Source organism: Mirounga angustirostris, unplaced genomic scaffold, assembly GCF_029215605.1.
Source record: "Mirounga angustirostris isolate CCGP_5_RB_7025 unplaced genomic scaffold, mMirAng1.0.hap1 SCAF_10, whole genome shotgun sequence".
NCBI lineage: Eukaryota > Metazoa > Chordata > Mammalia > Carnivora > Phocidae > Mirounga > Mirounga angustirostris.
This window is the reverse complement of record NW_026991718.1, coordinates 88781590-88925768: the sequence shown is the minus strand read 5'-3', so window position 1 is coordinate 88925768 and position 144179 is coordinate 88781590. Positions and strand designations below refer to the sequence as shown.

Below are 144179 nucleotides of genomic sequence, written 5' to 3'. Positions count from 1 at the left end.
AAGAAGAAGATAGCAGGAAGGGAAAAATGAAGGGGGCGGAAATCAGAGGGGGAGACGAAACATGAGAGACTATGGACTCTGAAAAACAAACTGAGGGTTCTAGAGGGGAGGGGGGTGGGAGGATGGGTTAGCCTGGTGATGGGTATTAAAGAGGGCATGTACTGAATGGAGCACTGGGTGTTACACGCAAACAGTGAATCATGGAACACTACATCAAAAGCTAATGATGTACTGTATGGTGATTAACATAACATAAAAAAAAAAAAAAGAATTAGGGCCCCTCTGCCGTGTCCTGGCCCAATACCAGACAGAGGTCAAGTGTGGCCTCCTGTCCACTCCAACTCCACCTGCCCGCTAGAACGTTAAAAAAAAAAAAGTTAAACCAACATTTTCTTTTGTTGTTATCCTGCCAGTTTTCAGGGACACTTTTGTCTCACATAAGGGAATTTGAAAAGTGAGTGGCCTAGTTTTACTTCATATTTATGAAACTAGGAAGCATAGCCAACTTTGCTCCTTTTTTCAAAGCCTGAACTTGACCTGGTGTAAAGGAATAGGGAAAAAATAAAGGGAAGGAGGAAGGGGAGTAGGATCAGGCTTTGAAGGTGAGAGGACAAGAAAGATTTACAATGAGCTGGGCCTTTACAAAGGTAAAAAAAATTAATTACACAGTCTTCATTGAAGATAATGCCATAGAGAACAGAGTTTTCTCTTTCCCCCCTCAGGCTGTTGGCCTAAAGTACCCAGAGACAAGGATGGGGAACCAACCCCCAGCTCATCTCAGAACCAGGAGACAGGAAGCCCCCTACTTCCATGAGTCACTGGTTTGGTGGCCAACTAGGATTCTAACAAACAGAAACTATCTTGTGTGTGAAAGTAATTATCAAAAACCTTTCTTCCCTCTAGTTCCTTGGGGCGAGGGGGTTAGGCAGAGAACAACCCTCTCTCAGGGCCAGGGGAAGCCAACTGAGCTGGGTGGGCCGGCTAGCCAGGTGGGGATTGGGAGGAGCCCTGGGCATTGACAGATGCCCATGAGAGATACCAGCAGCCACCAGGCTCTGCCACAGGGGACACTCTCCCGGAACACATCCGCCCCAGGGCTCACCCAGCTCTTCCAGGGTCTCTCCTGGAAAAGGGGGCCAGCCCAGGGCCAGAGGTTGTTCCAGCCACAGTGTCCCCTGCATGTCCTGTCCCCCTCCTGCCCCAACCACAAGCAGACATATTTGGGGAGAAAGTGAGAGCAAAGGCATAAAATTGGTCCAGAGTAAACAAGTAGAGAAGATGTTCCTGCATCAAAAGAATAGGGGAGGTTTTCAAAAAATGTCATGGAAATAGAACATGGGCTTCTTAGGGAAGATAGAAGTCCACAGGTTGGTGGTGAGGAAGTGATATACACATCTGTGTGTAGTGAATGTGTGTGCACACTAGAGTAGCAAGCACACAAACATTGCTTCTCAGTGTTGTCTTCATGATATGGTGTGACAAAGCTGCCTCATGCTGTTTCAGCCACATGTCAGCTGGTGGGAAGGGAGAAAGGGGGCACACACAGTTCCATTTAAAATCTCAATGAATGAGACTTTGCACACCTGCTCACATCCTATTGGCTGGAAGCAGGTCACATGACCACAGCTAAGTGCAAGGGAGGCCGGGAAATGTAATGTCCAAATGGGTAGTTACACACCGGACAAAAACTCAGTGGCTTCCATTATTAAAAGGAAGATTGGAAAAATAGACGGTAGCTGTTTCCCACATGTGTGGCTGGGAAGGACTCAGCCATGCAACACAGAAAATGGAGTACCAGGGAAGCTCTACCCTTTCAGCCTTGTCCCTGGAATAGAGATCTCAAGTAATAAACTTCAAGAGTTATGGTCCTACTTCCTAATGAGCCAACCTTGTTGTGTAGATGGATACATCAGGATGACTGACAAAGGCTGATGTTACTGAACATTCAAAACATATAACCACGCTCTGTGCTGTTTTTATGCTCATCAAAAAGGCTTCAACTCATAGTTTGGCTTCCTACCTCACTTGCCAGGGGAGGAAAAGGTGTTGACAGACAGAGGCTTACAAAGAAATTTGGTCCACTGAGAATTTCTCACTTCACCTGGAGAATTAGCAAACTGGCCCTCTGATTTATACATCCATCTCTTGTGAGTTTTGCCAATGTGAGTCAGCACTTCCAATTCTGCTCAACTCTGGGAAATCAAAGACTCTGAACATCTGAGGGCCAGCTCCTGAACCAGAAGCAGACCTGGAACAGAAGCAGGTCACTGACAGAACTAATGAACTCAATGTACTGCAGAGCTGGCTTTCATTTAGTTGACATCCCTATCACCACAACCTTGTCCATTAATAGCTGTCCTGTGTGATTTGCTGTTGGTTCCAAGTTCAGGCAGAAGCCCAAAAGCCATAAGGCTGGAGCCCACTCTCACTTTGAAATTAAAGGGCATTCCACAGGCCGTGGTCCTGAGGTGTGAGAGGCTGTGGCTGGGATAGGGGGACACATGGGGATGGTTCTTTGTAGACGGAGGTGGGTGGTTGCTGCGTCCATCTTGCTGAAAGGGTTGTACTTTCACACCAAAGGACACTGGGGGTCACAGAGCTACTGTCATCTGAGTGGCTGGCTTTCACGGAAGCCGCTCCTTTAGCAAGTGAAGGAGTTGCCCCCCATCACAGGTTTCCCGCACCACCTGCTTCGCAGCTTCAACAAGCCAGTGACTCCAGATGCTTAGATCTTCCCCTCAGACCTAAAGCTAAAGGGCTTTGTGAAACTGGGGTGGCATGTGACTGGTGGGAAGTGAGCAATCATTTCTGAAAGCAGTGACAGAGCCTCTGCAGGGCCTGGGAGGCACTGGGCAGGCCGTGGGGAACATGGGCCCGCAGACTGCAGAAGGCCAGGGCTGCCCTCACTGCCCCACCCCCGCTCAGTCTGCGCAGGGGGGACCCTCCGGAGGCCAGAGGGGCGTGTGGAAGCAGGACGGTCTGGACTGCATCCTGATATATCTGAAAGCCTTTGTAAACAGCTATTGAATTGAAAAGGGAAGAAAGGATTCTATCTTCCGTGAAATCTCGATTCGGATGCAGGGCCGGGAGTGAGGGCCTCTGGCTCACAACCATGTTTCTCCACCAGGGACCTCACCCCAGAGGCGGTCAGGAGCCGGACTGGCCGTGGTCAGCCCTGCTGGGCAGCATTTCAGGAGGAACCTTCAGGCTGGAAGAGGACACCAGCAGCCACAAGGAGAGGGACAGGGAGTCAACCTCTCCCTGGAGCGCCAGACCCACCACCTTGTCCCTGGACCGCATGGGAGCTGGGAAGGAAGCAGGCCTAACGGAAGCCGGGGCTCCTGCAGGACTTACTGGAAAGAGAGCGAGGCTGGCAGTCGGACACGTGGAGTTGAACTTGGCCCCAAGCCTCACCCACTTGGAAATCTTAGGCACATGGCTTTATCCATCAGCCTTGGGTTCCACAGCCCTGAAACAGGGACCCGCTTGCCGCCCATGACCGCGGAGATCAGCAAATGTGTGCGCGCCCGCGTCCCCCTGGAGCCTGGGGCCCTCGCTTCCAGATGGCTTCCAGGAGCACTACTTTCACCCGTCAGGCTATTGATTTCTAGAAGGAGGTAGGGGAGGGCAAGGAACTTGGTAAACCCGGGCTGAAACTGTGTTAAAGAGCTTTCTTCCAAACTGGAATTCTCAGGGCCTTCAATTTGGGAATATTCATTTTGAATTTCCAGGAAGGAGGTTAATGACCATTTCCCAAACATATTTACCTACGGGACCCTTTCTTGTGGGTGGCACTGATTAAAATCATCCCAACGCACTGAAAATCACCTGGAATATTAAGCCCTTTGTTGAATAATTTGAGGTTGCTCTGCACCATAATACGTAACACTCTTAATCACTAAATAACGTTTATTAGCAAATAACAAAGAATATAATACAGATTCTGCTGTCCAACTGCATGGCCACGGCAGACTACATCGGTTTGTCTGCCGCATCCCTCGCTCTGCACAGCCCCCCGCTTCCAGCCCCAGCGCACAGAGATGGGCATTCACAGTCCGCAGCTGCACACAGTCGTTGGTCTGCAGGCGGCTCTGCCCCCCAGCAGGGCCCATCAGACCCTTCACAGCACAGCCACGTGGAAGTTGGGGACAGACTCTTGGGGAACGAATGGCAGCCACAGCAGGTAGGGAAGCAGCCAGACCCAGAGGGAACCCAGGTGAAGAGAGGGCGAGAGAGGGCCTGACAACATCCTTGCACCCCCAAATGTTGCGACCTCCAGACCCAGACCTGAGCCTCCCAGTCACAAGAACTATGAAAATCCTTTTTATGCCTAAATGGATATGAATGGGTGTGAGTCTCCTCAGCCTGCCATAACAAAGTACAAGAGACTGAGGAGCTTGAACAATGGAAATTAATTTCCTCACAGTTTTGGAGACCACAAGTCCACACTCAAGGTGTTGGCAGGGCTAGTTTCTCCTGAGGCCAATCTCTCCAGCTTGCAGTTGGCTTCCTTCTGCCTGTGTCTCCATTTGGTCTTCCCTCTGTGCATGTCTGTGTCCTGATCTCTTCTTTTTTTTTTTTTTTTTTTTTTTAAGATTTTATCTATTTATTTGAGAGAGAGAGCATGTGCACATGCGAGTGGGGGGCGGGAGGGTGGGGGACAGAGGCAGAGGGAGAGAATCTCAAGCAGACTCCCGCTGAGTGCAGAGTCTGGTGCGGGGCTCGATTCCAGGACCCTAAGATCATGATCTGGGCTGAAACCAAGAGTTGGACGCTTAACAGACTGAGCGACCCAGGCGCCTCCCTAATCTCATCTTCTTAAAGGACACCAGTCATATCAGACTACAGTCCACCCTAGTGACCTCATTTAAACTTAGTCACCTCTTTGAAGACCTCACATTCTGAGGTCCTGAAGGTTAGGGCCTCATCATAGGAACTTGGGGGGCACATGATCCAGCCCATAACAGCTCACTAAGCCATGCAGCTTATAAATGTTGAACTGGCATTTGAACCCATTCATGTGGTCTTATAGCTAGTTCTTTATGTACTGATATGCTTTGTAACTAGTTTGTTCTGCTGCCTTAAGTCCTCATTAGAACAAGATAGGAAACACATAGTCTCAAAAGCAGCAACTAGGTTATAAGATTAATCTTTTGCTTCCTTTGAATATTTTATAGTGCGTGACCTACTGCCTTGCATAGATTCAGGGTTCAATGAATATTCATGAGCTACAATTACAAATTCTGTGCTTGAGCACTAAGAACCCTCAGGCCTTGAAGGCACTCACTGTGCTCTGCCCAGGGGACTCCAGTGTGGGTTGTGATGCTCAGTGGGCTCCCAAGCCATGCCTTGGAATGCAGGAAGAAAATACTAGAACTTTTTTATTCACATTTATTTTAAACTGGAAACATAAGATATGTATATTAGGTTTCATTAATATTTAATATGTGATTAACCGTAGCACTCATGTGTGGGACTTTAAAATGTACATATCTGGGTTGTGCTCAAGTTTTTTAACTGATGGGGCATGATCAAAATGCATGCAGAGCATCGTTCTAATCATTGGAGCCTCCAAAGTTCTGAGGCCTGGTTGGTCATAGATAGTTGGTTTTCAATAGTTCTCAGTGCTGGTCCTGAGACCAGCAGGATCAGCATCTCCTGGAAATGTCTCAGAAATGGGGCGCCTGGGTGGCTCAGTTGGTTAAGCGACTGCCTTCGGCTCAGGTCATGATCCTGGAGTCCCGGGATCGAGTCCCGCATCGGGCTCCCTGCTCGGCAGGGAGTCTGCTACTCCCTCTGACCCTCCTCCCTCTCATGCTCTCTGTCTCTCATTCTCTCTGCCTCAAATAAATAAATAAAATCTTTAGAAAAAAAAAAGTCTCAGAAATGAATATTCTCAAGCTCCATCTCAGACCCACTGAAATCAGAAACTCTGGAGGTGAGGCTCAGGAATCTGTGTGTCAATAAGCCCTCTAGGGAATGTTGAAACACCTCTACAGCAAATCCAATACCAAGTTCATGTACTTGCAGGACTGCTCAGGGCCAAGTGAGCAACGATGTGACTAAACATACATTAAGTTCATTTGATATACCTGCCCCCTGCAAGTCAGTGACTAAGATCACAGTGACATGAGTACATGAGTGTGGTATGTACCTTTGCCACTTTACCGTGGGGGCCCCGAAACTCTTTGACATTCCTCCCAGAAAGAGGTGGGATCTGCTCTGTTGGCCAAAGCGTCACAACCCACCCAGACTCAAGCTCCTCTCACTTCATGGAGAACACAGAAATGTAAAGACTAGGTGACATGGGGCACCTGGGTGGCTCAGTTGGTTGAGCGACTGCCTTCGGCTCAGGTCATGATCCTGGAGTCCTGGGATCGAATCCCGCATCGGGCTCCCTGCTCGGCGGGGAGTCTGCTTCTCCCTCTGACCCTCCCCCCTCTCATGCTCTCTCTCTCCCTCATTCTCTCTCTCAAATAAATAAATAAAATCTTTAAAAAAAAAAAAAAAGACTAGGTGACATGGATAAGCAGGTGGCAGAGCTAAGTGAGACCCTGTATAGGAAAACATAGGAAAAGATCACAGACTTTCAAGTGAGACCAGCCCAGGTTTGAATCCTAGTTCTGCAGCTTTGAACAATTTTCCAAGTACCATCTTTATTTCAGCATCAACAAGTAGATCAAGTAAAATGAAATAAGGGTTACTAGGCAAAGGGCAGTCCCTGGCTTCCAGGAGCTCTTGTGTATGGCTGTTATCACAGCCCCATGCTATCTTAATAGGTTTCCCCACATCACCTGGCCAAGTGAGTCCATCCATCCCAGGACTTCTTGTGGGTGTGAAGTTCACCTGGAGAGCCCAGTGCTGTTTGGCTTGTCCAGCCCCTGTGGAAGACCCCAGCCCTGCAGGGCACCCACCCAACAAGAGCTGGCCCTCAAACACACCAGGCTTTTGCCTACCACCACCATTATGGAGACATGGACAGGAATTAACCAACTGCAGAGACAGGATAAAAATCCTGGAAAGGGTGAAATAAGGAAATGTGATCCTGGCTTGCCTCCCTGCCACTGCAGCCCTCTCATTTTCAAAGTGGGGCTGTATACCTCTACCCCTGCCTTTCTTTTTCTTTTCTTTTTTTTTTTTTAGGATTTTATTTATTTCTTTGAGAGAGAGAGCACAAGCAAGGGGAGGGGCAGAGGGAGAAGGAGAAGCAGGCTCCCTGTTGAGCAGGAAGCCTGACATGGGACTCGATCCCAGGACCCCGAGATGATGACCTGAGCCGAAGGCAGATGCTTAATGGACTGAGCCACCCAGACGCCCAAGTTTAATTACCCCTGCCTATTCTGAGAGCAGTACTGCCCTAGGTGGAGAAGGAGGACACAAGCAACAGAGAACAAGCTGCTCCATGCCCAGCACTATCACAGAGACTGCTCTAACTTCTGATCCTAGTACCAGGTGGTAGATTTTTTCCTTGTGCCTTTTGGAGGAGTTCCTGGCTTATATCAGTTCCAGGTTAGAGTCTTGCCTCTCTTCAGCTCAGTACTTCCCGGGGCAAGAACATGTTCCTCAGGTTCCTGACTCCATGCCTAGATCCCTTAGTCTTAGATTTCCCTGATGTCAATGTTTATTAGCTTAGATTGGTTTGATTTGGGTTCAAGTGCACCAAAACAGTGGTTTGAACAAGATAGACATGTCTCTCTCATGCATAAAGGAAGAACAGAGAACAGAGGTAGGCAGCTCTTAGTTGGCAAGTCCAAAATATCAGGGACCTGCCTGTCCTGCTGCTCCATATTCTTTGCACATCACATAGTGGGCCAGGATAGCTGCTTAGGCTCCAGCCATCACATCTACGTTCTAGGCAGCAGGAAAGAGATAGAAAAAAGGAAGCCTGTCTTCCAATAAGACTGTTTGAAAGCCCCATAAAACACTTCACTTTTTGTCACTTTGGCCAGAACTCAGTCACATGTCCATACCCAGCCCCAAAGTGTTACAGAACCTGGACTGGACTACCCAATGGAAGAACCAAACAGCACTTGGCGATCTTGGAGGATAGGAGGTTTATTTAACACTGGCGTGGGAAGTGGAGCAGAGAGAAGAATCCAGAAGAGCCCCGGGGCAGGGGCTGGGACTCCCTTGCTGGCTCGGTCGGCCATCTTAGGACACAGATTTTTCCTTATCATTCCCCCCTTTAATGCCCCTTTAAACACCAGTTTAGAGGGTATCATTTTCATCTTCTAAGGGGCAATAGTGAATAAGGAGCAACTGGAGTCTGATTTTAGCAATTTGAGTAGTGATAAACCTAGGAATGGCATTAAGAATACAAGGACCAAATGCTACTATGAGGAGGAGCATTAGGAGGGGGCCGATGAGGGGCGCGAACCAAGGGAACCATTGTGAGAGGGAATCCCACCAAGTCGTCCGCTGGAATGTTTCCCACCAGTGATTTACTCATTCCTGTAATTGGGTCAGAGTTTCTTGGGCCACCCCCAACTCATTAGCATAGAAACAACATTCCTCCTGTAAGAAGAGGCAGAGACCCCCCTGCGCAGCCATGAGCAAGTCAAGCCCACACCTGTTTTGGAGGACCACTGAGGCCAGTGAATTGAGTTGGCACTGCAGGGCCAGGGCCAACTGAGTGAGGGCGGAAAAGTCCATCATGAATTGTTGAGTTAACCCCTGGTACTGAACCTGAGACATCCTGATGCCAGTGGCGCCGAGGGCAACACCTGATGTGGCCAGCAGGCTCACAATAAGAGGGATGGCCACGGGGGAGTGTCAAGGGTGGCTAGGAGGTCTCCGTATGAGTGGGGCATCGCTCACGGGGAGGACTGAAAGATCGGGTAAGAGACTAACAAGCATGCATGACTGATTGTGTGGGGTGATGCAGATGTATACACCTTGATCACAAGCCAGAAAAGTGTTGTTAGGTACACAAACCCAGCTGTGACCCGTGATGGGAGAGGAAGAGTTGCCATACAGCGGTACCGGAGCCAGAAAGGGATAATCTGAGGTCCCCTGTGCCGAGGTGGGAGGTGACATGGTGGACTGGTTGAGGATGACACCTAGGTATTGGACGGGACCGGGCTTCATATAGATCCAGCAGTCAGACACTAGGGGTGGATTTGAGTGGTTAAGTGCTTGGTGGGAGGCGTTAATCATACCTAACAGTTGCGCTATAGATGCTTCCTGCATGTGGCTGGGGGACCCAGGGATGTGCCAGGGCGAGTTATTTTCTCTCTGACTCTGAGGGTTGACTGCAAGGCTTGGGGTGAACATGGACTTAATCATAAACTTGGCCATGGGGTCAGTCCCTATAGAGTGATATTGGCCCAAAAGGAGAGTGATTCCTGTGGCCCATGGTGTAGCATTGGGTTATAGGACTAAGAGAGTGAGTGGCATACAGTGACTGTTAGGGCAAGAGGATGGGGTGGTTTTGTGTGACAAGGAAGTCCAGATGTCACTTCACTGTTTGAGGCTCCACCACCCATTGGACCATTGTTCCATTTCCAGCCAAGTCGCCACCCATGACTCGCATCCCCAGGCTTGCAAGAAGAACTGGGGTCAGGTGTTTGGCTGTTGAGGCGTAGGGCCCCCACAGATGTAGATATCTACCAGCCAGTGACCTGAGTGAGGGCCATGGTAGGAACACCATCTATAAGGTTTCCAGGAGGTATCAAGAAGCTGGCATCCATCAAAATGGAGGTTAACCTTTGGTGTGTGCCCATCCCAGGTGGAAGATGTCAGTGGCGGTGCTGGTGCGGGATTGAGGGGGATAAGCTGGAAAGTCCATTTGCCAGTAACAGTGATATGAGAGTTGTCCCCCTTGCCTGGCCAGGCAAGCTAGAGACAGTGAGGAGGAACAGCACACCAGGTAGCAGAAGACCGGGATTGACTAGGGCCAGGAAAACCATGGTGAAGTGTGCTCAGGAGTAGACAGCCGATGGCCAGTAAAAGTGGGGTCTATGACCTTAGTTAGAGGGAGCCGTCGTGGCTAACCCATCAGCAGATGAAACCTGTGGACAAGTAAGTGCAGTCATACACCCTAGGGTCACCCAATAAGCAATGGCAATAGTAAGCCTCTAGGGGAAAGTCCAGTCAGGAGGGGCAACAGTGTAGAATCCGACTCCCAAGATGAGGGAAATCACGCTGATGAGAGCCAGGGAACACAGTGAGCAGGTGTCCATCAGTCGATGGGGTCTTGTTGAAGGTGAAGCCAGAGCGGGTTCGTGAAGTCTGGCTGGACTCTCCACTGGTGCAGCTCCTCATCCGAATGATGAGCTTTCTTCACTCTTGAATGGTAGACCCATGGGGTGACACCTGAGACCTTGAGGGCAGTAGGGGTGGTTAGAAAAACAGTGTGGGGCTTTGTCCACTGCAGTTTGAGGGGGTCTTTCTTCCAATCTCTGACCCAACTGAGTCCCCTGTCTGGAAGGAGTGTACCTGAGACCCTAAGGAGATTGGGGCTTTCTCAATGGTATACTTTTGTAATTTATTTAGGGTGGCCCCCAGGACCTGAAGCTGCTCCTTTATTTTTTTATCTCCAACCTGATATAATTTTCCTGGAAGGCTTCCCAAGCATTGGGAAGGGAGGCCATCCATATATTAATTTGAGTGGGGAGAAACCTGATGTCCCGGGCATGCAGCGAGCACGCAGGAGAGCTAGGGGTACCGATCCGGCCATGGGAGGTTAGTCTCCTGACAAAACTTTGCTAAGGTTCCCTTGAGGGTGTGATTCATTCGCTCTACTTTCTCTGAATTTTGGGGCCAGTAAGCGGTGTAGAGTCTCCAGGTGATGTTGAGAGATTTGGTCAAGACCTGTACAATGTCTGCCACAAATGCGGGTCCATTGTCACTATGGATTGTTAACAGCAGGCCGAACTGGGGCATGATCTCCCACAAGAGGAATTTAGCTACTTCCCGGCTTTGCTCCGTCCTGGTCAGGAAGGCTTAGACCGACCCAGAGTATGGGCATACTATTACTAGGAGATATCTGAACCCCATGCTTGGCTGCACATCTGTGAAGTCTACTTCTAGATCTTCGAAGGGGGGTTGCTCCCATCCTCTGGACACCTGGCTGGGGCCATGGTGCAGATCGAGGATTATTTTTAGCACATATTATGCACCATTCACTCGTTGCTCGGCACAGTGCTGGCAGCTGACTGATGCAGTAGTGCTTCTCGAGAAGGGCCTCTAATGCAGTTTTCCCCAGATGAGTGAGTTGGTGGTATTCCTTGACTAGATGCCCTCCAGTTGCTGTTGGAACAAATATGCACCCGTCCGGCATCATCCACCATCCCTTTTCAGCCAGGGTGGCTCCCTCAGCCATGGCCCATTCCTTTTCCTTTTTGGTGTAACTGGGTGGAGGGACTTCTTCCGGGGGTGTCAGGGTCATGGTGAGGGAAGGGGCTCTGTCCATGTCCTCACTGGCTGTGGTCTTGGCTGCCTCATCCGCCAGACCATTCCCCCACGCTATGGGGTCATCTCCTTTCTGGTGTCCCTTACAGTGCAGGATTGCTACTTCCTTTGGAAGCCAGACGGCTTCAAGGAGTCTCAGTATCTCCTCTTTGTTCTTCATAGCTTTTCCTGTGCAGTTAGGAGGCCCCTTTCCTTGTAGATGGCTCCATGTATATGTACAGTAGCAAAGGCGTACCCAGAGTCAGTATAGACGTTAACTCACTTGCCTTCACCGAGGGTGAGGGCTCAGACTAAGGCATATAGTTCAGCCCATTGAGCTGACCATCCAGCTGGTAATGCCTTAGCTTCTAGGACTTCAGTGGTTGTGGTTACTGCATAACCTGCTTTCCGGGCACCCTCTTTTAGGTAACTGCTGCCATCGCTGAACAGCATGAGCTCTGGATTCTTTATGGCTTGATCCCGCAGATCTGGATGGCTTGAGTAGACTTCATCAGTCACCTCGGAACAGTCATGTCCTGGTTCCCCCTCTTCCATGGGGAGAAAGGTTGCTGGATTTAATGTCCTTACTGTTTCGAGGGTGACCCATGGGTTTTCACAGAAGAGCCCTTGGTATTGTGCTAGCCGAGAGTTGGAAAGGAAGCGGTGTCCCTGTGCATTCATGAGGGACACAACTGTCTGAGGGACCTTGACATTAAGTTCTTGCCCTAGGGTGAGCTTGTCTGCCTACTTGACGAGTAGGATTGTGGCTGCCAGTGCCCTGAGGCACGGTGGCCATCCTGCTGCCACGGGGTCCAGCTTCTTTGACAGGTATGCAACTGGCCATTGCCAGGGCCCAACAGTCTGGGTCAGTACCCTGAGTGCTATCTTTTCTTTTTCATGCACAAAGAGATTGAAGGGTTCCTCTACATCTGGTAGGCCCAGGGCTGGAGCCTGCCCCAGGGCAGTCTCTATCTCTGTGAAGGCGGCTTCTGCTTCCTCAGTCCAGGCAGGTGGTTCTCGATCTGGCCCCCCTAAGAGATCATAGAGGGGTCTTGCTATTGCCGAGAACCCAGGGATCCAGATGTGGCAGAATCCTGCAGCCCCCAGGAATTCTCGTAGGCCCCTTTTTGTCTGGGGCTGTGGCAGGGAGAAGATGACCCTCTTCCTCTCTGGCCCTCATTCTCTTTTCCCTTGGGTGAGGAGAAAACCAAGGTATCGGACCCATTGTTGGCAGATTTGTGCCTTCTTCCATGAGGCTCGGTATCCCGAGTCTGACAGGAGCTGTAGGAGGGCCTTTGTGCCTTTTGTGCAGTCCTCTTGTGTGTCACTGGCGAGGAGGAGGTCATCCACATACTGGAGGAGGATGCATCATGTGGCCTCTCTTGGGAAGCTGGCGAGATCTGCGGCCAGCGCTTCCCCAAAGAGGGCTGGTGAGTTTTTAAACCCCTGCGGGAGGTGTGTCCAAGTCACTTGCATCTGGCGCCCTGTATCATGTTCAGACCATTCAAAGGCAAACAGTGGCTGGCTCTGGGGAGCTAAGTGGAGGCAGAAGAAGGCATCCTTCAAATCTAGGAAGTGAACCATCTGGCCGACCCTGGGATTTGGCCGAGGAGGGTGTATGGATTCGGGACCACTGGGTGCAGAGAAATAGTCATCTTTTTGATGGCCCACAGGTCTTGAACTGGTCGGTATCCCCCTCCTGGCTTCTTGACTGGCAGGAGTGGGGTATTCCAGGCCGACTGGCACTTGACTAGAATACCTGCATCTTTGAGTTTGGCCAGATGTTCTTGGATGCCAATCTTAGCTTCTTGTTGAAGGGGATATTGCCTTCGCCTCTGAGGTTGGGCTCCTGGGATCAGTTCAACAATGATAGGGGCCCGATTCTGGGCTAGGCCAGGTGGGTTGTTTTCAGCCCATACTAAAGGGAAAGTGAGTCTGAACTCCAGTGGGCTGCTCAGTTGGGCCTGGGCACAGAATAGCCTCCATTCTTCTTCCCTCGGCGTGGTAATTGCTAGTACCAGTGACCCCGTCTCCTCTTGCCTTGGGTTCAATCAGAGGCTAGTGTGTCCAGTGGGCTCAAAGGTTATCTGAGCCCTAAGCTTGGAAAGTATGTCTCGGCCCAGGAGAGGGATGGGGCAGTCAGGCAGATAAAGGAATTCATGTGGGACCTTGTGGCCCCTGAGTTTGCACTGGTGAGCCTGGCAAAAGGGCTGTTGTATCGCCCACGTCCCGGTGGCCCCAAGGATGGTCGCAGTCCTTTTGCTAAAAGGGGCCACTGGGGAGGTGACAACAGAGTGCTCGGCCCCAGTATCAACCATAAAAGTCACTTCTTGGCCCCTACCTTCATTCTGACTGTGGGCTCATGGGGGCCAAGGAGAAAAGAGCCCAGTCCCCCTCAGTCTGAGTCCATTCCTGCAAGGTCTGTGAGGTCCTCCTCTCAGGGTTCTTCCTGGGCTTCTGAGCCTTTCCCCGGATGGGACATTCATTTTTCCAATACCCTTTCTTCTTACAGTAGGCACATTGATCCTTTGCCAAGGGGGTTCTGGGCTTTCCCCCTTTCGGTGGCCAGGGTCTCCCTGCCTTTGTGTTGTCCTTTACTTTCAGGGTGGCGGCAAGGAGGCTGACTTTCTTTTTCAACTTTTTGTCGGCTTCGCATTCAGCTGTGACCTCCCTGTTCATGTAGACCTTATTGGCAATCTCTCTTAGCTGGGTGATGTTCATCCCAGTGAAACCCTCTAGTTTCTGAAGTTTTTTTCTGATGTCTGAGGCAGCCTGAGCCATGAAGGAGGTGTTTACCATCTGTTGGCTTTCCTGTGCCTCAGGATCAAATGGAGTGTATATCCTGTAGGCTTCACATAGTCTTTCATAGTAGTCCCCGGGGGACTCCCCTGGTTGTTGAGTGACCGAGGATACCTTAGTCATGTTCATGGGTTTTTTAGCTCCTGCCCGGATTCCCCAGAGGAAGGCCTCCTGGTACCAGTGGATGTGGGCCTGTCCCTCAGTTGTGGTGAAGTCCCATGCTGGGTGCTCTTCAGGTGCAGCCGTATTAGCCCAGGCAGCAGGGTTGATGACTCCTGCTGGTGCGTGCTCTTCTAGGTACTGTCATGGACTTTTCATTATTCTCCTCCTTTCCTCTGTGTTAAACAGGGTGCGGCGTAACTGTTGGCAGTCTTGCCAGGTTGGCTGATGAGTCTGGAAGAGGGATTCTATGAGGTCTACCATAGCCTGTGGTTTCTTAGAGTAGGATGGGGTGTTATATTTCCACTTGAGGAGGTCGGTGGTGGAGAAGGGCTGATAATACATCATGGAACAGCCGGATTGGACCGTCCCGTCTTTATCCCACCTCTCGGGTTCCTGCATCTCTCGTACTGGCATTTGGAGGGTGCTTGCGCTTGGCCTGGGGCACAGCCTGGCTGCTAGTCCTGGAGAAAGTGGATCTGGGCCTCAGGGCGCCAGTGGATCCTCTGAGCCTGGGGGTGCCGGTGGATCCTCTGGGCCTGGGGGCGCCGGTGAAACCAACGGCGGCAGAGTGTCTGGAGCTGAAAGGCCAGGTGTAGACAGTCTTGGGGTTACGTACCGTGGGGGCAGGATCGGTTCATCCTCGGGATCTCCGGCTAGGATTTGTGGAGACTGGGGCTTTTGCTGATTTTCTTTAGGTTGCTTGGATGAGGCGATTAAGACCCTGGCCTATCCCTGCTTATTGCAAGCGAATCGCACCCGGGGGGGGGAAGGGTCTGAGCACTTCCTAGCCAGGAGTCAATGTACAGAAACTGGCCAGGGTGTCCTGGTTCTCCTGTTATGACTTGCCATACTCGACAAATCGTTGGGACATCCAACGTCCCTTCTGAAGGCCACCAGACATTAAAGGTGGGCCATTCTAATTCACATAGAGTTCTCAACTTGCCGGGGTTCATCCTGACTCCATAGCCTCCCAAAAACCCCTTTTTGAAATTTTTGATCACGGTCTCTAGAACTGTAGGTTTACTCTGACCTGACCCCACGGTGATGTTCACATGTGCGGTGACGCAGAGACAGACAAGGGGAGGGTGCTTCATATGGTGAGGAGACCAATCAGATGCCCATCTGGCTGTCCCGAAGAAGCTTAGGTGAGGCTTAGCCATAGCAGTCTCAGCATTATGACTTACGATCGGATGCCTCCATAGACCATATGCCATTCACCACGGAATCGCAGACAGGCCCACTCAGACTCCATAGGCTTCTGGGGACCTTAAGGGTGCCGCCCGTGGAGTCATAGAATCAGTCCGACTGAGCAAGCCGGGTCGGACTGCACATTCACACTCCAGAAGTTATTACATTCCCTCCCTGGGAATCCCTTCCTGTGAGACCTCTAAGAGGTCTCTGGGAGGTGATCAGGCTCCCCTTCCACCCCCGATGGGTGGGCCTATCTATGTCCTGGGGCCCCAGGCCTTACCGGAATCCAACATCAGGACCAGGTCCTCACCTGCCAAGTCTCCTTGAGTCCAGCGGGAACAGCGGAGCGGGGCCGGCCTGAGGCAACCGGGGCGGGAGAGTGGCGAAAATTAGGTGGGCACGCCTTCTCCATTAGGATCCCTCCTTCTGTCACCACCCTGCCATTGCCCCCAAACCAGTGGCAACAATGGGCCTGCGCGGTTGGGTTTCTCGGTCAGGGAACCAAATGTTACGGAACCTGAACTGGATCACCCGACGGAAGAACCAAGTGGCACCCGGAGATCTTGGAGGATAGGAGGTTTATTTAATGCTGGCAGGCTCAGAGGAGAGTGGTCTCCAAATGTCTGAGCCCCGAGCACAAACAAAGGGGCAATTTATACACTTCTACTTCCCCATACTTGGCACTTTTGGCAAGTGCGCGAAGCGGGGCAGGGAGAAGAACCCAGATTGGTGCGCGTGGGAAGCAGAGCAGGGAGAAGAACCCGGAAGAGCCCCGGAGCAGGGGCTGGGACTCCCTTGCTGGCTCCATCGGCCATCTTAGGACACAGGTTTTTCCTTATCAAAAGGATTTGGAAAATGTGAGAAGGCAAGAGTAGATGGGGGCAGACAGCCACGTCTCATGGTAGGAAATGGGCCCCACTCTTCCTTGATGTTGTGCCATGCTACTCAAGAAACCTGCCCGTTTCCTCCTCTTGGATCTCCTCATGCCAGCCAGATGTTCTTTCACCCCTGGTGGAGCCACCAGGACCTCCCCTAAGTCTGGGACCAGCCCCCTGGGGGTCTCTCTGCCCATGGGTCTGAGCCATCTCCAGCAGACAGGAGCAAGTCAGAGGCCAGGTCAGGGACAGGCAGCCAGGTGAGGGGGGCAAGGGGCCCTTCCCCAGCCTCAGAGACACGGGCTGCTCTCTATTGGATCCCCAGGCCTGGTGACCTGGATCTGCCCACAAAATAGCTGCTCTCACACCTCCCAGCTGATCCTCCACCCGCACCCACAAGGGAGAAGTGGACCAAAGCCAATTCCACCCTCCATCTCTTACACATCCAGCTAGTGACTCAGCATGCAAGAGTCTGACTCATGCCAGCTCCTCTGCATCCTGTCAGCTGCCACTTTTCATGGGCATTCTGATTGCATGGGATCCCCAGAATTTCTCTGCTAACTCCAGGCAAGTGGGAGCATGTGTACTTCTTGTGGCAGAGGCAATTCCTGGGGCCCACACCCAGAGATCCCAACTCCACTGGTCTAGGGTAGGGCCAAGGAATCTGCATTTCTACAGGTGCCCTCAGACAGCACTACCATAAAACATAACACCCACGGGATCATCCACACACCCACTCCAACGATGTGACTCCCATGAACATCTTACCACAGATGAGTGCTGCCCGGCATTGGACTTGGGAGTCATAAAAGACTCCAGAAGGTCCTGTTCTTAGTAGCCATGAGCAACTTTCAGCCTCTGCTGGGCGAGTAACTGACCTGACCCTCATTAGTAATTTACAAAAGCCTGTAAAATGCTCTGAACATCCTCCACTTTCATGGTTGTGAAGCACTCCAAGAACATGTTTGTATATGCTCATCACTAGCATGGGGGTCCCCAGAAAATGTCAACATTTGGGTCAAAGAACATTGATAATTGCACATGACACCCAAATGTCACTTCATTAGCTAACCTGGTGCAAAGCAAGTCAGTCACAACAACAAATTAATGAGTGAGTCTAATTAAAAGGCTTGCTTACCAATATCCCCACAGTGTGCATGGCTCAGACTGTGTTTCCCGCACACACAGGCTGCCACCCAGCCCTCCAGGGTCACCTGGTGGGGAGACCTTCCATTTACTACCTGTCTTTCAAATTCCCCAAGGTTGGTCCTAATTGTAGAAGAGCTTTGATTTCCCCCCATCTCATGACATTTGACATTTTTAACTTTACAAGTGTTAGAACCATAAAACGTGAGGCAGAATATAATTGATGTGTCCTGACACGTTATTGTCATCCAGTGAAGATTTCAAGAAAAATCTCTCCCAAATCTTAGCCTTGAAGGGATCAGCAAGAATCATCCAGATCCTCTCTCCCACTCTTATTATATTTAGGCAGGACAAGAGACCCTATTCCCAGGACCAAGTGGACAGTGCATTTGCCCTTGGGGTTGACAATCCTCATCTTCCATGCTTCCAGTTCCTTTTATTTTAACTTCCTCCAGAAGGTACCATGGATGACTCACTCCTGTGCATCCACATCACTTTAGAAGACCTTGGTCCAGGTTTCTTCTGTTGGCTTAAGGCAGTTTGGTTTGGTTTTGGTTTGGTGTGGTCTGGTTTTTGTTGGGTTGGGTTGGGTTGGGTTGAGTTGGCTTTTTTGCATCCAGGAAGAAAAGTGAGAGGATTGGGTCAGTCTTTGAAATCTCTCTACCTTCTGTTTTCCTTCCTACTTTGGCCTTAGTCTTTTGAAATTAAATATTATAAAAATTAACTAAGAATCTACACCAGAAGAAGGAGGAGGTGGGAGAAGGAGAAGGAGATGGGAGGAGGAGGAGGGAGGTGGAGGAAGGAAGAGGAGAAGAAGAGGAGGAGGAGGAGGTGGGGGGAGGATGAGGAGAAGGACAGGAGGAGCACTTTGTCCCCTCCACCCTGCCCTGGGGCCTTCCCTGAACCCCAGGACTGCTCCAAAGCCCCAGACCTCTGCCCTGAAGTCCCCATCCCCTGACCCAGACATGAAGCCACTCTTCCTGGCTAGAAGGGTCCCTACCTTGTTCCCTGTGGCACCCCTAGACCCAGCAAAATGCCAGCTCAGGGTGGGGGAAACTCATCAGGGTTTTGATCCCCTCTAACTACCATCAAGCCCACTGCCTTTGTAAGGACAGTGGGAAAACACAAGAATAAAAATTAGACAGGGAGAAGTTATTCATATTAAAATAAATATATTCAACTCTGTGTGTCAAAGACCCTTTCTTTCCACAGACATTTTAACCATATGTATGTATTTGAACATATGAACTAGCCAACACGGGTGCCCTTGACCCACAAACCAGCACATCGCTGATCGGGCATCACCAAATCACTGCTACATGGGGCTGAGGCCCACCCGGTGCTTATCTGGAGTCAAAGCAGACAGAGAGAAGTGGGGATACCACGAAGGGCTGGGGAAGAATGTGACCACCCCAATAGAGGGTCTGAGAACAGGGGCCACCATCTGCTCTCACACTCCCCCTCACTGCAGCTGCACACCCTGAGAGCACAGGACTCTGCCAGGTGACCCCAAGATGGAGAGGGTCCCAGGTCCCATCCAGCAGGAGCTTTGTTATCCACTGTCATCTCCACACCGCTCACTCCTGTCCACCCACTGGGGCCTCATCCGCCGCAGCAAGAGGAATGCTCACCCTCCCTTAGTTCTCTGGGCCTGAGCAGACCCAGAGGGCTCTCCATGTGGCCAAAAATAGTGCTTCTGTCTTCAGGCTACCCTTGACCAAGGGAGGGCTGGGGAGGACTCCAGAAGTGTGGAGGGAGCAGCCCCAACTCCTGGGAGGCACCCTCCCTTTCACCTCTTCTGTGAGTTTGATACTTCTCATAAAGCAATGTAACAAAGTTACAAGGAGCAAAAGAAGAATGAGTATGCATCTCTCTGCCCTAGTCCTTGACTAAGGTAGACAAACCATCCTTGGCCCCAGCCAAGGAGGCCTGGACTGCCCTGTGCTCTGTCCATGTGGTTTGCCAGCTGTAAGGGAATCCTACCGCAATAACAGTCCTGAAGCCTAGCACTGATCCACCAAAGGTGCTTTATGTTACTTGGGCATACAGAAGGCCACTTGGCTATGAAACACGGCCACCGAAATCCTGGCTCTCCTGAGTGTTCTCACAGTTCAGCAAGTGGCTTTTCAGTAGATTCCTTCCTTCTGTGAACTCTTCCACAGATGTCCACTGTATGGAACAGGAGGAGCGAGTGTCCCGTGTCACCGTGAGGAGGGGTCTGGAATTCTCCTCGTGCCTTCCTCCCTCCAGAAGCCCTTCCGGCGGCACCACGGTGAAAGCCACTGGCACACAGGGCCTCTGTCCTGCAAAGCCAGGGACATGTTGTCACCCATGTCACCTGACAGGCGCCTGTTTTCCGGAGGCTGGAGGTGGACAACCCACCTGTGTTTCCTAACCCTGGCGAGGGCAGCACTTACCTGGCATCTGGAGTGACTCCAGAGGACTCTGACAGGAAGGCTCCTAGACCTAAAGTCATTGAAGGGCACAGCTGGGCCCTGGTTCCTCCACCATGAGGCTGCCTGTGGGCCCCAAATCCCCCACAGCTGGGGTTCATCTTCGTAGACACCTGGCATCTCCCCTCCACCGGCCCCACATGTATGAGGCACAGCAAACTTTTTACATGACACTGGGACCAAAAGCCTTGGTCCTTATGGCTTCAGTACATTAGTCAGAATAAACAAAGTTCACCGCATTTGCACTTCTCATAAGGAAGCCTACCTCTAGAATGAGGGCTTTTGCTTTTTTGCCAACTATCAGGGAATTGCAACAAGCCTTAAGTCTACAGGCTCAGCAGCCCTGGAGACCCAGTGGATGAGGTCTACAAGGGAAGGATTTTCTCTCCCCAAAATATAAAAGCACACATCCAGGGGCTCCTGGGTGGCTCAGTCATTGGGCATCTGCCTTCAGTTCAGGTCAGGATCCTAGAGTCCTGGGATCGAGCCTGAATCGGGCTCCAGGCTCAGCGGGAAACCTGCTTCTCCCTCTCCCACTCCTGCTTGTGTTCCCTCTCTCACTGTGTCTCTCTCCATCAAATACATAGATAAAATCTTTAATAAAAAACAAAAGCACACGTCCATGCATCTATTTGCTGAAAGATGGTGTCCCACTAACAACTCCTGCATCTGAAGGCATTTGCTAATGTGCATCCAATGAAGAAAGATTTCCCTTTCCTCGCTGTGTTCAGACTTTCAATGCATTCAATACAGGAACCCTAATTATGTGCATTTGATGAATGCCTGGGCCAGTCAACTCCATGGGTGCAGACTTGTAATCAATGGTGGCATCGAGACCAGGACGTGCAGTGTCACAGGGACTGAGTCCGGCCCCTTGGCAACACTGGTGATGGAAGAACAGAGGGAAGGCTTGGCCTGCTGCACCTGACAGACCCCAGAGAGCCCTGCCCAGGCCAACCAGCCCTGGGTCTCAATGTGGACTTGCCTGCAGCCACATCAAGCAGGGGAAGAGCCACAGATCAGAAAATGGGGGCCCACGTGAGGATTCCTCTCCTTGGCTTGCTCATCTGCAAAATGGGACCAAAGGAGGAAGTCACCCACTCTGTTTATGGAGCACCTGCATTGTTCTGCTGGCTGGGGAATCAGCAGTAAAGAAGACAGGATCATCTCTAAGCCTACACTTCAGTGCTCTGTCCCCCAGGGACAACTGACCAGCCCTACACTTTTGAAAGCTCTTGTAAAATGATCTGTGACCAGAGGGATGATATCATTTTTGAGACCAGGACACTTTTGTGCGAAAGAAAACATTGCTGTTACTAATAACCCCAGAAGAGTGGGCATGTACAGGGGCTGTCTCAAGCAAACCCAATGTCCATCTGCTTGTTTTTAGGATGTCAGAAAGCCCTCCACAGGCCTCAAAAGCCCTCCACTCCTTTTCTGCCTGACTTATGATATGGTGCAAAAGTTTTAATCCCACAATCTGAAGTGAGGCTTACAAAGCAAATACCCCAGGGAGAGGTAGGAAGTGGATCTCAATTCAAGCTGCTGCATCACATTGTGATTGGCAGGGTCTGGGGTCACAGGATGGGAAAAGGGGAGGGGTGAGACCAGAGGGAGAAATGCTGCACAGAGTTGAACCCAGGTCTGTTGACAAACCCAGGTCAGCACCCTGCACCCATCCGTGTACCCATGTGTGCAAGGAGGCCCCTCTTACCTCCCAAAGGGTTTGGCTCTCAAGCTCAGAGCAGCGTGGCCAGCCATCAAGCATGAGGAATTGGGGTCAGTCCCTCCTTCCAAATACACTGACATCTGAGCTCAGCGAGCAAGGCCTTGCTTCCCACCATCCTCAGGCCCCTGGAACTCGCAGCTCTTGGGGTGGCCTTTGGACCAGAGGCGAGCAGGAGAAGCCGAGAGGTCACTGGTAGCAGACAATGCTTCCCCAGCTGCCAGGTAAGCTTTGATCCCTGTAAGCTTTGAAAAATAGAAGTACACAATGAAGAAATAAGTCACATTAACGTCATGAGCAGGTACTCGTGCTATGCATCAAGTGAGGTTGAGCAGCGTCTAACAACACTCTTTCTTAGGACTAAGAACTACCTGGCCACCCAGACTCTGTCCTGTTGGCTATGCTATGGACATCCTCAGTGAGACAGAGCCCAAGGAATTGAAGTAAAGTAAAAGAGCCTTTCAAGTGACCTCCAGAATCCTCTGGCTCAGGAAAGGAAACATTACTATTACTGTTGCCATCGTTGTTGCTGTCATTGCCCTTGTGATCCTACATGTGCCTCACCCACGGTCATGGCCTGTGCCGGACATCACACCTCCAGTGGTTCATTTGGGTGGGAATAGGAAAGCCTAGCCATTCTGACCCAACCCAGGGCAACTGTGAGGGGCCCTTCCAGCTCCAGAGCTCCTGTGGGATTGGCCGTCACTGGGCTCCATCCCGGCTCTAGGCCACCTCCCTGCATTCTGTGGGTGCTGATCCTAAGAGCACGGCTCAGTACCACCCCTGCATCCCAACTGCCATCCTAGAGCCGACTTCCTGGGAACTGAATGTGCATCAGGCAGCACTCCATAAATTATTTGTTGACTAATTATACTCTCCATTGGAAGGGGGCATGGGGTGCGTGTGTGTGTGTGCATGTGTGCATGCATGTGTCTCTGTGTGCATGCGAGTGAGTACATTGTGCATGCATGTGCACATATATGTGTGTAGGAGTGTGTGCACGCTTGCTTTCTAATCCCCTTGTCTGGCCAAGTCGTGGGCTCCATACAGTAGGAATTGGTAAACACCTCATAGCGCAAGAACTTTCTCGTCTCATTTTTCCTGGAAATCCCATGGCTTCAGGAATGAATGTAAAGATTTTGAGTATGAAGAAGGTACCCACCTCCTAGGAATCATCAGTTGCAATAAACCTGCAGCCTCTTACATCTTGTTTCAAAATGGCTAATTCCTGCTGCAGCCAGCCTGACCTGAGACAGGCAATTTCACAACACACTCTGGCTGGAAATTGATGTGCAGATTGATCAAGGAACATCATTTCTTGAATTAAGCTTTGTGGAAATAAAAGTGGCCTGTCAAAGCCCAACTTATTACAAATTCCAGAGAAGTTACAGACACTAAGTGGTAGATTCATCTTGGGGCTCCAGGCAGATCTTAGGAAAAAGGGGATTTTCTTGGGCAGACTTCTTCCCAGCAAAGACAAGCTCATAGGTTCTCTGGGGAAGGCTGTTAGGGTCCTGAAAGAGGAGCTGACCCTGGAGAAACGGCTACCCTGCTTTCGCAGACACCGGACGACTCCGGCTGGGGAGAGTGGGAGCCTCACCTCCCCACAGGATCACCCCATCTCTAGAGAAGCTTCCCTCAGGGGCAGCCGTGGACCTCTCACAAGCAGACAGAGTCTTGTCTCAGGCGGTGCCCATTGCCCCAGCCAACCAATGCCATCAGTGTGGCCAATCAGCCTAGAGTGTCCTCAGGAAGTACAGGGTCCATCTGGGGAAACACACAGTGGGAAGCAAGGCAGGCAAGTTGGCTTGGGAGCGGTGGGGCTGGAGAGGAACATGTCTCAGATAGGATTCCTGCAAATGATGCCATCCAGTGAAGGGTAGGAGCAATGCAGTGCAGCCACGCAAAGGCACATGGTGGCTGGGGGGGTCGGCGGTGGGGGGTGGGCATCAAGGATGCTGTTTGGAATTTAGAAGTCTAGGGAGCATTTGTGGAAGAATCAGCCTACAGAGGGGACAGGCAGCAGAGGACCTGGGCCCTGGGCAGGCTCGTGGTCCTTCACTGGGTACTCCTCCATCCAATGCCTGCTTATCCTCACGTCACTCAGCAGGTGGAACAATGCAAGCCTCTGTTCCTCCCAGCCAATGAGCATCAGTCTGCTGCCTGTAACATGCTGTTACCTGTTGGGTGGCTTACTCCAAGTGGTCTCTCTGTCTACCACCAACATTTTATTTTCCTTGGGGAATGCTTTTATTTGCAGCAGATAGCACAATTGTTTAAAAAAGAAGCAAACAAGATGAATTTCATGGTTAAAATACACTCTGGGTGTTAAGCACAAGTTTTACCAAGGTAAAAGATTAGCCCTCCAGGTTATTCCTGCTAAAACCAATGACATCTATTTATCATTCTCAGGAACCTGCCATTTGGTCAGGGCATGGTAGGGTAGCTCATCTCTGCTCCATGCAGTGTCAGCCAGAGAAACTCAGTATGGGGGAAGAGATTACTTTCAAGGTGCTGCACTCACCATCCTCTGGGAGCCCATGCAGGGCTGAGGGGCCTCAGCTCTCTTCAGGGTGCTGGTGCTGGGCTTCCTCACAGCATGGCAGCTGGGATCCACAAGCAAATGTCCATGGAGGAATGCATGCCAATTGTATGATTTATCCTTAACTCATTGTATCCCTTCCTCCAGAGTCTATTTGTTACAGCCATCACAAAGGCCTTCAGAGACCAAAGGAAGGGGATATATATTCAACCTCCTGATGGGGATGTACAAGATTCTAGAAAAGTGTATGTGGTAAAAGATATCACTGTGGCCATATATGGAAAATACAACCTGCCACATGAGCATCAAGAGAGTGTACAAAGTTCTATCCACCAATGGAGCCATTCTAAAGACCCCAATAATCCTCCACACCTCATTATCATTCATATCTGTCCTCCCCACCATCCTGTGCCATCTGTGACCCTAAAACACTTCAATGTTGAGCTTAAGAAATACATGACAGTGTCAGTGATGCATTTCCATAGGGATGATGCTAAATGCACCCTGGAGTGTTACTGGATTCACACATGTCCAGAAATAACACTCCCACCTTCTTTGCCATAGGGTGGACCAACTAAACAGGGTGGAGCTCGTGTCGGGTAGGAATGCTTTGGCAGTCAGCACTTGAAAACTAGTCTAATAGATTAAAAATAGGAATGTATTGGCTCATGTAATAAGACATCTGGACATGGGCAGTTGCTGGTGTTGGTTCAGCTGCACAAGGATGTCTATCTTTTTCCCACTCTTCATGTGCTGTTTTGTCATCCTCCTATTCATTGCCTCATAGCCCCAAAATGGCTCTCACCACTCCAGGCATCATGGCCACATGAGCTAGCCAGGGCAGCAAGATTCCTTCTCTCAGCTTCTCTTACCTTTTATCAGGAAGCAAAAACATTTCCCAGCAGCCATCAGTACCAACTGATGAATATCTTAAGACTCATTGGCCAAGAGGACATGTGATATAATGAGCACTGGGTGTTATATTCAACTAATGAATCACTGAACATTGTATCAAAAAAAAAAAAAAACTTCTTTCCTCCAAAAAAAATTAAAAATAAAAAAGACTCATTGGCCAGAAATGGATCTCCCCGAGCTTTGAGGGAAGCTGGTAAAGTGAGGATTCAGGAAGATGATGTGGTACTGCCTTGGAGGGTCAGATCAGCCATGGTCACCCTTTGGGGCTAGGCACTTAGCTTCATGGCTCAAAAGTGGGGTTTGCTCAGCAAGGAAGAAATGGGGGCATGACTCCTGCAAAACCAACCACTGAAGTATTTGAGCTGTACAAAGAGAGTCCATGGAATTTAAGGAAGAGGAGAACATATATACCACTTTTGAGATTACAGAAAAAAGCATTTACTAAAATTTTTTAAAGATCCAAAATAAGCTGTTATCAAAAAGACCAGAGATAACCAAGTGCTAGTGAGGATGTGAAGAAAAGGAAACCCTTATGTGCTATCAGTACGAATGCACACTGGTATAGCCACTATGGAAACAGCATGGAGGAGCCTCAAAAAATTAAGAATAGAACTACCATATGATCCAGCAATTCCATTTCTGGGTATATATCCAAAGAAATTGAAATTAGGATCCCAAATGGATATCAGTACCCCCATGTTCATTGCAGCATTATTTACAACAGCCAAGACATAGACACAACCTAAGTGTCCATCAGTGAGTGGATGAATAGATAAAGATATGAGATAGATAGATAGATAATATTATTCAGTCATGAGAGAGAAGAAAATCCTGCCATTTACATATTATCTTGAGGGCATTATGCTAAGTGAGGTAAGTCAGGTAAATACTGCATGAAATCACTTATACATGGAGTCTAAAAAAGCTGAACTTGTAGAAACAGTAGAATGGTGTTCACCTGGGGCTGGGGGATGAGGGAAATAGGGAGATGTTGGTTGAAGGGTATAAACTTCCAGTAACAATGCAAATAAGTTCTGAGGATGCAATGTACAACATGGTAACTATAGCTAATAATACTGTATTATATACTTGAATGTAACTAAGAAAAGAGATCTTAAATGTTCTCATCATAAAAAAAGAAATGGTAATTATGTAACAGGATGGAGATGATAACTAATGCTATGGTAGTAATAATTTTGCAATATATAAGTGTATCAAATCAACACATTGTACTCTTCGGACTTACACAATGTTACATGTCAATCATATCAATAAAGCTGGAAAAAATTAAAATTAAAAATACTTAAAACCTTGGGGAACCTGGGTGGTTCAGTCAGTTGAGCATCTGAGTTGATTTCAGTTCAGGTCATGATCTGGGGGTCATGAGATCAAGCTCCATGTAGGTCACCACACTCAGCAAGAAGTCTGCTTGAGATTCTCTCTCTCCCTCCCCCTCTGCCCTTCTCCCCTCCAACTAAATAAATAAATCTTTTTTAAAAAAATACTTAAAAACAAAAATAAAATTAAAAAGCAAAATGAATGAACATTATGCTTATTATACCTTTGAATCTTAAGCCTTCCAGGCTGCCTTGTATGTCCAATTAGGATCTGTTTCTCTTTCTTTTGAGCATTAAGTTATTCCCTGTGTTATACTTGGTACCCAATCTAAAGAAATGGATGTAAATATGAGCCTTCTCTTTTCCCACAAATGATATTTTTACTCATGTGTCCCTGGTGTGTGCACTGAAGGAACCACCAACATCCCCATTCATGGTACACTGTGATACAGTGAGCTCGTGATGCAGGCAGGAGGAAGTGCTGCAGACCCATTGCCACCCCACTTGAATGGCCAATCCAGCAGAGCCCCCTGCAAACACAGATGACAGAAGTCCTAGGCTTTGGGAAATCCAGATCATTTAATGCTGCTACACCCCACCAGGGGTCCAGATGGAAAAAGCCTGAGAGGCATTCAGTAGGAAAGAAGCCCCTGGGAAGTTTGTCATGGTGTAATTGGGAGGAAATCCCAGTTTTAAAAAAAGGAAAGGAAAGAGGATGTCAGTAACCAATATCAAGGAGGTGTTGTGAACTTCATTTTCATAGAAAGTCTGAAAGTTAAGCCCATCTCTGACTAGCAGGGTGGCAAAGGAAACCAAGCCCTCAGTAGAAGGCCAGTGTTTGGTCACAGCGCAAAAGAGGCAGGAGGATCCTATGAAAAGCTGGTGATGTAACAAAGCACGTTCACAATGTCACAGGGGCTCCCTAGGACTTGGAGATGTTTTAGGCTAGAATGCGGAAAGGTTTTATTTCATCTTAAATATATATATATATATATATATATATATATATATATATATATACACACACACACACACACACATACACAACACACATATATATACACACACACACATATATACATACGTATGCACACACATATATATACACACACATATATACAAATATATATATACATACTTTATTTTTTCTGAGCAGTTTTAGGTTCACAGCAAAATTGAGCAGAAGGTACAGACATTTCCCATCTCTCCCTGTCCCCATAAATATATAGCCTCCCCATCATCATCATTATGCATCAGAATGGTATTATTTGCTACAACTGATGAACGTACATTGAAACATCATTATCATCCAAAGTTCATAGTTTACATTAGGGTTCACTCTTGGTGTTATACATTCTGTGGGTTTGGACAAATGTATAATGATATGTATCAATCATTATAGTATCATACAGAGTAGTTTCACTGCTCTATAAATCCCCTGTGTTCTGCCTATTCATTCCCATGCTTCTCCCTAACCCCTGGCAGTTTTACCGTCTCTACAGTTTCTCCCTTTCTGAAATGTCATATAGTTGGAATCATCAAGTATGTCACATTTTCAGACTGGCTTTTTTCACTTAGTAATATACACTTAAGTTTCCTCCAAGTCTTTTCGTGGCTTATTAGATCATATATTTTTAGCATCTAATAGTATTCCATTGTCTGGATGACCACAGCTTATTTATCCTTTCACCTTCTGAAGGACATCTCGGTTGCTTCCAAGTTTTGGCAATTATGAAGAAAGCTGCTATAAACATCTGTGTGCAGGTTTTTCTGTAGACATGTTTTCAGCTCCTTTTGGGTAAATAACAAGTAGTGTGATTACTGGATCTTATGAATAAAAGTATATTTAGTTTTGTAAGAAACTGCTAAACTGTCTTCCAAAGTAGCTGTTACCATTTTGTATTCTCTCCAGCAGTGAATGAGGGTTCCTCTTGCTCCACATAATCACCAGAATCTGGTGGTGTCAGTTTTCTGGGTTTTGGCCATTCAAATGTGTGTGTCACGGTACCATTATTTTAACTTGCATTCCCCTGCTGACATATGATGTGGAGCGTCTTCTCATATGTTATTTGCTATCTGTCTACCTTCTTTGGTGAGGTGTCTGTTAAGGTCTGGCTCATTTTCTAATCAGGTTTTTTTGTTTTCCTGCTGTTGAGTTTTAAGAGGTCTTTGTATATTTTGGACAACAGATCTTTACCAGATGTGTCTTTTGTAAATATTTTCTCCCAATACACGGCTCATCTTCTCATTCTCTTGACAGCGTCTCTCACAGAACAGAAATGTTTAATTTTATCATTAATTTAATTTTATCAAGTCTCTTCTATTGATCATGCCTTTTGGTGTTGTATCTTAAATGTCATCACCAAATCCAAAGTCATCTAGATTTTCTCCTGTGTTATTTTCAAGGAGTCTTATAATTTCACACTTTATGTTCAGGTTTGTGATCCTTTGAGTTAATTTTCAGAAGGGTGTAAGCTGTGTTTAAATTCTCTTTTTTGTTGTTTTTTGTTTGCTTGTGAATGTCCAGTTATTCTAGCACCATTTGTCAAATACACTATCTTTGTTCCATTGTATTTCTTTAACTACTTCGTGAAAGATCACTTGACTATATATGTGGGTCTGTTTCTGGGTGCTCTATTCTGTTCCATTGATCTCTTTGTCTATTTTTCACCAATACCACACATCTTGATTACTGTAGCTTTATAGTAATTCTTGAAGGTAAGTAGTGTCTGTCCTCTAAGTTTGTTCTTCCCACAGAAGCTATTAAACTGTCATCTGAGGAAGGGACCAAAACTGGCAGAATTGTGAGACAGTGAAGTGAAGTGGCCCCAAGATTCCAGCTGCACCCCAAGTAAGGAAAGCCAAGCAGTGTGTTTGCTCAGGGCTTTCTGATATTCAAACACTCCTGCTCATATGTGTATCTCACACACCAGCCTGCAAAGTGGGGAGGACAGACTGTGTCATCTTCATTTTATGACAAAGGAATGAAGACTAGCACAGGGAAATGTGGGCCCAGAGTCACAGCAAGTGACAGCAAGTCAATAACAAAGTCATAAATGGAAGTCTGGAGCAAGTACTATGACTCTTCCGCCTCTGGGAATCAGGACCCCTCATCCCTGCCCTGTTCCCAAAAGTCCCTGGGAGCAAATCTCATTGGTCATGCTAGAATTCTCCACCTCCCTGCTCCTCCATGATGGGCATCTATAACCTTCCATGTAAATGACCCTCTGCTGGTGCTGCAGAGCCAGGATCAACATAATGAGTGTTTAGCCCATGGTGTCACCCTGAAGGATACCACGCAAGAACACAGCCTCACTTCTGTGATATACCTGCCCAAGATGCACAACCTGGTCCTAGTAGGAAGCAACAACAGGCAAAGATTCCTAATCTGTAATCTTCAGAAATGTCAAGGTCATGAGTCAGCAAAGACTGAAGAACTACTCCAGATTGAAGGACACATGACAACAGAATGCAACATGTTGATTCTGAACCGGTTCCTTTTGCTCTAAAGGACATTACTGGAACAAGTGGAAAAATTTAAATGGGGCCTGAGAACTAGAAGTTATTAATGTGTCCATGATAATTCCCTGATTTTGATGATAGTTGTTTTGTGGTTACAGATGAGAATGTCCTTATTTGTAGGAATTACACAATTACACACTAAGCTATTTGGGAATGGTGGATCATCATACAGGCAATTTAATCTTAAAGGGTTTGGGAGGGAAGGTCTTTCTTTGTACTGTTCTTGCAATTTTTGTTTAACTTTGCGATTGTTTCAAAACTAAAGTGTTTTGTTGTTGATGATGTAAGTATAGTCAAAGAGAGAAACCCCGATTTCCCCAGTGGGAATGTGAATCGTGCCCCTGTCTATCCCAGGACACTGAGGCATTACTGATGGAAGTGGCGAAAACCAGGCACAAATTCAAGGCTTGCTTTATGCATCCATCAGCACGCTGACCATGTTCACCCAACCTTCACCCACCTCAACAGAGGAGGGAATGGACAGGAACTACAGGCCGTGAGAGATCTGTCCTGACTTTGGGAACCTGCCTCCTTGCTGCACCTCTGGGCTGGGAAGCTTTGCAGTAGCTGAATCTAGGTGGGCTCCCAGGTGCGAAGAAACACTTTCCCACAACCAGGACGGGGGCAGGGGGTGGAGGCACCTCTCCCTGCAATTCCCGCGAGGTTCCAGGAACTTCCTATTGGCCCACGGCTGAACCAATCCCTGTGGCTGGGCGTGGGGAAGGAGAGGGGTAGAGACATCTGATTGGGCAGGCTGGGTCACGTGCAATGGGATCAACCTATCCCAGCCCAGGTGGGCCAAGCCCTGGACCTGACGGGAACTAGCTGGGAGAGCAAAAGGGACAGGTGTGCGGGAGTTCGGCGTCTTCAAGCCAGCGTGGCCCCAGGCCATTTCTGTTCCGGAAAACCCAGAGTACAAGCGAGGGAGATGAGTGGGCCCTCTGCCTTTTGCCACCTTCTGCCCCCACCCACCCCCCGCCATTACAGTGACCTTTGCTTGGGGCAGAGATCAAGACTGGGGGGCTGGCAAGTCCCAAGGACAAGTACAGTTATAGTTTATAAACAAATAATAATTCTCTGTGTTTGTTTGGTAGACTTAAGTTTTTGTGCTTTGGTTTTGCATTAAGTGGGACATGCCTATAACCCAGTGTGCCCAAACCACATGGTTGTAAAACAGGATTTGCATTTTTTTTCTTTGAGTCATCAGCCCGTTTAGATGGATGCGGCATAGAAATGTGCCAACCCATGGACAATCAGAAACATCTCTAAAATGTTTAACCAGAGGTCTGTGTAATGTGTGACCCGTCTATATCAGAACTATCTGGTTGCTTACTAAAAATGCAAATTCTGGACTAGTTGATTGACTCAAAATCTCTAGAGCAGAATCCATGAATCTTTTTAATAACCTCTCCTCCTGGTGGCAAGGGACTAGGGGGACAGGAGTGACAGACCATCAGTGGGAAATTGTGATGAGGGCAGAAATAGAGAAGCTGTGTCTGTGTGTGTGAGAAAGAGAGAGACAAGGAGAGATAGATGGGTCCTGGAAGATCTGACTACAAAGAAGCAAGTGAGGTGGTGGCATTCTGGTGTCACAGACTATGCTTTATCTTTGATCTAATGACAAATCAGAAATGCAAACTCTCTGTTCTTCTTTTTAAAATATGTTCTCTCGGGGGCACCTGGGTGGCTCAGTTGGTTAAGCGACTGCCTTCGGCTCAGGTCATGATCCTGAAGTCCCGGGATCGAGTCCCGCATCGGGCTCCCTGCTCGGCAGGGAGTCTGCTTCTCCCTCTGATCCTCCTCCCTCTCATGCTCTCTGTCTCTCATTCTCTCTGTCTCAAATAAATAAATAAAATCTTTTAAATAAATAAATTAATTAATTAAATAAAATATGTTATCTCGGGGGTGCCTGGGTGGCTCAGTCGGTTAAGCGTCTGCCTTCGGCGCAGGTCATGATCCCAGGGTGCTGGGATCGAGCCCTGCATTGGGCTCCCTGCTCAGTGGGAAGCCTGCTTCTCCCTCTCCCCCTGCTTGTGTTCCCTCTCTCGCTGTGTCTCTGTCAAATAAATAAAATCTTTAAAAAAAGAAAATTTTTAAATATGTTCTCTGCTTCTCCAGCCAGAGGAGGATCTGTCAATACAGGGGCTAGCCAAGCTGTTTAGAGAAGGCTGCCCACTATCATCCTGCCAGACAGCCAGCACCAGCTGGACCTTGCAGGTTGACCCACATCCCGATGTCCACCACCACCGCCATGGAAGATGTGATCACAGCACGAGGATCCCTTCATTGGACAAGTATATGAATTCTTCTTCCAGAGCAATTCTTTTCAAAAAGCTCTCATCCATTTTAACACTAAGATAAACACAAAGAACTTCCAGTAAGATTGGTTCTCTCACCAACTTGACATATCATTTGTTTTTAATATTCCTTGTGCAAAACAGAGCAATGTTTGATCTGAAAAGACAAAATCAAACCAATGAAGATCTTTTAATCTCTCTCTTCACTCTCTGCTGTTTGTACTGGGACTGAGGGCACACACTGGGCTGTCAAAGCTGCTCCAGCTTTGTCGGAAAAGCTTGCCAGGATGGCAGGAGGAGCCCAGGTCTGTCCTTGCTTTCTTTGAAGCCTGCGAGTCTCCCTTGGTTTAGCAGAACCACTGTGGTTGCCAACCTGTAGGTTGTAAATTATTGCAGGGAGATTGTGGGTCGATAAGTCCCAGGAATAACCCAGAGCAATGCCTCACACACACAAATAGTGCTATTTTTCAAAAGGATGTCGATAGTGCAGTGACTCATTAATGCAAACTCATTCTAAAACATACCCGAATCCAGGATAGCTTTTGATCACTATTTTCTGGAACCTCAAAACACTATCATGTTATATCTGTGATATTTTCTTGATGTTTAAAAAGGAATCCTCAGGAGGCAAAAAATGATAGGGACCGAGAACAGATCCGTGGTTTCCAGGTGAGGACTAGGGAGAGTTTAACAGCACAAAGGAATTTGGTGGAAAGGGGACTGATCTGTAGCTCAGTTGTGGTGATGGTTTCATGACTCTATGTATCAGTCTTAGAACCATATGCCAGAAAGGGTTTTATTTTTATCATATTTAAAAAAATATTTTATTGAATTAACACATTTTGATAAATTGAACAAATAAAATTTTAAAAAAGAAAACCTCAAACAACAAAATGCTGGTATAGTGAGAGAAAGATGATTTAGACAGGGCCGCCTGGGTGGCTCAGAGGGAACCTGGGCCCTGCAGTGTCCCCTGAGACCAACCACTATCTGGCTGGACTTGACCTCTCAGGCCAAGTTCTGCCTGCCCAAGACCCAGATCCCTGCCCCATCTCTGGCCACAGTTACTTCAACTCTTGTCCACCAAGTGACACTCTTCAAACTTATCACTAAGAGAAGAATCCAGATTACCTTGCAGCGGGCCCACCATGTGTGGTGGCTGAACGACTGTAATGTTATCTTCTGGGTTCTCTCCCTTCTCCTTCCTCTCCTAAGGCAGGTAGTGCTTGTGGTACCTTAGAGGGGGCTTGTGGCAGGGCAGACAGTAGACGTGGTTGTGGACACCTCCTGGCTTTCATTTTCTAGTATTCTAAGTCCGGTCTAGAGGGAAGAGGTAGGGGGCTCAGGAGGTGCAAGAGGCAGGGGCTTCCTTCAGATAAAAGAGACCATCCCCTGGCCTTAAAGGAGAGGAGAGGCTGAGACCCAAAGGCAGAGCCACCTCAGCTCCCCTGCCTGGGGAGAAGGTAGCCTACACTGGGAGGAGATTCTGTGGAGTTCCCAGCCTCCTCAGAGCACAGTACAGAGGAACTAGGAGGCTGCAGGACCCAGTGTGGACCACCTATGGTCAGAGGTCTCCTCTGTGCCTTGGCTGTGCCCAAGTCCTTGAGATGACCCTGAAGAGGCCGTGAGGAGGGGACAGGAAACAGAGCCCCTCTTACATCAAAAACTAATGATGTGGGGGGCGGAGCAAGATGGCGGAGGAGCAGGAGACCTGGATTTCGTCTCCTCTCAGGAATTCAGCTGGATAGGGATCAAACCATTCTGAACACCTACAAACTCAACAGGAGATTGAAGAAAAGAAGAGCAACAACTCTCTCATCAGAAAAGCGACCACTTTCTGGAAGGTAGGACGTGCGGAGAAGTGAATCCGAGGCGATATTCGGGAGGATAGACGGTGGGGGAGGGGCCTCCGTCGGCCGCTTCTGGCAAGTGATAGAGCCACGGAGCACAAAATCGGAACTTTTAAAAGTCTGCTCCGCTGAGGGACATCACTCTGGTGGCTAAGTGGGGGGTGGAACCCTCCGGGACAGTGTGGTCTCAGGACCCTTGGGGTCACAGAAAGACCGGGGGTACCTGAGTGTGGCAGAGCTCCCAGGTATCGGAGCAGGGAAGCCGGCTGCAGAGGCGGAGCCCAGGCGCGGGCTCTCAGCTCGGGGTTGTCATAAACCGTGAACCGCGGCACAGTCGGGCCCCTGCTCCTCCAGCAGGGACCCAACAAGTGGCAGATCCGGGGAGACTCCCCTTCCTCCCCCGGGAGGAGCCAAGCGGGAGTGCATCGCAGGGATCTGCTGGGTTTGGAGACTCCACCCGGGGTCGGGTGCCAGAGATAGAGGCGCGCGGTCGCAGGCCGGGTGAGCACGGACTGCGGCCGGAGACCGGGGATCTGGGAGTGACTGACAGCTTTTCTCTGGGGGCTCACTGAGAAGTGGGGCCCCGAGTTCTCGGCTCTTCCAGGGCGGAGATTGGGAGGCCGCCATTTTCACTCTCTGCCTCCAAAGCTGTATGGAAAGCTCGCAGGGAACAAAAGCCCCGGAGAGCAAACCCGAGCAGCTTACTTAGCCGGGAGGGGGCAAGGGCGGGGCAATTCTGCCTCCGGCAAAGACATTTGGAAACCCCGGCAATAGGCCCCTCCCCAGAAGATCAGCGAGAACAGCCAGCCAAGACCAAGTTTACCGATCAAAGAGAACGGCAGAAATCCAGCGCTAGGGGAATACTGCACATAGAATTCATGGCTTTTTTACCATGATTCTTTAGTTTTTCAAAGTTAATTTATTTTAACTGTCTTTTTTTCTTTTTTTTTCTTTTGTTTTTGAATTTTTCTTTTTCCCTATTTCAGCCATCATCTTATCAATCACTTTTTAAAAAAAAATTTTTATTTTTGATTTTTAGAGTCATATTCTATCACTTCAGAGTAGTTACCCGTATTTTTGGCTTATATATATAAGTTGTTCTCTCTTTAAAATTTTGAGATAGATTTTTCTAACAGATTAAAATATACCCTAAATCTCTAGTATATGGTGTTTTCTATTCCCCTGCCTGATCACATTCTCTCCCTTTTTTTTTCTTTTTTTTTTTAATCCTCTTCTTTCTTTTTTCAAACAACTTCTTATCAATTCCTTTTATAAAATTTTTTAAAATTTCCATCTTTACAGTCATATTCCATCCCTTCATCATATCAACCCTTATTTTTGTACATATATAAGTTTTTCTTTCTTTAAAATTTTGGGAGGCACTTTCTTCTAAAAGACCAAAATACACCCCAAATCTAGTGTGCGGCACTGATCTATATACCAGCCTGATCATATTTGATCACATTCTGGTTTTTTGTTGTAGTTGTTGCTGTTTTGTTTTGTTTGTTTTTGTTTTTATCTTTATCTTTTTCTTTTTTTTTTTTTTTCTTTTTCTTTTTTCTCTCTTTCCATTTCTTGTTCCACTGCTTCAGGTCTTTTCTGATTTGTTTAGAGTATATTTTCTGGGGACGTGGTTACTCTGCTAGCATTTTGTTCTCTCATTAATCTATTCTCCTCTACACAAAATGACAAGACGGAAAAAATCACCTCAACAAAAAGAACTAGAGGTAGTACCGACTGCCAGGGACCTACTCAATATGGACATTAGTACAATGTCAGATCTAGAGTTCAGAATCATCACTTTAAAGATACTAGCTGGGCTTGAAAAAAATATGGAAGTTATTAGAGAAACGCTTTCTGGAGAAGTAAAAGAACTAAAATCCAACCAAGTAGAAATCAAAAAGGCTATTAATGAGGTGCAATAAAAAATGGGGGTGCTAAGTGCTAGAATAAATGAGGCAGAAGAGAGAATCAGTAATATAGAAGATGAAATGATGGAAAATAAAGAAGCTGAGAAAAAGAGAGATAAACAACTACTGGATCATGAGGGCAGAATTCGAGAGATAAGCGATACCATAAGATGAAACAACATTAGAATAATTGGGATCCCAGAAGAAGAAGAAAGAGAGAGAGGGGCAGAAGGTATACTGGAGCAAATTATAGCAGAGAACTTCCCTAATTTGGGAAAGGAAACAGGCATGAAAATCCAGGAAGCACAGAGAACCCCTCTCAAAATCAATAAAAATAGGTCAACTCCCCGACATCTAATAGTAAAACTTACGAGTTTCATAGACAAAGAGAAAATCCTGAAAGCAGCTCGAGAGAAGAGATATGTAACCTACAAGGGTAGAAACATTAGATTGGCAACAGACCTATCCACAGAGACCTGGCAGGCCAGAAAGGACTGGCAGGATATATTCAGAGCACTAAATGAGAAAAATATGCAGCCAAGAATACTCTATCCAGCTAGGCTGTTATTGTAAATTGAAGGAGAGATAAAAAGCTTCCAGGACAAACAAAAACTAAAGGAATTTGCAAACACAAAACCAGCCCTACAGGAAATCTTGAAAGGGGTCCTCTACGCAAAAGAGAGCCTAAAAGCAACATAGACCAGAAAGGAACACAGACAATATATGGTAACAGTCACCTTACATGCAATACAATGGCACTAAATTCCTATCTTTCAATAGTTACCCTGAATGTAAATGGGCTCAATGCCCCAATCAAAAGACACAGGCTATCAGACTGGATTAAAAAACAAGACCCATCGATATGCTGTCTGCAAGAGACTCATTTTAGAACCAAAGACACCCCCAGATTGAAAGTGAGCTGGTGGAAAACCATTTACCATGCTAATGGACACCAAAAGAAAGCTGGGGTGGCAATCCTTATATCAGACAAATTAGATTTTAAACCAAAGACTGTAATAAGAGATGAGGAAGGACACTATATCCTACTTAAAGGATCTATCCAACAAGAAGATCTAACAATTGTAAATATCTATGCCCCTAACATGGGAGCAGCCAATTATATAAGGCAATCAATAACAAAAGCAAAGAAACACATCGACAACAATACAATAATAGTGGGGGACTTTAACACCCCACTCACTAAAATGGACAGATCGTCTAAGCAAAAGATCAACAAGGAAATAAAGACTTTAAATGACACACTGCACCAAATGGACTTCACAGACATATTCAGAACATTCCACCCCAAAGCAACGGAATACACATTCTTCTCTAGTGCCCATGGAACATTCTCCAGAATAGATCACATCCTAGGTCATAAATCAGGTCTCAACTGGTACCAAAAGATTGGGATCATTCCCTGCCTATATTCAGACCACAATGCTTTGAAACTAGAACTCAATCACAAGAGGAAAGTCGAAAAGAACTCAAATACATGGAGGCTAAAGAGCATCCTACTGAAGAATGAATGGGTCAACCAGGAAATTAAAGGAGAATTAAAAAAATACATGGAAACCAATGAAAATGAAAACACAACTATTCAAAATCTTTGGGATGCAGCAAAGGCAGTCCTAAGAGGAAAGTATATAGCAATACAAGCGTTTCTCAAGAAACAAGAAAGGTCTCAAGTACACAACCTAACCCTACACCTAAAGGAGCTGGAGAAAGAACAGCAAATAAAGTCTAAACCCAGCAGGAGAAGAGAAATAATAAAGATCAGAGCAGAAATCAATGAAATAGAAACTAAAAGAACAGTAGAACAGATCAACAAAACTAGGAGCTGGTTCTTTGAAAGAATGAACAAGATTGATAAACCCCTGGCCAGACTTATCAAAAAGAAAAGAGAAATGACCCAAATCCACAAAATCATGAATGAAAGAGGAGAGATCACAACCAACACCAAAGAAATACAAATAATTATAAGAACATATTATGAGCAACTCTATGACAGCAAATTAGATAACCTGGAAGAGATGGATGCATTCCTAGAGAGGTATCGACTACCAAAACTGAACCAGGATGAAATAGAAAACCTGAACAGACCTATAACCACTAAGGAAATTGAAGCAGTCATCAAAAATCTCCCAAAAAACAAAAGCCCAGGGCCAGATGGCTTCCCAGGGGAATTCTACCAAACATTTCAAGGAGAATTAATACCTATTCTTCTGAAACTGTTCCAAAAAATAGACATGGAAGGAAAACTTCCAAACTCATTTTATGAGGCCAGCATTACCTTGATCCCAAAACCAGACAAAGACCCCATCAAAAAGGAGAATTACAGACCAATATCCCTGATGAACATGGATGCAAAAATTCTCACCAAAATACTAGCCAATAGGATCCAACAGTACATTAAAAGGATTATTCACCACGACCAAGTGGGATTTATCCCTGGGCTGCAAGGTTGGTTCAACATCCACAAATCAATCAATGTGATACAATACATTAACAAAAGAAAGAACAAGAATCATATGATCCTCTCAATAGATGCAGAAAAAGCTTTTGACAAAGTACAGCATCCTTTCTTGATCAAAACTCTTCAGAGTATAGGCATAGAGGGTACATACCTCAATATCATAAAAGCCATCTATGAAAAACCTACAGCGAATATCATTCTCAATGGGGAAAAACTGAGAGCTTTCCCCCTAAGGTCAGGAACGCGGCAGGGATGTCCACTATCACCACTGCTATTCAACATAGTATTGGAAGTCCTAGCCACAGCAATCAGACAACAAAAAGAAATCAAAGGCATCCAAATTGGCAAAGAAGAAGTCAAACTCTCACTCTTTGCAGATGATATGATATTTTATGTGGAAAACCCAAAAGACTCCACCCCAAAACTGCTAGAACTCATACAGGAATTCAGTCAAGTGTCAGGATATAAAATCAATGCACAGAAATTAGTGGCATTCCTATACACCAACAAGACAGAAGAAAGAGAAATTAAGGAGTCCATCCCATTTACAATTGCACCCAAAACCATAGGATACCTAGGAATAAATCTAACCAAAGAGACAAAGGATCTGTACTCAGAAAACTCTAAAATACTCATGAAAGAAATTGAGAAAGGCACAAAGAAATGAAAAAACATTCCATGCTCATGGATTGGAAGAACAAATATTGTGAAGATGTCAATGCTACCTAGAGCAATCTACACATTCAATGCAATCCCCATCAAAATACCATCCACTTTTTTCAAAGAAATGGAACAAATCATCCTAAAATTTGTATGGAACCAGAAAAGACCCCGCATAGCCAGAAGAATGTTGAAAAAGAAAAGCAAAGCCGGCGGCATCACAATTCCAGACTTCAAGCTCTATTACAAAGCTGTCATCATCAAGACAGCATGGTACTGGCACAAAAAGAGACACATAGATCAGTGGAACAGAATAGAGAGCCCAGAAATGGACCCTCAACTCTATGGTCAACTCATCTTTGACAAAGCAGGAAAGAATGTCCAATGGAACAAAGACAGTCTCTTCAACAAATGGTGTTGGGAAAATTGGATAGCCACATGCAGAAGAATGAAACTGGACCATTTCCTTACACCACACACAAAAATAGACTCCAAATGGTTGAAAGACCTCAATGTGAGACAGGAGTCCATCAAAATCCAGATGGAGAACACAGGCAGCAACCTCTTTGACCTCAGCCGAAGCAACTTCTTCCTAGAAACATCGCCAAAGGCAAGGGAAGCAAGGGCAAAAATGAACTATTGGGACTTCATCAAGATAAAAAGCTTTTGCAAAGCCAAGGAAACAGTCAACAAAACCAAAAGACAACCGACAGAATGGGAGAAGATATTTGCAAATGACATATCACATAAAGGGCTAGTATCCAAAATCTATAAAGAACTCATCAAACTCAACACCCAAAGAACAAAGAATCCAACCAAGAAATGGGCAGAAGACATGAACAGACATTTTTCCAAAGAAGACATCCAAATGGCCAACAGACACATGAAAAAGTGCTCAATATCGCTCAGCATCAGGGAAATCCAAATCAAAACCTCAATGAGATACCACCTCACACCAGTCAGAATGGCTAAAATTAACAAGTCAGGAAATGACAGATGTTGGCGGGGATGTGGAGAAAGGGGAACCCTCCTACACTATTGGTGGGAATGCAAGCTGGTGCAGCCACTCTGGAAAACTGTATGGAGGTTCCTCAAAAAGTTGAAAATAGAGCTACCATATGATCCAGCAATTGCACTACTGGGTATTTACCCCAAAGATACAAAAGTAGGGATCTGAAGGGGTACGTGCACCCCGATGTTTATAGCAGCAATGTCCACAATAGCCAAACTGTGGAAAGAGCCAAGATGTCCATCAACAGACGAATGGATAAAGAAGAGGTGGTATATATATACAATGGAATATTATGCAGCCATCAAAAGGAATGAGATCTTGCCATTTGCAATGACGTGGATGGAACTGGGGGGTATTATGTTGAGTGAAATAAGTCAAACAGAGAAAGACATGTATCATATGATCTCACTGATATGAGGAATTCTTTTTTTTTTTTTTTTTTTTTATTTGAGAGACAGAGAGCATGAGAGGGAGGAGGGTCAGAGGGAGAAGCAGACTTCCTGCCGAGCAGGGAGCTTGATGCGGGACTCAATCCCGGGACTCCAGGATCATGACCTGAGCCGAAGGCAGTTGCTTAACCAACTGAGCCACCCAGGCGCCCCGATATGAAGAATTCTTAATCGCAGGAAACAAACTGAGTGTTGTTGGAGTGGGGGGTGGGGTGGGAGCTTTGGGGTGACTGGGTGATAGACACTGGGGAGGGTATGTGCTCTGGTAAGCGCTGTGAATTGTGCAAGACTGTTGAATCTCAGATCTGTACCTCTGAAACAAATAATGCAATATATGTTAAGAAAAAAAAAAGAAGAAGAAGAAGGTAGCAGGAGGGGAAGAATGAAGCGGGGGAACTCGGAGGGGTAGACGAACCATGAGAGACGATGGACTCTGAAAAACAAACAGGGTTCTAGAGGGGAGGGGGGTGGGAGGATGGGTTAGCCTGGTGGTGGGTATTGAGGAGGGCACATTCTGCATGGAGCACTGGGTGTTATGCACAAACAATGAATCATGGAACACTTCATCTAAAACTAATGATGTAATGTATGGGGATTAACATAAGAATAAAAAATAAAAAAAATAAAAAAATAAAAAATAAAATAAACCCTAATGGTGTAATGTATGGTGATTAACATAATAAAAACAAACAAACAAACAAAAAGAACCCCTCTTACAAACCAGAATCCAGGGAGGTGGGTGTGAAACTTTAGTTCACTTACAAAAAATAAATGCAGTATTTCTCATGGACTCTTACTGTGACCTAAGGTTCTTACTTCTCCATCCTCTGCCTTTGTGTCTGTCTATCCTGTGCATTGAGAGGTGGCATGTTCACGTTGCCACCACCCTCATGCCCTGACAGCCACACGCCGGCTCTGCTCAGTGGAGGGCCGTCCTCCCAACAGGTTGTATCCTGACAGGAGCCTGCGATTCCTTCCCTCATCAGAGGTCACACGGCAAGGTTAAGGGGCAACTTCCACTTCTTTGTCCACCTCTGCTCTCAGGATAAAGGGCTCCAGGCCGACGTGTTTGTCTCACCAGACCCCAAAGAAGCACTTGTGCTCATCACAGACTGTCCCTGGGACAAGGGCAGCTAGCTTCTCCACTGTCCTGAAGTCCCACAAACCCCAAAGAGCTTGTCCCCAGATGGGCTGCTCAGGATCCACCCACATCATGCGTTTCCACAGCAGAAGGCCACATGTTTAGTGGGAAATTCTTCAGTGCCTCTCAGGAAAAACAATCTCCCCTCTCCAATCTAAGGTGATTCTCAAAGTGGTTGTCATTGGTGCTGTCTTTCCCGGGCAGGAGGCAAGGACGAAAGCCTGAGACTGACTGTAAGTTCATCAGGATCATGCGGCGCACTCCCCCAGCCCCATGTGTGGCCTCAGAGGGACCCAGACTCGGACGCATGAGGTGGCCTCTGCCAGCACCCTCACCCAGGACTGGGGACACTACGCGGGCCCCATGGGGACAGAGCAGAATGGAGGAACTGCACAGCCAGCCCCAAGAGCAAAGCAGGACAGCACACTCCACAGCATCCCCCCAGGAGGACGTGTCACCCCCGGGCCCCATCCCTCTTCACGTCCTCCTCTGGCAGGGGTCGCAGGGTGCTGGGGCAAATGGCACTGACGTGAGGAGGAAGCCGTGAGGAATCCATCAGAACTGAGCCAAAGGGTGGGGGACTCTCCCTGAGGGTAGGACAAGAAAAGGACAGACCAGAGACCCTGTGCACATCCTGCAGCCAAGCTGAGAGCAGCAGAGCACGGGAGGAGGTCCTGGGCCGTGGGTTGGCTCGTCCACTGTCCCTGCACCTCAGGGACTTGGGTCCCAGGGACCACACGGGCCTGGTGGCTTTCAGAGCTCTTCCACTTGTTCCCCATCTACCTTCTGTGAGCCTGGAATGAAGTGAGCACACCCGGCCCGGGTTCAAGCAGGTCCTGCCTGACTCCACCTCATCTCACCATATGCCCACAAGGCCTTCCCTCCCAGGCAGCCAGGTGCTGGCAGATGAAGCGGTTCTAACTTGACCTAAGTCCCAAACTTGAACCTGGGGACAATTAATAAAAATGACTGGTAAAGTGACACCATAATGTCTCAGTGTTAAATACATCCAAACTGCCAAATCTATCCATGATTACATTTCAACACAGTCATCCAACCTCAGCCGTTCTTTTCCCTGTGGACATCTTTCTCCAATAAATAATCCAACTTATTGATCATTTACTCATCCAGAACAGCATGCAGCCCCTGAGAAGCAGGCTCTGTGACAGAGGTATGCTGTCTGATTGCTCCCCACCACCTTCCCAGAGCCCACCAAGCACCTGCCTCCACTGACAAACCAGAGAACCCGAGGGTCCCCAAACCTGGCTCTAGTCAGCACCCCTGCAGATCCGTAACCCCAGTGCCCAGGCTACACCCCAGGCCACTTAAGTCCCCCACTGGGAGGGAGCACCTGGCCCCAGTGCTCCCTGCAGGTTCCAGTGATTCCAGTGAGTGGCCAAGCCTGAGAACTTCCATTCAGGCATTCAAGATGTGCACACGGTCAGACTTTATCCTGTGTACCCCACATTCTCCAATTAAGAATTAGGGCAGCCCCTGGGTGCATGGTAAGATCATTAAAGTCATAATAACCCTCACCACATAGCCCAGATGTCACGGAGGCAAACAGAGAGACATGGGCAGAAGTTCATCTCTGCAGGAAGTGAGAGACAGAGAGACCCGAGGAAGACAGGATCACGGAAATGAGAATCACACAGGCAACCCCACCCATCCAGCAGACATCTGGAAGTTCCAAAGCCAGGCTCTAGAGTATACACCAAACAAGAAAACTAAGAACTTTCATACTGAATGGTGCATAGCAAACCTAAATTTTTATGTTTAAAATAAAACAAAGCCAATAATTTCCAGGTTCCAGTAATTAATCCAGAACCCTATAAACTACTCAGATGGATGCTCTCAACTCAAGTTACAAGAAGGAAAACTAACAAACGTTCAAAACCATGTTTACACAAAATAAAGAGGAGTCTGTCTTCTCTCTTTTGTTCTGAGAATTGCACTGGGTGGAGCAGCAAGAAGTCGTCTCTACTGGAGTCAGCATGGACCATCCCACCTTGTGACTGAGGGCTGAGGGCGAGGGTGAGGGTGACCCAGCAGTGGTCTGAGAAGTTAGTGGACTCCAAGTAACTCTGCCAGGAGTCATGGGTTCCAGGAGGGAGGAAAGTGGACTCAGGGCAAAGCCAGAGCTGGGGACAGCTACAAATTGACCAAGCACTTTGAGTGTCCATATTAAGACCCGCCCAACATAGACATGAACAGACATTTTTCCAAAGAAGACATCCAAATGGCCAACAGACACATGAAAAAGTGCTCAACATCACTCAGCATCAGGGAAATACAAATCAAAACCTCAATGAGATACCACCTCACACCAGTCAGAATGGCTAAAATTAACCAGTCAGGAAACGACAGATGTTGGCAGGGATGCGGAGAAAGGGGAACCCTCCTACACTGTTGGTGGGAATGCAAGCTGGTGCAGCCACTCTGGAAAACTGTATGGAGGTTCCTCAAAAAGTTGAAAATAGAGCTACCATATGATCCAGCAATTGCACTACTGGGTATTTACCCCAAAGATACAAATGTAGGGATCTGAAAGGGTACGTGCACCCGGATGTTTATAGCAGCAATGTCCACAATAGCCAAACTGTGGAAAGAGCCAAGATGTCCATCGACAGATGAATGGATAAAGAAGATGTGGTGTATATATATACAATGGAATATTATGCAGCCATCAAAAGGAATGAAATCTTGCCATTTGCAACAACATGGATGGAACTGGAGTGTATGATGCTGAGCAAAATAAGTTAATCAGAGAAAGACATGTGTCATATGATCTCACTGATATGAGGAATTCTTAATCTCAGGAAACAAACTGAGGGTTGCTGGAGTGGTGGGGGTGGGAAGGATGAGGTGGCTGGGTGATAGACACTGGGGAGGGTATGTGCTATGGTGAGTGCTGTGAACTGTGTAAGACTGATGAATCACAGGCTGTACCTCAAAACAAGTAATACATTATACATTAAAAAAAGAAGACAGTAGGAAGGGAAAAATGAAGGGGGTGAAATCAGAGGGGGAGACAAACCATGAAAGACTATGGACTCTGAAAAACAAACTGAGGGTTCTAGAGGGGAGGGGGGGTGGGGGGATGGGTTAGCCTGGTGATGGGTATTAAAGAGGGCATGTTCTGCATGGAGTACTTATATGCAAACAATGAATCATGGAACACTACATCAAAAACTAATGATGTAATATATGGTGATTAACATAACCTAATTAAAAATTTTTTTAAAAGACCTGCCCAAAAAATATTTCCATTCAAAATTAAGTTGCCGTTGGGAAGATATAGTTTTATTTTTATTATGAATGGATTTTACCTAAATATAGTAAGACTGAATGGATGTCATTGAGATTTTTTTCAGTGCTTAAAAGGGAAGTAAATCCTAGTTCCGGTATAGGATGCAGCTCTCCTCTCCAACAGGTTTCTGAAATCAGCATGAAGTCAGTCTCTTTTCCCCTTCCCTCCCCCTTCCACGGCCCAGTTCTAGGCACTGAGGACACAGCAGGAAACATGACAGACTGAAATCTGGCACTCATGGAGCTCACATCCTGGTCTAAGAGAAGCAAGTAGCTATGAACAAAATGAAACAGGATGCCGTGGGGACAAGGACGGCTCCCATGGGGGACGGTCAGAGATGGCACTCTGAGATGGTGGGGTAAGCTGAGAAGACAGACCCAGCCGAAGACCCCAGAGGGAACAAGAGTCATGGGGGGCTGTGTCCCTGCAAACATCAAGGCCACGGAAGGAGCAAATACTGAGCTTGTGCCAATTGTGTTCTGTTCACCAAGTGCTACAGAAAATGCAAGGCAGAAGTGACTAAGATGCAGAGCTGTCCTGGCAGGACCTCTACCACATTGCAGGAGAAAACAGTCGTGGCCATTCATCAAGGAAGCACCTTGCACCAGGCTATGTTCTAAGTCTTTGCATGAATTTACTCTCTGGTCCTCAGGGATAGGAGCTACCTTTCTCTCTCTCTTTTTTTTTTGAAGATTTTATTTATATATTTATTTTGTGAGAGAGAAAGAAGGAGAGACAGAGTGCGAGCAGGGTGGGGACAGAGGGAGAAGCAGACTTCCCACTGAGCAGGGAGCCCGATGCAGGACTCAATCCCAGGACCCAGGGATCATGACCTGAGCCGAAGGCAGACGCTTAACCGACTGAGGCACCCAGGTGCCTGGGGCTAATATTCTTATTGCATAAGGGAGAATATTTCGATCCAGCTCCTAAGTCCACAGTCCTAACCGGGACACTCCAGGACAAGTACACAGAAGACTACTAGAGGGCGAAATGTGGTCGTGGCCTTGAGGAACAGAGAAGAGGTAGGTAGGAGATCAAAGGATTCGGTGTGGCAGAGCTGGGCCACAGGTGATACCACCTGCTCGCCGCTGTCTGGGACACTCCTGCCTGGAGCCTAAAGCGGGCCACTCAGTGGGGTAGACATCGCCCTGCACTGAGGCAGCCATGCTGTGAGGAAGCCCGGCTATGCAGAGGCCACATGTGGTGATGCAGGTGCAGACACCAAACACATGAGTGAAGAAACCCTCCAGTGACTCCCCAGTCTTCCAGCAGAAGCTCTGCACTTTGTGCCTTTTCCAGATTCTTGGCCCACTCAATGACAAATAACAATAGTAAATAGGCGCTGCTATGTGGGGGTGGTCAGTTCTGCAACAGTAATTGAAAACTAAGGGTGTGCCAAACATTTACTCTAAAAAGTAAAAATATTAATGCCTCTGAAGCGCTACAGTAATTTCAAAGAGTGGGACGATAGAAACTGCCCCAGTTTCCCCTGAAGATCTGGCTCAAGGGCATGACTTTTTCGAAAGCCACCAGAGAGCCAGAACTACAAAGCTGCCCCCTCTCCCATTCCTTCTCACCCCAGTGCCCTCTGCTATGCCACATTGCCTGCAAATAAAAGCCCTATAAACATGAAACAAATGTACCGTGAACGCTGACGGAACATGGAGAATGCACCATGGAAAGGTATGTATGGACCATAAAATCTCAGCTCACCTGAGTGACACATTTAGCTGATCTCATATAATATGCTAACTATGACAAATGTAAAGCATTTAATTAACCACAGTTTCGCTTGCCTTCACATTTCAAAGGCTTTGCAGGACATGCACTAGGTTACTTGCATCTCTTTAAAAAGTTGTTGGAGATCGCTTCTCGGCCTTTTGGCTAAGATCAAGTGTAGTATCTGTTCTTATCAGTTTAAAAAGTTGTTGGAGAAAAGTGTGAGCTAATGCCTTCTTTATCTGTTAGGGACTTCCCTGTAACAAAAAGAAGCTCACAGAGAGTGGGGTCTCCTAGTTATACTTTTGATGTCAATCTCTTTGCCTTTCTCTTCCCTCTCCTTTTTCTACTATTTTCAGAGAAGTCTTGAAACAAATAAGGAAATAAGCAAACACACGTATACACATGCATGTATATATATGTGTGTGTGCATGTGTACTGATACAAAGAGAGGTTTGCAAAGGTCAGGATTGCTCCCCATCATGAGACTGTCCTGATTCCTGGGCCTCTTGGAGCTCAGCTAATGAAACCAACCAATGAGCAGGGAAAGGGGCTGAGAATTACAATGGTCTATGTGTCTGGATAAGCCGGCAGAGGGATGGCAGCAAAAACCTTGGGGTTGCCAAAATAGCAAGAGTCTCTGCTTCATGTCTCTGGAACTGCAGACGCTCTGAGGGATCAGGGCTCTGGACTACACTACCCCTCAGAGAGCTGGGAGATCCCATCCTAAGTACAGTTTACGCACCCAAGTTCAATGATTTGCATTGGTCAAAATTTTTAAAAAGTAGGACCCAGAAAAAATACCATGTCATAAGGGCAGTCATTGTCATCAAAATCTCTACCCAGCAAACTCATACCCCCAGAAAAGCCTGAGACACAAATTTTGTGGTTCCCTGGATCAGACACAGCAGTTCTGTGCTTTCGGTAGCGAGGTTGTTTTGCTGAGCTCTAATTGCAAAGCTGTAATTCCAGTGTTTGCAGATATGTGATTTGGGAGCAACCGGACACAGAGCCGGCCAGGGACGCCCTCCGCTGCTCAGGCTGTGTGGTGCGCTCCCCAGTGTGGAGCTTGGTACAGAGAGTCAAGCATGGGAGCCCTTGAGCAGAAGGGACTTTGTGAGAGGTGTGGAGCATTTGTCCCACACGTGGACTCCGTGCCTAACCTCCAGCTCTTAGTCTTCCTCAGACCCTCACACTTCCAGCAATGCAGCTCAAAAACCTCTCAGCCTAAATCCATCTTAGTGAGAGCAAATGCACCCCCAAATGGCTGGACTTACACTTCATGATATGACAGGAGGCCGTGGGGTTTGTTCCCGTGTTTTCTGGCATATCCCTCTCTCTCAGAAATCATGATTACTAAAGAGTTCTCAGCAAAGGGGCCTGACATCTTTAATTCAATCTCCAAGACATTAGATTTAATAAGACAGAGAACAGGGGATGGGTCTGGAGGAAATGAAGAGAGTAGTAGAATTCAGAAAATATCAGAGAATCCATACCCACATGGGAGGATTCTTGGCCAAGACAAAACATGGGAAGACTTTCAGGCAGTGTAGGGTGGGCATTGCGGTATTAGGCCCTTAAAGAACACCTTTTCAGTAATCCATTGCATTTAACAAAATACAGTCTTCTCTGAAGCAAAACAAAGCTCTGGGCAACCAATCAATGAATTAAAGTCTTACTAATAGGCACTCACCAAGGGAACAACACTATTTTCAAATGAGACCCAATCATTAGCTCATACCAAAAATTCTGCAGGGGCTTGCTTAAAGTAAAACTTATACACAGATATTCATAGCAGCATTACTCATCATAGCCCCAAAGTAGACAACCCAAACGTCCATCAACAGATGGATGGATACAGAAATGTGGTATATCCATAGGATGGAATATTATTCTACTATAAAAAAGAGTGAAGTGTTGATACCTGCTACAGCATGCATGAATCTTGAAAACATGCTAAGTGAAATAAGCCAGTCACAAAAGGCAAGGAAAAGGTTAAGGTCTAGGCAGGGAGAGGTAAGGGGCCCCCAGCTGGGCTCTGAGACTATTCCTGGCAGGCAGAAGCTAAGACAGAGTGAACAAGAGATAAGGAAACAGACCACCTGGCCTCGGAAGGAATGTCCAGAGTACTTTTTTCTGGTGCCTACAGTGTATCACAGAAAATGACCGAACCTCAAAGACCTGAGTCATTAAGGGGTTATCAGAAGTCCGCACTCAAACCAAGATGGCACAAGAAACTCAAGGCCACAAGCTTCCCAATCAGTTCTGAATAAAAGACTGCCACTAGAAGCCCTCAGTGGCAACCCATTCGGGTCCCCTCTCATTCTAGAGAGCTGCTTCTTTCCTTTCTGCTTTCACCTCCACTTAATAAACTTTCACTTCATTTCACCCTTTTGTGTCCGGGAGATTCATCCTTCGACTCCGTGAGACAAGAACCCTGCGATCCTATAACAGTATGATTCCATGTATATGAAATGTCCAGAAGAAGCAGATCCATATCCATCCAGAGAGTGATGCTTAATGGATACGGAGTTTGTTTTCTGGTGAAAATGCTCCAAATTTAGATAGTGGTGATGTTTGCAGAATATTGTAAATGTACTAAAAGCCACGAGATGGTACACTTGAAAACAGTTAACATGGTGAATTTTGTGTTGTATGAATTTTGCCTTAATTTTTTAAAAACTCTATTTGGTTAATTTTTTTAAAAGTTCTGCAGGGCCAGCATCTGGCCAGGGCTCCTTCGTCCAAACAAGACCGCTGAGGTTAGGGAAGTGAACTTACTGCCTCTGCACAGGTGGGAGGGAAAAGGTGTCGAATCGACTCTGGAAGCCAGTGGGATCCAGTGGGAATTCATATATAAATCTTTAGCTTGCTTTTTTTTTTTTTTTTTAAAGTGAGTTAGTATTTATTGTTCCAGGTGATTTATATCTATCATCTATTAAACCCCAATCAACAACTCTGCAAAGAATATATTATTCTATTTTATAAATAAGGTAGCCAGGAATCAAAGGGACTAAGACACTTACCAAATAATTCTATCCATAAAGTCACCTGTCTCCATTATCTAGCTTGCTTTTTAAATATGTCACAGTAAGGATCTTAAATCCAAGGATACAGGAGAATCCTTCCAGGGACGGAGAGGACACGAGATGGGCTAATGCTTTGCTTGTTCTTCATTTTTAATCAACTTCAATCACTGTTGGCGAGCTCTGGGTGGCAGGACCCAACACTGTCCCATGGCCCTTGTTCTTGAGGCTTCTGTAAGGAAAAAGAGAAAGCAAATTCCATTCAATCGCCATAACATGTCCCTGCAAGAACATAAAAATAAGTGATTGCTTATTTTCAACACCTGAACTATCTCCTGCTGCAGCAACTCAGGAAATCTGATAAGATGATAATGGAAAATGTGTCATGCATGAATATCCATTTTAAAAACACACTTCTCTCACACTTTACGTAAAGGTCGAAATTAATGTTATGTTGAAAACATTTTTCAAAGTACAATTATCTTGATTCGTGAAGCGAACCAAATTCCTATTAGGTTTACAGTCTTGGGTTTAAGCTGCACACATTTCACCAGAAGGGCGTCACTGATCAAATTGAAAGCTGAATTAAAGCAATGTTATAAGGACCTTATATCCCTCCAGCTGGCTGTCTTTATCCAGGCTCATCTGTCACATCTCATCCTCCTGGGAGAAACCAGAGCACCTTCTCCCGGGGCATCCCACAGTCACATCTCCTTATGCTCTTGACCTCCCAGGCACAGACGTGTGCCTTCCCTGCGGGGTGGCATCTGCATCCAGGGCACCCATGGCATCGCTGGTTCACAGCACAGCCACGGACAGCGCTCCGGGCTGCGAAGACTGTCTCCCAGAGGTGGACAAGAAGCCATCTCGTGGTGCATCCCCCTGCCCAGCAGCAACTCTGGTGGTGGCTGTAAGGTAGACAGCTCCATGCGCAAGGGACCCAGTGTGGTAGATACCTTTGCTGTGTAACAAACGCCGCAGGCTTGGCAGCCTTGCACAGTTCCCATTTATTATCGTACACTTCTGAAGCTCAGAAGTCTTGGAGGGTGTGACTGGGCTCTCACAGACCGAAATCAAGTGTCAGCCATACTGTGCTTTATCTGGAGGGCCTGGGGAAGGCCTGCTTCTAGGGTCAGTCTGGTTGTTGGCAGAATTCAGTTCCTTGCTGTTGTAGGACTGACAACCCCCGTTTCCTGGACAGCCATCAGTTAGAGACTGTGCTGAGCTCCTGGAGGGTGCTCTCAGTCCCTACCCATGACCCCTGTATGTGAAGGCTGGGAACGAGAGCCTTCCTAGAGTCAATCCCCCCCCACCTTTACATCTCTCAGACTTCCACCATCAGCAAGAGACTGTTCTCTGCTTAGGCCCACCTGGATCACCTCTTAATTTTAATGTCAAAGGATTAGTAACCCTAATCACATCTGCATATGTATGTCATCTAAAGCACCATCATTCAGGACTAATATCTGCCATAGTCACAGTCTTGGAATTAGGGTGGGAAATTTGGTTTGGGGACATCTTTGAATCTGCATCCCCCAACCCAGGGAATAAGCAACATTTACTGGAAGCTCAAAAGTCAAAAAATGAAGCACATCACTTTTCCAGCATTCCCCAACACACAATTTCTGGACCTTCTGATTGCAGTAATAATAATAATCATGACAGCTAGTCCCTAATGCCAGGCTCTCTGCTCAGCACCTGACAAACTGATCTCACTTCAGACTCACTATCTTTCATGAAGCTGACTCTGTTACTGATCCCATTCTGCAGAGAAGAAAACTGAGGCTCAGAGAGGTTAGGCAACGTGCCCCAGGGAGCAGAGCCAGTACATGAAACCCGCTGGGAAGAGGTGGGGTCAGAACCGGCAATTCATGCTCCTAACTCAGGAACTGAGCAGGCATGGTTAGTTTCACCTCTCTGTGGGCCCCCCCAAGTGCCTGGGTGCCTTTCCCAGGCTCCTGACCCCAAGCTGCAACCCTCCATCGCCCCATCTGTGCACAGCCCAGCCTCACCTTAGTACTCTATCCGTGTCCTCCTCCGGGTGGAGGGGGGTGTCTGCAGCCCACTGGCCTATTAGTAAATATCACAGGGTGGTTTTTGTTTTTGTTTTTGTTTTTAATGTTTATCATTTGCAGTTGACTTGTTCCACTAAGGATTTGATAGAGCTCACTAGCACACAAAAATGGGAAAAATGTAAATAAATGTTCTCAAACTCTAGATTAGCATAGAAAATCAAGTCTAAGGGAAGGTTAGAAGTCCATGCTCTACTGTCTAACCCAGTTCCTAAACTTGAACATAAATTTTACTCTCAGCTCCCGGCTGAACAAAGCAAAAAGAGAAACACAATCAGTTACACAGTTAACTCTGTGCAGAAGTAGAGCCGGCTCCTTAGAAAAATCAACTCTTCTCCCAACTCACACAGCCAGAAGCCAGAGAAAAATTTGTCTTGTGAGCCCTGATTGCTGTGATAAAACCCCCTCAGCGCCCCTGCAGCACAGGCGGACTCGGGGTGTCTCCGTTATTTCCTGCCCCGCCCCACCCTCAGTGTGAGTACAGCCAGCACCAAACACAGATCAGGGAATAGGGACCTGCAGGAGTCTAGGAACTGCACACTCAACCAACACACTCCCAGGAGTGGAGGCTCTGTGTCCCGCAAACACCTTCCAGAGACCCTTTCTCTCACCCACAGTGGATGACTGACAGTCCAGGCTCTCACCTCCAAGGATCTTGCAGACAGGTATTCTCTATAGCCCTCCCCTAAAATTTTTATTTTTTTATTTTTTTAAGATTTATTTATTTATTTGGGGGGTGCACAGGGAGATGGAGAGAATCTTAAGCAGACTTTCCGTTGAGCACGATGTAGGGCTCAATCTCACGATCCTGAGATCAGACCTGAGCCAAAACCAAGAGTCAGGCACTTAACCAACTGTGCCACCCAGGCACCCCCTCACCCCTAAACTTTCTAAATGAGCATGGTTCGATAGACAGACTATTATGAAAATTGACAAGACTACCCAAAGCCCTTACCAGGCCAACCACCCTTAACCGAGGTGGGACCTTTACCAGACCCTCAACCCCAGGTTCTTGAACCTCAATGTCATAGAAATGAACACTGAGCTGGAGAGAAGGAAAGCAGGTGGAGTTTGAGGTAGCTTGCACACAGGGAAGCCAACAAGAAAGGACTGTCTCTCTCAGGGTGTAGTGTGCAGGCTTATAAAGACACTTCTCCCAAGGAGGAGGGGCTGGGAGTAGGGAAGCATCCTTCAGTCCTACCGTTGTTATCTTGTGGCTGTCACTTGCTAGTGGACACAGACATCACAGGATGCCTTTCTTCTTTTTAGGGCTCCTGGAAAACAGAAATATTTGTACAAGGAGGCTTTAAATTGTTACTTCTAATTTTCCCCAGACAACCAGTACTCCCTGACGGCTGTTACCTCTCATTTGTTCTTGTTCCCGGAAGGAGACACTTGTCCCCAAGCATACGGAAACTTTTAACCCCTGCCTCAGACCAGTGGCTTTATAGCAGTTAAGCTCCTCTCGCTTTCCCTAGACTGTCTCAGGACAAGGAAGAACATACAGATGGGACCAGGTTTACACACACGCATACACACACATACATGCACACAGTCATACACACAAAAATATACACATATGTGCACACATTCACAGAGTACACACACAATTGTGATTTCAGCATAGGAACGCTCATGTTTATGATTTCTCCACTTCCTAACAGCCAAAAATATTTTAGCCCAGAAATTTTCCAAAGCAAAACAGGTAGTCCTGAATACAGGTATAGAAGAGTCTCAGGAATGAAGCCACATAAATCTCTAGTTTTGACCCAAATAGCTGCTTATGAAGCCAGCAGAAGTTGCTGGAAAAATCTGAAGCTCTCAATAAAATTCCAGGGAGCCCCAAAATCCTGAACAGTCCAAGTGAATTTAGGAGGAAAAGTTCATTATGTGGGAAAGACAGGAGCAGTTAGGATGGCCACAGGGCCCTGTTCAAGGCCTCACTCCGCATTCCTGCTTCTCCTGCTGCTCCCCAACTCCTTCTGTCTGTGGGGTTAGCCAAAGCTGGTCAAGGGAGTGCCTTCATGGCCTCCCCCAAAGTGCCGTGTCATGTCCATCCACAAAGATGACGTTCCCTGCACCTTGGAAACCAGTGGGCATCGTGCTCCACCTGCCTCGGGACAGTCGCTCAACTTGAATGCTCCCCATTGATTCACCTGAACGTTCCCCATCATTAAAGACATTTAATTTGCTTTCACAGTAAAGGATCCATCCCATTCTATAAACTTATAACACTTTTCGGCTGCATCTTGAGCGCGATGTAGGGCTCGATCTCACGATCCTCAGAACTTGTAGGAGATGCCCTGTGTGGTAAAGACAATAATCATCTGTACTTTACCCATAGGGAAACTGAGCCACAAAGCTGTTACTAGCTTGCCCACCATCACACAGCTAGAAATGCTACAGTGACTATTTCGAGGAATGGGTAAAATGTACACTATGGAATGGCTTTTGAGAGCCCTCACTTCCAACCCCAGATTCCACAGACATGTTCTAAGAGGATTCACAGTCTTCTGGAACCATCCTTTGAAACCATCCTTGTGTCCAAGAAACCACCTCTTAACCCCACAGCCCATCGGAGTCTTTTCCATATTCGGACATTTTCCTGCCTGCACCCTCCCCTGGGGCCAGCACAGGAAGTCTGTGCTTCTCTCTCAATTACCTGTACACCCCCCACACCTCCCAGCCAGGTGCTAAGCCTTGTGAAGGGGCAAGGTCCCAGTGCAGGGAACTGAGATGGGGTGCAGTAGAGGGGATGGGGTCTGGATATGCTGACAAGCCCCTGTGGAAGGCAGAATTCTGAGGTGGCTTCCAGGGACCCCTCCCTCACGCTTATGATGAGATACCACCCCTGTGATGATGTTAGTTTCAATGACAAAAGGGAGAATATCCACGTGGGCCTGACCCAGTCACATGAACGCTTTCAAAGCAGACAATTTTCTCCAGCTGGTGGAAGAAACAGAAGTCCAAGCATTAAACATCCACATGCTTTTACAAACCGTGACAATGGAGCGTTGCGGATGGTGTTCAGGAGCTGAGGACACCCCCTGCTGACAGCCAGCAAATAAAATGGGGACCTGAGTTGCCAGGAACTGAGTTCTGCCAACCTGCTTAAAGGAGCCCAGGAGCAGATTCTTTCTGCAGAACCCCCGCCCAGCTGACACTCAATTTCAGCCTCATGAGACCTGGGTGGGGGAACCCCACTAAACCCAGATTCTGACCCACAGTGACAGGCTGTTGCTTCAGGTGCTAGGCTTGTGGTCATCTGTTATGCAGCATGGGCAACTGAGGAGTTGCAGCTGGCCCTGGGCAGTGAGGCACCCCAGAGGTGACAGGACAGAGGCTCAGCCTGAGAGGGGACCTTCTGGGAATGCTGGCTGGCCATGGGCTGCAGCATGGTTTTGGGGGTGGGGGGGTTGGCTAGAGCCTGTGGTTCAGAAAAGAAGCTCTTAAAACAGACCACAGGGTGTCTGATCTCCGACCTCACCCCTGCATGAAGCGGACCTCCCTAAGCCTCAACTCCTATATCAGCGTATTGGGAGTAAGAACATGCCCACCCTGTGGGACCCTTGTCAGGATTAAAGGATTCATGTGCAGCCCTGGACAGAGCCTGACACACAGCACCAACGGCTTGCCGTTGTGACAACGGCAGGACTGAACGGTAGGACTGAAGAGACACCACCGTGCCCCCTAAAGTTGTCCACGTCCTAACCCCCAGAACCTGTGACTCTGTAGCCTTACATGATGGCAAGAGGACTTCGCAGGCATTAACCTTAAAAATGAAACGGCCAGTTATTTTACCAGCAAAAAGTGGGTTTACTCAAGAATAGCAGAGAACAGCAATCCAGGACAAGCAAGAAAAACCACAGGCGAGTCCGACAAACAAAACACAGGAACATTATTTTATGGAGAAGGAGGAGGAAGCTGGGAGGGGTTATTTGAACCAAAGTCCCTGGGAGAAAAGCAGGAGCTCTGGGTGATGAGGGCTTCTCATTGGCTGAGTGGTAGGAGTGGTCAACAACTTGTAGGAGATGCCATGTCCATCTGACCCCATTGGGGCCTGTCATTGATGAGTCTTTCCTGTTGAGATTCTTCTGTTGGGGCCTATGACTGACAATTTTTCCCATAAAATTTCCTATAAAATTGACACTTTTTCTTCAGTGGCACAGCTCACCATACCAGTCCCCTTTGTAGCATCCCAAGTCCACTCTAGCGAGGTTTCCCTTCATGGACTTTGACACAGGTGGGGTTAAATTAAGGATTTGAGGATGAGGAGATTGTCCTGGGTTCTATGGGTGGGCTCAATGTAACCACAAGGGTCTTTATACTTTAAAGGGAGGTGGGAGGGTCAGAGTGAGAGGAGCTACGACCATGGAGGCAGAGAAGAGAGCGAGGAAGGTAGCTTCCTCCTGGCTGTGACGGTGGGGAGGGGTCCATGAGCCAAGCAACGCAGGCGGCCTTCAAAAGCTGGGAAAGACAACAAAGCAGATCCTTCTCTATAGCCTCCAGAAGGAGTCAGCCTTGATTTTAGCCCCCTGAGACTGATTGTGAACTTCTGACCTCCAGAATTATAAGATGATAAATTTGCATTGTTTTATTTATTTATTTTTTATTCTTATGTTAATCTCCATACATTACATCATTAGTTATAGATGAAGTGTTCCATGATTCATTGTTTGTGCATAACACCCAGTGCTCCATGCAGAATGTGCCCTCCTCAACACCCACCACCAGGCTAACCCATCCTCCCACCCCCCTCCCCTCTAGAACCCTGTTTGTTTTTCAGAGTCCATCGTCTCTCATGGTTCGTCTACCCCTCCGAGTTCCCCTGCTTCATTCTTCCCCTCCCGCTACCTTCTTCTTTTTTTTTTTCTTAACATATATTGCATTATTTGTTTCAGAGGTACAGATCTGAGATTCAACAGTCTTGCACAATTCACAGCGCTTACCAGAGCACATACCCTCCCCAGTGTCTATCACCCAGTCACCCCATCCCTCCCACCCCACACCTTACTCCAGCAACCCTCAGTTTGTTTCCTACGATTAAGAATTCCTCATATCAGTGAGGTCGTATGATACATGTCTTTCTCTGTTTGACTTATTTCGCTCAACATAATACCCTCCAGTTCCATCCACGTCGTTGCAAATGGCAAGATCTCCTTCCTTTTGATGGCTGCATAATATTCCATTGTATATACATACCACCTCTTCTTTATCCATTCATCTGTCGATGGACATCTTGGCTCTTTCCACAGTTTGGCTATTGTGGACATTGCTGCTATAAACATCGGGGTGCACGTACCCCTTCGGATCCCTACTTTTGTATCTTTGGGGTAAATACCCAGTAGTGCAATTGCTGGATCATATGGTAGCTCTATTTTCAACTTTTTGAGGAACCTCCATACAGTCTTCCAGAGTGGCTGCACCAGCTTGCATTCCCACCAACAGTGTAGGAGGGTTCCCCTTTCTCCGCATCCCCGCCAACATCTGTCGTTTCCTGACTTGTTAATTTTAGCCATTCTGACTGGTGTGAGGTGGTATCTCGTTGAGGTTTTGATTTGGATTTCCCTGATGCCGAGCGATATTGAGCACTTTTTCATGTGTCTGTTGGCCATTTGGATGTCTTCTTTGGAAAAATGTCTGTTCATGACTTCTGCCCATTTCTTGATTGGATTCTTTGTTCTTTGGGTGTTGAATTTGATGAGTTCTTTATAGATTTTGGATACTAGCCCTTTATCTGATATGTCATTTGCAAATATCTTCTCCCATTCTGTCGGTTGTCTTTTGGTTTTGTGGACTGTTTCCTTTGCTTTGCAAAAGCTTTTTATCTTGATGAAGTCCCAATAGTTCATTTTTGCCCTTGCTTCCCTTGCCTTTGGCGATGTTTCTAGGAAGAAGTTGCTTCGGCTGAGGTCAAAGAGGTTGCTGCCTGTGTTCTCCTTTAGGATGTTGATGCACTCCTGTCTCACATTGAGGTCTTTCAACCATTTGGAGTCTATTTTTGTGTGTGGTGTAAGGAAATGGTCCAGTTTCATTCTTCTGCATGTGGCTATCCAATTTTCCCAACACCATTTGTTGAAGAGACTGTCTTTGTTCCATTGGACATTCTTTCCTGCTTTGTCAAAGATGAGTTGACCATAGAGTTGAGGGTCCATTTCTGGGCTCTCTATTCTGTTCCATTGATCTATGTGTCTCTTTTTGTGCCAGTACCATGCTGTCTTGATGATGACAGCTTTGTAATAGAGCCGGAAGTCCGGAATTGTGATGCCGCCGGCTTTGCTTTTCTTTTTCAACATTCCTCTGGCTATGCGGGGTCTTTTCTGGTTCCATACAAATTTTAGGATGATTTGTTCCATTTCTTTGAAAAAAGTGGATGGTATTTTGATGGGGATTGCATTGAATGTGTAGATTGCTCTAGGTAGCATTGACATCTTCACAATATTTGTTCTTCCAATCCATGAGCATGGCACGTTTTTCCATTTCTTTGTGCCTTCCTCAATTTCTTTCATGAGTATTTTAGAGTTTTCTGAGTCCAGATCCTTTGTCTCTTTGGTTAGATTTATTCCTAGGTATCTTATGGTTTTGGGTGCAATTGTAAATGGGATTGACTCCTTAATTTCTCTTTCTTCTGTCTTGTTGTTGGTGTATAGGAATGCCACTGATTTCTGTGCATTGATTTTATATCCTGACACTTGACTGAATTCCTGTATGAGTTCTAGCAGTTTTGGGGTGGAGTCTTTTGGGTTTTCCACATAAAGTATCATATCATCTGCAAAGAGTGAGAGTATGACTTCTTCTTTGCCAATTTGGATGCCTTTGATTTCTTTTTGTTGTCTGATTGCCGTGGCTAGGACTTCCAATACTATGTTGAATAGCAGTGGTGATAGTGGACATCCCTGCCGCGTTCCTGACCTTAGGGGGAAAGCTCTCAGTTTTTCCCCATTGAGAATGATATTCGCTGTAGGTTTTTCATAGATGGCTTTTATGATATTGAGGTATGTACCCTCGATCCCTATACTCTGAAGAGTTTTGATCAAGAAAGGATGCTGTACTTTGTCAAAAGCTTTTTCTGCATCTATTGAAAGGATCATATGATTCTTGTTCTTTCTTTTGTTAATGTATTGTATCACATTGATTGATTTGTGGATGTTGAACCAACCTGGCAGCCCAGGGATAAATCCCACTTGGTCGTGGTGAATAATCTTTTTAACGTACTGTTGGATCCTATTGGCTAGTATTTTGGTGAGAATTTTTGCATCCATGTTCATCAGGGATATTGGTCTGTAATTCTCCTTTTTGATGGGGTCTTTGTCTGGTTTTGGGATCAAGGTAATGCTGGCCTCATAAAATGAGTTTGGAAGTTTTCCTTCCATTTCTATTTTTTGGAAGAGTTTCAGAAGAATAGGTATTAATTCTTCTTGAAATGTTTGGTAGAATTCCCCTGGGAAGCCATCTGGCCCTGGGCTTTTGTTTGTTGGGAGATTTTTGATGACTGCTTCAATTTCCTTAGTGGTTATAGGTCTGTTCAGGTTTTCTATTTCATCCTGGTTCAGTTTTGGTAGTGGATACATCTCTAGGAATGCATCCATCTCTTCCAGGTTATCTAATTTGCTGGCATAGAGTTGCTCATAATATGTTCTTATAATTGTTTGTATTTCTTTGGTGTTGGTTGTGATCTCTCCTCTTTCATTCATGATTTTGTGGATTTGGGTCATTTCTCTTCTCTTTTTGATAAGTCTGGCCAGGGGTTTATCAATCTTGTTCATTCTTTCAAAGAACCAGCTCCTAGTTTTGTTGATCTGTTCTACTGTTCTTTTAGTTTCTATTTCATTGATTTCTGCTCTGATCTTTATGATTTCTCTTCTCCTGCTGGGTTTAGGCTTTATTTGCTGTTCTTTCTCCAGCTCCTTTAGGTGTAGGGTTAGGTTGTGTACTTGAGACCTTTCTTGCTTCTTGAGAAAGGCTTGTATTGCTATATACTTTCCTCTTAGGACTGCCTTTGCTGCATCCCAAAGATTTTGAATAGTTGTGTTTTCATTTTCATTGGTTTCCATGTATTTTTTTAATTCTTCTTTAATTTCCTGGTTGACCCATTCATTCTTTAGTAGGATGCTCTTTAGCCTCCATGTATTTGAGTTCTTTCCAACTTTCCTCTTGTGATTGAGTTCTAGTTTCAAAGCATTGTGGTCTGAAAATAGGCAGGGAATGATCCCAATCTTTTGGTACCAGTTGAGACCTGATTTATGACCTAGGATGTGATCTTTCTGGAGAATGTTCCATGGGAACTAGAGAAGAATGTGTATTCCGTTGCTTTGGGGTGGAATGTTCTGAATATGTCTGTGAAGTCCATTTTGTGCAGTGTGTCATTTAAAGTCTTTATTTCCTTGTTGATCTTTTGCTTAGACGATCTGTCCATTTCAGTGACGGGGGTGTTAAAGTCCCCCACTATTATTGTATTGTTGTCGATGTGTTTCTTTGCTTTTGTTATTGATTGCCTTATATAATTGGCTGCTCCCATGTTAGGGGCATAGATATTTACAATTGTTAGATCTTCTTGTTGGATAGATCCTTTAAGTAGGATATAGTGTCCTTCCTCATCTCTTATTACAGTCTTTGGTTTAAAATCTAATTTGTCTGATATAAGGATTGCCACCCCAGCTTTCTTTTGGTGTCCATTAGCATGGTAAATGGTTTTCCACCAGCTCACTTTCAATCTGGGGGTGTCTTTGGGTCTAAAATGAGTCTCTTGCAGACAGCATATCGATGGGTCTTGTTTTTTAATCCAGTCTGATAGCCTGTGTCTTTTGATTGGGGCATTGAGCCCATTTACATTCAGGGTAACTATTGAAAGATAGGAATTTAGTGCCATTGTATTGCCTGTAAGGTGACTGTTACCGTATATTGTCTGTGTTCCTTTCTGGTCTATGTTGCTTTTAGGCTCTCTTTTGCGTAGAGGACCCCTTTCAAGATTTCCTGTAGGGCTGGTTTTGTGTTTGCAAATTCCTTTAGTTTTTGTTTGTCCTGGAAGCTTTTTATCTCTCCTTCAATTTTCAATGACAGCCTAGCTGGATAGAGTATTCTTGGCTGCATATTTTTCTCATTTAGTGCTCTGAATATATCCTGCCAGTCCTTTCTGGCCTGCCAGGTCTCTGTGGATAGGTCTGTTGCCAATCTAATGTTTCTACCCTTGTAGGTTACATGTCTCTTCTCTCGAGCTGCTTTCAGGATTTTCTCTTTGTCTATGAGACTCGTAAGTTTTACTATTAGATGTCTGGGAGTTGACCTATTTTTATTGATTTTGAGAGGGGTTCTCTGTGCTTCCTGGATTTTCATGCCTGTTTCCTTTCCCAAATTAGGGAAGTTCTCTGCTATAATTTGCTCCAGTATACCTTCTGCCCCTCTCTCTCTTTCTTCTTCTTCTGGGATCCCAATTATTCTAATATTGTTTCATCTTATGGTATCGCTTATCTCTCGAATTCTGCCCTCGTGATCCAGTAGTTGTTTATCTCTCTTTTTCTCAGCTTCTTTATTTTCCATCATTTCATCTTCGATATTACTGATTCTCTCTTCTGCCTCATTTATTCTAGCACTTAGTGCCCCCATTTTTTATTGCACCTCATTAATAGCCTTTTTGATTTCTACTTGGTTGGATTTTAGTTCTTTTACTTCTCCAGAAAGGGTTTCTCTAATAACTTCCATATTTTTTTTCAAGCCCAGCTAGTATCTTTAAAGTGATGATTCTGAACTCTAGATCTGACATCATACTAATGTCCGTATTCAGTAGGTCCCTGGCAGTCGGTACTACCTCTTGTTCTTTTTGTTGAGGTGATTTTTTCCGTCTTGTCATTTTGTGCAGAGGAGAATAGATTAATGAGAGAACAACTGCTAGCAGAGTAACAACGTCCCCAGAATATATACTCTAAAAAAATCAGAAAAGACCTGAAGCAGTGGGAAAAGAAAGGGAGAGAAAAAAGAAAAAGAAAAAAAGGAAAAAGATAAAGATAAAAACAAAAACAAACAAAACAAAACAACAACAACAAAAAAATAAAAAACCCAGAATGTGATCAAATATGATCAGGCTGGTATATAGATCAGTGCCACATACTAGATTTGGGGTGTATCTGGTCTTTTAGAAAAGTGCCTCCCAAAATTTTAAAGAATGAAAAACTTATATATGTACAAAAATAAGGGTTGATATGATGAAGGGATGGAATATGACTGTAAAGATGGAAATTATAAAAAATTTTATAAAAGGAATTGATAAGAAGTTGTTTGAAAAAGGAAAGAAGAGGATTTTAAAAAAAAAAGGGAGAGGATGTGATCAGGCAGGGGAATAGAAAACACCATATACTAGAGATTTAGGGTATATTTTAATCTGTTAGAAGAAACTATCTCAAAATTTTAAAGGGAGAACAACATATATATAAGCCAAAAATATGGGTAACTACTATGAAGGGATAGAATATGACTCTAAAAATGAAAAATAAAAATGTTTTTTTTTTAAAAAGGGATTGATAAGATGTTGGTTGAAAAAGGGAAAAAGAAAAATTCAAAAAGAAAAAAAAAAGAAAAAAGTTAAAAAAAATTAACTTTGAAAGACTAAAGAATCATGGTAAAAAAGCCATGAATTCTATGTGCAGTATTCCCCTAGCACTGGAGTTCTGCTGTTCTCTTTGATCGGTAAACTTGGTCTTGGCTGGCTGTTCTCGCTGATCTTCTGGGGAGGGGCCTGTTGCCATGGTTTCCAAATGTCTTTGCCGGAGGCAGAATTGCCCCACCCTTGCCCCCTCCTGGCTAAGTAATCTGCTCCGGTTTGCTCTCCGGGGCTTTTGTTCCCTGTGAGCTTTCCCTACAGCTTTGGAGGCGGAGAGTGAAAATGGCGGCCTCCCAATCTCCGCCCCGGAGGAGCCGAGAACTCGGGGCCCCGCTCCTCAGTGAGCCCCCAGAGAAAAGCCGTCAGTCACTCCCGGCTCCCCGGTCTCCGGCCGCACTCCGTGCTCACCCGGCCTGTGACCGCGCGCCTCTATCTCTGGCACCCGACCGCGGGTGGAGTCTCCAAACCCAGCAGATCCCTGCGGTGCACTCCCGCACGGCTCCTCCCGGGGGAGGAAGGTGAGTCTCCCCGGATCTGACGCTTGTTGGGTCCCTGCTGGAGGAGCAGGGGCCCGACTGTGCCGTGGATCATGGTTTATGGCAACCCCGAGCTGAGAGCCCGCGCCTGGGCTCCGCCTCTGCAGCCGGCTTCCCTGCTCCGTTACCTGGGAGCTCTGCCACACTCAGGCACCCCCGGTCTTTCTGTGACCCCAAGGGTCCTGAGACCACACTGTCCCGGAGGGTTCCACCCCCCATTTAGCCACCAGAGTGATGTCCCTCAGCAGAGCAGACTTTTAAAAGTTCTGATTTTGTGCTCCGTGGCTCTATCACTTGCCAGAAGCGGCCGACGGAGGCCCCTCCCCCGCCGTCTATCCTCCCGAATATCGCCTCGGATTCACTTCTCCGCACGTCCCACCTTCCAGAAAGTGGTCGCTTTTCTGATGAGAGAGTTGTTGCTCTTCTTTTCTTCGATCCCCTGTTGAGTTAGTAGGTGTTCAGAATGGTTTGATCCCTATCCAGCTGAATTCCTGAGAGGAGACGAAATCCAGGTCTCCTACTCCTCTGCCATCTTGCTCCGCCCCCCAGATTTGCATTGTTTTAAGCCACTGAACTTGTGGTAATTTGTTGCAGAAGCCACGGGAATCTAATACACTGTTCCCTGAAAATCACACCCTCCTTAAGGCTTTCATGGGTATGAGCAGGGGGCAGGGGCTATCACAGTGACAAAGGGACCAGTAGGCATTGGTCCCAATTTATTCGAGGGAAGTCACCTACAGGACCATGTTCCCTGCAGTTCCTGTGATGCAAAAATTTGTGTAAAATATAGAACTATCAGAAGTAATAGGATGCCAGTTGTTGAGAAAATGCACACTGTGCATTGCAGGGAGGAGACTGTGGTGCTTAGCATCTTGGCCCTGAGGCTCAGGACCACCAGACCAGTGTTGGACACAGACGTGGGCATCACAGGTCAAATACCAGACAACCCACAGCCAAGAAGGTAAGGAGAGGGGAGCAGATCCAAGCATCAGGTAAACCTTTCCCTTGCCCCCCACCCCAGGATGAGGCCTTCTCCAGCAGCCTGGCAGGTGGGGGCAAGGCCCACAGCATGGTTCCATGCAGGCTTATTTGGCGAGGTGTGTGTATAAGCAGGCGCGCACACACACACACACACAGATGTGTTTCACTGTTAACAAACTGTGCATCCTCCATGAAAAAAATAATAGGGCTTGACTTGCAGACAGGTCTTTATATTGCCAAGGTAAGAGCTGAGAGCGTCCTGTCCTGGCGCCCTGGCTTCCAGGCATGAAGGGTTACCAGTGCCAGAGTTCCTGCCTTCCTGAAGAAAGGAAGAAGATAAAGGCCAGGTTGGCTCAGAGCATCTTACGGAAGTTTATTGACTGTGAAAACCTATGTGAGTAAATGTTATGGTTTATCTAATAGAGCCTCATTTGGCATTTACTATTTATTTCAATGTAGGAAATTTTTTTACCGTCCTCACTTTACAGATGGGGAAACTAAGGCCTAGAGAGATTTAAAAATTTGTCGAGGGTCCTGCTGCATGCAAGGGACAGAGGCAGGATTTGAACCTCAGGCAGTCTGGCTCCAAAGGATGTAGACATTACGTCCACACCACAGCATCATGACTACTACGGACTGAATGTTTGTGTCCCTCCAAAGTTCCTATGTTGAAGCCCTACCCCCTAGTTTTGGAGATGGAGCCTTCAGAGGGTGATTAGGGTTAAATGAGGGCATAATGGGAATCGGTGCCCTTGAAAGAAGTGACACGAAAGAGCCCCCCGCCCCTGCCATGCGAGGACACAGAGAGAAGGCAGCTGTCTACAAACCAGAAAGAGGGTCCTCTCCAGGAATCAAATCAGCCAGCATCACGACCTTGGACTTCCCAGCCTCCAGACCACGAGAAATAGACTTCTGTTGGTTAAGGTACCCACTGCAGCAGTGGAAATTCGTTACAGAGGCCCAAGCTAATGCAGATTTCAGGCTAACACAGCAACCTACTTTATAGAAGATAATGATAAAGGACATTTTCAGCTTTTAATGTTTGTGGGCCCTGCTCCTGGGCTCCCAGGGAAGCTAGACTTTAACTTTTACCAAGGTCAGAATGACTTCACCAAAGTTCAAAGCATGGGCTCTATTTCTGCCCCAAGCACACATTGTACATCTGCTTCATTAGCAAATAACCTGAAAGAAACATTTCAGACTAAAGATAAGAGTAAAAATCTCTCTAAATTCCATCCCATACCTCGGAAGCCCGCAAATTTGTACATTCTAAAAGCCTAAGACGAAGTTTGTAATTTTCTGAAATGTCCTTCATTATGATGATTTGTAGCTCTTGGTGTAACAATAACATATGTAACCCTGTATTAAACATCCTTCCCCAGAGCACTCTCTTCTGTGTGAAGATTATGTATCCTTGGCACCTGTCCTCACTTGGGCTCAAATAAAATTCTCTTCCTTTTTTCCTAAAATTTCTTTAACACATTTTGTGTCAAAAGTAATTTCCATGAAATGGCCCACTGTGACTTACCACCTCTGAACATCCACATCCTACAACAAGCAAGAAGATGCCCCAACTGGCTCATCATCTCCTCAGATCCCCCTGAGGACTCCTATTGTTCTCACAGGCAGCTGGGAGCTGTGACACCTAGCTGCCATGCATTCGCGCCTGGGAAGCCAAAATGCTCCCCAAAACTGAGCCCCAACCGCAGGAATCTTCGATCCTCCCATCCTGCCCAGCGTCCCACAACAGTGCACCCAGGACAACCTGAACAACCTGCAACTGGAGCCGGCAAAATCCTTAGCTTTGCTTAGAAGGAGGAGGAGGACAAGGATGAAGAGGAGAAGGAAACGAGGTGGAGGAGGGGAGGAGGAAGAAAGGCAGCTAGCTGGTGGATGTCTGTCATCCGCACATGTATGACTCCCCAAGTCACTCACCCCCCTCCTTATTTGCATTGCTTCTCTCTGGGTAGATTTTTGCCTTTGAACATGGAATCCAAAGTCCAACATGTCCCTGCCTCGTCATAGACAAGGAAGCAGGGCATTATGGGCCAGCCCTCTAAATGCACCAAAACAGGACTGTGATTTGGGACTGTCATGTGGGAAGAGGCCCCATGGGGAAACCATGGTGTTGTCATGGCAACTGGGCACCCTCAGCTGTGTGATCAATGCCCCAAGGACAGGAAGGGGGGCTGACCCAGGACCTGGGACTCTTGGAGTTTCCCAGGGATGGCTGCCTCCCCTGAGCATGACGACCCCATAAACACATCCTAAAACCAAGCTTTTTGCAGCTCCAAGGATGTTCTTGAGAATAGGAGGTGCTCACTCACCTGACTCCATACTCTTCTTCAGGGTGTGTTGGAAACCCAATTAGTGCTGGTGGCATTATAGTGAGCCCACCTGAAAGCACAGAACCCAGGGTCAAAGAGCAGGTGTAAGCCAACCGAGCCAGAGGACAATGCAAAGGCCACTCAGTACCACAGACCAGGTGCCTTCAGATGCCAGTTCAACTCCCAGCTGTCCCCAACCCTATGATGCACACATGGAAGTCACTGGATACTCTGGGACCATTTCTCCCTCTGTAGTAGGGAATCCACCTCCTTGCAGGGTGGCTTATAAGCTTCAATGAAAGAATTAAGTTCACTTCAGCAAACATCTCTTGAAGTACAAGGGAGCTCATAGTATAGTGAGGACGATCAGCAAACAGAAAAATAATGGCCAGACAATGTGATCAACCTCCCAAACAGGCAAAGGCATGGAAGTGTGAGGGCGAAGAGGTGGTGCTGGCCTCTACCCAGGTAGGCTGGAGGACAAATACAAATCCCACAGAAGGGAAGAAGGTAGAAGACATTCACAAATATATGTCAAGTAAATCTGATGTCTAAGTTAAGGACACAGGAAAGAAGAGTAGAGAACAAACTCTGTGAGCTGGGGAAGACTGGGAGGAGGCTGCCATGGGGACATCCCTAGAGAGGTACCATCAATTGTCAGGAGATGCCCCAGCCTCACCGGGGCCATGGCATGACCAGACTGACAGGGACATTTCTTCACTGCTTGTTCAAGTAAAACACCCTATTCTGCAAAGAAACCAAGTTACCCTGAAGACAAAAGGTAAATGAATTCAGACTATAACCTTGCCAATCCCTCTGCTACCCCAAGGCTCTTCCTGACTGTGACCAGTGCTTTCACTCCCATCAGAGACTAGACTGGACAGAGGGTCTGCAAAGGTGGAAGTGTGTGTCTGCTATGGTGGGATCAGAACCCGTACTTCAGCCCTGTGCTTGTGCAGCAAACAGGTGATGGTCCAGAATCCCAATGGTCCAGCAGGTGCACCATTGTCCTTTTATGATCTAAGCTGCAAAATACACTGAGTCTGCAACTTCTGTTCTGTTTAAGAATGTATAATGAAAAGTAAGGCCAATTGGTCTAGACACCCTTCACCATGGCCCTGGATTCCAATCTTCCTGGAAGTTTTCCCCAAATGCAACCAGGGAACTTGGCACTGATGTCCCAGATTCTGAAGTCACCATTTCAGACAGCATCACCGTTAGGTGTCACCTGGGGCTTTACCAGGAAGCACAAGGTGGAAAGGATGCTCTTAGTTCATGTTAAGATTCAAATGGAGGCACTGAAACTGTCTCAGTGCACTGGTCTGCAACAGTGAAGCTGCTTAAGAAAGTAAAGTCTGTTTCACCCTCTGCAGTTTCTAAAATTCAAGTAAAATAAAAGGGTAATGAGCCAAAAAAGCATAATTGTGAGATTCCCAACTTGAGGGAAGACCAGCCAGAGATAAATCAGGGAGACAGAAAGTGGAACACAGTCCAGATATTTAGGCCCCAGGGATCTTACAACCAAGGTAAGTGGATTGGAAAAGATTGCACACAACCCCCTTTGGGGAGCTGTGGCAATCAGCGGTTAAACCTAGGGCTGGCTATCACAGTGCCCAGGGTTCAAATCCCAGCTCTGACACTTGCTCGTATGTGACAACACTGTATGCCAGTTTCTTTGTCGTGTAATCATGGATAGGATGAGGTGAGGAAACTGGTGTAAACACTCGGTACAATACCTATCACTTAAATGTTAGTGATTACTCTACAACAAACCACCACCAGTCAGCACATTTCTCCCTCCTGGGGCAATAATACATCCATTTATTTCAGTAAATATACCTGATGTAGGGAGTACTGCTTAGATTATAGAAAACCATCACATTTTATTTGAGCTCGTTAATGGAGGTAATCATGATGAGTCTCTTTTTGAAATTAAGAAGACTTTGGGGATGTGTTTCTATCACAACACTTTGGACATATTTTTATATCCTTTGGCATTTTCCAGCTTGTGCACCCGTTCTGTAGAAAATAGATGGAAATCTCTTCTTGTGATTTCACTGAAGTTTATGGGCTGTTAAATTCTTATCTAGATGAAAATTTTAGTCTATGGAACTTGTCTTAATTTTAGTTGTAGATGCATAGAAAAGAGACTCTTTTATGGTAGATTTTGCACTCTGCTTGTTGTGTTTCGGTAAAACATGGCAGGTGAAGCTTGTCTTAAGAAAAGAGAAGGAGAGGGAGAATTCCTTCATTCTCCTGTTCTTGCTTGTTAAGATCAGGTGCACATATCAGAAACCTTCTTCAGGAGGGAGGGAAGGAGGGATGAGGGTGGAGAGGTCCAGGAGGTATGGTAAGGGCAAGGGATTGGTGTGGGAAGGACATTTTGCTTGGGAAAATGGGACTGGTGTTGGGAAGGAGCAATGTTTCTGATTGGATTCCTTGTAATGCAAGGAACTTTAAAATACTCAGTACTCATTTCTGTTCATAGTGTTTTCCCTCTTTGGCCATTTCTTAACTAAATATTAGGTTGAACTCCATAAAATCGTCACTTTCGTAAGTCGAACAGGAGAGAACTATGGCAATTTCCTACAGTTTGTCTCCAATATCATTCCCTGCCCAGGGAAGGGAGGGATCCCAGTCCCACCGAGGCACCTGTGCCCTCTCCACCCTGCCCCCTCCCACGCTCCTTGATTCTTCTCCCTGAGATGCATCGTGAAGTCTCCTGTCCCTGCTGACAACTAGACCTCAAGCTTTATTTTCCAGAGAAGTCTGTTAAAGTGCTGTTTCTGGGGCGCCTGGGTGGCTCAGTCGTTAAGCGACTGCCTTCGGCTCAGGGTCATGGTCCCAGGGTCCTGGGATCGAGCCCCGCATCGGGCTCCCTGCTCGGCGGGAAGCCTGCTTCTCCCTCTCCCACTCCCCCTGCTTGTGTTCCCTCTCTCACTGTGTCTCTCTCTGTCAAATAAATAAAATCTTAAAAAAAAAAAAAAAGCGCTGTTTCCTCCTGCTTTTCCTAATGCCTTAATTTAATCTCTTCTAAGTTTTCTTAAGAACAAAATGCCACCTGAATGACTTTCCAGTATGAAAAATGATGACATTAACCTTTGCTTGGCAGGTTGGCTTTATCTGTGCTTGTCCCTTTGCCACCGTCCAGTTGGGCTCAAATGGCCAAGGGGTCAGAACGTGCATCAGAACAGAGAGGCGTCCTCACCACATGCCTTACTCCAAGACTGCAAACTGACAGGTACATGTTACCTGTTAGGACCCCTTATGTCTGCAAGTGACCTTGAAAAGCCCCTGAGGTGGACACTGTTTAGAAAACAATCTTTCTCCTTTCTGGTAAAAGCCACAGTTTTACTTAGGTCCACACTTCATCCCCAGCTGCAGCAGTAATGGCTGATGGACAACATCGATGTTCAGGCCCCAATTCCCTGGCTTTAGTCTGTTTCTGACCAATGAAGTGCAAGAGGAAGTCTACAGGGAGTCCAGGAATGGTCCCTTCTCCTAAAATGTTAACAGTGGGAAAGAATATTCCTTTCCTTCCTCTGGGCATTTTCATGAGTGGACTGCAGCCCCCAGGAGCCCTGAGACAGTCTGCTCAGAGGTCAATACCAGGTCAGAGACTTGGGTCCTTGAATGGTCTGGTCAAGCCCCAGGGCAAGGAAGGGTTAACATAGTCACTTTCCTTTCTAATAAAAAGACACAGTAAATGCTTTTTGTCTTACCTGAGGAGAAATTAAGACAGTTTAATTAGAGCTAACCGAAAAAGCAAAAGGAAACTCAACAGATTGATGAGGATTTCTGGGATCCAACTACTGACTTCCCTTTATGTGAGATAATAAATTATCTTCCTCCTTAAGCCAATTTGAATTCGCATTTTCAGTGACTTGCAGCCAAAGTCAATACAACTGAAAGTCCACTAATCCACACTTCTGTTGTTAGGCAGATGTTCTTACAACCTCCCAGACCATGGAGAATCACCTCACTTTTAGAAGACACTTTAAAACAGAACTCCACAATCAATTTCTACACCTCATTTCAATATTTAGTAAAACAACACAAAGGGACTTTTTATGTGTAGCCCAAATCTGCCGTGCTCCAATTCCAGCCTAGCTCAGTTCCCAATATTAGGATCCTGGAGACAAGCTTATGTGCCCTCTGGCCAATTTTCCCATACTTCTGAAACCCATTTGCTTCAAGCCATGAAACCTATCCTGGCTGCCAGGCTAGTCTGTTCTACCATATTATTTGCTTTCTTTTTTTCAAAGAAATGTGCCTCTGCAACGTCCCATTTCAAAGAATTTAAAACACCACTGATGCGTAAGACCACTATTTTACGTACCGCTAAGTAAGAAATCCCCTACCAGGAAAGCTATGATATGCCATCAACTCTAAAGACTATCTTAATTCTGGAGATGCTAAAATATGTTTTTAAAACAAACTGAGGGTTGCTGGAGAGGAGAGGGTTGGGGGGGAAGGGGTAACTGGGTGATGGGCATTTGATGTAATGAGCACTGGGTGTTATAGGCAACTGATGAGTCACAGAATTCTACTTCTGAAACTAATAAAAATGAAATAAATAAAATAAGATAAAGTTAAAAATAGAACTACCCAGGGGCACCTGGGTGGCTCAGTTGTTAAGCATCTGCCTTCAGCTCAGGTCATGATCCCAGGGTCCTGGGATCGAGCCCCGCATCAGGCTCCCTGCTTGCAGGGAGCCTGCTTCTCCCTCTCCCTCTGCCTGCCGCTACCCCTGCTTGTGCTCTCTCACTTTCTCTGTCAAATAAATAAATAAAATCTTAAAAAAAAAAATAGAACTACCCTATGATCCAGCAATTGCACTACTAGGTATTTACTCACAGAACCCAAAAACACTAATTCAAAGGGGCACATGCACCCTGATGATTATAGTAGCATTATCTATAATAGCCAAATTATGGAAACAGCCCAAGTGTCCATCACCTGATGAGTGGATGAAGAAGATGTGGTATATATATATACAATGGAATATTACTCAGTCATAAAAAGAATGAAATCTTGCCATTTGCAATAACATGGATGGAGCTAGAGCATATTATGCTAAGTGAAATAAGTCAGTCACAAAAAGACAAATATCATATTTCACTCAGGTGGAATTTAAGAAACAAAGTAAACAAGCAAAGGGACAAAAAGAGAGAAAGAGAGAAGCAAACCAAGAAACAGACTCTTAGCTACAGAGAACAAGCTGCTGGTTACCAGACGGGAGGTGGGTGGGGGATGGGTGAAATAGGTGATGGAGATGAAGGAGGGCACCTGTCACGATGAGCACTGGGTGTTGTATGTAAGTGTTGAATTACTATATTGTACACCTGAAGCTAGTATCACACTGTATATTTAACTGGACTTTAAATTAAAACTTTTAGGGCGCCTGGGTGGCTCAGTTGGTTAAGCGACTGCCTTCAGCTCAGGTCATGATCCCAGGGTCCTGGGATCGAGTCCCGCATCGGGCTCCCTGCTCTGCGGGGAGCCTGCTTCTCCCTCTCCCACTCCCCTGCTTGTGTTCCCTCTCTCGCTGTGTCTCTCTCTATCAAATAAATAAATAAATAAAATCTTTTTTAAAAAATCAATTAATTAAAACTTTTAAAAATTAAAAAAGTTAAAAAAAATATGTGCATCTCAGAATCATGAGAAAAAATAGTATTTCATCTTTGCACAGATCCCCCCCCCCAAAAAAAAAATCACAAAGGAGGTGGAGGAGTGATTGGCACCACATTGCTTCCTGCATCTTCCAGAGAAGCCCAATCGAGTAAAACAGCACTGTGTTGGGCGATGTGACATCTTTTTACCCAGGGTCACGGTCCTGAAGTTGAGCACCCACTGAGCCTTTGCCTGGGCCCACCGGGGCCTATGGCCACTGGATGCCTCTTTGGAGCATCATGATCCTGAGCATGAGGACATTCAAGAGCCAATGTGGAACATCCAGGATAAGCTTTATGAGGTAGCTAAGTAGTTTCATGTTCCCAGCACCTTCCCTCCTCTGAAACTTTGCCTGTGCCTCTAACCTACCCCCTTTATCCATGTGTGTACACGTGTGTGTGCACATGTGTTATAGGTGTGTGTGTTCATGGGGGGAGGGGCATACAAGTCCAAGGCGGTCAGCAGCCCCTGCCCCCAAAATGGTTGGGCTCTCTGGGTGACTGAAGCCACAGGATGTAAAATGTGCAGCACTCAGTGTTCAGTTTTCTGGCCACGTGCAGAAAACCGGCTTCAATAAGACAGAAGAAGGAAGCCAACATTCAAATAAAACAAGAAGATACATGGACACAAAGGACCGATGGAGTCTCTGTCTCCAGTTCCATTTCTGTTTAATTTAGTTTGAAGCCCAGCCACATTCCTATACTCGGGTCCTGTGATTCATTCCAGGATCCTTAAAATAAAACCTGTGCTTTATTTTTATTTCATTGGCTTCAGTGAGGATACACAAGTATCTAAAGAGCATATCAACCATGTCCCAGGCCAATGACCTGATGGGACAGTGTTATATTAAGACTCATAGATCCAACCTTGCAGAATTAGTCTGTGAACTTAATGCACCACACTTGGAATTTTGAAGACCAACAGACTGGGTTACACCCTTGAGCTCAGGGACTCTGTTTCTGTGCTGTATCCTCAGTGTCTGGAACAGTGCCCAACACAGAGCAGACACTCCACAGCCATGGTGGAAGCAGCCACTCATCTGCCTGCTCTAAGTATGCAACATCGGGGAAGCAGCTGAGCATGCATCCCAGCTCTTCCACCCACCAGTGGAGAAAAGTAAGACAAGTCATCTCAGCCCCCACATGAAGGAGCTGATGATAATGATACCAGCTCTAGGACCACATGGAAATGTCACAGCAGGTATTTCGAGAATTAGAAACCAAGAATAAATGCCCAAAAGACAGATATAGGACAGATTTTGGTTTTGGGAAAGTTTTAGGAAAAGGCATGATTCTGCCATTAAGAAGCATCTTGAAAGGCTGTGTTTTAATCAAATAATTGATCTAGGTAGAGTAAAGGCCTGATTGGTGTTGAGAAGGCCGTGGTGTCTGTCACCATCTCACTGGGTAACCTATGAGTACTTTACCAAGATTCTCTCTACCTCTGCTTCCCCAATGTTAATGCAGAGGTTAAATGAGTTCAGTGGTTTTCTAAAGTTTTTAATAGCAGAACTATTCTTTCAAACAAATCCGTGAACATATAAATGTTGAAATAGCTGAGTACCTTTCCTATATGAACAGTCTACAGCAAATGCTCTTGTTGGGGCGAGGCTGGGGGCCCAGGACAAACTGTCCCCCCAACCCACCCTCAGCCCAGCCTCTTTGGGGTTTCCTTCAGCACTTCTGCAAAACATCAGACCCAGAGAACACATGTGAAGTGGCTGAGCAAAACCATCTCCCCAGGGGCGGCTTTCTGCTGCAGAAAAGCAGCAAGTCTGACCCTGACCAGCAGCTTCTCCATCTGCTCTTCTGTCCTGTACCCCAGACACAGTCCTCCATTTCTTCAAAAATGTGCCTTTTACTGCCCTTGTTTGAACGAAACAACTTGTATGTGTAAAATCAAAAGTTAATAATTAAATCCTCTCCAGAAACCATCCTGCTTAGTAGGCAACAAGCCTTGGCTCAATGACTGCATAGATAATTGTTGGGTTTTCCTTTCTCAAATCACATATGGTGCAGCCACTTCCCAAGGTGAGCCACTTCCCTATTCAGAAACTAGTCCAGCCATCTGCTAACAGCATCTGGCCATGAGGGCTTCCCAGAACACAAGGATGCTCCAGGCCATTATCAATGTGCAATAATGCACTTCTTTTGGACAAGCCACCCCGCCAGTTCTGAGAGCGTGTATATTTGTCAGTGTGGGTTGGCTTCGGAGGGATGGAGGATCCCTGCTTCTTTATTATTATTATTAAAGCTGCATCCATCTAAATCTTCATGCCTACTATTGGTTTCTTTCCCAAGATTCAAAATGTAAGTGTTAATCAACTCAACCTTGGGGATCATTCTCATAGTTGGCCATTAACTTGTGTCACTGTGGCAGGGGAGGAGGATGGGCAGTAGTTAGAAAAGAGATGACCAGTCTCTTCCAGAAGAAGACTGAACCAGAGTCCATTTTTTTACTGTGTTTCTGTGGCCAGAGACAGATATGACCCAAGCATGATGGCATGGGACAAAGCAGGTGACAGGCAGCTCAGTGGGCCAGGACCCCACTTTCCTGCACCAGCTTTTATCTCCCAGAATTGGTCAATTCAGAGCCAGAAGGAACCTGGAAGGATAGTTGGGAAACCGAGGCTCAGAGAGGGGGCTTCTTGCCCCAGGTCACACAGCCCAATCAGGCAGGACAGAAACAAGCCAGGACCCCTGGCCCCCAGGTTAGGTCTTCTATGGCCTTCTCTGTTCTCGGAAAACAAGCTACTATAGTGTCAACGTCTAGTGCGTTGGGGTCCCTGGGTAAGGGTCTACGAAATCACCAGGACACAGGGGATGCAGAGTAAAGGCAGCACTTGCAACTGCATACTGCTGTTTATTTCTCACATAGCTATATACTCGCAGTGATCAGATAAACATAACAATGTATACTTAAAGTATCAAGCCAACATCCGTGAAGTGAAATATACATGAAATTCAATAAGAACAAAATACATCCTGTTTATGCTTGCAGAATAAAGAATTCTCTTAGCCATCCTTCCTTTGGAGACAACATGTTCTTTGTCTTTAGAAAGAACACTTCTGTTTAGAAGGATACACTTTAAGCTAGGCAAGAGCCACTTCCTGCTGATCCAGGCATTTTAGGACTTGCAACATGAGATAAGGGGAAGAGAACGTTTTCTCCTCCTGGCCTAGGCCTGCCTGGCCGTCCTTAACCTCAGTGCAGTCCTCAAATGATCTGGGCCTGCAAGGGGCTTACAAGCCTATACCATCTCACTATAGTAGGTTCAGAGCTTGACTCAGGCCAGTGGTGTGATCCTGAAGGTATTTCAACTGAAGATCCCTGGGATTTCCAGCGCGGTAAGATCCTTGACCAAACATGGGACTCACTCTGCCCCCTACTGCCCGGCACCCTCCCCACCCCAGCCCACAGTTCAACACATTACGGCTGACTCTTATTTTCCCTGGATCTGCAGTCATGGATTTTGGAGTCCAAAGGTCCTAGTTCAGATGCACACTCCTTCACTAACTAGCTACCCAGGTAACTCTGGGCTCTTTATCTACCTTTGCTGAGTCTGTTTCTTCATCTGTGAATTGGAAACAATGCGACCATCTCACAGGCCAGGACTAGTTGAGGAGCACACGATGCAGCAGCCTGTTTCCATGCCTGATGGACTGGCCTAAGCTCTTCCCCAGGGCTCCCCGTGGGGTCAGCCACATGCTGGCCAGCCTCTCCCCTCCCCGCCGCCTCCTCCCCTCCCTGCTGGCTTCACCTGGCTGTTCTGCCTTAGAAATCACCTGTGTGTGACTCTTCATCTCAGGGTCCGTTCCCTAGGACTCCTCCATCATATCAACTACTGAGGGTCAGCTTCAGCGGGCTAAGCTTATGGAGAGTCCCTGACATTGTATCTGCCTTAGAGGGATTGTGCCCATGGGCAGCCACAGCTGTAATTCTCCTCCTGGCTCAGCCCTGTGGCCCTGCTGGCCGTGGGCATGAGCTCTGCTGTCCAGCAGCACCAGAGCTGTGGTGTCGTGTCATTGGCCCCATGAAATTCCCCCACTCTCCCTCCAGGGAGGGAGCTCCCCCATTCCCTCCAGGCCTCTGGAGAGAACAAAGGAGCACCCCCTGGCATTCAGAGGTGTGGGGAGCAAGGCCCTGCGTGCTGGGATGTTTTGGTTAAAAACACTGCAGAGAGAAGAAAACTGAATGTGGATGGGGATTTATGGGGCTCTCCCCCCACCTCACCCCACCCCTCTGTCCTCTGGGAGCTCCTTTTAGTGCCACTTTCATTGCTAAAGTGTAAAATTAGAAATGACTGTGCTGGAAAATTCTGCCCTGCCTCCCCCTGGCTTCCCGCAAGGCCCGCCAAGAGCCTCAGCCACATCTCTCTCCCCCCACAGGGTGCATCGTTCCTTATTTTAATCAGATGGCTCTGACTTTTGCATCATTTGTACACCTCCATGGGCCACCCAAGACTCTGTGAAGCGCAGACACATGAAAAGTCTGGTTCTGCAGGATGCAAACAGGAAACAGAACCAGAACAGATGCCTCCTTGGTAAGAGGAGTAGGTGGGAGAAGTCCCTCGTTCATACCACACAAGTTCATTCCTGGATGTGCTAGGCCTTGTGGTCACTCTGGTCTCAGAATGAAGACATGGGGCAGAGGCCTTAGAGAGCAGACAGAGTATCTAATACAGCTGAAGAGATATGAAAAGTCAACGGCCATCTCCAAGAGTGAGGGCAGAAATCAGGGTGCCTGCAGGGCAAGAAACTTGGTTTACCAAGCAAGTGATGCCTTACCTTATCTGGGTCTCTAGGGCAACCGTGCCACACCAGGAGGTCTCACTGTCATCAACCCCCCCTGGAGGGATGGTTACAAGTTTCCTGGACCTCAGCCCAGAGCCTAAGATCCAGCAGGTCTGGGATGGGCTCCCAAAATCTGTGTTTCTAACAAGTGTCTAGGTGTTGCTGATGCTGCTGTCCCAGGGCCCCCAGTTTGAGAACTGCTGGACTACAGTAGACATGCCCATAGACCACACCTGGCCCACCCACCAGTCTGTCAGGCTTATCACAGCTTGTGATTGCTACTGTTTGTTTAATCATCAGTCTTCCCGACCAGAGTGAAAACTCCATGCATGTTTACACAGGTCTTGATCCTTAGGAGGTGACTCCACACCCTGTTGCATGAATGACCTCAACATCTGGGCACTGGGAGTCGCATTCCAGCAGACAAACTCAGCACATAAAAAGAATGAATATTTACTGAGTGGTTATCAAGTGCCTAGCATGCCACATGAGCCAACTCTGTAAGTCCTCACAGCTATCCTATGCAGAACATATTACCAATACTCTGTTTTCACAGAGGAAGGAACTGTGGCTCAGAAAGATTAAGTAATTTGACTAAGGTCACGCAGTCATGAGGAAGCAGAACTAGAACTGAATCTCAGTCTGACATCCAAGCCGGTGTCCATAACTCCCACATCTCTGCAGACAAAAATCAAGAGACTCTCTAAGCATCCTATCCTCTCAATCCAAGTATCCTTCTCCTGAGAAGACTTCTCCAAGCTCCATGCCACACACAGCCCAGGTAGAATTCCCTGCCATCCCCTTTGATGGGAGTTTTGGACTCTGTAAAAGGAGCAGAGTGATGGTGGAGGGAGTGAGGGGTGATGATGGAAAGAGGCAGAGGTGATGATGGAGGGAGGGTGATAATGGAGGGAGGCAGAATGATGGTGGAGTGATTCAGGAGTCATGATGAAGGGAGGTAGAGATGATGATGGAGGGAAACGGGTGATGATGGGGGAGGGGTGATGGTGGGGGGGGTGAGAGTGGAGGGAGGGGTGATGGTTAGGCGAGGGCTGATAGTGGAGGGAGGGGAGATGGTGGAGGGAGTGGTGATAGTGGAGGGATGGGTGATGGTGGAGGGAGGGGTGATGGTGGAAGAGGCAGGAGGTGATGGAGGGAGGCAGTGGTGATGATGGAGGGAGGGGTGATGATGGAGGGAGGCAGAATGATGGTGGGGTGATTCAGGGGTCATGAGGAAGGGAGATATAGGTGCTGATGGAGGGAAACAGGGGTGATGATGGGGGGAGACAGCAGGGGTGATGGTGGAGAGAGGGTTTATGATAGAGCAAAGCATGGGTAATCATGGTGGAGGGGGCAGACATTGGCAATGTTGGAAGCAGACAAAGGCTGAAGATGGGCAGACAGGTAAGAGCAATGATGGAGAGAAGCAGGCAGTGGGTGGGCCTGAAAGAACTTGGTAGTTTATGTTATAATGCTGGCACATTGTTCTGAATATCAGGTCTGTCATTGTAAGGCTTTCAACATGGAAGCAGTTTCAGACACATGCTTTCAAGAGTGTCTGAGCCTGAATCCTCCAAACACAGAGTCTAAGTCAAGGCCATGTGGAGCTGTGACCCCAGGAGCAAGTGTGAGGGATGGGGAGTGAGACAGGGAAGGGAAATATCCACTCAAGGATGCCTTACTGAGGTGGTCTCAGCTAATGCCCACTGTCACTCAATCTGGGGGCACTGAGTGAGAAACACATGACACTCTTCAGGACACACTCAGGAGGAACAAAGGAAGTATTTACCCATTGGCTCCTTTGAAGGGTGACTCTCCTCTACACCCAGGTGGGATGTGTAGGTGCCACATGGGATCCAGTTGTCCCACACCAAGACATCAGAGAAGGACCAAGCAAGAAACAAGAGAGGCAAGGCCATTTCAGGTTTTGTAAGGCTGGTTGAAGCTGGGACTGGTCATCACAGCTACAGCTGTAGTAAAAGAGGGAACCTAGAGGATCTGAGGGGCACCCAAGACTGTCTGATACAGAAACCAGCAGGGACATGGAGAGTGGACACAAAGGAAGAAAGGAAGGAGAAAGCCCTGGCACCACCTCTCACCTGGAAGGACAATGAGTGGGTGGATGGATGGGTAGTGGATAGACTGATGCACTGGATGGATGGGTGGATGGATGGATGGATGGATGTCCCACAAGGCATTTTAGAAGCATCTAAGTACAGCCATAGGTCAAAGTGGAGAGAATAATGGTCCCAACTGCAAATAGGTCTTTAAAAAACAAAAATAACTGAAGAGAAGGTACAGAGAGCACTAAGACTAAAATTTCTCCAAATCCTGGTACTAACATATTTATCCAAACTTCTTGCTGTCCATACAAATTTGCCACTAATTTCTGTGCCCTATCTACTTCATTTGATTAGGAGTATAACCCAGACTAGGATTAAATGTGAAAAATGGCCAAGGAGCACCAGGGGAGCGTCAATGTCATTAGTGATCAGGAAATGCAAATTAAAACCACAGTGAAATACCACCACACACCACCAGAGCAGCAAAGAAAATGAAACCTGACATTGTCAAATGCTAGCAAAGGTGCAGATCAAGGACTCTTGTGTGAGTGGGCGTGCATGATGACAGAACTGTGCTGGAAACTATTTGGCACTTTCTCATAAAGTCAAACCTATGTCTCAGCTATGACCTAATGATTCCACACTTGGAGAAGTAAAAACATGTCCACAAACAGACTGGAACAAAGGTTCACAGTGCTCACCCACAACCATGAAAGTTGGAAATAACCCAACCATACAACAAGATGAGTAAACAGATGGTGATCTATTCAGACCTTGGAATATTACTCAGTCTCAGAAATAAGGGGATTCTGAGACAGGTCCAAGCATGGATGAGTCAACAAAACATTATATGGAGCAAAAGGGGCCAGACACACAGAAAAAGTACATGCTGTATGTGAAGTTAAACAGCAGGCAATAGAAATCTGTGCTGAAAGATCAGAACAGGTTACCTACGTAGAGAGCAGGTCTGGGGGATTGAGTGCGAAGGGTCACAAGGGAAACTCCTAGAATGATGACAATGTCCTAAATTTGTCTAGATGATGGTTACACAGAGGTATATAGAATTACCAGAATTCATCAAATGGAAACTTAAGATCTGTGTATTTTCTTCTGTGTAACTTATATCTAAATAAAAAACAATATAAATGTGGACATCTGATTATAAAAATCACTCCCCTCCAGAGGCACAGACATTCCCAAAGGTCTTTGAATGTGTCCTTCTGACAAGGGAGATGCAGGTAGGGAATTTTGCTTTGGTGTTCACTGAGCTATCCCAGATCCTGGAACAGCACCTTGATTTGTTGTGTGAATAAATGAAGTCATGATCAACTACATTGCGCAGATTCGGTCATGGAATATTTGCTGTGAGCTCAGATGAGAGATTTTCCCACATCCCAAAGCTCGAGGGTCGGGGACAAGCCTGACCCCACCACCCTGCCCTGAGCATCCTCCTTGCCAGGCTTCAGTTGCCAGAAGGCTGCAGACAGCAGAAAAATCTTGGTCCCCTTAGTGATGACTTTCCAAAAATCCTGGACCCTCCACAATTGTTCTGGCAGTGTCCCCAGCAAATCTTCCTATCCCTGGTGATGAATTTCATCCAAATGCTAAACTGGGGTCCTAGGGACAACTGGCAGCTAAAATAGTTAAGCCTCTCCCCCATCCCAGGGCTGCATAAAATCCAGGGTCCTGGGACCTGGGAGTCAGTATCTATGTTAGGAGAGAAGGGGCACAAACCAGGGGTTTAGGTGTCCCTGTTACCTCTGAGCTCCACCCACCTCCCAGCTTGCCTCCTCCAGCATCCAAGGAAGGTAGAAGGCACAGGTGATGCAAGGAAACCACCCTGCAGATGCAAACCGACCAAGCCAGAGAGGACTGCACAGCCACCTCTCCTGTGTGTCCAACCAAGTCCCATGCCGGCCCACAGACACACTCTTGAAGCCCAGGTCTCTGCCGGATCCCAGGTGCCATGCTTTCTGGACCCTCCCGCCCAGCTGCTTGGAGCATCATGGGTGCTGTCAACCCCTCTCAGGTGCTTTGAGACCCCTCACCAACCAGATGGACCAGAACTAGCCACATTCCCTTCATCACACCCTTCTGAAGGCAGACATTGGTCAGGCCCAGACCCAATCAGACTTATGACCCTGGCTTCTGGTCTGGGGAGGCTTGGAAGTCCCACAGAGCCTCATTCACCTCCCCAAGTAGGTCACAGCAGAGCAGTGCTGAGCATCTTGCCCTATTAGATGACACTTGAAGACAGATTTTCAATAAGCCAACTGCATTTTACAGAATTCATAGAAATGAGCACCATCATCTTTGTTTTGTTCTCCAGATCCTGAATGAGGCTGCTGCCCACAGGATTGCATCAGAAAATCAACCACACAGGCACAAGCACATCTATGAGTCTGGGAAGAACCCGTCATCAGTGTTTTGCCCCAAAGTTGCCCCTACACACCCTATTAGCAGTGACCTGTGTCCTGAATACTCCAGGGAGCTGGAGCTGCATCTGGGACACTGGGGTGGCATCTCCACTGTGCTGAAAAAGAACAAAAGGCAGCACTCACTCATCTGTTCATCTGTCCAAAGAACATTTGCTGAGCCCCTACTATGTGGTCTATTTAATCCATAGGCCCAGGCAGGGCACCCAGTGTCTGCTAAGAAGGCCTCTCCAAGGGGGTGGCATGGGAGTGGACACTGGAGTTAGAAAGAGGACTCAGCCATACAGAGAAAGAGGGAAGAAGCGGTGGGAGGAAGCAGTACTACTGCCCCCAGTGTGAACACGCTCAGCACGTGAAGAAACAGCCAGGCCTGTGTGGCTGAGATTGTAATCGGGATGGGAGGGAGGTGGGATGGGGCTGCAGGTGGGCAGACACTGGATCACACAGGACTTGATGCTGTCAATGAAACTAGGGTTGATCTGAGTGTGATGGGAGGCCATAGGGGGTGGGAACATAACAGGATAGTGAATCAAGAGATCGGTGGTTTTATTAACTCAGTCTTGGCTGCAGAGGGAGGATTGGGAGCAAGGACAGAAATGTGGGTGGTATTACAGCACCTTCAGGAGAGACTCAATGGCTTGGTGGCTGTGAAGGCACCGGCAGGAACCAGAGGAAGGTCAGGTGCATGGGGAATTCTGAAAGCAGCATTCAGGGAGATGCTTGTGGATTGAGGGAGTGGTGAGGACAACGTGAAAAAATCAAGGCTAACTCCCAGGCTTTTGATATGAAATACTGGATAATCAGTAGTATCTCATATGGAGATGAGGAAGCCGATGGCAGGAGTGGGGCCGGGGGCTCTGGGGGAGGGGGTGAGGTGTGGCAAAGCAGAGGTTCTGTGTTGGCCAAGTTAGGTTCAAGAAGCTGGTCAGACATCAAGCAAGATGCTGAGCAAGCAGCAGATGCAGGCTGACTCCAGGAATGGGGCCAACATGATGTGAGATCCAACAACATTCCAAGAATGTTTACAACAATGAAGCAGTTAGACCACCTGGAGGGTGAAGGAGGATAGGAGAGTTGAGGAATGAGTCTCAGGCAGGAGCCAGCAGAGGAGAGCAGCAAGAAGAGGCTGGGGAGGGAAGAGGGAACCCAACATTTCCAGAAAAGAGGGGAGGGACAACCACTGCCTTCAGGAATTGGGTAACGAATCTTGGAGTGAGGACTGCCTGGAAGATTTGGAAATGGAGGCAGTGGGTGACTTGACCTGAGTGGTTTCTGCAGGGTGGGGAGGGAAGCAAACCCTGATTGCATGGTTCTAGGTAGGTTGGGAAGAAGTGAGGAAGTGGACATGGGCAGAACAGACAAGTGGTTGATGGAATTTTCCTTGGAAAACAGAAAAATGGAGTCGTGGGGGACTCCATTTTTCTGTTTTCCAAGGAAAATTGCATCTACCTGCCACACTCACACCCACACCCATCCTGCCTGCAGCCCATTTTCTAGGTCTCCCAGTGGCCCCAGCATTAGACACTAGGACCTTGTCTTACACCCTTCCCGTGTCTCTCCCTCACCTTCTGCCAAAGGCACTTCCCAGAGAGCATCCTCTGCTGAAACAACAAGCCGCCTCCTAACAAGCTGCTTCTGGAAGCTACAGCACCAGCTGCCAGAAGGAAAAGGGAGCTTTTCAGGATGGATAACTGAGCCACATACGAATTCCTGAAAGAAGTCCTCAGGCTCAGACAGAAGCCATCATATCATCATCTCTTACAGGAAAAAAATGCCTTGGGGGAAAATGGGAGAGGAGACTGCCATCCAGAAGAGGAGTGGCAAACAAACTTCTCTGAACTTTTCATAGCCTGTGACCGGCAAGTAACCACTGACATTTTAAACCATGCTGAATAATGAGGAGGTAGCAGTAACAGCTTGCAAATCCATTACAGTGAAAAATGGGAGGGAATCTTATTGACTTCTAATTAAAATCTTATCCCCTTTTAGAGAATCTAGCAATAGAAGCAAAGGCATCCACTACATGTACAGGACTCAAGATATATGGGCAATCAGTGTATTTTATCTTTTGAGGAACATTCAAAGGACATGACACTTCAGTCTTGGGAAGATTCCAGTGATCTGAAGACATTCTAGCAGTGTTTAAATGCCAACATTCAGAACACCTTCAAAGGGCTGCATTTGTGTGGGTTGTCATTTTGTGCCATGCTATTTACTTATCTCTCATAATGACTCAAAGGCAAGAGTTACTTGAATTCTGTTTGAAGATTTATTACATCAGCTACCAAGAGACATTTTTATGTTGAGGCTTTTTGTTTTGTTGTCTGCCCTCTTAGCAAATCAGACAGGTAATAAGACAACAGCAGACCAGATCAAAAGGTGAAATATTTTCAAAGAAACCATTATTATATTATAAGGAGATCTTTGATCTGATTTAATACATACTTCCAAGATTTCCAATGGCCTTAGCATAATAGTCACTCTAAGTGAGGGGAAAATTGATATAAAAGAAGAGAGAAAGGGAGAGGCAAGACATATTTACTGACATTAGGGTACTGATATGTGACTATTTTACAGATGAGGAAACTGAGGTTTAAAGAACTTTTTAAAACTATATCTCAAGGTCACACAGGTATGGAGCCATGAAACAAGAATGCAAGCCTGTACTTAGTGCATGTCAGAGAAGAGTTAAGTTGCAAGAAGAGAATCAGCTGCAAAGTCCCTGAGGTGAGAGGACAGGACTATGGGGTCTGGCTGAGGTGGAAGGCTATCCACAGGCAGTTGTGGGGAAGGCAAAGGGCCCATCTAATACCAGAACGTACCCAACAACAAGGTCAGAGGCTCCACCTCATAGCAGGTGGAACTGAGGCATCTCTGATGCTGGAGAGAGACCTTAGGGCTTTGAAAAATAAAGGAACCTCCCTTAAGAAGACAACATACTCAGTGATTTGGGGCCAGAAGTCACGTCTCTGTTATAGGAAAATAAAAGCTGAAAATCCAGGTAAAAGTAGACCTAGATTTGCAATTTCCAGGCCCCTGACAGAAGCAAACGTGTATCTTTTCTGGAGGTTATTTTAAACTCAGGTGACAAAGAATTCCCCACAGATAAACTTGAATCTTTAAAAAGCCACTAAATATATGAGAAAACAAGCCATTCCAGTCTAGAGTCAATGAAAACAAAACAATACAGTGAGGGGAGAAAGCAAGGGTGAGGTGGTGGAGAAGGAAGACCCTGAGCTCATTCACCTTCTTCCCTAGACACAAGTCTGCAGATACATATAGAGCAGCATTCTCTGAGTATACCCCAAAGATTAGTAGCACAGCCTTCCACAGCTATATATGTAAATAAAAGCCACATCAAGAAGGGTAGGAGGGGCAGAGGTGTAGTCTGTTCAGGAACCAAACCCCCAGTGCAGTGACCCATAAGCAGGAGGGATTGTCACAGACATGAAAGTCCTCCCTGAGGAGCAAGGGGATCAGGCTTCACATCAAGCACCCTGGTCCTGGGGAACTGCACCAGGAAGATGTGTCCCTGTAATGTCTGCTTTGACAATCAGAGGGGCACAACTCCAGGAGGGCAACACGCATCTGCTCTTAAAGGGCCAGCACATAGCATCATGCACTCTGAGACCCCACGCAGAGGCAGCGGTTCAAAAAGCACCTGGCCATACACGAAAAAGGCTTATTCACTAATTTTAGTGTGTGTGTTGGGGGGGTGGGCAGGGATCTGGAAGAACTTTTTTCCAGGAATGGAAGTGCTGGTGGACACCATATTTCTTCCCTCCGTTAGCCTAGGTGGGCTGACGCCAGTGGGCACCTATTCTGACAATCTCCATCTACTTTGCTAGCACTTCTTGTGCTGAGATTGCCCTATGAACACACTCTGCACAATCTGCCTGCCCCATCAGGCACCCCCCAAATCAGTTCCTGCCCCATGACACCCAGTAAGCAGCCTCTTCCCAGACCAGCACTCCTCCAAAGCAACTCCTACTGTGGTGGGGAAGGGGAGTCAGCCCAACCCACCAGGATGCCTGACATAGTACCACAACTGTCCAAAGCCTCACAACTAGCCCCAGCAGGGGCCACCCACCCACCAGTAGTTGTGACTGGGCATCACAGCCAACCAGGCTGGGGACCAACACTGTCCAGCAGCATGCCCAGAGCAGTCACAGCCCACTCACAGCAGGAGGGCGCATGCAGCCCACACAGAGAAAACCCCTGAAATATCTGGTTCGGGTGACCAGGCGAGATTGGGCTTTTGGGCCGCATGGGCACCTTCTACACAATACAACTACCTAACACATATAAACAAACACAGAGAGTCAACGAAATGAGGACCCAGAAGAATGTGTTTCAAATGAAAGACAAGATAAAACCTCAGAAAAAGAACTACATGAAATGGAAATAACCAATTTACCTGATAAGCAGTTCAAAGTAATAGTCATAAAGATGCTCACCAAACTTGGGAGAAGAGTGGATGAAATCAGGTGAAAACTTCAACAAAAGAATAGAAAACATATTGCATGGAGCACTGGGTGTTATACGCAAACAATGAATCATGGAACACTACATCAAAAACTAATGATATACTGTATGGTGACTAACATAACACAATAAAAAAAATTTTTAAAAGAATAGAAAACATAAAAAAGAAGAACTCAGAGCTAAAGAATACAATAACTGAAATAGGAAATATACCAAAGGGAATCAACAGCAGATTAGATGATAAAGAAAAATGGATCAGCAATCTGGAAGACAGTAATGGAAATCATCCATGCCTAACAGCAAAAATAAAAAAGAATTTTTTAAAATGAGTATAGTCTCAAGGGACCTCTGGGACATCAAGTATACTAAATGTGCATTACAGGGGTCCCAGAAAAAGAGAAAAAGGCACAGAAAATGTATTTGAAGAAATAAGCTTCAACTGAAAACTACCCTAAGCTGGGAAAGGAAACAGACATCCAGGTCTAAGAAGCACAGAAAGCCCCAAACAAAATGAACCCAAAGAGTTTCACACCAAGCACATAATAATTAGAATGTCAAAAATTAAAAATAACATCATATTAAAATTAGCAAGAGAAAAGCCACTAGTTACATAAGAGAATACCCATAAGACTATGAGCTGATTTTTCAGCAGAAAATTTACAAGCCAGAAGGAGTAGCATGATACATTCAAAGTGCTGAAAAGAAAAAACCTACAATCAAAAACACTCTACCCAGAAAAGCAATCATTCAGAATTGAACGAAAGATAAAAGAGTTTCCCAGACAAATAAAAGTTAAATATGTTAAGGCCAGTTTAGTGGTGATGAACTTACAAGACATTGAAAGACTTTTTACAGACTTTGTAAGTTCACCACCACTAAAAAAGTTATGACTATTTCTTTTTTGCTTAGGCAAAAAAGAAGTAGTCATAACTAAAAGTAAGAAAATTTCATAGCTAGAAGTAAAAAAATTATGAAAAAAGATTTTACTGGTAAAAGCAAACACATAGAACACTTACAAACTCAACAGGAAATCGAAGAAAAGAATAGCAACAACTCTCTGAACAGAAAAGCGACCACTTTCTGGAAGGTAGGACGTGCGGAGAAGTGAATCCGAGGCGATATTCGGGAGGATAGACGGCGGGGGAGGGAGCCTCCCATGGCTGCTTCTGGCAAGTGATAGAGCCGCGGAGCACAAAATTGGAACTTTTAGAAGTCGGCTCCGCTGAGGGATGTCACTCCAGTGGCTAAGCGGGGGGTGGAACCCTCATGGGACGGTGTGGTCTCAGGACCCTCAGGGTCACAGAAAGACCGGGGGTGCCTGAGTGTGGCAGAGCTCCCAGGTATCAGAGCAGGAAAGCTGGATGCAGAGGCGGAGCCCAGGCGCGGGCTCTCAGCTCGGGGTTGCCATAAACTGTGATCCGTGGCACAGTCGGGCCCCTGCTCCTCCAGCAGGGACCCAACAAGCGGCAGATCCGGGGAGACTCACCTTCCTCCCCGGGGAGGAGCCGCGCGGGAGTGCACCGCAGGGATCTGCTGGGTTTGGAGACTCCACCCGCGGTCGGGTGCCAGAGATAGAAACACGCAGTCACAGGCCGGGCGAGCACGGAGTGCGGCCGGAGACCGGGGAGACGGGAGTGACTGACGGCTTTTCTCTGGGGGCTCACTGAGGCGCGGGGCCCTGAGTTCTCGGCTCCTCCCGGGCGGAGATTGGGAGGCCGCCATTTTCACTCTCCGCCTCCAAAGCTGTATGGAAAGCTCGCAGGGAACAAAAGCCCCGGAGAGCAAACCCGAGCAGATTACTTAGCCGGGAGGGGGCAAGGGCGGGGCAATTCCGCCTCCAGCAGAGACATTTGGAAACCACGGCAACAGGCCCGTCCCCCAGAAGATCAGCGAGAACAGCCAGCCAAGACCAAGTTTACCGATCCAGGAGAACAGCAGAACTCCAGCGCTAGGGGAATACTGCACATAGAATTCACGGCTTTTTTACCATGATTCTTTAGTCTTTTAAAGTTAATTTTTTTTAACTGTCTTTTTTGTCTTTTTATTTATTTTTTAATTTTTCTTTTTCCCTTTTTCAACCAACATCTTATCAATCCCTTTTTTTAAAAAAAAACATTTTTATTTTTCATTTTTAGAGTCATATTCTATCCCTTCATAGTAGTTACCCATATTTTTGGCTTATATATATAAGTTCTTCTCTCTTTAAATTTTGAGATAGTTTCTTCTAACAGATTAAAATATACCCTAAATCTCTAGTATATGGTGTTTTCTATTCCCCTGCCTGATCACATCCTCTCCCTTTTTTTTTCTCTTTTTATTTTTTCTTTTTTTAAATCCTCCTCTTTCTTTTTTCAAACAACTTCTTATCAATTCCTTTTATAAAATTTTTTATACTTTCCATTTTTACAGTCATATTCCATCCCTTCATCATATCAACCCTTATTTTTGTACATATATAAGTTATTCTTTCTTTAAAATTTTGGGAGGCACTTTCTTCTGAAAGACCAAAATACACCCCAAATCTAGTGTGTGGCACTGATCTATATACCATATAGATCATATTTGATCACATTCTGGTTTTTCTTTTGTTGTTGTTGTTTTGTTTTGTTTGTTTTTGTTTTTATCTTTATCTTTTTCTTTTTCCTTTTTTTCTTTTTCTTTTTTCTCTCTTTCCCTTTCTTATCCCACTGCTTCAGGTCTTTTCTGATTTGTTTAAAGTATATTTTCTGGGGACGTGGTTACTCTGCTAGCATTTTGTTCTCTCATTAATCTATTCTCCTCTGCACAAAATGACGAGACGGAAAAAATCACCTCAACAAAAAGAACAAGAGGTAGTACCGACTGCCAGGGACCTACTCAATACGGACATTAGTACCATGTCAGATCTAGAGTTCAGAATCATCACTTTAAAGATACTAGCTGGGCTTGAAAAAAATATGGAAGTTATTAGAGAAACCCTTTCTGGAGAAGTAAAAGAGCTAAAATCCAACCAAGTAGAAATCAGAAAGGCTATTAATGAGGTGCAATCAAAAATGGGGGCGCTAAGTGCTAGAATAAATGAGGCAGAAGAGAGAATCAGTAATATAGAAGATGAAATGATAGAAAATAAAGAAGCTGAGAAAAAGAGAGATAAACAACTACTGGATCACGAGGGCAGAATTCGAGAGATAAGCGATACCATGAGACGAAACAACATTAGAATAATTGGGATCCCAGAAGAAGAAAGAGAGAGAGGGCCAGAAGGTATACTGGAGCAAATTATAGCAGAGAACTTCCCTAATTTGGGGAAAGAAACAGGCATGAAAATCCAGGAAGCACAGAGAACCCCTCTCAAAATCAATAAAAATAGGTCAACTTCCCAACATCTAATAGTAAAACTTACGAGTCTCATAGACAAAGAGAAAATCCTGAAAGCAGCTCGGGAGAAGAGATATGTAACCTACAAGGGTAGAAACATTAGATTGGCAACAGACCTATCCACAGAGACCTGGCGGCCAGAAAGGACTGGCAGGATATATTCAGAGCACTAAATGAGAAAAATATGCAGCCAAGAATACTCTATCCAGCTAGGCTGTCATTGAAAATTGAAGGAGAGATAAAAAGTTCCAGGACAAACAAAAACTAAAGGAATTTGCAAACACAAAACCAGCCCTACAGGAAATCTTGAAAGGGGTCCTCTAAGCAAAGAGAGAGCCTAAAAGCAACATAGACCAGAAAGGAACACAGACAATATACAGTAACAGTCACCTCACAGGCAATATAATGGCACTAAATTCCTATCTTTCAATAGTTACCCTGAATGTAAATGGGCTCAATGCCCCAAACAAAAGACACAGGTTATCAGACTGGATTAAAAAAACAAGACCCATCGATATGCTGTCTGCAAGAGACTCATTTTAGAACCAAAGACACCCCCAGATTGAAAGTGAGGGGGTGGAAAACCATTTACCATGCTAATGGACACCAAAAGAAAGCTGGGGTGGCAATCCTTATATCAGACAAATTACATTTTACACCAAAGACTGTAATAAGAGATGAGGAAGGACACTATATCATACTTAAAGGGTCTATCCAACAAGAAGATTTAACAATTGTAAATATCTATGCCCCTAACATGGGAGCAGCCAATTATATAAGGCAATTAATAACAAAAGCAAAGAAACACATCGACAACAAACAATAATAGTGGGCGACTTTAACATCCCCCTCACTGAAATGGACAGATCGTCTAAGCAAAAGATCAACAAGGAAATAAAGACTTTGAATGACACACTGGACCAAATGGACTTTACAGACATATTCAGAACATTCCACCCCAAAGCAACGGAATACACATTCTTCTCTAGTGCCCATGGAACATTCTCCAGAATAGATCACATCCTAAGTCATAAATCAGGTCTCAACCGGTACCAAAAGATTGGGATCATTCCCTGCCTATTTTCAGACCACAATGCTTTAAAACTAGAACTCAATCACAAGAGGAAAGTCAGAAAGAACTCAAATACATGGAGGCTAAAGAGCATCCTACTGAAAAATGAATGGGTCAACCAGGAAATTAAAGAAGAATTAAAAAAATACATGGAAACCAATGAAAATGAAAACACAACTATTCAAAATCTTTGGGATGCAGCAAAGGCAGTCCTAAGAGGAAAGTATATAGCAATACAAGCCTTTCTCAAGAAGCAAGAAAGGTCTCAAATACACAACCGAACCCTACACCTAAAGGAGCTGGAGAAAGAACAGCAAATAAAGTCTAAACCCAGCAGGAGAAGAGAAATCATAAAGATCAGAGCAGAAATCAATGAAATAGAAACTAAAAGAACAGTAGAACAGATCAACGAAACTAGGAGCTGGTTCTTTGAAAGAATGAACAAGATTGATAAACCCCTGGCCAGACTTATCAATAAGAGAAGAGAAATGACCCAAATCAACAAAATCATGAATGAAAGAGGAGAGATCACAACGAACACCAAAGAAATACAAACAATTATAAGAACATATTATGAGCAACTCTATGCCAGCAAATTAGATAACCTGGAAGAGATGGATGCATTCCTAGAGATGTATCCACTACCAAAACTGAACCAGGATGAAATAGAAAACCTGAACAGACCTATAACCACTAAGGAAATTGAAGCAGTCATCAAAAATCTCCCAAAAAACAAAAGCCCAGGGCCAGATGGCTTCCCAGGGGAATTCTACCAAACATTTCAAGAAGAATTAATACCGATTCCTCTGAAACTGTTCCAAAAAATAGAAACGGAAGGAAAACTTCCAAACTCATTTTAGGAGGCCAGCATTACCTTGATCCCAAAACCAGACAAAGGCCCATCAAAAAGGAGAATTAGAGACCAATATCCCTGATGAACATGGATGCAAAAATTCTCACCAAAATACTAGCCAATAGGATCCAACAGTACATTAAAAGGATTATTCACCACAACCAAGTGGGATTTATCCCTGGGCTGCAAGGTTGGTTCAACATCTGCAAATCAATCAATGTGGTACAATACATGAACAAAAGAAAGAACAAGAATCATATGATCCTCTCAATAGATGCAGAAAAAGCTTTTGACAAAGTACAGCATCCTTTCTTGATCAAAACTCTTCAGAGTATAGGGATCGAGGGTACATACCTCAAAATCATAAAAGCCATCTATGAAAAACCTACAGCGAATATTATTCTCAATGGGGAAAAACTGAGAGCTTTCCCCCTAAGGTCAGGAACATGGCAGGGATGTCCACTATCACCACTGCTATTCAACATAGTATTGGAAGTCCTAGCCACAGCAATCAGACAACAAAAATAAATCAAAGGCATCCAAATTGGCAAAGAAGAAGTCAAACTCTCACTCTTTGCAGATGATATGATACTTTATGTGGAAAACCCAAAAGACTCCACCCCAAAACTGCTAGAACTCATACAGGAATTCAGTAAAGTGGCAGGATATAAAATCAATGCACAGAAGTCAGTGGCATTCCTATACACCACCAACAAGACAGAAGAAAGAGAAATTAAGGAGTCGATCCCATTTACAATTGCACCCAAAACCATAAGATACCTAGGAATAAATCTAACCAAAGAGACAAAGGATCTGTACTCAGAAAACTATAAAATACTCATGAAAGAAATTGAGGAAGACACAAAGAAATGGAAAAACGTTCCATGCTCATGGATTGGAAGAACAAATATTGTGAAGATGTCAATGCTACCTAGAGCAATCTACACATTCAATGCAGTCCCCATCAAAATACCATCCACTTTTTTCAAAGAAATGGAACAAATCATCCTAAAATTTGTATGGAACCAGAAAAGACCCCGCATAGCCAGAGGAATATTGAAAAAGAAAAGCAAAGCCGGTGGCATCACAATTCCGGACTTCAAGCTCTATTACAAAGCTGTCATCATCAAGACAGCATGGTACTAGCACAAAAACAGACACATAGATCAATGGAACAGAATAGAGAGCCCAGAAATGGACCCTCAACTCTATGGTCAACTAATCTTCGACAAAGCAGGAAAGAATGTCCAATGGAACAAAGACAGTCTCTTCAACAAATGGTGTTGGGAAAATTGGATAGACACATGCAGAAGAATGAAACTGGACCACTTCCTTACACCACACACAAAAATAGACTCCAAATGGTTGAAAGACCTCAATGTGGGACAGGAGTCCATCAAAATCCTAAAGGAGAACACAGGCAACAACCTCTTTGACCTCAGCCGAAGCAACTTCTTCCTAGAAACATTGCCAAAGGCAAGGGAAGCAAGGGCAAAAATGAACTATTGGGACTTCATCAAGATAAAAAGCTTTTGCAAAGCAAAGGAAACAGTTAACAAAACCAAAAGACAACCGACAGAATGGGAGAAGATATTTGCAAATGACATATCAGATAAAGGGCTAGTATCCAAAATCTATAAAGAACTCATCAAACTCAACACCCAAAGAACAAAGAATCCAATTAAGAAATGGGCAGAAGACATGAACAGACATTTTTCCAAAGAAGACATCCAAATGGCCAACAGACACATGAAAAAGTGCTCAATATCGCTCGGCATCAGGGAAATCCAAATCAAAACCTAAATGAGATATCACCTCACACCAGTCAGAATGGCTAAAATTAACAAGTCAGGAAATGACAGATGTTGGCGGGGATGCGGAGAAAGGGGAACCCTCCTACACTGTTGGTGGGAATGCAAGCTGGTGCAGCCACTCTGGAAAACTGTATGGAGGTTCCTCAAAAAGTTCAAAATAGAGCTACCATATGATCCAGCAACTGCACTACTGGGTATTTACCCCAAAGATACAAAAGTAGGGATCCGAAGGGGTACGTGCACCCCGATGTTTATAGCAGCAATGTCCACAATAGCCAAACTGTGGAAAGAGCCAAGATGTCCATCGACAGATGAATGGATAAAGAAGAGGTGGTATATATATACAATGGAATATTATGCAGCCATCAAAAGGAATGAGATCTTGCCATTTGCAACGACGTGGATGGAACTGGAGGGTATTATGTTGAGTGAAATAAGTCAAACAGAGAAAGACATGTATCATATGATCTCACTGATATGAGGAATTCTTAATCGCAGGAAACAAACTGAGTGTTGTTGGACTGGGGGGTGGGGTGGGAGGGATGGGGGGGCTGGGTGATAGACACTGGGGAGTGTATGTGCTCTGGTAAGCGCTGTGAATTGTGCAAGACTGTTGAATCTCAGATCTGTACCTCTGAAACAAATAATGCAATATATGTTAAGAAAAAAAAAAAGAAGAAGAAGAAGAAGAAGGTAGCGGGAGGGGAAGAATGAAGCGGGGGAAATCGGAGGGGTAGACGAACCATGAGAGACGATGGACTCTGAAAAACAAACAGGGTTCTAGAGGGGAGGGGGGTGGGAGGATGGGTTAGCCTGGTGGTGGGTATTGAGGAGGGCACATTCTGCATGGAGCACTGGGTGTTGTGCACAAACAATGAATCATGGAACACTTCATCTAAAACTAATGTTGTAATGTAAGGGGATTAACATAAGAATAAAAAAATTAAAAAAAAAATGTTGAAAATAGAGCTACCATATGATCCAGCAATTGCACTACTGGGTATTTACCCCAAAGATACAAATGTAGGGATCCAAAGGGGTACATGTACCCCGATGTTTATAGCAGCAATGTCCACAATAGCCAAACTGTGGAAAGAGCCAAGATGTCCATCAAAAGATGATGGATAAAGAAGATGTGGTATATATATACAATGGAATATTATGCAGCCTTCAAAAGGAATGAGGTCTTGCCATTTGCAATGACGTGGATGAATCTGGAGGGTATTATGCTGAGTGAAATAAGTGAAACAGAGAAAGACATGTATCATATGACCTCACTGATATGAGGAATTCTTAATCTCAGGAAACAAACTGAGGGTTGCTGGATTGGGGGTGGGTGGGAGGGATGGGGTGACTGGGTGATAGATACTGTGGAGGGTATATGCTCTGGTAAGCGCTGTGTATTGTGCAAGACTGTTGAATCTCAGATCTGTACCTCTGAAACAAATAATGCAATATATGTTAAGAAAAAAAGAAGAAGAAGATAGCAGGAGGGGAAGAATGAAGGGGTGGAACCGGAGGGGGAACGAACCATGAGACACGATGGACTCTGAAAAACAAACTGAGGGTTCTAGAGGGGAGGGGAGTGGGAGGATGGGTTAGCCTGGTGATGGGTATTAAGGAGGGCACGTTCTGCATGGAGCACTGGGTGTTACACACAAACAAGGAATCATGGAACACTACATCTAAAACTAATGATGTAATGTATGGTGACTAATATAACAAGAAAAAAATTTTAAAAAACCACACACACACACACACACACAAAAGATATCTATCACTAAAAAAAAAAAAAAAAAAAAAAGGCAAACACATAGTAAAAGTCACATAAAGCCAGTAGGAAAGTTAAAAAATAAAAATAGTAAAATAAACTGTATTTATAGAAATTAGTTAAGGATACACAAAATAAAAAGATGTAAAATATAACATCAAATACATAAAACATGGGTAAGGGAAGTAAAAATGTAGTACTTTTAAAATGTGTTCCAACCCTCAAATTAGAAGGACTACTATATACATAACGTGTTATATATGAAATTCATGGTAACCACAAACCAAAACTTATAATAAATACACAAAAAAAAGAGAGAAAGGAATATGAGCACAACACTAAAGGAGATAATCAAATCACAAGAGAAGAGAGCAAGAGAAAAAAAAGGAACAGAAAGAAACTACTAGAAATCAGAGAGGGAGACAAACCATGAGAGACTCTTGACTCCAGGAAACAATCTGAGGGTTGCAGGAAGGAAGGTGTGTGGGGGGATGGGATAACTGGGTGATGGGCATTAAGGAGGGCACGTGATTTGATGAGTACTGGGTCTTATACGCAACTAATGAATTATTGAACACTACATCAAAAACTAATGATGTACTATATGTTAGCTAATTGAATTTAAATTTAAAAAAACTACAAAAATAACCAGAAAACAAATAACGAATTGGGAATAAGTACATACCTATCAATAATTATTTTAAATATAAATGACCTGAATGCTCCACTCAAAAGACATAGGGTAACTGAATGGATAAAAAACACAAGAGCCATATATATGCTGACTACCAGAGATTCATCTCAGACACACACAGACTGAAAGTGAAGGGATAGAAAAAATACTCTATGTATATGTAAATGTAGAAAAAGGTAGCGATACTTATATCAGACAAAATAGACTTTAAAAAAAGACTGTAATGAGACAATGAAGGGCATTACATAATGATAAAGGGATCAATCCAACAAGAGACTATAAAAATTATAACTATCTATGCACCCAACATAGGAGCACCTAAATAAATGAAACAAATATTAATAGACATAAAGGGAGAAATTGACAGTAATACAATAATAGTAGGGGAATTTAATGCTCCACCACCATCAATGGATAAATCATCTCTACAGGGAAAAAAAAAAACAGTGGCTTTGAATGGCACATTAGACCAGATGGACTTAACAAATACATACAGAACAGTCCATCCAAAAACAGCAGAATACACATGCTTTTCAAATGCACATGAAATAGTCTCTAGGACAGATCACATGTTAGGCCACAAAATAAGTCTCAATAAATTCAAAAAGATTGAAATCATACCAAGCATGATCTTTTCTGGCTATGATGGTATGAATCTAGAAATCAATTACAAGCAGAAAAAATCTGGAAAAAAACAGAAACATTGGGAGGCTAAACAACAGGATACTAAACAACCAATAGGTAAATGAAGAAATCAAAGAGGAAACGAAAAAATACCTGGACACTAATGAAAATGAAGCACAACATCTCAAAATATGAGGATTCAGCAAAAGCAGTTCTAAGAGGGAACTTTATAATGATACAGGCCTACATCAAGAAAAACAAAACAAAACAAAAAAATCCAAAATAAACAATCTAACCTTATGCCTAAAGGAACTAGGAAAAGAAGAACAAACAAAACTCAAAGTTGGTAGAAGGAAGAAAATAATAAAGGCCAGTGTGGAAATAAATGAAACAAAGAGGAAGAAAAAAATGATAGAGACGATCAATGAAACTAAGAAGTGGTTCTTTAAAAAGATAAACACAATTGATAAACTTTTATCCAGATTGAACAAAGAAAAAAAAAAGATGACTCAAATAAATAAAATCAGAAATGAAAGAGAAGATACAACTGACACCACAGAAATACAAACAATTGTAAGAGACTATTAAGAAAAATTATACATTAAAAAATTGGACAACTTAGAAAAATAGATAAATTCCTAGAAACATAAACCTTCCAAAACCAAATTAGGAAGAAATAGAAAATCTGAACAGACTGATTACTAGTAATGAAATTAAATCAGTGATCAAAAAACTCCCAACAAACAAAGTCCAGGACCAGATGGCTTCACAGGTGAAATCTACCAAACATTTAAAGAATTAATACCTATTCTTGTAAAACTATTCCAAAAAAATTGAAAAGGAAGGAACACTTCCAAACTCATTTTATGAGGCCAGCATTACCCTGACACTAAAACCAGAAAAAGACACTACCAAAAAAAAAAAAAAATTATAGGCCAATATCCCCTAGTAACATACATGTAAAGATTCTCAACAAAATCTTAGCAAAATGAATTCATATATTAAAAGGATCATGCACCAGGGCACCTGGGTGGCTCAGTCAGCTGGGCATTTGCCTTTGGCTTGGGTCATGATCTCAGGGTCCTGGGATCAAACCCCACATCAGGCTCCCTGCTCAGTGGGGAGTCTGCTTCTCCCTCTGCCCCTCCCTTCACTCATGCTCTCTCTCTGTCTTAAATAAATAATAAAATAAAATCTTTTTTAAAAAAGGATCATGAACCACATCAAGTAGGATTTATTCTGGACAAATCAATCAACATGATATAGTACATTAACAAAATGAAAGATAAAAACCATATGATCCTCTCAATAGATGTAGAAAAAACATGTAACAAAATTCAACATTCATTAATGATAAAAACTCTCAAGAAAGTGGGTATAAAGGGAATATACCTCAACATAATAAGGGCCATATATGACAACTCCACAGCTAACATCATACTCAGTGGTGAAAAGGTGAAAGCATTTCCTCTAAGATCAGGAACAAGGCAAGGATGCCCACTTTTGCCACTTTTATTTAACATAGTACTAGAAGTTCTGGCCACAGTAATCAGATAAGAAAAAGAAATAAAAGGTATACAAATTGATAAGGAAAATTAAAACTGTCTCTATTTGCAGATGACATGATACTACATATAGAAAACCCTAAAGACTCCACACAAAAAAACCTATTAGAAGTAATTAATAAATTCAGTAAAGTTGCAGGATACAAAATTAATATACAGAAATCTATTACATTTCTATACATTAACAATGAATTATCAGAAAAAAAGAATTTAAGAAAACAATCTCACAATTGCATCAAGAAGAAAAAAACACATAGCAATAAATTTTACAAAGGTGAAAGATTTGTCCTCTGAAAACTGTAAGACATTGATGAAAGAAATTGAAGACAACACAAAGACATGGAAAGATATGCCATAGACTGGAAGAATTAATATTGTTAAAATGTCTATACTACCCAAAGCAATCTACAGATTCAATGCAATCCCTATCAAAATACCAACATTTTTCACAGAACTAGAACAAAAAATCCTAAAATTTGTGTAATTGTACAAATGACCTCAAATAGCCAAAGCAATCTTGAAAAAAAAAAACAAAGCTGGAGGTATCACAATCCCAGATTTCAAACTGTACTGCAAAATATCAAACCAGTATTATACTGGCACAAAATAGACACATAGATCAATGGAAAAGAACAGACAGCCCAGAAATAAAACCATTCATATATGGTCAATTAATCTATGACAAAAGAGGCAAGAATATACAATGGATAAGATGCAGTGTCTTCAATATATGGTTAAGAGAACTGGACAGCTGCATGCAATAGAATGAAACTGGATTGTTTTCTTACACTGAATACAAAAATAAACTCAAAATGGATTAGAGACCTAAATATAAGACCTGAAACCATAAGACACCTAAAAGAAAACAGGCAATAAACTCTTGGATATCAGTCTTAGCAATATTTTTTGGATCTGTTTCCTCAGGCAAAAGCAACAAAAGCAAAAATAAACAATTGGAACTACATCAAACTAAAAAGCTTTTGCATAGTAAAGGAAATCATCAAAAAAAAAAAAATGAAAAGGCAACCTACAGAATAGGAGAAATATATTTGCAAATGATATATTCAGTAAGGGGTTAATATCCAAAATATATAAAGAACTTACACAACTCAACACCAAAAAATAATATTATTATTATTATAATCCAATTTTAACATGGGCAGAAGACCTAAATAGACTTTTTTCCAAAGAAAACATACAGATGGCAAACAGACACATGAAAATATCCTCAACATCACTAAACACCAGAGAACTGCAAATCAAACTCATAATAAGCTACCACTTCACACCTGTCAGAGTGGCTAGTGTCAAAAAAGGTAAGAAATAACAAGTGTTGACAAGGATGTGCAGAAAAAGGAACCCTCATGCCCTCTTAATGGGAATGTAAATTGTTGTGGTCACTGTGGAAAACAGTACCAAGTTTCCTCAAAAAATTCAAAATGGAAATACCACATAACCCAGCAATTCCACCTTTGGGTATTTCCCTGAAGAAAACAAAAACACTAATTTAAAAGGATATATTCACCTCTATGCTCATTGCAGCATTATTTACAACAGCCAAGATATGAAAGCAACCTAAGTTTCCATCAGTAGATGAATAAAGAAGATGTGTATACCCACACGTGCACACACGCACACACTTAACTCAGCCATTTGCAACACCATGGATGAACCTCGAGGGTATTTTGCTAACTGAAATAAGTCAGCCTAAGAAAGACAAATACCATATGATTTCACTTATATGTGGAATCTTAACAACAAAACAATAAACAAAACAAAATAATAAAAGACTTGTAAATCCAGAGACTAAATGGTGGTTGCCAGAGAGGACAGTGGTGGAAGGATGGGCAAAATAGGTGATGGGAATTAAGAGATTCCAGCTTCCAGTTATAAAATAAATAAATCACAGTGATGTAAAGTACAGCATAGGGAATATAGTCAATAATATTGCAATAACTTTGTAAGGTGACAGATGGTAACTACTCTTGTGGTGAACATTTCATAATGTATATAAGTTTGGAATCACTTTGTTGTACACCTGAAACTAACTTACATTGTATGTCAACTATACTTCAGGTTTAAAAATAATAATATTAAGGAGGGCCCATGTTGTAATGAGCACTGGGTATTATATGCAAATAATGGATCATGGAACACTACATCAAAAACTAATGATGTACTCTATGGTGACTAACATAACATAATTAAAAAAAAACCCTAATGATATACTGTATGGTGACTAACATAACATAATAAAAAATTAAATAAAAATAAATAAAATAAAATTAATAACAATAAAGTGAGGAGAGAGAATTGCACTGCACACACTGAAGAGGTAAGAATTATCAAATTCAAAAATATAAATATGCTTAATATGCTTACAAAAATAAAAAATGAAGGAATAGCAGATGATCAAACTTGACCATATAGTTTTAATAAAGTATTGAATGGAATTTCTGAAAATGAAACTAATAATATTGAAATTTAATACTCAATGGACAGGTTAAATAGCAGAATAGACTTCACTGAAGGAAAATTAGCCGGCTGGAAGGCAGAACTAGCAAAATTACACAGAGTTCACACCTGAAAGAAACAGAAATTCAAAATAAGAAAAGCACTAAAAGTGGAAATTGATACATTAAGTAAAAAGATAAGGAAAAACATTCCTCTGGAATAGTAGTGCGAGGAGCCCTGCAGAACTGTTTCCCAGTGAAACAACCATAATTGATGAAAACAGTACCAAGTTTTAATTTTTTTAAATAATAACCATTTTGAAGTCTCTGGAAATTTCTCCTAAGGGCATAGAGCAACTGACAGAATATTTGCTCAAGAAAATTTACTAAATCTCAGTGAGAATTGCCATAACCTGTGGAACTGAAGCTACAACCAACTCTCTCCCTCCCCCACCCTGCCTCAGCTTGATGGAAGCTCCACTCCAGAGGGTGTGGCCATGGAGATGGGGTTCCCTATCACTTCATTTCCAATCAATGGATATGATAGCATATCAAAGAATATGGTATCACTGGGAGGGGCAGAAAACCAGCCTATCTCACCCCATCCAACTCTGAGTTGTGGAGGCTAAATTCCTGGTGAGTGTGGCTGAGAGTTCAAGAGCTCCCTTCCTCCACTTATCCTCCATTCATAAGGTAAAGATCCTAACTTCAGAGCGGGAGGGTTAGAATACTGGGACCTGACCACCCTCCCTGCAGCTAACTCATAGGATAGAGGTTTCCTGCTGGGAGAGGTAAGCCAAGACCAGACACTAAGGTTCTCACCCAACCTCCAGAATAGTGACTCAGAGATTATGCCCAGAAGGAGAGAGGAGCCACAAGGACAGAAAGCTTCACATCAATTCCCAAAGGAAGTGACTGAATGTGAAACAAGCACCAAGTCTAAAGGTGCTCTAGAAAACAATGGAGATTTTGGGTGCAAGTAATTAAGAGCAATTTGGTAGCACTCTGAAATCAATAAGCTAAACCGTAGGCCAGCTAGGTTACCAGACAGAGCTTGGAAAGAGATCACCAAAGAGAATCTGCTCAACCACTGTCATCCGAGGGTGATTTGCACGTGCCCAAAGCTGAGCCCTGTGAGAAACAGCACCAAAGCCTTCACACTGAAGGAGAAATAGACTTCCAGATAGACTGAAAGAGTCTAGCTGAATTACTAAACAAACAAACAACAATAACAAAACAAACTCCAGAGAGGTAGAGGGGTATCAGTGTTGAAGGTTGCTACATTTACCTAATGCCCAGTTTTCAACAACAACAAAAATATAATGTGCAAAGAAAAGGAAAGTGTGGTCCCTACATGGGGGCAAAATTAAGAAAAAGGAACTGGCTAAGACAGAGCCCAGATACCAAATATAACAGACAAATACTTCCAAGCAGCTATTATAAATGTGTTTAAAGAACTGAAGAGGGGCGCCTGGGTGGTCCAGTCGGTTAAGCGTTTGCCTTCGGCTCGGGTCATGATCCCAGGGTCCTGGGATCGAGCCCCACATCGGGCTCCCTGCTCCGCAGGAAGCCTGCTTCTCCCTCTCCCACTCCCCCTGCTTGTGTTCCCCCTCTCTCTGTGTCTCTCTCTGTCAAATAAATAAATCTTAAAAAAAAAAAGAACTGAAGAAAATCATGCTTTAAAAATGAAGGAAGATATGGTGACAGTGCTCATTAAATAGAGAATATGAATAGACAGAGATTTTTAAAAAAGAACCAAATAGTAATTCTAGAGTAGGAAAAATACACAAACCAAAATGAGAAATTACTACAGGGGCTCAAGTGTAGATGGGAACTGTCAGAAGAAAGAATGAGTGAACTTACAAAATGATAGGAATTATGCAACCCAAAGATCAGAAAAGGAAAAAAATGAAGAGAGCCTTCAAGAAATGTGGAACACCATCAAGCACACCAACATGTGTTTAACAGGTGTACCTGAAGGAAAGGGAAGAGATGAAGGAGAAGAAAAAATATCCAAAGAAACAACGGCTAAAAACTTCTCTGATGAAAAACATTAATCTCAAGAAGCTCAATAACTCCATAGGATAAATACAAAGAGAGTCACACCAAAACACATCATATTAAACATGCTGAAAGAAAAACTTTAAAGCAGTGAGAGAAAAATGACTCATCATATACAAGGGCATCTCAGTAAGATTGAAGGCAGACTTCACATTGGAAAGAGTGGAGGCCGGAAGCACTGGAACAATATATTCAAGGTGCTGAAAGAAAGGGGAAAAAAATGACCCACTAAGACTATTATATCCAGCAAAATTATCTTTCAAAACTGCAGGTGAAATAAAGACATTTCCAGATAAGCAAAAACATATGTTGCTAGCAAAGTCACTTGCAAGAAATACAAAAGGAAGTTCTTCAGGATAAAAGCAAGTGACTACAGACAGTCATTTTGATACAAACACACAAATAAATAGACAAACAAGGAGCCTCAATAAAAACCCAATCAGCTTCAGCAGAGTGACCTTTAAGGCTGCTATGCAAGAAGAAAAGAATGAGGGATTGAAAGCAGCATGTACTGAAAGGTATGGTGAAGATGATGATGATGATGGTGATGATGCTGCTGACACAGGTCACGTCACACAGCGCTTGTGGTCAGGCACAAACCCTTGACCTTCACAGCTCTGCCAGCATTCCATCTATCTGCAGGATCACTGGACCAATCCCAGCTCTAGGTTAACCAAACCATTTGCTCCCCAGAGCTGCCAACATAGCAAAGTATTATCAAAGTCAGTAACATTATACTTCTATTATTTGTAACAGTGGGTCTCAAATTCTCATGCCTCGGAACCACCCAGAGGGCTTTTTAAACTCAAATTGCCAGGCCCCACCCCCGGAGATTATAGTTCGGTAGGCCTGGGGTAGACCCAAGAATGTGCATCTATAACAGTTCCCAGGTGATGCTGATGCTACTGGTCAGGAACCACGCTTGGAAACCCACTGGCTGACAACAGGGACAGCTGTCATCCTTTCCTGACAGTCTATTGTCAGCCACTGTGCTGAATGATTTTCACAAAGGCTCTCACTTAATGCAGCCCTTACATAAACTTTGAGGTATATAATACTTTCCCCATTAAGAGGTGATGTGCTTAGAGACAGCAACACACTGTGTCATAGAAGTAGTGCAAGGAGCACCTGGGTGGCTCAGTCGGTTAAGTGTCTCTTGGTTTCAGCTCAGGTCGTGATCTCAGGGTTGTGAAATCGAGCCCTGCTCAGGGCAAAGTCCTCCTTCTCCCTCCCCCTCTGCCCCTCTTCCCCACTCCCAGCTCGCTGGTACACGCATGCTCTCTCTCTCTCTAAAACAAACAAATAAAATCTTTAAAAAAAATTTTTTTTTAAAGTTGTGCAAGCCTTGGCCAGAAGTCCCATGCCTGTGTGTCAGCCACACATCAAGCAAGGGAGCTGCATGCCTGCTTTCTCCAGTCTCCCAAGGACGTATTTGCCATGGCAGTCATCAGCAAATATTTAGTGATGGAAACTAGTCAAATAATTAATGCAAGAATAAAATACAACGGACACATTAAAATAGAAGACTGCAGAAAAGTTGAAACTGAGATTATAGAAGAAACTCATTAGGCAAATACTAACAGAAAGAAAGCTGGTACAGAAGTACTAATATCAGACCGGAAGCAGTAGTGCAGATGAGAGACATTCCAGAATGATCAAAGGTGCCAACCAAATGGAAAGTACAACAGTCCTAAACTTGCAGCACATAATAACATGGCCTCAAGACACACAAAGTAAAAATTGATGGTACTGAAGAATAGACAAATCCATAATCATAGAGAGAGATTTTAACTTATCTCACTCAATAACTGGTAGAACAAGCAGCACCCCCCGCAAAAAAGTATTGACTTAGAAGACACTACACAATAAACAAACTTGACCTGACTCTCAATAACTGTGATGTATGCATTGTTTCCAACTGCACATAGAGCATTTATAAAAACAAACCATACAGGGGCAACAAAGTTCAAAGGACTGAAATCAAACAGGGTACATCTACTGTGAAAGTAAGCTAGAAAAAAATCATTTAAAAAAAAATCATTTAAAAATAAATAGAAAGGGGAGCCTGAGTGGCTCAGTCGTTAAGCGTCTGCCTTTGGCTCAGGTCACGATCCCAGGGTCCTGGGATAGAGCCCCCCATCTGACTCTCTGCTTAGCAGGAAGCCTGCTTCTCCCTCTCCCACTCCCCCTGGTTGTGTTCCCTCTCTCGCTGTGTCTCTCTCTGTCAAATAAATAAATAAAATCTTTAAAAAAAATAATTAGAAAATTTCCATATGTTTGGAAATTAAGTAATACACTTTTAAATAACACAAGTCAATGAGTTAGTTCAGATTGCCAAATTGCTCTTCTAAGCATTTGTACTAACCTCAACAAATCATGTGTAAGAACTTCCATTTGCCTACATCCCTATCAATACTTTGTATTAACTGCTTATTTCTGCAAATCAGATGGGATGAATGTGTTTCTTGAGAGTTTATTTGCATTACCTGATGACTCACAAAGTCAACTACCTGTCCACATGTGTACTGGCTTCCTCTTCCAGGAGTCATCACCTCAAACGCACTGTCCTTGTCTCTACTGGATTGCCAGTCTATTTCTTTTTAGCTTGTAGAAGATTTTTGTATGTTCAGAATGTACATCCTTATTGCTCTATGAATTGAAAAAATATATATATCCAAAACAACACCATACGTTTGAAAATTTTAAAACATCTTCTAAATGACTCGTGGAAAAAGGAAGTAATAAATCAGTGCAAGAAGACATCACCACGGACCTAACAAATCACTTCGCATTGAATAATAACAAAAATACTGCACAGCAAGTCCTGCAGCATGCAGGCAAAGTGACACTTATGAAAAAGCTTATGCCTTGAATGTTTAGAGGAGTATTAGCTAAGCATCCTACTTAGGAAGTTGAGAACAAAGGATAAATTCAAAAAAAATGGAAGGAAATAATAAAAATGAAGGAATAAGTTAATAAAATAAGAATAAATGGACTAGATACAGTCAGTAATGCCAAAGTACTTACCCGTACACTTTTAAATGGTTGAGATTATTTTTAAAAAGGAGATCGTATATCTCAAATATGTACATCTTATTTTATGACAGTTATATTTCAGTAAAGCTGTTTTTTAAAAAAGGATGGGGTGGGTGCTTGGGTGGCTCAGAGGGTTAAGCGTCTGACTCTCGATTTCGACTCAGGTCACGATCTCAGGGTCATGAGATCGAGCCCCACGTTGGGCTCTGCACCAGGCATGCGGCCTGCTTGAGATTCTCTCTGGTCTCCCTCTGCCCTTCCCTCCCCCCTTAAAAAAAAAAGACAGGATTGACCCTTATACAAACATGGAAAGATTTAGACAGTGTGTTGTGAAGTGGAAAAAGGCAAATTGCAGAACAGTATAATCTCATTTTTGTTGCTCAAAAAGGGGAGTTGGAGAGAAGGCAGGTTGAAAGTTGTCTTTTCAGACAGAGGTCACCTCTGGGAAGGGGACAGGCCATGTGGTTAGGACAGAGGAGGATGTGGAGAATGGGGCTGGGTGCAAAATCAGGAAGGAGAAAGACAGCCCTGACCTCTGTCACCTCTGTCTCCTTCTGCAGTGGTTCTGTCTTCCATCTTGGAAAGTGCAGTGACTTGTGCAAGGCCCCAGACTGCTCCATTCATCGGTGAAGTGGTGGTCCTCACTCACCTTTGGTCCCAGTAGGTTCTGTCCTTCCTTCTGGGGCAGATGCCCATAACTGCAGCAGCTGCTAGCCCTGTCGGACCAGGGCATTTGCGAAATGACCTCACCGGCTGGCTTCCCCATGCTTTCCTAGAGTACCCTTGGCCCCGTGTTGATGGGCAGCACAGAATATGTGGGATCAAGAGCTGTTCTTGAAATGGGGTAAAGGACAACTTGTTAACAGCAAAGGGGCCCTGATCATCTTTTCTGCTAAGTTTCTTAAAAGGTCTAAGACCCCACAAACCAAAGAATTGGGGTTTTGTTTCTGCAGGGACACCCTCGGGTGGAAAAGCTGCTCATTTCCTCTCCCTGGCAGCTTGCTGGCTCCAGGAGACACATTTGTGGCTTCATCAGAACAACTCCAAGAGACTTTCCTAGCAAATGAGAAAGCACTTGATCTGTTTCTCCCAGAGTCTTCTGCCCCCAAAGCTCTTTGATCCCATATCCTGAAAGACTCCAGGTGTGGAATGTCATCTCTCCCACCCATGGCACGGGCAACCTATAGCACCAACACTATGTACAGACTTGGATGAGCCCATGGAGGCCAGGTGTGGAAGCACATTCAGATGTGAGTGAGGATAAAACGACACCCTGCAGGGGACAAGTCAGCCATAGAATCACAAACACTCGAGTTGCTGACCCAGATCCTGCCCACGGGCGTCACAGAGCAGTAGGGAGGGCAAAATCACACATGAAAGCTGATACAGGGGGAAGAGGGATGTCTTTGAAAGGTATGCAGAGAGGGCTATACGGTTCAGATAAAGGAAAAATTCTTCCATCAAAGGGAATCAAGGGGCATTTTGTAGAGAAGCTGAGCCTTGAATGGCGGTTGAATTGGCACATGGAAATAGAAGGGAACGGGAAGCATAGATGGAGGGAACAGTGTGTGCAAAGGCTTAGAGGAGGGTATGCATTAGGTGTATGTATAGGTTATCGAGTGCTGTGTAACGAGTTTGCCCCAACATTGATGGCTTAAAACATCACACATGTAATATGTCACACAGTTTCTGGGAGGCAGGAATCGCAAGTGGCTTAGTTGGGTATTCCGTTTCTGGAGTTTCTTTGTTAATAGTGATGTATCAGTGGACATTATGGTCTTAGTTTGGACCAATGTACCATGGTAACTTAAGATATTAACATTAGAGATAACTGAGTGGGGGGCATAGATACTCTCTGAACTATCTTTGCAATTCTTCCATAATCTAAAATTGTTCCAAAATAAAAGTTGTTCATGCACACATGTGTGAAACAAGGGAAAAATAGGATGAGATATATGAAATAACTATTTTTAAAACTTGAGCATCAAGCAGCAAAGACACAGTGGCTGAGATAGGAAAGAAGCTCGGTGCCAGGGGAGCGTGGTGCAGCCGCAGTGCAGGGGAGCCTGCGGACCAAAGCTCAGTGAGGAGAGAGCAGTGCGGAGGCCAGTGGAGATCTGCAGAATCCCCAGTCCTCACCTGAGAGAGGCTGAGTAAATGTGTGTGGGAAAACTACCCAAAGCCAGGTGGAGAGGGTGTCGCAGGTGCCCACACAGGGCCAGGAGTGGTGCGTGCTCCCACTAGCCACCCTGGCAACTTCATAATTCACAGGGCACTGGACGGAGTGCTCAGAAGAACCTGGCCTCATTCACAGGGAGCCCTAGCCCGAGAGTAAAGGCACTCTTGTTCCCTCTAACAATGTTTGAAAGTGAAACCCAAATGCATCAAACTCTTTCTGAATAACTTAATTGTATCCAGAGAAAAGCTCAAAAGCATTTACAGAAATACAAAAATAGGGGCGCCTGGGTGGCTCAGTCGTTAAGCGTCTGCCTTCGGCTCAGGTCATGATCCCAGGGTCCTGGGATCGAACCCCGCATCGGGCTCCCTGCTCCACGGGAAGCCTGCTTCTCCCTCTCCCACTCCTCCTGCTTGTGTTCCCTCTCTTGCTGTCTCTCTATCTGTCAGATAAATAAATAAAATCTTTAAAAAAAAAAAAAAAGAAATACAAAAATATCTAGCACTCAATAAGGTAAAATTTGCAACCTACGACACCCAATCAAGAATACCAAGCATGTAAAGAAGCAGGAAAACAGACCCATACAGGTATCAAAAAATATGAAATATTGAGTGTTAAGTCTGGGGGTGGAAGGAAAGGTGGCAATGACCCAGACTCCACTCCTGGTATCCTTGAGGAAACATATGAGGCATGTTCCTTGAGGCATCATGATAGAATTCAGGACAATCAGTGAGTCATCATCAGGGGGAAGGATTAACTGAACGTCTTCAATGCACCTAAAAACAGCTGTACAAAGCAAGGCCAGATGCACAGAAGTACCACGGGTAGGCCTGAAGAACATTGTGTCAAGAGCAAAGGTAAGAAATGGAAGATGGAGAGCACACTTCCACACATGCACAATAGAAATGCATGAAACAGCCTTGCACACCCCACAAGTTTTCACCAGAGTAGAAGTGTGTGGGGAGGTGGGGCTGGGGCCAGTGAAGGGGGAGGCAGAGCAGGTGGAGGTCAAGGACCACCGATGACAAAAAGCTGTGAACTTGGAGTAGAATGAACTCGGCAGTGTGGTCTCCACACCCCATAAAGCCCTTCTTCTGGCACGAGGTCATCACTGATCTGTCCACACAGTCCTCTCCTCCTCCCTCCCTGCTCCATTGTTGGAAGAGAACCTACAGAAAGACATTGACAGGTGAGATTATGAGTGTCCTTCTGTCATAATAGCTAAATTTTAAATAACTCAGAATTATCGACACAAAACAAACATGGGACTGTGCCTGCAGCAGGAAATAAAGACCGCTCTCATCCTGCCTGCACTCAAGCTGTCCCTGCTCCAGGAGAAGCATCCACCGTCCTGTTTCCTGCAGAGACTCGGGGCTCCCCATTTCCTGCCCAGCACCTGCTCTTCCCAGCTGCACTTCCTTCATGCAACAAGCTCACCTCCTGTGTGCAAGGCGCCCTTCCAGACCCTGCGGTAGGAAATAATTCAAGATCTGGTCCTGGCCTCCCAATACACGCAGCCTGGTTAGCTCAGGGCCTGTGGAAGAGCTAAGGAGGGATCCAGCCATTGAAGCCACTGGAGAAGGCCCCCACTGGCCCACTCATCCATGTCGATGGTCCTTGAGCCATTGACTGGGCTTGATGCTGATTCAGTGAGGAACAGGATGACACATACCTTAGGACAGGTAACATTTGCCCTGCACTTTGGATGACTTTGGATGACTCTGTAGCTTGAACCACAATCTGTGAGAAAAGTCAGCTGATCTTCAAGGGGTCATCTGGCCTTGGCAGATTAGTACCAGCTGGGAGCTGCCCCTGCCCTGGACATCATGGGCACAGCAGCCTCATTCCAGAGATGCAGTTTGAGCTCAAGTAGCTTCCACAGGCACCCTGCCTGGTGACCTCTCACTGAGTCTCTCTACCTGAGGCATCACCCCTTCCCAGGGCCTGGGCCAGTCCCATCCAGAGCAGGAGGAAGGAAGATGAGTGGCCTCTGCCCACCAATCAGGAGTCAGAGGAGCAAACCTAGAAGGGGCAGTTCTAGCAAGCCCAAAACTCAGTGACTTCAAACAGTGGTGTAATTGCTCAGGATTCTGCAAGCTGAGCTGGGCAGTATCAGGTTTGGCCAGCAAACCCCGAGGCTGCAAATGACAGTATCACTCCAGACAACTTAGAAGGAGAGAGGAGAGGGCCTAGGGACCAGACGCCCTAGTGGTGACAGGTCCCAAGCCAGACTGTCTCCACCTGTATTGTGAATGTTATCCATACAAGGGGAGAAGAAAAACAAGAAGGAATGTGAAGCTGTAATAATCAAGACAGGGACATAGGGAATATCGTGAAACTAGAACAAGCTGTGCTCGTGATGGGCATGCAGACAGGGAGTGCATGGAGTGTGTGACCTCCAAAGATAAATGTTTCTCCTAAGTCAAGCATTTACTCCCTAGATGAGTGCATGAGCTGCAAGGAGGATCCAGCTATTTTCAGCCCAGAAACTCTGAAGGAGGCCCAGTTATCCAGACACTCCTTCTTTGTTTTTCGACTGGTCTCATCTGGGGAGGCATGTGTTTATAAAATCTTATCTAGCCAGGCACTCTGACTTCCCACGGGGCAGGCCTGTTGGGCCTCACCAGTGGTCACTTTCATGGCCACCCTCAGCTGAAAGACCAGCTGGGAACCGGACTCTGCTGGATGTTGAGACAGCTGGATCTCCTTCCTCCACTGGTCTCAGGGCTCCTGAGCACAAAAGCAGAGTCAGCCAGGCCTCCGTGCAGCTTAGACCCGGAACTGGCAGTGTCATTTCCTTGGCAGTTTATTGGTTAAAGCAAGTCATAGGGCAGGGGACTACACAGGCCACGTATACCAGCAGGCTTGGTTCATCAGGGACCCCAGTGTTGCAGACTACCACAGAGCATGTCCCCAAATTTGCAGCACTCCCCTTCCCCTCCTCTCCATGGAGGCAGCCCATCCAACCCAGGCTCCCTCCTGGTCCCCCTCCAGCATTTCCACTCTCCTTTGAGTAGAAGTTCTGTCCTCAACTTCAGGCCACTCTGGGGTACTAATGCCCCACCTAGATCTCACCAGCCCTGTTCTCCCAGGACATAGTGGCTGTGGCCAGACTGGGCCCCTGGAATGGCTTTGTTCGTCTCTGCCCATAGTGAGTCTCTTCTCCGCTGCACCCTCCTGGCTCCACCCAACACCCATTGCCCCCTACTATCCCGCACAGAGGACGAGCTGCTGATCTCACAGGCCAGGCCTTTGCTAGACCTCATTTACTAGAGGACAAGACCACCGGGACTTCAAAATCAACACCCTTGCCGGGCCTTGAGCTTTCCTGCTGCTGCCTGTCCATCTCATCCTCTCCGTCACCCCCACCCAGTAGGCCTGGCTGAGCAAACCAGTCCCAAGATTCACACTTGGCTCCGGAGGGAAGGTCAGCTTGGGCCGTCAGCGGAAGCGACGCCTGCAGCTCCTCGTCCTGCAGACAGGCCCGCATGCAGCTGGGCGCGGGGCATGCCTTTGTCGGCAGCTGTGCCTACAGAAGTCTTGCCGGGGGAGAGGCACTGGATCCTAACACTAGTTCATGCAACAGACATCTCACAGCTGATGTTTGAAAAATATTTTTCTGAAACAAGTTTTTATTGAGTTATAATTCACGTTACATGAAATCCACCCCCTGCAGGGTGTCAAGGCTGTCTGAGGTCCAGCAGAGGCAGCTCCTCTCGAAAGGGGGGGCAACTCTGTGTTGCTGGAGGTGAGTGCCTAGGCCTAGACCACAGTGTGGCCTGGGGAGCCCCATGGGTGGGGTCAGGGTGGTGCCCTGGGCTCCTTTTGTCTGGAAGTACCCCCTGGGGTGTTGGTGACCAGCCCCAGTCACGCAGACCAGAAGGAGGGACATCCTGCCTGGTGACCTGGCCACCCCTCCCAGCAGAGGGCACTGCTCGTTCCAGCCCAGGGCCTGCCGGAACAGCCTTTCTCCTCCATCCCTCCTCACTCCCTCTGCCCTCATTCCTGCTCCAGGACAGCACAAAAGGCTTCACTGAGGCTCCCAAATGTTTGCCCATGGCTTTTGCAAAGGACCTCCCTGTGAGAATCTAGCTTGAGAGCTGTGTTACCTTTTGCTTTCTTGAATAAAGGGCTTGGGTGAAAACTTTACTGGCTGACATTTGCTTGTTAGAGTTCTAAACGTTTTATTTTTCATCTCATAGAATCGATTTATGCATCAGCTGGGGGCCTGGCAAGGAGAAAAAGAAAATGCCTTGATACCCGGCCAAAAGTTCCCCTAGAACACCCCCGAACACCGTCTCAACAGCCCCACCACAGAGCTGCCCCCAAAGGTCCCACAGAGAATGAAGCAAGTTCCAAGACTCATTTACAAGGTAATCCGAGGTCTCATCCGCTGCTCCTGCACTGGGCACCACCCCCACCTCCCAGTGTTCCCAGTGTTCTCCTCACTGCCCTCACACTGGCTCCTGCCTTCCTGTTCTGACACAGCTGGCCCTCTCTAGCTCTCCACGCTCCAAAATGCACTCTCAAGGACACTCTGAGCAGCACCATTCATGCTAGGATGTCATGACTGCCCAGCTTCCTGACTCCCATGTATATTTGCCTTCTAAAAGGGGACTACTCTGGCCCCAGGCTTACCACACAAGCTTGTTTCTCCTCCCTTCCAAGCCAGAAAATAAATTTAAAAGGGAATAAACCTGTTACCACAAAAAGAATTGGAAGCAGACCATCAGCAAGCAGGCACAAGATTTCAATCAATTTCTGGGAGACAGAAAGCAGATGGAAATGCGTTGGTAGATGCAACAGAGGGTGGGGAGCTGCATCCCAAAATACAGGCGGATGGGGGCGAGCGTGCCTGGAAGGACCCAGAGAGGCCTGGGCCCAACCATGTGGTGGGGGGGGTCAATCTGAGAAGAGGCAACTGGAAAGAACACCGCAGTCACACCCACAGGTGGGGGGGGGGGTCTGGCTCCCTGCCCCTTAACCAGGAAGACCCATAAGGAACAGCTCCTATCTGGCCAGAACACATTGTATTTTCTTTCCTTGGACAGAGAAGCCCCTGGAATAACAGAAAGCAGAGGGAAGTTTTTCCAAGTTGAGGTGACCACTCTCACCTCCTTTGCCTCGTTCTCTCTTCCTTGGGACCAATGACCAGCTAAAGAGGTTACACTATAAAGAAAGCAGCACTGACATCCAGAAACAGTCCCACCTAACTGGGGCCATGGGGCTGAGGCCCCCAAGGGCTGGGGGTCAGGGCTGCAGTCATCCGAGGCCACCTGCCACCACTGGGGCTCAGGAGGGACAGCCCAGCCCTGCCCAGCTGCTTCCTCAGGTCACGTGCCCAGGCCATGAGAGATGCCACGGGCGACACAGAGCATCCCACTCAAACATGGCTGTAGTACTACAGTGTGACGTGAACGAATAAAACCAAGTGACAACAGAGTACTTCACAAGGACCAGAAACTTTCACCCCATCAGCTTCTTCCCCCACCACCATGGACACACACACCCCCCTGGGGCCTGAAGATGCCTGTGATGATAGCGACCCCTTACATGGCACACCAACCTGTCCCACGAGGTCTGCATGGCCACATAAATTCAATCCTCATTCCGGCTCCATGCAATAATGACCACCACTCTCCTCTTACAGAAAGGGAGACCTAAACACTCCGTGGTTGCCAAAGTCACAAAGCTGGGAGGTGCGGGAGCCTGGACTTGAACCCAGACAGTCTGCCTCCAGAGGCTGTCCTCACCCTTGCTCTGCTGCCTCTCAAGAGCACATTGTTCACTCTTTAATGTCCATGTTTTATACTAACACAGTAAAAGTCATTGTTTTGGATTACAATTCTATGAGTTTGGGCAACTGTACACAGTCATGGAACCACCTCAACAGTCAAGACTTAGAATAGTCCCATCACCCAAAAAACTCCCTCATGCAGCCATTTTGGGGTCAGCCCCAACCCCAGCCCCCACCCCTGGAAGCCACTGATTAGTTCTCTCTGTTTCACCATCAATACATTTTTAAGGACAAGCATGTTGGTAGCTGGGACTTTATCCCTTCCCACAGCCATGAGCCCTGGAGTCTGGGAGGTAACTTGAGTAGAGACAGAGAACATGTGGGTGACAAAACCTTGGAATAGTTTTGGACATATGACCACACAATGGAGTCAAACAAGGTGCTAGCCAAGCCCTGACTGAATAGAAAAACTACACAAAGATTCACTAAGCCCCAGAGCATATGATTCCCCACATCTTCTTCCTTCCTTCCTGTCAAACGTGAACAGTGGTATCCACATGCAGAATGAAGTGGGACCCTCACACATCTACAGAAATTAACTCAAAATGGATTCTGGACCCAAATGCAAAGCTTAAAGCTATAAAATCCTTAGAAGAAAACATAAGGAAAAATCTTCATCACATGGATTTCATGACAATTTCTTAGATATGACATCAAAAACACAAGCAACGCTAAGAACAACAAATAGCTAGGTTGGACTTAATAAAAAATAAAAGCTTTTGTGCATCAAAGGGCCCAATCAACAAAATAAAAGGACAACTCACAGAATGGGAGAAATATTTGCAAATTATATGCCTGATAAGAGATTAATATCCAAAATATATAAAGAACTCCTATAACTCAACAAGAAAAATTTTTTTTTAAGATTTTACTTATTCATTTTAGAGAGAGAGCACAGGAGAGAGCATGAGTGGAGGAGGGGCAGAGGGAGAGGAAGAGAGAGAGAATCTCAAGCAGACTCTGCGCTGAGCACAGAGCCAGAGGCAGGGCTGGATCTCAGGACTCTGAGATCTATGACCTGAGCCAAGATCAAGAGTTAGATGCTCAACCTACTGAGCCACCCAGGCGCCCCAGGGGAAAAAAAAAAATTTAATGAACAAAGGACTTGAATAGACATTGTTCTGAAGAAATTACACAGAGTCAATAAACAGAAAAGATGAAACGATGCTCAACAATGCTAATCATTAGAGAAATGGAAATCAAAACCACAATGAGATATCACTTCATACCCATTGGGATGGCTATTATTAAACAATTAATTTAAAGAAACAGAAAATAACAAGTGTCAGTGAGAACATGGGGAAACTGAGACCTTTGTGCATTGCTGGTGGGAATGTAAGATGGTGCAGCTGCTGTGGAAAACAGTCTGGCAGTTCCTCAAAAAATCAAAAATACGTAATCCAGGAATTCCACTTGTAAATGCATGTGGATTCCATGTAATCTAGGAATTCCACTTGTAAGTGTATGTGGAAAAGAACTGAAAACCTGGATTCAAGCAGATATTTGTACCTTCATGTTTATAGCAGCATTATTTACAATAACTGAAAAATGGAAACACCCCATCAATAGAACAAAATGTGGTATTTACATGCAATGTAATATTATTAAGCCACAAAAAGGAACAAGGTTCTGATCCATCCTACAACATGTATGTACCTCAAAAACACTATGCTAAGTGAAATAAACCAGACACAAAGGGACTAATATCTTATAGACTCCACTTATACCATGGATCTGGAGTAGGCAGGTTTGTAGAGACAGAAAGCAGAGGACAAGTTGCCAGGGGCTGGGGGAGGAGAGTGGAGAGTCACTGCTGAGTGGTTACAGAGTTTCTGTTTGGGATGATGAAAGAATTGTAGCAATGGTGTAGAACTGTGAATGTGATTAATGCTGAATTGTACACTTAAAATGGTTAAAATGGCAAATTTTTTAAAAATATGTATTTATTTGACAGAGAAAGAAGAGAGCAGCAGGAGAGGGAGAAGCAGGCTTCCCACTGAGCAGGGAGCCCCACGTGGAACTCAATCCCAGGACCCTGGGATCATTACCCGAGCCGAAGGCAGACACTCAACTGACTGAGCCACCCCGGTGCCCCAAAATGGAAAATTTTATGTTATATATATTTTTAGTAACTTTTTAAAATAATGTAATATACCAAAAAATAATTGAATTGTAAATAAGTGAATTGTATGGTGTGTAAATTGTATCTCAATAAAGCTATTTTAAAGGAGAGGAGGGGAGGGGAAAGGAGAGGAGAGCAAAACCAGGTAACCACCACCTGACTTGAGACATGGAGAAGGCTGATGCCCTTGGCCTTTGGTGCTGGACACTTAGCATTTTGAAGCCATCAACATCTATTTTGTAACCAAATATAAAAATGGACAGTCCCCACCTTTCCGGCCCACAGCCTTGTTTACATGAGAACCAGGATCTGCACAAGTGTGAAGCCATGTTTGTGCAGCAGAGTCAAAGACCTAGGAAGGACAGGGGCTAAGGGAACTGCTCAGGCACCCGTAGGGTGCTGCAAAGCCTCACCTGTAGGAAGTGCTAAAAGGGTGGCAGCCAGTCTAAAGTTCTGTCCCACTCCTTGCCAGCTCTGTTTCATAATCAATCGCAATACATGTGGTCAACATTATAAATCAAAGTACATATGTAAACTATCAACTTCATTATATTGTTACCAATCTACTTAAGGCATTCTGTATGATGTATTGATTTTTTGAAGAACAAAAGGGCCTCATTTCTTTACATGCACATTCTCTTCTGGACATTATCAACATTGCTTATGCACAAAGGTCAAACTGAATAAAAAATCTGGACCTGATATAATAAGCAATAAGGTCCATCGTGGGCTCTTGATTGGAATTGTCAGAGGAGAGAAGCAGAACTAGGAGATTATTCTGGTGGTCCTGTGCAACACTGGACAACAGAGGCTGACCCAGCCAGAGCCCGATGTGGAAGCAAAACTGTGCCCCATACGATTAATGAGGTTCACTAGCAGAAATATTAAAGCTTATTTTTCAGACAACTGTGTCTCCCTAATCAGCTCTTGTTCTTTTTGGACCCCACTAACAAGCTCACTTGCTGTGTCTGCAGAAGCCTGGACTCAAGGTCAACTGATATGATTCCAGCCTAGGAATAAGCAAGAACCTGCATTCCTTACCCTTACCTGAGATAACAAGCCCAAGACCCTATCCAGTTTATACAGGCTCTCAGAGCTTGCCCATGGCCCCTTCTCCTCGTCCTAAAATAACCTGCTGACATCAAGCGCTGAATTTTGCCTCGTTCTGATGTTGTCTCCTCCCCAAGTGAATACGGGATGTATGTTACATACATGTTTGCTCAATGTGTATGTTCCATCTTATGAATGTAAGTTCAATGCCAATGATCATAAAAAAAATGGACTCTCTCCCCCTTCAGGGAGGCAGACTCAAAGCTTGCCTCCTGTCTCCTCACTTAGCTGCCTCTCAAATAAACTCTTTCCTTGCTGCAAACCTGATGTCTCAGTGATTGGCACTGTTGCACATCGGGCAGATGGACTTGGTTTGGGTTACGGAATCGTTATTGCTGTATCCAGGGCTCATGTCCACCATAGGCCCTGGAGGTCTCCGGAGGGACCTCATGGAAGCAACAGTGGCTGTAAATCATTAACTGGACCATTTCTACATGCCACACCCAGCTCCCTCTCAGGTCAAACTGGGAAAACTGAGCCTTGGAGAAACTGAAACTCCTGAAGTCATCCAGTAGAGGCTGCAAAGCCCAGATGCTAAAACTAAGCCCCTCTGACCTGAAGCCAGCACCTTTAACCACTGAGCTGCACTACCTCCCCTGTGTACCCATTCCCTTACTCCCTTAGTGTCTGCCATTGGTGTCAAACATCTCCAAATAGAAGCGATGAGGAGCAACAGACGAGTGACTGGAACACAGAACCCCTAGAACTCCATTACAGCTCAACAATATTTGTTAACATCCTTCCCAACTTGTGTATAAACAGGTGACTATTCCTCTCTTCTGCTGACTAGCACTTCTGTCATTGGAACTATCCAATCCATCATACTACCTCCCTCTCAGTAGCAAGAAGGTACAACCATGACCTCACCTACAACTTGAAGTTCCCCCACTAAAATGGTGGGGGGTATTTCCCTGCCCCTTGCCTCTAGTGTGGCCAAGAGAATAAGGCAGAAGTGATGATATTCCAACTCCCAGCCAGGTCCCAAGAGGCCTTATGTGTTTCCACCTGCCCTCCTGTGGTGCTGCCAGGGCCATGGGACCAAGGCATCGGGCTCCCTGCTTGGCAGGGAGTCTGCTTCTCCCTCTGACTCTCCCCCCTCTCATGCTCTCTCTCTCTCATTCTCTCTCTCTCAAATAAATAAATAAATAAATAAAATCTTTAAAAAAAATTGTACTCTCTGCATTAATAGGTCTTCATGGGCATCTAGTTACTTGTGGTCTCCAGCTTCCTGCCTAAGCCTTGTTAACAAATATGTGAAAAATAGAGCTAACCCTTTTAAGATTTAACACCAGCTGTGAACTCAATTCAAAACCCATGATGAAGACATGTAGGACATTCTAAAAAGAAATGTTGTTTGACAGCTTGCTTCAGCTTAGGGACAGAATCCTCTGTTATTTGTTTTTTTATACAGGACAGGTTTAACTTCTATACTGCTAATAGCACTAAACAGTATCATGTGCCTTCACTTCTGAGAACTCAGGTCATTTTCAGGAGCCCAGTTCACAGGCACAAATCAGGTCTTGAAACATGGGCCAGTTCTCCCCTATGGACAGTTACCAACCTACTAAATTTCTGGATACAAGTGTGGCAAATAATGTCAGTCAATAGACATTTCTCCTTTTCATGTCCAACAAATCTCACTGGTGTTTAGACAACAGTGGCCAACCCTAACGTGGAGCAGGGAGGGTTGGCAACAGAGGGTGGAGGGATCATAACTGTTCCAAGCAGACTTTGGAGCCCAATTCCTTTTGTAGTGCTTGGTTCATGTATGGACATATGACCTAGTCCTTCTGGCCATTAAGACAGTAGGAGAAATTTTCTGTGGATTTTAAGGGAAGACATTTTCCCTCTGTGATGGAAAGAGAAGAGAGGCCAAGATTATCTATCATCTATCTATCTATCATCTATCTATCTATCTATCTCTCTATCTCACCTCCCAGGTTTTCCACTTGCTCTTTGACTTTGAACGTGATAATGTGGGGAGATAGTATGGGAAAACAAAGCCTGGAGCTTTGACAGCCATCTTGCAACCATGAGGCAACAAGGCTGAAGACAAAAAGTCAACAGGATGTGGGTGGCAGAGAGGAAAGATGGAAAGAGCCTGAGTCCTAGATAACAATAACGACCCTCTGAATCAGCCCTGGAACCATCTCCCTCCCTATTCCTTCTAATGAGAAATAATTATGTCACATTATTAAGACACTACTAAACTGATGATCATCAATTCCTTGCAGTTGAAAGCAAACTGATACATAGATACAGCACCTTGTTTTATGAAGCTACCATAATCTTGATTCCCAAACCTGAAAAGGACATTTTGATAATGGAAAAAAAATTCAGCAATATATCTGAAGGGTAATAGAATGTCCAAATTGGGTTTATGAAATGCAAAGTTAACCAATCATTTTAAAATCACTTATAGTATTTCACCACATTAACAGGATAAAAGAGAAAATGGAACCATTTCAATAGGTGTAGACAAGCATTTGATAAAACACCCACATGAGTGTCTATGGTGGGACTGATCTGGATGAATGTTACATGGATGTGTTTACCACAAAAATTCATCAAGTTGTAACATGAACTAGACGTTTTTTATGTATGTTACACTCAATATGAAAAGCTTACCAAAGATTGATGGCCAAATTTTTCTCATAACAATCAAAGAAATTGAATAAGAAGTTAAAATCTTCCTACATATAAAGCACCAGGCCCAGATGGTTTTGCAGTCAGGTGACAGATCAGATGACAGAATCAGATGACAGATCTCTGCAATTACATTACCTCTCCAGAGCATGTAAGAAGAGCTTGCTTCATGAAGGTGGTAAAACTTTGATACCAAACCCAAAGGACTTATAAGATAAGTTCACTCACAAACATAAATTCAAAATCCTATGCAAATTTTAGGAACTTGAATATAGCACTTAAAAACTGATAGCTTGGCAGTACACACCACAGTCCCACAGATCTGTCTGTTGCTTCAACAGTGTTTGGACAGAACAGACCCAGGGATGCCCCTTCTACCAACCTCCAACCACCCTCCAACCTTGTTTCCAGTTGCAACCTTTGGATCCATTTTTTGGCCACCTTCTGCCTCCAGGACCAGCCAACACCCTATTTTGAGCTTAGCTCCTTATTACCAATCAACCATGAGCTCCCAGATTCATCAGAATTATTCCACCAAGGTAGAGGCTGCCATCAACTACCTGGTCAACATGCACAGGCAAGCCTCCTATATCTACCTCTCCCTGGGCTTCTATTTCGGCCATGACAATGTGGCTCTGGAGGGCATGGGCCACTTCTTCCATGAGTTGGCTGAGGAGAAGTGCTAGGGTGCTGAGTGTCTCTTAAAGATTCAAAACCAGCTCAGCAAGCTGCCCCACCCTCTTCCAGGGTGTGCAGAAGACATCCCAAGATGAATGGGGTAAAACCCTAGATGCCACAGAAGCTACCCTGGTTCAGGAGAAGAATCTGAACCAGGCTCTTTTGTATCTGCATGCCCTGGGTTCTGGCTGTGCAGACTCCCATGTCTGTGACTTCCTGGAGAACGAATTCCTAGATGAGGAGGTAAAACTCATCAAGAAGATGGGCAACCACCTGACTAACCTCTGCAGGCTGACTGAGGAAGTATTTCTTCAAAAGGCTTACCCTCAAGCATGACTAGGAGCGTCTGAAGCCCAGCAGCCTTTGAGGGGCCCCTCTGGCATCCCCCTGGTGTCAGCTCTTGTGCCTGAGCCTCTCCCTACAGCCACTAGGCAGCTTTTTAACTACTCTGGAGCCCTCTCCCAAGCCATGGACCAAATGGAAACATAAAGCTTTTTGCAGAAAAAAAACAAAACTGATAACTTGATCAAGTAGGGTCTATCTCAGAGATGCAAAGTTGGCTTAAAATTGTAGAATGTGGTTTATCACATAATATATAAAAAAAAGACATATCAAGATCATCAATAGATGCAGAAAAGGCATTTGATAAAATTCAATACCTCATACAAGTTTAAACCTCTTAACAAACATTCGGGGAAGATGGCCGACTAGAAAGCACCAGGAATTTATATCCCCACAGAGACAGCAATTGCACTGGCAGAATCCTCCGACGTAGCTATTTTGGAACTCTGGAGTCTATTGAAGGCTTGAAACTTCCAGGGGAAGGCTTGAGCAGTAAACTATGGTTAATTTTAGTCAATTTCAGCTTTTAGCGCAGTAGCAGCTACCCATCCCCCACTCCCAGCCACATGGCAAACAAGATGTGCTCCTGGCACAGCTTGCACACACCTTGTGGGAGCAAGAGTGGGCAAAAAGAACCTTGTCCTCCAAATATTGGGGATTGTGCTCTGATCACTGCTGCTTCTGTTCTCAGAAGTGCAAAGAGGTAGGCCATCATTGCTGTACCTCCCCCACATTACTGCAAGTCCTCCCCCATCTGGCAGAAGTAACTTCTAGGAATTTTAAAGGGCCGACACCTTTTCCCTGCCTTCATCTTTCTCTTTTTCCATTTTTGGGAGTCACACATTAAAAACTAGGACGTTCAAAAGCAACTGCTTATACAGGGGAAATTAGAAAGTCACCGCACATGCCTAGGGAGAAGGGAAGGCTCAGAAAAGACCTGAGAATACCTTAAGTTTATACCTCAGTCTGATCTTAAGCACAGTCAGGTGACAGATTGGGCAACAGATCAAAACTAAATAAATAAACAAAAACAAAACCCAGCAAACTCTGGGGCAGGGAGAGAATCAGATTTCTGGAGTTGCCACGTTATTAGATTCAAATGTCCAGTTTTCAACAAAAAAAAATCACAAGGCATAGAAAGAAACAAAAAAGTATGGATCATTCAAAGGAAAAAAAGTAAACTAATTGTCCCTGAAGAAGACCCGCTGGCAGATATACTTGACAAAGACAACTATCTTAAAGATGCTCAAAGAACTAAAAAAAGTGTGGGCAAGGTCAAGAAAATAATGTCTTAACAAAGTGGAAATACCAATAAAGAAATAGAAAACCTAAAAAGATACCAAAAAAGAAATTCCAGTGCTGAAAAATACAAAACTTGAAACGAAAAATTTACTAGAGGAATTCGAAGGCAGATTTGAGCAGGCAGAAGAAAGAATCAGTGAATGGGACTTACTGAATCTGAGAAAAAGAAGGAAGGTGAACAGAGCCTAAAGGACTTGTGGGCACCAGCAAGCAGACCAGCATATGCAACTGTGGGAGTCCCAGAAGGAGAAGAGAGAAAGTGGCAGAGAGAATATTTGAAGAATTAATAGCCAAAAACTTAACAAATCTGATGAAAGACATAAATATAAACACCCAAGAAGTTCAACAAATTTTGATAGGATGAACTCAAAGAGACCCACACCTAGATATTATAGTCAAACTTTCAAAAGTCAACAAGAATATTTTGAAAGCAGGAAGAGAACTGTGACTCATCACAGAGTCTTCAGTAAGATTACCAGCAGATTTCTTGTCAAATCTTTGGAGACCAGAAGGTAGTGAACTGATATATTCAGAGTGCTAAAAGAAAAATGTGGTCAACCAAGGATCCTATATCTGGCAAAACTGTCTTAAACCTGCCCTGCAAGAAACATTAAAGAAATCCTACAAATTAAAATGAAAACACACTGAACAGTAACTCAAAGTCATATGAAGAAACAAAGATCTGTGTAAAGGTATACCTGGGCAATATAAAAGCCTGTATTATTGTACAATGGTGTATAATTCCAGTTTTTGTTTACTACACAAAAAAATTCTTAATCTAAAAACTATTATCATTTTACCTTTGTAACTGCACATTTTGTTTACATAAGAAACTAATATATTAAAAATGTATAATTTTACATTTTGGAAATACAATGTATAAAGATGCAATTTGGGGAAATCAACAACTGAAAGGGTGAGGATGGAAATGTTAAAGGAACTGAGTTTTGTTGAAGTTTAGCTGGTGTAAATTCAAGTTAAATTGTTATAACTTTAGGATATTAGATATAATCCCCATGGAAACCCCCAAGAAAGTAGCTGAAGAATATACACAAAGGAAATTGAAAAAGATATTTCTATGTGTCCCTACAAAAAAATCAGTGAAACACAAAAGAAAATAGTAATACAGGAAATGAGAGATAAGCAAGCTATAAGGCATATAGAAAACAAATAACAAGGGGCAGAGCAAGATGGCAGAGGAGTAGGAGACCTGGATTTAGTCCGGTCTCAGGAATTCAGCTGGATAGGGATGAAACCATTCTGAACAGCTACAAACTCAACAGGAGATCAAAGAAAAGAATAGCAACAACTCTCTGAACAGAAAAGCGACCACTTCCTCGAAGGTAGGACGTGCAGAGAAGTGAATCTGAGGTGATATTCGGGAGGATAGACGGCAGGGGAGGGGCCTTCGTCGGCCACTTCTGGCAAGTGATAGAGCCGCGGAGCACAAAATCGGAACTTTTAGAAGTCGGCTCCGCTGAGGGACGTCGCTCCAGTGGCTAAGCGGGGGGTGGAACCCTTGTGGGACAGTGTGGTCTCAGGACCCTCTTTCTAGACCGGGGGTGCCTGAGTGCAGCAGAGCTCCCAGGTATCAGAGCGGGGAAGCCGGCTGCAGAGACGGAGCCCAGGCGCGGACTCTCAGTTCGGGGTTGCCATAAACCATGATCCACGGCACAGTCAGGCCACTGCTCCTCCAGCAGGGACCCAACAAGTGGCAGATCCGGGGAGACTCACCTTCCTCCCCCGGGAGGAGTGGCGCGGGAGCGCACCGCAGGGATCTGCTGGGTTTGGAGACTCCACACGGGGTCGGGTGCCAGCGATAGAAACACACGGTCACAGGCCGGGTGAGAACGGAGTGCGCCTGGAGACCGGGGAGACGGGAGTGACTGACTGCTTTTCTCTGGGGGTGCACTGAGGAGTGGGGTCCCGAGTTCTCGGCTCCTCCGGGGCGGAGATTGGGAGGCCGCTATTTTCACTCTCAGCCTCCAAAGCTGTACGGAAAGCTTGCAGGGAACAAAAGCTCCCAAGAGCAAACCCGAGCGGATTACTTAGCGCAGACCGGCAAGGGCGGGGCAATTCTGCCTCCAGCAAAGACATTTGGGAACCACGGCAACAGGCCGCTCCCCCAGATCAGCGAGAACAGCCAGCCAAGGCCAAGTTTACGATCAATGAGAATGGGAGAACTCCAGCGCTAGGGGAATATTGCACATAGAATCCATGGCTTTTTTGTCGTGATTCTTTAGTCTTTCAAACTTAATTTTTTTTAACTGTTTTTTTTTTTTTAATTTTTCTTTTTCCCTTTTTCAACCAACATCTTATCAATCCCTTTTTTTTTTTTTAGATTTTTTTTTTATTTATTTGCGAGAGAGAGAATGAGAGACAGAGAGCATGAGAGGGAGGAGGGTCAGAGGGAGAAGCAGACTCCCTGCTGAGCAGGGAGTCCGATGTAGGACTTGATCCCGGGACTCCAGGATCATGACCTGAGCCGACGGCAGTCGCCTAACCAACTGAGCCACCCAGGCGCCCTCAATCCCTTTTTTAAAAAACATTTTTATTTTTCATTTTTAGAGTCATATTCTGTCCCTTCACAGTAGTTACCCTTATTTTTGGCATATATATATAAGTTGTTCTCTCTTTAAAATTTTGAGATACAGTTTCTTCTAACAGATCAAAATATACCCTACGTCTCTAGTGTATGGCTTTGTTCTAGTCTCCTGCCTGATCACATTCTCTCCCTTTTTTTTTCTTTTTTTTTAAATCCTCTTTTTTCTTTTTTCAAACAACTTCTTATCAATTCCTTTTATAAAATTTTTTATAATTTTCATCTTTACATTCATATTCCATCCCTTCATCGTATCAACCCTTATTTTTGTACATATATAAGTTTTTCTTTCTTTAAAATTTTGGGAGGCACTTTCTTCTAACAGACCAAAATACACCCAAAATCTAGTGTGTGGCACTGATCTATGCACCAGCCTGATTATATTTGATCATATTCTGTTTTTTTTCTTTTGTTCTGTTTTTGTTTGTTTTTATCTTTTTCTTTTTCTTTCTTTCCCTTTCTTTTCCCCCAGCTTCAGGTCTTTTCTGATTTGTTTAGAGTATATTTTCTGGGGACGTTGTTACCCTGTTAGCATTTTGTTCTCTCATTCATCTATTCTCCTTTGGACAAAATGACAAGATGGAAAAAATCACCTCAACAAAAAGAACAAGAGGTAGCACCGACTGCCAGGGACCTACTCAATAGGGACATTAGTACAATGTCAGATCTAGAGTTCAGAATCATCCCTTTAAAGATACCAGCTGGGCTTGAAAAAAGCATGGAAGTTATTAGAGAAACCCTTTCTGAAGAAATAAAAGAACTAAAATCTAACCAAGTCAAAATCAAAAAGGCTATTAATGAGGTACAATCAAAAATAGGGGCGCTAACTGCTAGGATAAATGAGGCAGAAGAGTGAATCAGTGATATAGAAGACCAAATGATGGAAAAGAAAGAAGCTGAGAAAAAGAGAGATAAACAACTACTGGATCATGAGGGCGGAATTCGAGAGATAAGCGATACCATAAGATGAAACAACATTAGAATAATTGGGATCCCAGAAGAAGAAGAAAGAGAGAGGGGGGCAGAAGCTATATTGGAGCAAATTATAGCAGAGAACTTCCCTAATTTGGGGAAGGAAACAGGCATCAAAATCCAGGAGGCACAGAGAACCCCCCTCAAAATCAATAAAAATAGGTCAACACTCCAACATCTAATAGTAAAACTTACGAGTCTCAGAGAAAATCCTGAAAGCAGCTCGGGACGAGAGATCTGTAACCTACAATGGTAGAAACATTAGATTGACAACAGACCTATCCACAGAGACCTGGCAGGCCAGAAAGTACTGGCATGATATATTCAGAGCACTAACTGAGAAAAATATGCAGCCAAGAATACTCTATCCAGCTAGGCTGTCATTGAAAATAGAAGGAGAGATAAAAAGCTTATATATATATGTGTGTGTGTGTGTGTGTGTGTGTGTATCTACACACACACACACATCACATCTTCTTTATATATATACACACACCACATCTTCTTTATTCATCAATCAGTGATCACTTGGGCAGCTTTCATACCTTGGCTATTGTAAATAATGCTGAAATAAACGTTGGGGTGCATATCTTTTCAAATTAGTATTTTAGTTTATTTTGAATAAATACCTAGTAGTGGAATTACTGAATCATATGGTAGTTCTATTTTTATTTTTTTGAGAAACCTCCATAGTGGCTGCACCAGTCTGCATTCCCACCAACAGTGCACCAGGGTTCCTTTTTCTCCACAGCCTCAGCAACACTTGTTACTTCTTGTCTTTTTTATTCTAGCCATTCTGACAAGTGTAAGGTGCTGGTTTTTGTGGTTAGCATCTTTCATATGTCTGTTGGCCAACTGTATGTCTTCTTTGGAAAAAACTGTTTGTGTCTTCTGCCCATTTTTTAATTGGCTTATTTGTTTTTTCATATTAAGTTGTAGAAGCTCATTCCATATTTTGGATATTAACCTCTTATTAACATATTATTTGCAAATATCTCCTACAATTCTTTAGGTTGACATTTAATCTTGTTGATGGTTTCTTTAACTATGATATTTTCTTTCTTTAAAAAATAAGTAATCTGTGGGGCGCCTGGGTGGCTCAGCCATTAAGCGTCTGCCTTCAGCTCAGGTCATGATCCCAGGGTCCTGGGATCGAGCCCCACATCAGGCTCTCTGCTCAGCAGGAGGCCTGCTTCTCCCTCTCCCACTCCCCCTGCTTGTTTCTGCTCTCACTAACTCTCTCTCTCTGTCAAATAAATAAAAATCTTTTTTAAAAAAAATAATAATAATAAATAAGTAATCTGAAACAAGTAAGGTAAATGATGTCCATTGGTTGAATCTGGGTAGCAGATACACAGATTCTACTTCTTTTCTATACATTTGAAGTATTTCATAATCTTAAAAATTTGTACCAGTTGTAAAGAATAAAATCTCGGGGGGCGCCTGGGTGGCTCAGTCGTTAAGCGTCTGCCTTCGGCTCAGGTCATGATCCCAGGGTCCTGGGATCGAGCCCCACATCGGGCTCTCTGCTCGACGGGAAGCCTGCTTCTCCCTCTCCCACTCCCCCTGCTTGCGTTCCCTCTCTCGCTGTCTCTCTGTCAGATAAATAAATAAAATCTTTAAAAAAAAAAAAAAAGAATAAAATCTCGGTTAGTTTTGTAATCCCTCCAGAGTGGCTGATCCCTCTTCCCTAGAGCCAAAGACTGTCCTAAAAGTTATGAGCAAGAAACAAAATCCCCCAAAAGAAGGTGCCGTGTTAGGAGTAGGAAAAGCGGAAGTCAGCAGTGTAAAGCGGAATGACAGGAGGCAGGGGGGCACCTTCAGGCCCAACTCCCAGCAGACTTGCCAATTTTCACTCAGCTCTGAGAGTTTTAGGAACATGGTCAACCCTCCTAAATATAATGGTATAAAAGCAGAAAGGGCGTCCATGCAAGGAAAACCAGAGGGGTGCACTCATGAGTTTGTTTATTGAAAGCGCTGATAAAATGATGAACATGGGGGGTGTATACCTGTTACAAACTGATGAGCAAAAACACAATAGGCTCCAGAAGGATCCCTGCACTATGCCATCCTCTGAGGATGAGGAAAACATGGGGCTTGGCTCAGTCAGACTCTGAAGTAAAGTAAATTGCTGCCCCCTCTTCCCTGGCCTCCCACACCATATTCACTCAAGTCCCTGTTCAGTGGCCCCAGCCGCAGCTCAGCAAGTCCTCACCTAGAGGGGTCACATAGGCTGTCCAAGGTCACCGGGTCAGAAAATGAAGAGTCCTGTGTTCAAATCCAGATACAGTTGATTCCAAAACCCATTTGTCTTCCACACTAAGCCTCTTTCTCCTGGCAGAGGCCCGGAGTCTGGACCGGCCAGGAGGACCCTCAGTGACACAGGGTCCTTGGGGAACAGAACCTGCCCCCCCCCAGATTGGGGAGCAACGTCTTGGGGGCAAATTCCCTCCGGGGGAAGCTGCTGCATAAACCCAGGCAGTCAGGAGTCACGCTCCCCCACACCAGGCTGAAAATGGTCACCATCGAGCTACAGGAGAGAAGGCAGCCAAACCTCACGGCTGCCGCCTGCAATGAGGAAGGGGGCTCAGCGCGCTGAAAGGAAATATTAACAACAAAACAGCTCTAACTTCCCAGATTTAGGAGCTGTTTAATAGCTGTGCAATTAGGCCATTTTGAATTCTCCAGATTTTTTTTTAAATAAAACCAACTGCCTCATTCCATTTTGTGGTGCTCTTATCCTCAAGCTGCCTGGAGTAGTTTTGGCAGCGTAATTATGTTTTCTGGGAAAATGTATTTTGCTGGAGGAAAAGACGTTTTCAGCCCTGTTTATGAAGCCGTCCTGCACTTCACCTCCCGAGCTCATTCTCCCACAGGGGCAACCAAAAGGGTCCCCCTCGCCTGCGACTGGAAGCTGCTGGGGGTGCTGCACAGTGCGTGCCCCTCGCTGGGGGTGAGGCCTTTTGCTCTGGCAGCCAACTCAGCCTGCCTATTCTCCCCTCCTGCTTGTTCAACTCTGAAAACCACAGCTTCTCTTTTGCAAGCTCATTCCTTGCTCCTCTTTCGAGATCAGGGGCTATGTGAAGGCCCCTGGGGAGCTAAAGCAGATCTGCCTGCCTAGCCAAGGGCAGGTCTCCCCCCAACCCAGAAGTGGGAAAACAGGCATCCTAGAAGCTGAGAAGAGGCTTTAGAGTAAGCAGCCTGATATATTTATCCTTGACAAGGACAAGATTTTCCCAGAGAGCCAGTATTCTAGTTGAAAATAGTTAAATTCTTCCATGGAACATTTTTCCTAATAAAACATAGTTTTGCAAGTTCTAGAGCAGACATTTAAGTAGACATGAACTCCCTCCCCATCTCACACCTTAGCACCACAAGAGCCTGTAGCACAGTTCAGAGGGATTTTCTCGATTCTTCTCTAGTCCCTGGTACTCAAATGTGGTCAACAGACCAGCAGTGCGGGCCCCTTCCAGGAGCTGGTTAGAAATGTACATTCTCAGGCCCAGCCCAGAGGCCAGAATCTGCATGTTAGCAAGTCCCCAGGGCAGTTAGATCAAGATGAGTGATTTTTATATCTCCCAAAGTTGAACATCCACATAGCCACATAACCACCTACCTTCAATTTACCCTCAGGGCTGACTCTCCTCTTCCACCTGCTACATTGTCTACTCCCACCGACCTCATGGAATTGTTGCAAAGTAACTGAATTTTGTACAGTGCTCAGTTTTGAAATGAGGACTAGGAGGATACATACCAACATCTTAACAGGGATTTTCTCTGGGTGGTGAATGATTTCTCCTTTCTTATTTGATCTAAATTTTAGTTTTTAAATTTCGTGCACTGAACTCTTTTCTTCTGTCACCACAATAAGAAGGATAGTTTATTTTAAAAGCAAGTAAGTGTGAACATCAACTAACAGAGCATGAGAAATGGTAAATTCCTTGTGGATGACCTGTTGCATTCAGCACCTGTGTAAACAGCTGGGCCTGGAGCCGCCTGCCCAGTTTCCCCAGCTGGTAAATGGTGACCTGCTCCCAGCTCCAGGGCCTCCTGGCCTCTGGCGCACTGCTGTTCCCTGTGCACCGGAACCCTTGAGCAGAAGCATGTCCAGGTACCTGCTTCCATCAGCACCAGCGCTGCGGTCAAGCCAGCCCCTCCATCCCTTAGAAAGACACACTTGGCCCAAGCCACAGGCTGGCAGCTGGCGCGGTGGCCCTTCCCGCAGGAGAGCTACTCAGATGTCTTCACGAGTGCATCCTGCGGGGTGTGGAGCCCAAGAGCTCACCACATTTAAGCGCAGGAGCAACTCTGAGAAGGAAAGGAACCCCCGTCCCCCAGCCTGTGTCGGAAGAGCGAGCTGGCTGGGGATGGGATGTGAGCAAAGCTGGCTGAGAAAGACTGAGCAGATTGCAAACCTCGAAAACAAACGCTGGTCTAAAGCCATGGGTCTCACAAGCATAGCTGCACATTAAATCAGCTGGGAGCTGTTCAAAGTCCTAGCAGCCAGGGCACCCCCCCAAACCAATCAAACCAGGGTCTCTGGGCTGGGGCCCTGGCTTCAGGGGTTTTCTCACTGCCCAGGTGATCCGGTGTGCAGCTTAGGCTGAGAACCAGGGTTGGCCACGTTTTTTCTGTAAAGGACCAGATAGTAAAGATTTTAGTGTTTGTGAGCCACATGGGCTCTGTCACAACCAGTCTGCAGTTGAAGAGTGAAAGTGGCAGCAGATGACCATGAATGAGCGGGTATGGCCATGACCCAATAAAACTTTATTTACAAAACAGCCTCAGCCTGGGCTCCTGTGGGGTGTCAGTCAGTTAAGCGTCTGACTCTTGATTTCAGCTCAGGTCATGATCTCACAGCTGTGAGGTAGAGCCCCACCCCATGTAGGGCTCCATGCTGGGCATGAGCCTGCTTAGGAGCCTCTTTCTCCCTCTCTCTATGCCCCTCCCCCTCCCCACTTTCTCTCTCCCTCTCTCTAAAAAAAAAAAAAAGGCAGCCTCAGCCAGATTTGGCCCCAAGGGCCCAGCCCACCACTGGTTTACAGCAGAGGTTTTCAAACTTGAGCAGGGATCATCAGCATCCCCAGGAGAGCTGGGCCCACTCTCATCCTGTCTGATTCAGTTGGCCTGGGGTAGGCCCAGAATTCACATTTCTGACCCATTCCCCCAAGCTGCTGATGCTGGTCTGAGAAGCACTGGTCAACGGCCACTGTAAAGTGTATTTGACCCCAGAACCCATTCTATGATGGCAGAATGCCGACCACTTCCATAATGCTTGCCTTCAGGGAGCCACTTGGCAGGTGCTGGAGGATGGGCTGCCCTACATGATCCATTCCAGCTACCCCTCCATCCAGCCGCCTGTCTCCACAAGTGCTCCACCGGGCCAGCGAGGGGCTTGGCAAAAGAAGGAAGCCCTGGCGGCTCCCCTCAGCTGATGCCCGTAGCCTGTCCTGGGCCAGCCCCAGAAAGAACTTGTTCCATCTGAAATGAGTCTGCTTTCCCCATTCAACTCAAACCAGCCCGTTTCCGTCCTGTCTGCTGGAAGGTCCACAGGGCAGCCCTCGCCAGCCGGCAGCTCCCCTTCCTGAACTGCCTGCCAACCGGACACCCCGAGACGCCAGTCCCCCCACCCTTCACTCTTCAATACCTCCAGACGTTTTCAGAAAACAGCTTCATCCTCACGGGCGAGAGTGAGAGGAAAGACCCCGTGACGAGCTCACACAACATCAGCAACAGCCAAATTCAACAGGAACGATACCCGGGGGCTAGTGAGCCAACAAAAGCTTTTAAAGACTCTATTTAAAGTTATTTAAAGACATTATTTCTTTAAAGCAACAAAATTGAAAGTACAGAGATTTTCCAAATACACCCTGCACCCACATGTACAAAGCCTCCCCCACAAAGGGTTTGCCTCATGGTTCACCTGCAGCATTGTCCATTCTCTAGTTTTGGACAAAGGGAAAATGACACACAGCCATCATTAGAGCATCATACGGAGAGTTACACTGCCTTAAAAGTCCTCCGTGCTCCTCCTATTCGTCCCTCCTTCCCCCCACCCCACCCTTGGCAACCACTGATCCTCTTACCGTCTCTATAGTTTTGCCTTTCCCAGAATGTCATATAGGTGGAGTCACACAGCATGTAGCCTTTCAGATTGATTTCTTTCACTGAATAATATGCATCTGAGCTTCCTCCATGTCTTTTCATGGCTTGATAGCTCATTTCTTTTTATTGCTGAATAATATTCCATCGTCTGAACGCACCACAGTTTACTTATCCATTCACCTACTGAAGGACATCCTGGCTCCTTCTAAGTTTTGACAATGATGAATAAAGTTGCTCTAAACATCCACATGCAAGTTTTTGTGCAGACATCAGTTTTTCACTTCTTTGGGTAAATACCAAGAAGCACAACTGATCATATGGTAGAAATATTTCTAGTTTTGTAAGAAACTGCCAAACTGTCTTCCAAGGTGGCTGCAGCATTTTGCATTCCCACCAGCAGTGAGTGAGAGTTCCTGTTGCTCCATGTCCTCACCAGCACTTGGTGCTGTCTGTCTATTGGGTTTTGACCATTCTAATAGGAGAGTAGTAGCATCCCATTGTTGTTTTCATTTGCATTTCCTTGATGAGTATAATGTGGTGCATTTTTTCATATGCTTGTTTGGCATCAGTACATCTTCTTCAGTGAGGTATCTGTTGGCCCATTTTTTAATTGGGCTATTTGTTGTCTTGAGTTGGAAGAGCTCTTTGAATATTTGGGATAACATCTTATATCAGATGTGTTGTTTGCAAATATTTTCTCCTAGTCTGTGGCTTCTCTTCTCATTCTCTTGATGGGGTCTTCCACAGAGCAGAATTTTCTAATTTTAATGAAATCTACCTTATCAATTCTTTCTTTCATGGATCATGTCTTTGGTGTTGTATCTAGGAAGTCATCACCACACCCAAGGTCATCTGGGTTTTCTATGGTAACTTCTAGGATTTTTATAGTTTTTATTTTATATTTGGGTCTGTGATCCATTTTCAGTTAACTTTTGTGAAGGGCATAAGGTCTGTGTCTAGATTTATTTATTTGCATATTGATGTTCCGTTATTCCAACACTGGTTGCTAAAGAGACTGTCTTTGCCTCATTGCATTGCCTTTGCCCCTTTGTCAAAGACCCGCTGACTATATTTATGAGGGTCCATTTCTGGGGTCTCTATTCTGTTGCGTTGATCTATTTGTCTTATCCTTCTCCAAGCCAGTGAATGTTTGTCCTCAGTAGTCCTACTTCTGAGCAGCCCTGATTCAAGGAGCCAGATCAGCCCCCTCCCACCCACCTCCACGACTGTGGCAGAGGCAGCCTCCCCTGCACAGTTGGTTCTCACAGGTGTAACATGGAGTCTGGGATGTCCAACGGGGGATGGCCCCGTTGCCATCTCAAATTGATACAGGAACATCTTCGCTCTAAATCTGGGAACATTTACGTGAACTCTGAGCTCTAAAAGCCCCCTCCTTTCAGTCAGTAACTCCTCTGATGTAGAGAAGCTCTTGCCTGTTAAAACAAGTTGGTCCCTCGGAAGGAAGGCATTCCCAGGGAGTCCAGCTATCAGAAACCGCATTCTGGCTGCTCTGAGGGCAGGGAGCTTCTGGCACATTCTCATCCACCTGCAGGTCAGCCACCCCCAGGTCCTGTGGGTTCCTTGAGAACAGACCCTTGCACAGATAAGCCCTAGAGGAGTTACTGATAGGATCTCAATGGCCTCCTACATTGTTACGACATAGGGGCTGGCTTTACAGACAAGGAAACTGAGGTTGAAGCACATCCTGAGTAGGTGGCAGGCCTGGGTTTCACCCATGCCTCCTGTGAGACTCTAGGCCCACAGATGCCCATCGCTTTTTGGAGCACTCGGTAGGTGCTCAGTAAACAGTGGTAGAGCAGACGGCCAAGGAATGGACGAAGCATGCTTGGCTTCACCGCAAAACCCATTTTTTGCCAGTGAACTTTGCTTCCAGCCAGCCCAACAGGAGAGCTTCAGATCCTTGGGAGAGTGGACTCCCTGCTCGCCTCCCTGCGTTGTGGTCTGTTTCTTCCTTGTGTGTGGGAGCCAGTCCTCCGTGCGCAGGCTGCCAGGCCCTGGACATGATGGCTCTCAGCAGACAGCTATGTGGCCCCAGTGCATCAACACGAGGCAGGTGCTGGGTCACACCAACCCCCACGTTCCCGAAGAGGCTCTGCAACAAGACAGAAGGGTCAGAACAATCTGAAATGCACAAGTCTCCAAGACTTGTGGCAGCAATTAGGAACACCTGTCCTCTCGCATGACTTCAGCTGATCCATAATGACTCCAGGGCAGCTGGTCCAGCAAGGTAATGAAGGGCCACCAAAGTGTCACCTCCCCTCCTTGCAGAAGTATTTTCCCTTCTGACAGCCAGGCCTTTGCTGTCTCAGGCCCAGCTCAGACCCTGGGGACATCTCCTGCCTTGCGTGGAAAAGACTCCCTTTTCCACTCTCATTAAGTTCTCAGTTTGCCAGGGCCTTGCCCTGAAAAGGGTCCCCTGGAAGACAGAGCAGTTCCTCATTTTATGGAGCCCTTCTCCAGATCCCTGATGCCCCCACGGCCCAGCAACTGCTTTCTGAGCTTGAGAAAAGCTGAGCTAGCTGGGGCAGAGGGCAGAGGGGGAGGGGAGTGAGCAGCCACACAGAGAACAAAAGGGAGAAAGGGCAGCAGCCCCAGACATGTGGCCCGCCCTGGCCCGTTCGTGGGATGTCCCACAGGTCAGAGTGGGGGCTGGGGCGACCTCAGGGGTCTCTGCACAGTTGGGATGGAGCACGCAGGAAGTAACACCCCCAAGCAGCCATTTTGGACAAAACACTGTGTTTTTTTTACCTAGAAGCATCAAAAGCAGGTGTCCTGCAGACTTCTTCCTCCTAGCAGTGGTTCTCGGCCTCGAGGCCAAGAAATTACACAGTGGGATCACCTGGCCAGCCCAGGCCCACCCAGGGAGCCTGCTGTGGCCGCTTGGGATGTAGCCCAGACTTGAAAGCCACTGGTGCAGGGCCCTCCCCCCATGCCTGTGGGAATGCGCACCCAAGTGTAAGGGGTGGTGAAGGTGCACTAGGGAAGGCTTTGTGGGGAGACGGTGAGGGGTGAGGTGAGGGAGTGAAGATGTGTGCTGGAAGGTGGGCCAGAAACAGGGACTGGAAAGGCCGGGGTGCTGGATGATACCCACTCGTGTGGAAAGTAACAGCGTATCTTAGGCTGTGTAGACAAGTCCTCTGCATCCAAGACCCCACGTGTGGAGATGGCCAGGCAAGCACCCACCAGCTGGACCTTCCCACGGATTTTACAATAACCTCAAGATAAAATGCAACATCAACCACCGGAGGCGCTAGGAAGCCACCCGGCGCAGGCAGAAGCCAGCCAGGCACTGACGCTTGGAGGAGGAGAGGTGCACGGCAACCTTCCATGCCCACAGCTCCCAACGGGCCAGGCCCCCCTGCCCGCCCCAGGAGTGACCACAACTCCACAGCACGTGCACAGAAGGCTGGCGGACAGCGTCAGTGCGTCCACAACCCCAGGAGACTCAGAAAGGAGAGGGCCAGAAGGCAGAGCCCGGTTCCATGCATGCCACCGGATCCCCCCGAGCCTAACCCTCAGCCCCCATCTCTGCTTCTTGGGTCTTCCTTGCAAAGCCCGCCATCTTTGTTCTCATTCACAGGCACCCACATTCACACTGTACACAAAACATGCACCGATGCAAACATGCTACCTGCATTCACACGCGCCGCATGCACCGGACACGCCGTGCACAAGCAGATACAGATAGACCTACTCCCCGAGGCCCCCGTGTCTATAGCCGACTCTACTAAAGGTGTAGAGAAAAGGAGAGGACTTACATTTCAGAGCAAGGTGACTTGGCACCTCATGTCAGGAAAGCACTCGGTGCTTCATCCAGCTCTGCCTCCTGCCTCACTCAGTTGGCACCACCCTCTCTCAACCCCCCTGCCCCTTCCAAGGTCACGGCTGTTCCTTGTGCAGTGTGGTTTAGAACCTCTCCATCTTCCCTTTCCAACCCACATGTTGGAGCCTTCACTTCCACCTCAAAGTCCTCCCCACCCTCGCCCCCGGGAAAGGAACCGCATCGAGCCAGCGCTGGGAAGAGGCGCAGCACCTCTGCAAGCCCTTCTCAGAGTGCTCGGGGGCCGTACTGGGTATGCTGCATGAGGGAGCCCACAGAGAGGCCACAGAGGGAAAGAGGCGGCTGCTGGCCAGCCCCGCTGCTCCCTCCAGCCCTGTCCCACTGGGTCGCAGAGTGGGTGGCAGACCCCCAGAGCTCACCCAGGGCCTGAGAGGGAAGCGCAGTGGGTGATGCTCGCTGTTTGGGCCACCACACTCAGGATGGTGGGTTACACTGCAATAGGCCATCTCAACACCTGAAGCCTGTTCCAGGTCTCCACAGCACCGCACGGATGTCTCTGGGAGCACAGGTAATGCTTCCTTTGACCTCATATTTCCAGGAAACAGTCAACAGATGAAAGAAAGGGAGAAAGGGAGGGCGGGAGGGACAAAGGCAACCAGGCAGTCGGGTAAAAAGAGAAGAGAAAGTTCACTGAACTGGAGAAACTCCCAGCCACTTGCATTTGGGAAGACCTTGTCCAAAAGCCAGCCACATCATAAGCCCATCTCTCCTTCAGGTACCCAAAGTCCTCGAGGGCCCAATGGAGTCCAGGTACCCCTCCTCCTCACCCATTTTGGAGCAGGACCATTCTGGGGAAGTGAAGGTCAGCTGGAGGTCAGGGTCCTGCTCAGGTCCCACACTCACCACCCCAGGCTGATGGTAATGTCCCCCTTGACCACCAGGGCAGGACATCACTGCCCAGATATCCATAGCAGACCTTCCCAGTCACCTGTAGCACCAGCCCCTGCATCTGCTGACCATCTCTGCTTCCTGGGTCTTCCCGCCCAAGGCCCACCATCTTTGTTCTCATTCACAAGCACACACAGCAGAGGGGTGGTTGCTGCCTGAGATACGGGTCACTGCTCCGGAGTCTTTATCCATGTGTCCCCTTCACAAATGATGTAAACCAAATCCTGCACAACTGGCACATGAACGTGGCCCCTTGTGTAAAGGTCCCAGGTCCCGAGTCCCCAGAGCAAAAGCACAGTGGTGCCTATTCTCATCTATAATGTATATTTGATTAAAACTCACTCACCCGGGATGCACCCAAAGATTTGTGCACAGAGATGTTCATCACAGAGCTATTTATCTGTATGAAAACTTATAAACAATGGGCTATACAAATGAGTTACATGCAAGAAATTACTCTGTAGTATAAAAATGACACTTTCACATGAAAACTCATTGAAGCTACATGTTTATGGTATGTGCATTCTTCTGTGTACATTATACTTCAATAAAAATTAAACTTTTAAAGAATATTTAATGACATGGATAAATAGAAACAATATAATGATAAATAAGAGACAATTGAATATACAATGTGAGCTACATTTTAAATATATATAAAATGCTTAAATATACATATAAACAAGGGTGTGTGTTTATTACTGAAAGAAAACCACAGAAATATTATGAGAGATCTGTGGATAGTGAGACTATACACAAGTTTTCTTATATTCATTATACTCTGTGGTATAACAATTCAGATTTTCTACATAAAATATTATCACTCACCTAGATGGATAGGTGATAGAGAAAGGGAGAGAGAGATAGCAGATAGATGATATACACAGGATGGAATACTATTCAACCTTAAAAGGAAGGGAATGCTGTCATTTGTAACAGAGTGGGTGATCTTGGGACACCTGGGTGGCTCAATCAGTTAAGCATCTGCCTTCGGCTCAGGTCATGATCCCAGGGTCCTGGGATCGAGTCCCGCATCGGGCTCGTTGCTCAGCGGGGAGCCTGCTTCTCCCTCTCCCTCTGCCTGCTGCTCCCCCCGCTTGTGCTCTCTCTCTCTGACAAATAAATAAAATCTTAAAAAAACAAAAGAGTGGGTGGATGTTGAGTGTTCTAAGCCAAATGAAATAAGTCAGAGAAAGACAAATACTGTATGATTTCACTTGCATATGGAGTTTAAAAAAAAAAACAACAACTCTCATACAAAAAGAGATCAGACATGTGGTTGCCGGAGGTGGGGGCAGTGGGGAAACAGATGAAGGGGGTCAAAGGTACAAATTTCCAGTAATAAGATATATAAGTAGTGTGGATGTAACGTACAACATGAAGACTATAGTTAACACTGCTGTTGGTGTATTTCAAAGTGACTAAGGTCGCAAATCCTAAAAGTTCTCATCACAAGGAAAATATATTTTTTTCTTGTTTTTTTTTTTCTTTTCTTTCTTTCTTTCTTTCTTTTTTTTTTTTTTGCATCCGTATAAGGTGATAGGTGTTAACTGAACTTATCGTGGTCCTCACTCCACGACACACATAAGTTGGGTCACTTCATGATACACGTACACCTTATATTTACACAGTGCTGCGTGTCAACTACATCTCAGTAACACTGAAAGAAAAAAAAATTCTGTGGTTTGGTTTTCTCTGCAGTTCTTCAACAGTTCTCCAAAGTCGAGGAGGAGGAGAAAGGTGCTCAAAGAGCTGGGCCTCCTGCCCCCAGACCTCCACTTGCCTTTGGCCAGCCCATGCTAGCTCAGTCTGCTTGCTTCTCTCTCTGTGACCGGGGCGGCATGGCCCTGCCCTGCACACCTGCCCGCTGTCTTCTAAGGCCCGTCCCCTCCGCAGGGCTCGGACACCCTGCTGGTAGCTGGCTGGAATAGCCCAGCACTGGGGTGGGCCGTGTGCTACCATAGAGGCCAGGAGCCCGGCTCTCCAGCAACTAATCCAGCGATGAGGACAAAGGCTCAGCAACCAGCTCAGCCTCCACACAGGGAGGTTCAGATTCAATCAAGACGCATTTGATCCCTGCCAGGATCAGTTCTCAAAAAAGAAAATGCATTCAGAACACTTGGACCCAATTCCTACAAAGCAGGCCGCGGTAACAATTTTATCTAGAAACTATGACACTGAATCCCCAGGGAGCTCGCCCTCGGGCATGCTGCACGGCAAGCAGGGCTCGAGGCCTGGAGGAAATCACACATGAAAAATAAGTAATCGAGAACCAAGGATCTCCTGGGAGTTGTTTGAAACACGTCTGAAACATATCATTTGAGAAATGACAAGATGAAGAGCAAGAGAGAACACTGGAGAGAAAAGGGGAAGAATTTAAAAAAACATTCCTGAACAGAAAAAAAAGTCATGCAGATAAATTTTAAAAATTAGTTTTTAAAATGAGTTAGTAGAAAAGCATGGTTGGGCTGAGGTGAGATAAGAGTTTTATTACACACGAGGCTGCAAAATGAGTTAAGCATCAGCACCCAGAGCTTTGCAGACACAGGGACACAGACCCTCACCTGCAGCTTGTGAATTCCTACAGCTTTTTGGGAAAGAAATCTGCAGTTGCTGTTAAGTTTCAAAATACACGCACTCCATGACCCAACGATCTCACTGTTGGAATTTATCCCACAGGAAACAGCAACAGGCTTTGCAGAGCTGTACCCTCGGCGTGTTCATTGGCTTGCTTGTGTGCTTGTTTCGAGCGTTGTTTGAGGCAGCCAGATGCTGAAACAACCCGAAGGTCCAGCGGAAGACAGAATCGAAACTCATTAAAAAGAGAAGTGGTTAAATCAGCAGTGGCATATTCATTCTCTGGAATATTAATTAAGTAGCAACCAAAGAGAATGGTTCAGATCTCTTCCTATGGCCTCCGTGGATCAACTCACGTACAGTTTTGTCTTTGTTGCAGCACTTTTTTTTGTCCTTAATTTCCATTTCCTATGTGTGTTGTAATATAAATATTTCTAAAGAGGCACAGTTTTGAATATAATTTAAAATGACATAACAAAATGGTCTGAGAAAAAAAAAGTGTTTTTGTTTTTGATGTTTTTGCATAGGGGCCATCCCTGGAGCGGATCCGACATGCAGAGGCCCACCGGGGTCCTGGCCGCGTCCATTCTCAGCCATTCTCAGTCAGTCTTGGTTGCGTAAGTGCTGACTGTGGTTTCACGCTTCATGCAGTGCACATGTTTTAGATGTGCTTCAGGGTGCATGTCAAATTTCACAATAAATGAATTTTAGCACTGCATGTGAAATCGGTTTCCGAAATCATAAATTGTAAGTCATAATTCGGTTTTTCCTGGCACAGTGTAAAAAAAATGGCAAAATCTTCATCAAAATAGGGAAAAATAAAACAAAGTGCATTATCTGGTGGAGAAATCTACCAAACATTTGGGCCCCCAGCAACCCTTTCAGTTCTGTGATACCTGTGCTAGCCTTAGCCTTTCTTTTTTTAATTTTTGACCCCTTTTACCCATTTCTCTCACCCATCCCTCACCTCTGGCAACCACCAATCTGTTCTCTGCATCTATGAGCTTGGTTTTCCTTTCTTTTTCCTTTTAGATTTTACATATAAGTGAAATCAGACAGCATTTGTTTCTCGGCCTTATTTCACTTAGCATTAGGGTCCATCTGTGTTGTTGCCAATGGCAAGATTTCCTTCTTCGTGGCTGAGTAATATTCCATTGTATATCTATGCCATATCTTCTTTATCCACTCATCTATCAATGCACACTTCGGTTGCTCCCATGTCTTGGCTATTGTGAATAATGCTACAGTGAGCATGGGAGGACCGATAGCTCTTTGAGTTAGTGTTTTCATTTTCTTCAGGTAAGTACCCAGAAGTGGAATTACGGGGTCATATGGTAGTTCTATTTTTAATCTTTTGAGGAACCTCAACAGTGGCACACCAATTTACAGTCCCACCAACAGTGCATGGGGGTCCCCTTTTCTCCACATCCTCGCCAACACTTGTTATATCTTGTCCTTTTTATAATAGCCATTCTGACAGGTCTTTTCATGTACCTCTTGGTACTGTTGTACTGTTAAATGAAAATAGTTTCCTGGGTCCATAGTGTGCTCCCATTTAAGTAAAAAAAAAAAATCTCATGCATATGTATATGTTTGTAGGAGCACGGGAAGATGCATAGGAAGCTGCCAACACAGGTTACTTGGGGTGAGGACTGTGTGTGTGTGTGTGTGTGCACATGCGCACACTAGTGATGAGAATAATTGAAAATCCTAAAGTTACAATCCCAGCTCCAAGAGTCTAATTACACCTTAATCACAAAAGTAGAATGCGCTCATCAAAATTAAAAATTTTAGCTTATGAAGACAGCATTTAGATAATGAAAAGACAAGCCACAGACTAGGAGAAACTATGTACTATGCATATGTGATAAATGATTTATATCCAGAATATATAAAGAAATACAAATCAATAATAAAAAGACAATCCAATTTTAAAATGAGCAAAAAACATGAACAAATGCTTCACAAAGTAAGATGCATGGAATAATAAGTATATGGAAAGATGCTCAACACCATTAGTTATCAGAAAAATGCAAATTATAACCACAGTGAGATGCTGTTCTGCACCCACCAAGATGGCTAAAATTAAAAAGAATGACAGTATCAAGTGCTAGCAAGGATGTGGAGCACCAGGAACCCATGCACCCTTCTTAGGAGTGAACAATGGTACAGCCACTTTGGAAAACGGTCTGGCAGTTTTTTATGAATCTAAACATATACCTACACAATGATTCAACAATGCTCCCTCCAAGGGAAATGAAAACATAAGCCCACATAATGAACAAATTATACAAGTACATCTATAGTAGCATTTTTCATGACAGCAAAACCTGGAAAAAATGTCTTCATACATCAACAAGTAAATGAACAAACAAAACGTGGTCTGCGGGCACCTGGGTAGCTCAGTTGGTTAAGCGTCTGCCTTTGGCTCAGGTCATGATCCCAGGGTCCTGGGTAGGGCTCCCCGCTCCTACCCCAGAGGCCAGGCCTGCACAAACTCCAGTCCACCAAACCAATGGAAGTCAGCTGCTCCACATCCACTGTGGCCACAAAGATGCCCCCCACACCTGGTCTTCTGAGGGGCAAGATTCCTGCCCACACTTTCAAATGGAGGAAAGGGGCCATCCTGAAGAAGGGGTGACTTATGCTGCACCCAGCTTCCAAGTGGTGGTTGGGACCTGAACTCAAGTCCTGGACACCACATCTGTGCTCTCAAAGGCCACCACCAAGGTCATATGTCCAAGCTCAGACCCTCACATTTCTGATGCAGCAAAACTGATTAAAACTTCAGGGGCCCCTCCTGTATGGAACATGCTGGATCACTATTTGGTGCGAACACACCCTGAATGCGCATGTTAATCACTATCTTGAGAACATAGAGGTCCTGTCCTCCTTCTATATTCCCATCAAGCAGAATGTGCAGAAAAATGGTTTTTTTCAGCATTCAAGGTTACGGGCTCCCAAGGATGGCCAACCCGGAGTGTCTCCCTTGTAACGAAGAGTGTCCAGGCGTCAGGCTTGGATCTCCTTGGAGGGCTGGCCCTGTAAGGAGGGAGGGGCTGCAGAGAGTCACTAGGCTCAGTTGCTGTACTATACAAGCTGGCTGTATATAGGTGCTTTGTCCAGCTGTCCACTCCCGGGCTCTCTGTATGTAAGCTCCCCCACTAGACCTATGTCTCAATTACTGTCTCCAGGACTTTTCTCTGGCCTCATGGAAGCATTACCCACCCACCCTAGTCTGCTAGGGTGCACACCCCCACCCAGAGAAGAACAACCCTCTATTATCACCTCTGATGGAGAAGCACTGCCCTCCAGCTGGAGCCCATAACGTGATTTAATCCACTCCAGCGTCTGCACAGAGCTCCTGCCTTCATTACCTCGGCCCCAAACATCCGAGTAAATTAGTCACGGGGGAAGGCTGCAGGCTGCAGAAGGTAATAAAACATATTGACACTGGCAAGAGTTAATTAAAGCTTTCACAAGAGTTCGCTCAAGAAGGGCTTTTGAGTTCAAACCAAACCCCAAAAGCATGGGGAAATTAATGAAATTCACACCTATCCCCAGCCTGGCCATCTAGGTGGGTACTAATAAGCCATTGACAATTAACGCAAGTTTACTCCTTCTTAAATAACTAAATTTGCAAAAGTGTACTGTGAAAGACAGCATCCCCAGTCTGCAGACAGAGGCAAAGGCAGTCTTAGAGATACACACTTGTTTTTTTTACAGAACATTTTAGCTTTGGGCAGAGAGGAAATAAATAAAAGCAAAGTAAGTTCATCGGGTGCACCGGTTCATTCAGGTCGAATGATGATGCCTCTCCCTGGGGACACGGCCAGACCCCATCTCAGACAGTCAGTGGAGTCAATGGACACCGAGGTAGAGAGGAGAGCCAGGGAAGCCACTAGGAGGACCTGAGCCAGCAGCTGCAGACACACAACCTTCCCTGGGGGACCACACACAGGACAGGAGCAAGTTGCCACAGGGAAGGCGCCTGCCCAACCCCCTGCAACCAGCTGTATTTGGGGCCACCAGGAGAGGGGTGGGGTGGCCTCCCTTGGGGTAAAGACTGGGGCACCCTCAGACCAGAAGCATGTTTCCAGACCCAAGACTTTCCCTAAAGGGACACCCAAGACTTTCTACACAGTTATTTTAGGATTAACTGTACCCCCAAGTGGCTGTGTAAGCTTAGACCAGCAATTCTCAAAGTGGGGGCCTAGGCGAGCTGTGTCAGGCATACTTGGGAGCTTGCTAGAAATGCACACGCACGGACCCTGCCAGCCACCTCCTGAACGGGAAGCCCTGAAGGAGTGCCCAGCCTCCGGGTTCTAACAACTCCAGGGAGTTCTGACTCTCTGTTCTCAGTGCCTTTCATTTGAATAGTCACACCTGGGAGGGCCTGCCATTGGGACCCGGGCACAGAAGGGGGCTTGGTGACAGCCAGAATAGTTGTAACGGGGAATTGTAACAGGTAGTGAGTTTCCCATCTCCAGGGGAATTTAAACAGAGGCCAAACAGTCATTGGGCAGAGTGGAGTCCCCAGGATTCAACATCCACTGAAGCATGGCTTACTTTGTGCTGCACAAAAACAGTAAGACAGACTGATGGATGGACAGATCATAAAGCAAATGTAGAAAAAGTTAATTGTGGAATGAATTAGGGGGTGGGCTTTCATTCAACATTTCTGAAAATTTTTATAATAAAATGTTGTGTGAAGAAATCAAGTGAAGGGCGCCTGGGTGGCTCAGATGGTTAAGCGTCTGCCTTCAGCTCAGGTCATGATCCCAGGGTCCTGGGATCAAGTCCCGCATCGGGCTTCCCGCTCCTTGGGAGCCTGCTTCTCCCTCTGTTTCTCTCTGTCTCTCATGAATAAATAAATAAAATCTTTAAAAAAAAAAAAAAGAAATCAAGTGAAGAACTTCATGTAATAACCATCCTTTGATCCTGGCCTATGGTTCTCTGACACTGAGTCCTACCACACACACAGTGTCATGTGTGTGTGGTAGGACTCAGCCAGCCGGAGGGTCGGATCAGTACCAGAGGCAGATTCCCCTGCAAGAGCAGAGATCACTAAAGATGGGATGAAGGTGAGGGAAGGGGTAAAACCAACCCCTAAATTCTCCCACACGAAGGGGGCTTGTTCAAGAAGGACCAAATTAGAGTCCGGGAATTGCGATCTGGAGACTTTTTACAAGAACTACAGAAACTAATGGTAGGAGGAAAGCCACTGATATGTTATCCGTGGTTCCATGTCAGCATCAAGCCAAATGAATGACACCCAAGAGTTACAGACGCCCGAGGGAAGATACATCCAGAGCACATAATTAATGCAGTAATACATGAGTCACCAGACGCAGAGGGTGACTGAGGCAGAGATGCCATCTCCATCATTTAAGTCAACAAACATTCCATGAAAAATGCCGAGAGTAAACACGGAGGCCGACCAGGGCCATGGGGCAGGTGTGTCCAGGGAGTGGTCAGCCTGAGAACCATGTGGAGACACAGCTGTGCATGAGGGTCTACCTGGATCCCCAGGAGCTTTTAAAATGCTTATCCTCTTGGGACGCCTGGGTGGCTCAGTCGGTTAAGCGTCTGACTTTGGCTCAGGTCATGATCCGGGGTCCCGGGATCAAGCCCCGCAATAGGCTCCCTGCTTAGCAGGGAGCCTACTTCTCCCTCTCCCTCTGCTGCTCCCCCTGCTTGTTCTGTCTCTCATAAATAAATTTTAAAAATCTTAAAAAATAAAATAAAATAAAATGCTCATTCGCAGCTCCACACCCAGGTCCACAGAATGGGGGTTCACTGAGAAGCAAATAGGTTGCATTTTCACCAAGT

At 45.6% G+C, this 144179-nt stretch overlaps 1 long non-coding RNA gene and 2 pseudogenes across 2 annotated transcripts; 2 read left to right on the top strand and 1 right to left on the bottom strand.

The window, feature by feature from the left end:
* The first annotated feature begins 47028 nt into the window (after positions 1 to 47028).
* Positions 47029 to 47204, top strand: LOC123840797 (U2 spliceosomal RNA; annotated as a pseudogene).
* Positions 47205 to 49289: 2085 nt separating this feature from the next.
* LOC129046133 (uncharacterized) lies at positions 49290 to 143164 on the bottom strand. 2 transcript variants are annotated; one of them, XR_010405761.1, is made up of 4 exons: positions 138335 to 143164; positions 131002 to 133133; positions 53183 to 53255; positions 49290 to 50141 (listed from the first exon to the last, which is right to left on the bottom strand). It is a non-coding gene; the product is annotated as an uncharacterized LOC129046133 (long non-coding RNA). The 2 variants fall into 2 exon arrangements; XR_010405760.1 differs by lacking the exon at positions 53183 to 53255 and having other exon boundaries at positions 138335 to 143128.
* LOC123850535 (ferritin light chain-like) lies at positions 119523 to 120037 on the top strand (annotated as a pseudogene).
* Positions 143165 to 144179: the final 1015 nt, after the last annotated feature.